General features: G+C 42.9%; 2 protein-coding genes across 15 annotated transcripts; both read left to right on the top strand.

Annotated features, from left to right (window-relative positions):
- The first annotated feature begins 7,623 nt into the window (after positions 1–7,623).
- Positions 7,624–49,851, top strand: LOC110525977 (LIM domain-binding protein 1). Of its 12 annotated transcripts, XM_036981355.1 has the most exons (15): positions 7,624–7,777; positions 9,159–9,207; positions 9,577–9,626; positions 10,231–10,262; positions 13,408–13,509; positions 34,903–35,008; positions 35,122–35,166; positions 35,323–35,398; positions 35,516–35,618; positions 35,756–35,928; positions 36,124–36,246; positions 38,705–38,782; positions 39,083–39,206; positions 44,818–44,954; positions 46,194–49,851. In XM_036981355.1, the coding sequence occupies exons 5-15, from the start codon at positions 13,482–13,484 to the stop codon at positions 46,416–46,418; spliced, it is 1,218 nt and encodes a 405-aa protein (XP_036837250.1). In that variant the 5' UTR covers positions 7,624–7,777; positions 9,159–9,207; positions 9,577–9,626; positions 10,231–10,262; positions 13,408–13,481; the 3' UTR covers positions 46,419–49,851. The 12 variants fall into 12 exon arrangements, with proteins under 12 accessions (XP_036837250.1, XP_036837227.1, XP_036837219.1 ...); XM_036981332.1 differs by lacking the exon at positions 10,231–10,262; XM_036981324.1 differs by lacking the exons at positions 9,577–9,626; positions 10,231–10,262.
- Positions 49,852–56,023: 6,172 nt separating this feature from the next.
- Positions 56,024–90,176, top strand: LOC110525964 (prominin-1-A). 3 transcript variants are annotated; one of them, XM_021606519.2, is made up of 24 exons: positions 56,024–56,287; positions 64,552–64,803; positions 71,749–71,813; positions 72,216–72,421; positions 72,535–72,655; positions 74,019–74,082; positions 74,252–74,341; positions 74,550–74,746; positions 76,587–76,661; positions 82,922–82,985; positions 83,963–84,119; positions 84,234–84,386; positions 84,505–84,628; positions 84,740–84,828; positions 84,961–85,045; positions 86,951–87,094; positions 87,215–87,283; positions 87,398–87,484; positions 87,687–87,740; positions 87,865–87,945; positions 88,305–88,373; positions 88,571–88,660; positions 88,763–88,875; positions 89,136–90,176. In XM_021606519.2, exons 2-24 carry the CDS (start codon positions 64,560–64,562, stop codon positions 89,185–89,187), a joined length of 2,493 nt encoding a protein of 830 aa, XP_021462194.2. In that variant the 5' UTR covers positions 56,024–56,287; positions 64,552–64,559; the 3' UTR covers positions 89,188–90,176. The 3 variants fall into 3 exon arrangements, with proteins under 3 accessions (XP_021462194.2, XP_021462187.2, XP_021462178.2); XM_021606512.2 differs by having other exon boundaries at positions 64,528–64,803; XM_021606503.2 differs by having other exon boundaries at positions 64,461–64,803.
- The last annotated feature ends 16,760 nt before the right edge of the window (positions 90,177–106,936 follow it).

Here is a 106,936-nt window from a genome sequence, read left to right as displayed (position 1 = left end):
TGGGACACAATCATGAAGTGGAACGACATTTATTGGATATTTCAAACTCTTTTAACAAATCAAAAACTGAAAAATTGGGCATGCAAAATTATTCAGCCCCTTTACTTTCAGTGCAGCAAACTCTCTCCAGAAGTTCAGTGAGGATCTCTGAATGATCCAATGTTGACCTAAATGACTAATGATGATAAATACAATCCACCTGTGTGTAATCAAGTCTCCATATAAATGCACCTGCACTGTGATAGTCTCAGAGGTCCGTTAAAAGCGCAGAGAGCATCATGAAGAACAAGGAACACACCAGGCAGGTCCGAGATACTGTTGTGAAGAAGTTTAAAGCCGGATTTGGATACAAAAAGATTTCCCAAGCTTTAAACATCCCAAGGAGCACTGTGCAAGTGATAATATTGAAATGGAAGGAGTATCAGACCACTGCAAATCTACCAAGACCTGGCCGTCCCTCTAAACTTTCAGCTCATACAAGGAGAAGACTGATCAGAGATGCAGCCAAGAGGCCCATGATCACTCTGGATGAACTGAGGTGGGAGCTGAGGTGGGAGACTCTGTCCATAGGACAACAATCAGTCATATATTGCACAAATCTGGCCTTTATGGAAGAGTGGCAAGAAGAAAGCCATTTCTTAAAGATATCCATAAAAAGTGTCGTTTAAAGTTTGCCACAAGCCACCTGGGAGACACACCAAACATGTGGAAGAAGGTGCTCTGGTCAGATGAAACCAAAATTGAACTTTTTGGCAACAATGCAAAACGTTATGTTTGGCCTAAAAGCAACACAGCTGAACACACCATCCCCACTGTCAAACATGGTGGTGGCAGCATCATGGTTTGGGCCTGCTTTTCTTCAGCAGGGACAGGGAAGATGGTTAAAATTGATGGGAAGATGGATGGAGCCAAATACAGGACCATTCTGGAAGAAAACCTGATGGAGTCTGCAAAAGACCTGAGACTGGGACGGAGATTTGTCTTCCAACAAGACAATGATCCAAAACATAAAGCAAAATCTACAATGGAATGGTTCAAAAATAAACATATCCAGGTGTTAGAATGGCCAAGTCAAAGTCCAGACCTGAATCCAATCGAGAATCTGTGGAAAGAACTGAAAACTGCTGTTCACAAATGCTCTCCATCCAACCTCACTGAGCTCGAGCTGTTTTGCAAGGAGGAATGGGAAAAAATGTCAGTCTCTCGATGTGCAAAACTGATAGAGACATACCCCAAGCGACTTACAGCTGTAATCACAGCAAAAGGTGGCGCTACAAAGTATTAACTTAAGGGGGCTGAATAATTTTGCACGCCCAATTTTTCAGTTTTTGATTTGTTAAAAAAGTTTGAAATATCCAATAAATGTCGTTCCACTTCATGATTGTGTCCCACTTGTTGTTGATTCTTCACAAAAAATAAATTTGTTGGCAATGACAGAGGTCAAACGTTTTCTGTAAGTCTTCACAAGGTTTTCACACACTGTTGCTGGTATTTTGGCCCATTCCTCCATGCAGATCTCTTCTAGAGCAGTGATGTTTTGGGGCTGTTGCTGGGCAACACGGACTTTCAACTCCCTCCAAAGATTTTCTATGGGGTTGAGATCTGGAGATTGGCTAGGCCACTTCAGGACCATGAAATGCTTATTACGAAGCCCCTCCTTCGTTGCCCGGGCGGTGTGTTTGGGATCATTGTCATGCTGAAAGACCCAGCCACATCTCATCTTCAATGCCTTTGCTGATGGAAGGAGGTTTTCACTCAAAATCTCACGATACATGGCCCCATTCATTCTTTCCTTTCAGTCGTCCTGGTCCCTTTGCAGAAAAACAGCCCCAAAGCATGATGTTTCCACCCCCATGCGCCACAGTAGGTATGGTGTTCTTTGGATGCAACTCAGCATTCTTTGTCCTCCAAACACGACGAGTTGAGTTTTTACCAGAATGTTATATTTTGGTTTCATCTGACCATATGACATTCTCCCAATCTTCTTCTGGATCATCCAAATGCTCTCTAGCAAACTTCAGACGGGCCTGGACATGTACTGGCTTAAGCAGGGGGACACGTCTGGCACTGCAGGATTTGAGTCCCTGGCGGCGTAGTGTGTTACTGATGGTAGGCTTTGTTACTTTGGTCCCAGCTCTCTGCAGGTCATTCACTAGGTGTCGTTCTGGAATTTTTGCTCACCGTTCTTGTGATCATTTTGACCCCACAGGTGAGATCTTGCGTGGAGCCCCAGATTGAGGGAGATTATCAGTGGTCTTGTATGTCTTCCATTTCCTAATAATTGCTCCCACAGTTCATTTCTTCAAACCAAGCTGCTTACCTATTGCAGATTCAGTCTTCCCAGCCTGGTGCAGGTCTACAATTTTGTTTCTGGTGTCCTTTGACAGCTCTTTGGTCTTGGCCATAGTGGAGTTTGGAGTGTGACTGTTTGAGGTTGTGGACAGGTGTCTTTTATACTGATGACAAGTTCAAACAGGTGCCAGTAATACAGGTAACGAGTGGAGGACAGAGGAGCCTCTTAAAGAAGAAGTTACAGGTCTGTGATAGCCAGAAATCTTGCTTGTTTGTAGGTGACCAAATACTTATTTTCCACCATAATTTACAAATAAATTCATTAAAAATCCTACAATGTGATTTTCTGGATTTTTTTTTTTTTTTTTTCTCTCTCATTTTGTCTGTCATAGTTGAAGTGTACCTATGATGAAAGTTACAGGCCTCTCTCATCTTTTTAAGTGGGAGAACTTGCACAATTCGTGGCTGACTAAATACTTTTTTGCCCCACTGTATGTTATTACATTTAGCATTACAGCAGTATGTGCCGGTATGTTAGCTAGTTACCTAATGTTAGTTGGATACTAATACATCGAACTTGCCAGGCAGTATATTAACCATCTGCTATCTAACTAACTAACCAACGTTTATTGACTCGATTATTCACATAATTCTTAGCTAGGTGGTAGAGTCATTGTGCTTTCAATGGACATTGTTAATTCTGGCTGTCTACTCTGATTTCAGAGCACTCTCGTGCACTGTTAAATATGGTCTGGGTCAGTAAACGTCGGCAAAAAAAAGTGTAAAGAATTGTTGCCAGCAGCACAGTTACAGTCACCAACGCTCTGGATAACATGAAAAACAGCCTAACCAGCTGTGCTGGGGCGAGTAAAGTGAGGTGTTCTCAATTTATTTTGGAAGTAACTAGCCACCGTTAGCCAGTTAAGGCACGCTGGCACTCCAGATTGAATTTACAAACACAACCGAAATTATAAAATGCTTAGCTAGTCATTTGTTATGCTAATAAGCTAGCAAGAGGTTGCATAGCAACAGCGTCAACTTCCGGTAGACAGGTGAAGCTCTAGTACTTTCAACTGAAACGATATTGTTTGTTTACAGTATACTAAATTGAACTAATTGTATATAGTATATACACCTTAATAATTGTGTGTAGTATACAGTATGTGAGTATGGGTAATCTAACACAGCTCTTTCCTTATTCCACATTTTGTTGTTACAGTCTGAAATCAAAATGGATAAAATAGATTTTTACACAAAATACCCCATAGTGACAAAATTTTTTTTTTTTGTAGTTGACCATTTTGCAAATTTATTGAAAATGAAATACAGAAATATCTCATTTACATAAATATTCACACCCTGAGTCAATACTTTGTAGATGCACCTTTGGCAGCGATTACAGCTTTAAATCTTTCTGGTTAAGTCTATAAGAGCTTTTCACACCTGGATTGTGCAACTTTTGCCCATTATTCTTAAAGAAAAATCATTCTATGTCAAATTGGTTGTTGATAACTACTCGACAACCATTTTCAGGTCTTGCCATAGATGTTTTTTTATTTTTTATTTTACCCCTTTTTCTCCCCAATTTCGTAGTATCCAATTGTTGTAGTAGCTACTATCTTGTCTCATTGCTACAACTCCCGTACGGGCTCGGGAGAGACGAAGGCTGAATGTCATGCGTCCTCCGATACACAACCCAACCAGCCGTACTGCTTCTTAACACAGCGCGTATCCAACCCGGAAGCCAGCCGCACCAATGTGTCGGAGGCTACACCGTGCACCTGGCAACCTTGGCTGGCGCGCACTGCGCCCGGCCCGCCACAGGAGTCGCTGGTGCGCGATGAGACAAGGAGATCCCTACCGACCAATCCCTCCCTAACCCGGACGACGCTAGGCCAATTGTGCGTCGCCCCACGGACCTCCTCTCGTCGTTGTCGGTGATCAGGCCTACCACTGTTGTGTCATCGGCCAACTTAAGGATGGTGTTGGAGTCATGCCTGGCCATGCAGTCAAGAGTGAACAGGGATAACAGAAGGGGACTGAGCACGCACCTCTGAGGGGCCCCCGTGTTAAGGATCAGCGTGGTGGATGTGTTGTTGCTTACCCTTATCACCTGGGGGCGGCCCATCAGGAAGTCCAGGATCCAGTTGCAGAGGGAGGTGTTTAGTCCCAGGGTCCTTAGCTTAGTGATGAGCTTTGATGGCACTATGGTGTTGAACGCTGAGCTGTAGTCAATGAATAGTATTCTCACATAGGTGTTCCTTTTGTCCAGGTGGGAAAGGGCAGTGTGGAGTGCAATAGAGATTGCATCAGCTGTGGATCTGTTGGGGTGGTGTGCAAATTGAGTGGGTCTAGGGTTTCAGGGTTAATGGTGTTGTGAGCCATGACCAGTCTTTCAAAGCACTTCATGGCTACAGACTTCTTGAGTGCTACGGGTCGGTAGTCATTTAGGCAGGTTACTTTAGTGTTCTTGGGCACAGGGACTATGGTGGTCTGCTTGAAACATGGTGTTAGTCAGGGACAGGTTAAAAATGTCAGTAAAGACTCTTGCCAGTTGGCAGGTGTGCGTAATTAAGATGAATAAACTGGCGACAACCAGCACCAGTGAGGGGAGCGGGAGTAGACGTGACATGGATTTAAGTCAAAACAGTAAATCGGTCACTCAGGAACATTGTCTTCTTGGTAAGCAACGCCAATATATATTTGGACTTGTGTTTTAGACTCCCAGTGTCTGGTGGAAAGCAGACTGAACCAGATTTTGCCTGTGCTTAGCGCCATGTATTTTTTATCCTGAAAAACTTCCCAGTCGTTACTGGTACTCAGTATTTGTTTTATTGGATTTGACCCAAACACTTTATTTGTTAAGTGGAGCGACACATGGGAACCCAAGAGCAGACTCAGATGAGGAAACAGGGATGAATGAACCAAAATATTTGTTGTTACACAGGGAGATATGGAGTGCAGCTCCGGGAAGCTCGGATGAGTTGCAGAAAAAACAGGTGTGGAGACTGAGGTTGGAGTTAGCCGAGTAGAACAGGGTAAATAGGTCCTGAGGGGAATCGAAGGTAGTGGTGGGGAGTAAAATCCAGAGCAAAGGTGGTGAGATGTGGAACAGGAGCCAGAGCGGTAACTGCAATGAGAGGATAAAGAGGGCCAGGCAGCGTAACAGGAGCTTGAATAATCATAAATGGCTAGAATCATGAACTGACTGAGCAGAGATTACAAATGGCAGAGAGGTAGTGGCAGGACTGAGTATTTGTAGAGGCCTTGATTATGCTGGTAGGGATCTGCTCTGACTCCAGCACACCTGTCTCCAACCACACAATCACACAGAGAGGGAGAGGGAGAGAGAGAGAGTGTACAGGGGGAGTAATGAACACCAGAGGGCGTAGCAGGAGCAGATGTGACAGTATTCATGACAAAATGTTAATTGCTTTGCCAAATTTTTTGCAGTATTACTTTAGTGCCTTCTTGCAAACAAGATGCATGTTTTGGGATATTTGTATTCTGAACAGGCTTCCTTCTTTTCACTCTATCAATAAAGTTAATATTGTGGTGGAACTAGAATGTTGTTGATCAATCCTCCATTTGATCATATCACAGCCATTAAACTCTAACTGTTTTAAAGTCACCATTGGCCTTATTGGCCTCCAGCAACCAAGTTTTTTTTCCGGCAACTGTATCTTTGTAGTGACTGTTTAATAGTGATTTTACCCAAATCAAAATTACATTTGACTAAGAGCTCCAGACCACCAACCTGTTGGAATATTAAATTAGGGAATATATTCCAAATGCAATCATTATTTCTTCGATCATTTTGGATCTCTTTGATCTTAAAGATTCTGTTAGAGGTTTTAAAATCTAGAGCATTCAACACTCACTCACCTTGGGTGTTATATACAACCTATTCTCTTAAACAATTAGGTTTATTCTTCATATCAATTTAAATGATTGTGTATCAACCATTTTAGTTACTGACAAAGGAACATCTAAGGCAAGGGAAGTATAAACTAATCTGGACAAACCTTCAGATTTGGATAAAGGTACAATTACGATCTCTTAATAACCGGGAGTTAAATCTCTTTACAATTTTATTTTACCTTTATTTAACTAGGCAAGTCAGTTAAGAACAAATTCTTATTTTCAATGACAGCCTAGGAACAGCCTTGTTCAGGGGCAGAACGACAGATTTGTACCTTGTCAGCTTGCAACCTTTCAGTTACTAGTCCAACGCTCTAACCACTAGGCTACGCTGCCTCCCCTATCTACAATAGGAGATACATTTAAATTGTCCTTTTCTTTTTGATCTTTGCAAACTTTAATTCCAAGATATGTTATCATGTCCTTTACAGGAATATTACATTTTGAGTTCAAGTCACATCATTTCAACGCTCATAATTCACATTTCCTATTATTCAGAAGAGACTTGATTGGGCCAAGATACACGAGCAATGGATATTAGACTGGTGTAAATCTTCCTTTGGTCTGAGTCCAAATCTGAGATTTTTGGTTCCAACCGCCGTGTCTTTGTAAGACGCAGAGTAGGTGAACAGATGATCTCCGCATGTGTGGTTACCACAGTGAAGCATGGAGGAAGAGGTGTGAGGGTGTGGGGATGCTTTGCTGGTGACGCTGTCTGTGCTTTTTTTAGAATTCAAGGCACACTTAACCAGCATGGCTACCACAGCATTCTGCAGCGATACGCCATCCCATCCGGTTTGCACTTAGTGGGACTATCATTTGTTTTTCAACAGGACAATGACCAAACACACCTCCAGGCTGTGTAAGGGCTATTTGACCAAGAAGGAAAGTGCTATATCAGATGACCTGGCCTCCACAATCACCTGATCTCAACCCTATTGAGATGGCTTGGGATTAGTCAGACCGCAGAGTGAAGGAAAAGCAGCCAACATATGTGAGAACTCCTTCAAGACTGTTGGATAAGCATTCCAGGTGAAGCTGGTTGAGAGAATACCAAGAGTGTGCAAAGCTGTCATCAAGACAGGGTGGCTACTTTGAAAAATCAAAAATATAAACACTTTTTTTGGTTACTACATGATTCCATATGTGTTATTTCAGTTTTGATGTCTTCACTGTTATTCTATAATGTAGAAAATAGTAAAAAATAAATAAAATGAGTAGGTGTGTCCAAACTGTTGACTCGTACTGAATATAAATAAAATAAAGATTAAATAAAAACTATGACGTTTGGTGTAGTTTTTCTCAAGTGCAAAAAATGTTTCATGAAAACTAGTCAGCTCTCGTTGAATGACAACAAACAGTTAATGTTCCCACTCTAGTTAGGAGTAGTACTGTTGACCAATCACTGACGAAGGGGCGTAGACTTCGGCTACTGATACTCGACTTGCCTCAAGAACATTTTTGGTGTGCTGGAACAGCTGAAAAAAACCCTGCCGAAGACCAAAACGAACAAAAAGTAATAGTACTGTATATGCACGAACTGTTTTGACTGGCAAGCAATACGGTAAGCTTTAGGAAGGAATCAGTGTAGCCAACTGTGTGATGATCGTCAAAGCTTAGCTTATGTAAAAAAAAATGACATACTTATGAAGTATGTGTAGCTAGAGAGGCCTAATAGGAAAAGGGGGATACCTTGTCCGATAGTACAATTTGTGTGCGCATAATGATAATGATGATGGTGATCACTAGAAGTACTGTAGTAAAACAGCAATTAATGTGGTTTTGTGAGAATCATTCATTTGCTTACATCAACAACAGTAGGCATGGTTAAGGTAGGCTAGGCTACTACTAGGCCTATAGCCTAATCTAATTCTTCACTGGTCCAAAAAGTTGTACCTGACATGAACTGGAGCTGTGGATATTCTACTCGAACCGAATGATAAAAATAAAAAAAAAGACCCGACCAGATCGGACCTGAGTGACAAATGAAATGTTATTCAGCTAATTTGCCCTAGACTATGTAAGCTATACAAAGCTGTGGTCAGGTTCGGAAGGGTCCAGTCGAATATATCAGCTCTACAACATAGACCTGATCCATGACAATAGACAACTCAACCTGACTTGGACCGGAGGGACAAGTTGAATTTTGGACCCTCATGGTACACTAACCCAAATACTGGACCCAGGACCAGAACAGGCCCAAAATTCTAACTTGTTCCTCTGCCCCGGGTCTCTTGTTTTGTTCTTTTGCACAACTTTTTGGACCCTTGAAGACCTTCACCTTCTCATCATCAATTGATAAAAAAAATAAATAAAAAAAACTGCCATTTTGGTGGTGGCTTGAGGTACGACATGGCATTGCATTATTGCCAAAGACCAGCCTCTTTCCAGAGATTACATACCTCACCAAAACTTATTCAGAAGCTGAGAAGGGCAGATGGAGGGAGGGGGACCCTAAATTAGGTCCCCTTGTAGTGTGGTAGTCTGTCATCATTAGGACATCCACTGCTGCTCTGGAGGACTAGAGGGAATCACACAGGCTGTGTGCATGTCAGGAACAGACTGAGATAGCGTGCTCATTAAAGAGAGAGGGAGAGAGTGTGTGTGTGTGTGTTGGGGGGGGGGGCTGGGAGAGAACACTGCTGTGCCCCAGCGAGCTCAGTAACCACCGCTTACTGCTGCTCTGTAGTTGCCATGGATACAGTGCCCTCTCTCTCATGGGTATGGAGGGATGGGGTGGAGGAGAGGAGAGGAAAGAAGTGACTCTGGCTGCTGCCTCTGCGTCATATTTATACCATCGGAGAGCTAGCTGTCTCCATCCCTCCTCATCTCCGCGATCCATTTCATCTCTCTGTTTCGCTCTCTCTCTCTTTTTCTGGCGGTCTATTTGTCTTTGCGGTTGACCTGGTGGATGTTATAGTGAACTGACTCTGGTGTTTCTACAGCCAGCCAAGGACAGAAGACTGGAGGAGACAAAAGGAGGGGGGGGGGAAGGTAAGCATGGATGGCGTGTGTGTACATGTGCCTGTTTGTGTACATGTGCCTGTTTGTGTAGTGAGGTGCCAAGTCGACAGACCGACAAAGAGGAGAGGTAAAGATTTTTTTGTGTTTTTTTAAAATTTATTTATTTATTATTTTTTTGACCTCACCCGAGATGGATGTCATGCCCCTCAGGCTAGACTATGCCAAAGTCCTTATTTTGTGTGTGTAAAATGTAATGTTCATAATGACTGTTTGTTTACCTCCAGAGGTCAACATGTTCTTCACATGTTGTGTGATGCCTCTCATTCAGTTGTGTTTGTGCAAGTACTTGACTCCTCCTCTGACATTACTGTTGTGCTGTTGCTGCATGCCTTATGACAGAGAAAGACAGAGCGACACCATCTTTGTTTTCAGAGAAGCTGCTTCGGAGGGTGAGTGACAGTGTGTGAGTGTGAGCACCGGTGTGATCAACATTGCCTGTTTGTGCAGTCAGTGGTGAAGTGTATATCTCTAGGCTTAAAGCCTACCTGGTATATAAACAGGAGCCATTTCTCCAAAGCTGCAGTGGAGACAGACACACAGACGTACTGTACATGCAAACAAAAACACACATACAGACACACAAACACTCTGTGTGTGTGTGTGTGTGTGTGTGTGTGTGTGTGTGTGTGTGTGTGTGTGAAAATACCCATATCTGCCTTTGTTCTCAGTTCGCCATTTCAAAAACAAGAGTTCTACTGCCAGCTGAGATAATTCTGTTTTGGTCTGGCTAGACAGAGAGAAGGGGAGAGAGCGGAAACAGAGTAGAGAGATCTAAGAGCGAGAGATGTGAGGACTGACAGTAAAGGCCTCAGGGAGGGTGGCGATAGTTCCTCAGAAATGTGTCTAACAGCATGTATGACATTCAGCTCTGATGGCTTGCTCATCGACATGGCGCTTGATAGTTTGTAGAGAATGTCGTGTCCCACTTGACATTTTTGTAAAATGGTTGTTGTGTTTACTCAACGCATTGATCCTGACTGACGGATAACAAAGAGCTGTAGCTTGTGAAGAGGAGCCCCGCTCCTGTGAGTATATGTGTGTGTCACTGCGAGTGTGTGTGTGTTAATATTCTCTCCTCACCATTCTTGATGTTCCTAAGATATCATGTAGTGGAGCGAAGGAAGAGTAGACATGGGGCTCAGAGGAGTGTGTGTGTGTGTGTGTCTTTTTGTCTGTCTGTGCACGTGTGTGTGGTGGACTGTAAGAATATTGGGGTTAGAGAGCAGACATGCTTGATGGAGAGGGGAGGCTAAAGAGACGAGAGCGCTAGCGTGTGTGTGCATTTTCTATTTTTTATTTCACCTTTATTTAACCAGGTAAGCTCGTTGAGAACAAGTTCTCATTAATAACTGCGACCTGGTGTGTGTGTTAATTTATTTATTGTCAACAAACTCTTGTTTTGGCAAGCCGGTTAGGACATCTACTTTGCATGACAGAAGTATTTTTTCCAACAACTGTTTACAGACAGATTATTTGACTTATAATTCACTGTATCACTATTCCAGTGGGTCAGAAGTTTACAATACACTAAGTTGACTGTGCCTTTTAAACAGCTTGGAAAATTCCAGAAAATTATGTCATGGCTTTAGAAGCTTCTGATAGGCTAATTTGAGTCAATTGGAGGTGTACCTGTGGATGTATTTCAAGGCCTACCTTCAAACTCAGTGCCTCTTTGCTTGACATCATTAGAAAATCAAAAGAAATCAGCCAAGACCTCAGAAACAAAATTGTAGACATCCACAAGTCTGGTTCATCCTTGGGAGCAATTTCCAAACGCTTGAAGGTACCACATTCATCTGTACAAACAATAGTACAGAAGTATAAACCCCATGGGACCACGCAGCCGTCATACAGCTCAGGAAAGAAGAAGCCACTACTCCAAAACCACCATAAAAAAGCCAGACTACGGTTTGCAACTGCACATGGGGACAAAGATCGTTTTTGGAGAAATGCCCTCTGGTCTGATGAAACAAAAATAGAACTGTTTGGGCATAACGACCATCGTTATGTTTGGAGGAAAAAAGGGGAGGCGTGCACGCTGAAGAACACCATCCCAACCGTGAAGCACAGGGGTGGAAGCATCATGTTGTGAGGGTGCTTTGCTGCAGGAGGGACTGGTGCACTTCACAAAATAGATGGCATCATGAGAAAAGAAAATGATGTGGATATATTGAAGCAACATCTCAAGACATCAGTCAGGAAGTTAAAGCTTGGTCGCAAATGGATCTTCCAAATGCACAATGACCCCAAGCATACTTCCAAAGTTGTGGCAAAATGGCTTAAGGACAACAAAGTCAAGGTATTGGAGTGGCCATCACAAAGCCTTGACCTCAATCCCATAGAACATTTGTGGGCTGAAACTGAAAAAAATGTGTGCGAGGAAGGAGGCTTACTAACCTGACTCGGTTACACCAGCTCTGTCAGGGGAATGGGCCAAAATTCACCCAACCTATTGGGGGAAGCTTGTGGAATTCTACCCAAAACGTTTGACCCAAGTTAAACAATTTAAAGGCAATGCTACCAAATACTAATTGAGTGTATGTAAACTTCTGACCCACTGGGAATGTGATGAATGAAATAAAAGCTGAAATAAATCATTCTCTCTACTATTATTCTGACATTTCACATTCTTAAAATAAAGTGGTGATCCATACTGACCTAAGATGGAATTTTTACTAAGATTAAATGTCAGGAATTGTGAAAAACAGAGTTTAAATGTATTTGGCTACGGTGTATGTAAACTTCCCTACTTCAACTGTATATACTACCGTTCAAAAGTTTGGGGTCACTTAGAAATGGCCTTGTTTTTGAAAGATAACTGATTTGTTTTGTCAATTTTTAAAGTAACATCAAATTGATCAGAAATACAGTGTAGACATGGTTAATGTTGTAAATTACTATTTGTAGCTGGAAACGGCAGATTTAAAAAAAAATGTGTACAGAGGCCCATTATCAACAACCATTACTCACTCCTGTGTTCCAATGGCACGTTGTGTTAGCTAATCCAATTAGCTAGTTTAAAAGGCTAATTGATCATTAGAAAACCCTTTTGCAATTATGTTAGCACTGCTGAAAACTGTTGGTCTGATTTAAAGAAGCAATAAAACGGGTCTTTCTTTAGACTAGTTGAGTATCTGGAGCATCAGCACACTCATGTACTTGTCGTCTTGCTCAGTTGTGCACCGGGGCCTCCCACTCCTATTTCTATTCTGGTTAGAGCCCGTTTGCGCTGTTCTGTGAAGGGAGTAGAACACAGCGTTGTATGAGTTTTTTTTATTTTCTCTCAAAAACAAGGACAGTTCTAAGTTACTCAACTTTTGAACGGTAGCGTGCATGTGTGTTTGTGTGTGTGTCAGAGGAGGCTGGTCGGAAGAGCTGTAGGAGGACGGGCTCATTGTAAAGGCTGGAATGGAATTAATGGAACTGTATTAAACACAAAACAAAATATGGAAACCACATGTTTGCCTCCGGTCCATTGATTCCATTCCAGCCGTTACAACGAGTCCGTCCTCTTATAGCTTCTCCCACTGTGCGTGTCTGTGTGTCTCCCTTGGTCTCCAGTGTCGCAGTGCTCCAGGAGGGCTTTGCATTTTTAATCGATGCTGACTGTAGTGATTAACACTGCTGTTCTACACACGGATGCAAAACAGAGGGAGGACAAGGGAGAGAGTGAGAGGGAGTGTTTTTGAGGTTATTCCTATTTACACGAATGAACATTACAAATGGACGCTCAAATCAATGAACTGCACATCAAGGCCACCAATTAAATACGAGAGCCGGCACTGGCTGATCAATGTTTGCAAAGCACATAGCCTCTGCGTGACATCATACATTTAGAACAAAAAACAGGAGATTTCCCTGTCTGTTGCCCTGTATAATCATGTTGTTGCTCTGTACAAGCACTGATACGTTTGCCACAATAAGCCATTTCAAGAGACCTATGGTTTGTCTCCTTCTCTCTCATATCTTTCTCCGCCCACCAGTGTTGCAATTTGCATATTAATGAACCAACCAGTGCACTCTATTTCCTACTTCCTGATTCTCAGAGAGAGAGACAGCGAGAGAAAGTGAGGGAGTTCCGATCCAGTTTTGTTTCATTATATTCCCTGTTGTTCTACACCTTTTTTTTCACACTCTTCTCCTTGTTTCTTTCTCTTTGCACGTGTCCAGTGTGTCCATGCGTACGGAGGGAGGACTGAAGGCAGCTGTTTCCAGCAGAGCAGAGACCTACAACATGTGAGAAGATGTCTGTTGGAGGCTGCGCTTGCCCGGGTAAGTCCACCCATCTCTATCTCCCTCTCATGTGACCTCTCGTGTCTTTGCTGCTGTATAGGTTTGATGGTATCCACATATTTGTTTAGAATGTACTGTTAAAAAAAAGTCCAACTGGTTTACAGTGTTTTTTTCCTGACTCAATATTCAGGGTACTTTATACTGTATCTCAAGGAGACTGCACAACAACTTACTAGCTATTGCTAACTCACATCTGCACACATATGTGGCTTTCCCCCATGTTGAATGAGGTAAAGATTGTAAACAACTTGGGAGCAATGTTTTCTTGCTGGGACAAGTTTAGGCCAGTGAAGCGCTCCTGCGCCCACAGAACAATCATGTTCCTTATGGAGGGAGGTGGGGGTGGGTCGAGGAGGAGAGACTGAGGGAAAGAAAGTGAGAGAGAGAGAAAGAAAGTGATTAAGAGGGGACACACAGTAACTCAGTGGTCCTGTTTGAAAGCTAGTTTGTTTACATTCCTGTTTGATGTTGCACTGATGGATCCTCCCCCTCAGTGTGTGTGTGTGTGGCTCTGTGTAAGACTGAGTGTGGGCTGTGCTGTGGAACACTGACATGACTACGTCCTAACAGTCCGTGAGAGTCTGATCTGTAAGTACTGCAAGACAGATCTCACTGCTCTATCATGGTGGAGGTAGTCACAGCCTGGTAAAAATAGAACGCACGTGTGCTAAATTATCCCCCCCCCCCGCACACTCTCTCGCACATGCACACACACATGCAAGCTGCTCTTTCCCCTCTCATGTCTCTTCCTCTACCACTCTCCTCTCTTTACCTCTCCCACTCACTCCCTGTTGTCTCTCTCGCTTTCTCACTCTCTTTCGCCATCGGTGGCACCAGCTCATGCAGAATGTCACATGGTCTGCCTCCTTGATTGAAGGGAAAAGGACTTGACGCAGAACTAAGATGGCAGACAGGGGGAGTGAACCGATCCACTCTTTCCCCGATAGATTGGTACTGCCTCTGCTGACTGATACCACTCTCCCATTTTCACTGTCCCCTCCCGTCAGAAAGAATGCAGTAAGAAGAGGGATGATGAGAGGAACGGAGAGGGGGGGATGAGGAGAGGGGGGGATGAGGAGAGGGGGGGATGAGGAGAGGGGGGGGATGCGGAGAGGGGGGGGGGGTGCGGAGAGGGGGGGGGATGCAGAGAGGAGAGGGGATACGGAGAGGAGAGGGGGGGATGGAGAGGGGGGGGATGCAGAGAGGAGAGGGGGGATACAGAGAGGAGAGGGGGGGATGGAGAGGGGTGGGATGCAGAGAGGAGGGGGGGATACAGAGAGGAAAGGGGGGATGAAGAGAGGAGAGGGGGGATGAAGAGAGGAGAGGGGGGATGAAGAGAGGAGAGAAAGGGATACAGACAGCTTTCGATGTGATGTCACGTGCCGCAAGGAGAGAGGAGAGCAGAGCAAAGTTGGCATGAGCCACTGACTGGAGAGAGGAGAGAAGGAATGAGAAATGGGGTTTTCTACATGGTTGAAAATTAGATGGCAGGTAAACAAAGTCACTCAGTGGAACACAATCCTTCCAGTGTTCAGAGAAAGCTTCGTTGGGAGGAATAGGTGAGAAGAAGAGCACAAAAAGATGAACAACATCCTTCTAGCATTGCATAGCTTTATTTTATAATTAGCCAGTGAGGTATGTGGTTTAGCACTGAAGGAGAGGCAGCCTATGGTGAGTAATACAAGCAAAGAGACAGCAACTATTTGCTGTGCTTTTAAATTCCATCTCAGTGGATCATGTTTGTGCGTGCGGGGACGGTTACTCGGCATGCCCATGATTGTGCCCGGCCTCAACAACCCCTGCTACCCCATATAGACTCAGTAGAAGGGACAGAGTAGATATATAGGCTCTCACTCTTTTTCGTCCCCATTGTCTCCCTCTTTCAGCTTCTAACTACTTGCTTTGTTTGCCGTTCTGTTGGCCTCCTTGTTGCTATCGCAACCAGTGAGCAGCTATGACAATCCTGACGGGCTTGTGCTTTGAGAACCGTTTGTATGTAACTAAGGGGTTATATAACGGTAACTAAGTCTGAGCTTAAATCGCTTTGTTCATCTTCATTTTTTACTTTTCCATCATAAGTGGACAAACAAAGCCGACACACTCCAACTATGTTGTTTCTCTGAGACCTAAAACCTGGAGACGTTTAAAAGATAGATTCACGGGGTGTGTGTGTGATTGCGTGTGTATGAGAGAGAGAAGTGAATACATATGGTCTTTGCTTGTTGAGAGAAATTGTCAGTGACTTTTTTGTACAGTTCACCTCAATCACTTATCTCATCTCAGTATCTTTATCAGGGTCCGTTTTCATTTGCAAGTACGAGTCTGAATCACTCTATTCAGAACAAGCATGATGCCTACCAGGGCGTGGGAGTCAACGTCCGTCCCTTCAGGAAGTGAATTCAAATGTCATTAATGAACGGACAAATCATCTTTAATTCAATGATCATTAATTGCTTCATGGAATTTGCCTTAACCCTGCTGGCCTGTCAAGTCAACACCACTATTGGAGGGGACATGTTGTCATCTTACAGTCATGATCAATAGGCACCAATTGGAAGAAAGTCAACAAACAAGGACTAACCTGAAATATCAATAACAAACACTAATCCCAATAACAAATGCCAATTTTCGATTCGCATTACAAAACCTTTTCCATTGTACGCCATACTAATACTCATCCCCCAGATCTGTGTAGCTGAAAGCCTGTTGGCCAGTGAAGCACACAGTGGCGTCCATCATCAGCTCTGCCTAACCTTTTACAGGAAACACAGAGAGCAGAGTCTTGAGTAGATGGGGTGATGTAAGACAAGACACATGCGTCAGGCTTCTAGGGTAAAGGTTAGACTTGTGAATGAGACTACAGTGGGCCCCCTTTTCAGCAAGGTCTGTCTGGGTTTGAACCTGGGCCGTCTGAGCTTCACTGTGAGTTTTCCATAGGGCATTCAAGGTTGTAAATTCCATCAGCATTCCAGTTGAATACAACTAAGTTATATTGAGCATTCTGATATGATCTAGATGGTTTGATGAAGCAGAGCACAGTAAGTAGATATTCAGGACGATCACAAGAGGACGCCAAAGCATCCGTTTCATGCGTGACATGATTTCTAAAATATACTACATTGTCAAAGGTATGTGGACACCTGCTCATCTAACATCTCATTCCAAAATCATGGGAATTAATATGGTGTTGTTCCCCCCTTTGCTGCAAAAGTAGCCTCCACTCTTCTGGGAAGGCTTTCCGCTAGATGATGGAACATTGCTGCGGGGACTTGCTTCCATTCATCCACAAAAGCATTAATGAGGTCAGACACTGATGTTGGGCGATTAGGCCTGGCTCGCAGTTGGCTTTCCAATTCATCCCAATGATGTTTGATGGGATTGAGGTCAGGGCTCTGTGCAGGTCAGTCAAGTTCTTCCACACCGATCTAGACAAACCATTTCTGTATGGACCTCGCTTTGTGCACAGGGCATTGTTATGTATGCTGAAACAGGAAAGGGCCTTTCCCAAGCTGTTGCCACAAAGTTGGAAGCACAGAATCGTCTAGAATGTCATTGTATACTGTAGCATTTAGATTTCCTTCACTGGAACTAAGGGGCCTAGCCTGAACCATGAAAAACAGCCCCAGACCATTATTCCTCCACCAAACTTTACAGTCGGCACTATGCATTGGGGCAGGTAGCGTTCTCCTGGCATCCGCCAAACCCAGATTCGTCCGTCGGACTGCCAGATGGTGAAGCGTGATTCATCTCTCCAGAGAATGCGTTTCCACTGCTCCAGAGTCCGACGGTGGCGAGCTTTACACCACACTAGCCAACGCTTGGCATTGCTCATGGTGATCTTAGGCTTGTGTGCAGCTGCTTGATCATGGAAATCCTTTTCATGACGCTCCGGACGAACAGTTCTTGTGCTGACATTGCTTCCAGAGGCAGTTTTGAACCTAGTAGTAAGTGTTGCAACTGAGGACAGACTATTTTTAAGCGCTAACAGGTTGCATCCTATGACGGTGCCACGTTGAAAGTCACTGAACTCTTCAGTGAGGCCATTGTACTGCCAATGTTTGTCAATGGAGATTGTACGGCAGTGTGCTCGAGTTTGTACACTTGTCAGCAAAGGGTGTGGCTGAAATAGCCGAATCCCAAAATTTGAAGGCGTGTCCACATAATTTTATATATATTTAGTGCCCCCTATAGACACTGTTTAGCAACATAACCAACGTGTGCTTAACTATGGAGTTAAACAGACAGGGTTGGCTTAGACTTTTGACAACATGTCGACTATTTCTTCTCGAACCGTTTATTGAAAACATAAATACATTTGCACAACGAGCACTTGTCTTTCAGATACATTATTACAGTTTTGGTTAGCTCGGTAGGGAATGTTAGCCATATTAGCATAGGCATGGCATCAGTCAAAACAAAAAATGGCATCAGGAACAAGATGGAACGAGCTGAGACGAGCCACCTACAATTCCCCACATGGTAGCTTCTTGTCATTATTGCTAGCTATCTGATTCATATCAATGTACTCTACCTGGTCATGTCTATGCACGCACATCATTTCCGTGACGTACTTAGTCAACCCGTCTATTGTACTGAACACACAATGGCACAGTGGAGGGCATAGGGATTACTGGCTTTAACAGGATGTGCTGGCATACCAGCACATTGTCCTGCTGTTTCCAAGAACTCGCTCACGCACGGGCGCAAGCTTGCACACACACACTCCCGCAAACACACACACACGTGCACACTTGCATGCACGCACACGTACAACCATATTGTTTGTGTCTTCCTCGGTCTCTGAGATAATCCCAGCAAAGAACCACAGAAAGGGCAAGCTGTGTGTGTGTCTACAGTATTCTACATTCTCAGCCTGATGTGACTTTTATTCACCAGTGATGTACAGTTCTTGGAAAGTGCATTTTCTTCCACCAATCTACACACAATTCCCTAATGATAACAAAGTGAATTAAAAAAAATAATTAATTTTTTTGCTAATTTGAAAATAGAGCTATCCCCATTTAGTCGATTGTTTTGTTGATGGGCTGTTGGTTGACCGAGATTTCTTTAGTCGAGCAAAAAATATATATAATGGGGTGCAAGACATCTGTATGAAAAATTACTACACTACCGTTCAAAAGTTTTGGGTCACTTAGAAATGTCCTTGTTTTTGAAAGAAAAGCACTTTTTTTTTTGTCCGTTAAAATAACATCAAATTGAACTGCCTAGAAGGCCTGCATCCCGGAGTTGCCTCTTCACTGTTGACTTTGAGACTGGTGTTTTACGGGTACTATTTAATGAAGCTGCCAGTCGAGGACTTGTGAGGCGTCTGTTTCTCACACTAGACACTAATGTACTTGTCCTCTTACTCAGTTGTGCACCGGGGCCTCCCACTCCTCTTTCTATTCTGGTTAGAGCCAGTTTGCAGGGAGTAGTACACAGCGTTTGTATGAGATTTTCAGTTTCTTGACAATTTCTCGCATGGAATAGCCTTAATTTCTCAGAACAAGAATATACTGATGAGTTTCAGAACAAAGTTATTTGTTTCTAGCCATTTTTAGCCTGTTATCGAACCCACAAATGCTGATGCTCCAGATACTCAAGTAGTCTAAAGAAAGCCAGTTTTATTGCTTCTTTAATCTGAACAACAGTTTTCAGCAGTGCTAACATAATTGCAAATGGGTTTTCTAATGATGACTTAGCCTTTTAAAATGATGAACTTGGATTAGCTAACACAACGTGCCATTGGAACATAGGAGTGTTGGTTGCTGATAATGGGCCTATGTAGATATTCCATAAAGAATCTGCCGTTTCCAGCCACAAATAGTAATTTACAATTTACAACACAGTATTTGTGATCAATTTGATGGACCAAAAAAATTGCTTTTCTTTCAAAATCAAGGACATTTCTAAGTGACCCCAATCTTTGGAATGATAGTGTATATTTATAATAATATTAACCCTTCTTTTTTTTGATCTCCTTATTGTTATTATTATGATCCTCATTATAATAATAAGTAATGTCATTATCATTAGCAGGCTTAGAATTGCAACTTCAAATGAGCCATTCATGATTTGAATTGCAATTAAGCATTTTAGTAAAAAATAAATAAATAAAGCGACTCTTGAATAATTAGCCTTAACACATAAATAAACCGTTCCATGTCGGCAATTGCATGCGACTGTTTTTTAGCCTTTTCTGTTTATTCGTGGCGTCCTCTTCATCTGTTTTTTCTGTCGCATGTTTTGCATGTTTTCAGGTGTTCGGAGTGTGTTATAACCAATTTATTAATGTGATTATGATATGCTATAAATCAGGCCCTATTGGGCATGCGATGCATACATGTGTCACGTTGAAAGAGCAAGGGTTGAGGGAATAGGGAGAGAGAGAGATCAGTAAGTCTGGCACTGGCCAGGCACAAGCAAATCAATTGCGTCCCTCTAGTTATTTGTGCGTCTTCATTTTTTTCATCAAACAGTGCGCTTAAAGCATCAGACAAGCTCATTGCATATAGTTGATTTGATTAAAACACATAGGTTGTGTCTATATGTGGAAAAATAAGTTGAAACATTTCGACCAAACGATTGGTCGATAGATGACTCTGTCGACCAAGAGTTTTTTGTCGGGGACAGCCCTATTTGAAAATGAAATAAAGAAATATAATTTACATAAGTATTCACACCCCTGAGTCAATACATGTTACAATAACCTTTGGCAACGACTACAGCAGTCAGTTTTTATGGATAAGCCTCTAAGAGCTTTGCACACCTGGATTGTACAATATGTGCATTATTATTAGTTGGCTGTTGATCATTGCTAGACAGACATTTTGAAGTCTTACCATAGATGTTCAAGCCGATTTAAGTCAAAACTGTAAGTAGGCCATTCAGGAACATTCAATGCCATATTGGTAAACAACTCCAGTGTATATTTGGCAAAGCGTTTTAGGTTATTGTTCTGCTAAAAGTTGAATTTGTCTCCCAGTGTCTATTGGAAAGCAGACTGAACAACGTTTTCCTTTAGGATTTTGTCAATGCTTAGTTAGCTCTATTCCATTTATGTGTATCCTAAAAAAAATCCATTGCCAATGACCAGCATACCCATAAAATGATGCAGCCCCCACCATGCTTGAAAATATGAAGTGGTACTCTTGTATTCAGGACATAAAGTACATTTCTTTGCAACATTTTTTTTACAGTTTTACTTTAGTGCCTTATTGCAAACAGGATGCATGTTTTGGAATATTTTTTTATTCTGTACAGGCTTTCTTCCTTTTCACTCTGTAGTTACTCCACAATAATAACCTAAATTATAATGTAAGTAATCCAAGACTAACTGTTTTAAAGTCACCATTAGCCTCATGGTGAAATCCCTGAGCAGTTTCCTTCCTCTCTGGCAACTGAGTTAGGAAGGGACGCCTGTTTCTTTGTAGTGACTAGGTGTATATAACTTCACCATGCTTAAAGGGATATTCTATCACATTTTAGGAAAGACCCAGATGCAGACAGTGTCGAAGTAACAAAAGTGTATTACTAGAACAGGGGGCAGGCAAAACGACAGGTTGCGGGCCGGCAGAGGTCAGTAATCCAGATCAGAGTCCCAAAGGTACAGAACGGCAGGCAGTCTCAGGGTCAGGACAGGCAGAGGTAAATAATCCAGTGTGGTGGGACAAGGTACAGGATGGCAGGAAAGCTCAGGGCAGAAAGAATGGTCAAAACCGGGAAAACAAGAACTAGAAAAAATCAGGATCAAGGGGAAAAACGCTGGTAGGCTTGACAAACAAAACAAACGGGCAACAGACAGAGAACACATGTATAAATACACTGGGGATAATGGGGAAGATGGGTGACACCTGGAGGGGGGAGGAGACAAGCACAAAGACAGGTGAAACAGATCAGGGTGTGACATATTCAATGTCTGCTTTTTTTTTTACCCATCTACTTATAGGTTCCCTTCTTTGCGAGGCATTGGAAACCTTCCTGGTCTTTATGGTTGAACCTATGTTTGAAATTCACTGCTAGACTGAGGGACCTGATAGATCATTGTATGTGTGGGGTACATAGATGAGGTAGTCATTCATACATCATGTACACAGAGCAAGTCTATGCAACTTATTACGTGACATGTTAAGCAAATCTTTACTCCTGCACTTATTTAGGCTTATCATAATAAAGGGGTTGAATACTTATTGAAGGCACCGTATCAGATCACACAGTCTATTATTGAGTTCCACAGACAAAAGAGAGGAGAAGCTGTTTTTCATCTGGTCCAGTAGAGGGGGATGCTTTTTCACAAGTCTCTCGCTCTACCTCTCCACCCCTACCTCTACCTACCTCTTCAGAAGGCCACAATTAGTGAGGCGTGACTGCCTCTCATATGGAACAAACAACAGGCTGGGAATTAGGCTAGTAGTGGGATTCTCATTCTTGTTTCATTAATACAAGAAAAATATATACTTTCCTCTGCTCCTTACATTCCCCCCTCTCCTTCCATCCCTCCTAACTTTCTTCCTTCCTAGCTTTCTTCCCACCTTTCCTCCCTCCCTGACCAGTCCACCAAAGAGTAGAGATTGGGTGGATTGGGTTAACACAGATTAGTGATCACTGGTCATGAGTGAGTGTGTACTAAGACGGAGCCCTGTTTGCCATCTAGTGCCTGCCTTTAAGGACCCCCCCAAAAATATATAAAAACATTTGAGAAAATATTGAATTTGGCCTTTACTACTATAGCCCAGAGAAATGCATTAAATAACATATAAATGGCAAAAAAAAAAGACAGTCAAGAAATAAATCATAAGGATCAAGGTTTAAACCGATACCGTTTTACCGTCAGACGAGTAAGAGCAAAACAGAGAATCTACCCTTTTCACGATTGGGGTCACGTTAGTTTGTAGCCCAAACGTTTCGGATGCTACAAACTGAAGTTGGCACATCGACGGTGCAGACTTCAGAGTCCCGACACTTGTGGGGGTTCGAGAGCAAAACTGTGACCAACATCGTGTTTGCGAGTCTCCCCTGTCAATGGAATGGTCATAATAGTTCTGTAGGTCAAACCGTTCAGATGCTACGGATGTTATCGTGAGAATAACGATTTTTCAGGATGTCTCAAGGTCTGTCCAACACTGCTCTAACTCTGCCACCTTTCACGACATCGGCAGATGCGGAGGATTGAGACACATCCAATGCAAAAAAAACACTATCTCTAGCTGTAATATGTTACTTAGATTGATACACCAGTGTGTCAATCGACTCGAGGGGGTTAAACACAGAGGGGAAATGTGTACAGCTGTCCCAACGCTCTGTAACCATTAATAATCACAGCGTGATTAACCTCAAAAACTCTACTTTCATATCGCCACGAAATAACTTTACAAATACAAAAGATCCACTTACTGTGCGACATTTTAACACATATTCCCACAAAGATGTTTTGCGTTGTACTTCCTGAGCTAATTGAAACTCTGGAAGGAAAAAACAAACAAACATTGCAATCAAGGATAAATTGTTTCTAGATACAGCATTTCACACCAAATCAGCTCCGCTATTCATCAAAAGAGACTTTTTGGCCCTGACGGAGACATGGTCACCCCACAAAAACACTCCTACTCCAGCTGCTCTCTCTTCATCTTACTATGTGTTCTCTCATAGTCTGAGAGCATCTGGTTGTCATGGTGGCATAGGGATACTCATTTCTTCTAAGTGGAGATTTTCTCTTTTCCTCCCCTCATGTCCATCTCCTCATTTGAATTCCATGTTGTCATGGTCACTTGTCCACTCAGGCTTAACATTGTTGTCATCTATTGCCCACCAGGTGCCATTAGAGTTCCTCAATGAGCTTGACACCTTGATAAGCTAATTTCCTGACGATGATTCGCCACTCATAGTACTGGGAGACTTCAACCTCCCGACGTCTACGTTCAATTAATTTATTTCCCAGTCCCCTCCCACTCCAAGGCAGGCCACTTTACTATATGCTGTTCGCATACTAATCTAACTGCAACCCCCCTCCAGGTCTTTGATCACTACTTAGTTTCCTTTTCCGTCTCGCTCTCCTCCAGCCCCTACCAAGATGGTCAAGTGTCCTCGCAGTCTCCTGATTCTACCTCTTTGACCCTACTCTCCTCCTGTTTCGCATCCTACGACTCTCACTGTAACCTTTCCTCTCAGCCGGCTTGGCCCTCTCCTCCTGCTCCGAGGCTGTGACACCATTGCGAGATCACAGAACATAGCTGCGGGCAGCTGAGCGAAAATGGAGAAAACTTAACTTCCGGAGGATCTATCATCCTTTCTCTACCTTCTCTTCCAGCTGCTAAAGCCACTTTCTATCACTCTAAAATATCAAGATTCTGCCTCTGTGCCACCTTCTCTCTTCCTTAATCCTCCAACACCTAATTCCCCTCCCTCTCTACAGATGACTGTCAACCACTTTGAAAAGAAGGTTGACGATATCTACTCCTCATTCACTCAGCCTATTGACTATTGAGTCCACTGGTCCCTCTCACACAAAACATGCCTTGGTCTCTTTCTCCCCTCTCTTTCCAGATGAAATCCTGCGACTAGTGATGTCAGTCCGTCCGACAACTTGCACATTCAACCCAATCCCCTCTTCCCATCTCCAGACCTTGTCCTACAGTTAAAGTCAGAGGTTTACATATAGTTAGGTTGGAGTCATTAAAACTTATTTTTCAACCACTCCACAAATTTCTTGTTAACAAACTATAGTTTTGGCAAGTCGGTTAGGACATCTACTTTGTGCGTGACAAGTCATTTTTCCAACAATTGTTTACAGACAGATTATGTGACTTATAATTCACTGTATCACAATTCCAGTGGGTCAGAAGTTTACATACACTAAGTTGACTGTGCCTTTAAACAGCTTGGAAAACTCCAGAAAATGATGTCATGGCTTTAGAAGCTTCTGATAGGCTAGTTGACATCATTTGAGTCAATTGGAGGTATACCTGTGGATGTATTTCAAGGCCTACCTTCAAACTCAGTGCCTCTTTGCTTGACATCATGGGAAAATCTTTTAGAAATCAGCCAAGACCTCAGAATTTTTTTTTTAGACATCCACAAGTCTGGTTCATCCTTGGGAGCAATTTCCAGATGCCTGAAGGTACTACATCTGTATAAACAATAGTACGCAAGCATAAACACCATGGGACCACGCAGCCGTCATACAGCCCAGGAAGGAGCGGTCTGTCTGTTAGAGATTAAAGTACTTTGGTGTGAAAAGTGCAAATCAATCCCAGAACAGAAGATGCTGGAGGAAACGGTTACAAAAGTATCTATATACACAGTAAAAACGAGTCCTATATCGACATAACCTGATAGACCGCTCAACAAGGCAGAAGCCACTGCTCCAAAACCACCATAAAAAAGCCAGACTACGGTTTGCAACTGCACATGGGGACAAAGATGGTACTTTTGGAGAAATGTCCTCTTGTCTGATGAAACAAAAATAGAACTGTTTGGCCATAATGACCATCGTTATGTTTAGAGGAAAAGGGGGAGGCTTGCAAGCCGAAGAACACCATCCCAACCGTGAAGCATGGGGGTGGCAGCATCATGTTGTGGGGGTGCCTTGCTGCAGGAGGGACTGGTGCACTTCACAAAATAGATGACATGAGGCAGGAAAATTATGTGGCTATATTGAAGCAACGTCTCAAGACATCATTAAAGCTTGGTCGCAAATGGGTCTTCCAAATGGCCAATGACCCTAAGCATACTTCCAAAGTTGTGGCAAAATGGCATAAGGACAACAAAGTCAAGGTATTGGAGTGGCCATCACAAAGCCCTGACCACAAAGCCCTGACCTCAATCCTATAGAAAATGTGTGGGCAGAACTGAAAAAGCGTGTGTGAGCAAGGAGGCCGACTAACCTGACTCGGTTACACCAGCTCTGTCAGGAGGAATGGGCCAAAATTCACACAACTTATTGTGGGACGCTTGTGGAAGGCTACCTGAAATGTTTGACCCAAGTTAAACAATTTAACAGCAATGCTACCAAATACTAATTGAGTGTATGTAAACTTCTGACCTACTGGGAATGTGATGAATGAAATAAAAGCTGAAATAAATTATTCTCTCTACTATTATTCTGACATTTCACATTCTTAAACTAAAGTGGTGATCCTAACTGACCTAAGACAGGGAATTTTTACTTGAATTAAATGTCAGAAATTGTGAAAAACTGAGTTTAAATGTATTTGGCTAAGGTGTATGTAAACTTCCCGACTTCAACTGTATATCTCACTTCCCTCATCAACTCCTCCCTGACCACTGGCTGCATCCACTCGGACTTCAAAATGGCTTGAGTCTCTCCCCTCCTCAAGAAGCCAACAATAGACCCCTTTGACGTCAAAAACTATAGACAGGCATCCCTTCCTTTTCTTTCCAATAACACTTGAGCGTGCTTCCTCTGACCAACTCTCTTATTATCTCTCCCAGAACAATCTTCTTGACCCTAACCAGTCAGGATTCAAGACGGGTCACTCAACCGAGACTGCTCTTCTCTGTGTTACGAAGGCTCTCTGCACTGCCAAAGCTGACTCTGTCTCTCCTCTGTTCTCATCCTCCTTATCCATATTAGATCTCATCATCTTTCTTTCCCTCTGATACTGCCTACACTGTAGCAATACATGCTCCACGGTCTCTGTTTCCTGTGCAATAATCACAATAGTCTTATTCAACCGGCTGTGTCTCACCCTTAATCTAGTAAAAAATTTAAAAAGTAAAATTAAAATTGAAAAAAAAAATTGCCTCCTCTCTTCTGTCCCTTTCTGCCGTCCTCCCCTCCCCGACTTTCCTCTGTGCTTTTAAATAAATGCCTGCCCTTAGTATCTCTTTTCCATTGCTCCTGTCATCTCTGCACCGTCACTGTCCATATCAGGCTTTTTGCCTCTGCTTTGCTCATTGAAATTTCAACATCCCCACTACTACGTGCTTGTTTAGCCAGTACATCAACTGTCTTGTTCCCCTCCACCCCACATGGGCTGGGATCCAAGTAAATCTTATCTGTATACCCATCTGTCTAATCTTGCCATGGGTTTGTAGTACCTCAAAGCAGGTCTTGTCTGTTACGTGACCTAAAGGACTGCAGACTCATCAACACTGCACATGAATCAGAGCAAATAACTACTTCTGTCTGTCTTGACTTCCTCCACCCACTGCAAGGCCAACAGTATGGCCATCAGCTCCGCCATATATACAGCCAGATGATCTGTAACACGTTTTCTGACTTCCACTCCACATTCCTGCACTACAAATGCTGACCCAGTACGTCCTGTCCTTGGATCTTTTGATCCATCTGTGTAAATGGCCACAAAATCCTGATACACAGTATCCAGACTTCTCTTAAACAAATCAGATGGATCAACACCCTCCCCATCTTTCTGTAGTCTCTCCAACACTTTTAGATCAACTACTGGAGGTGGGAGGGGCCATGGTGGATTTACAGGAATAGCTACCGTTGGACAAAACTCCCTTCCATACAGTACCATCTCCTTCGCCTGGGTATTACCCCACCCACACAAAGCTTGTATTCTGTTCTAGCTCATGTTCCTTGCAAGCCTGTGAAATCCCTTTCGTAAGATGAGACACCCCATGTCCCTGTAGGTTGACCCAATAATTAATTGACAGCTGCTGTCTCCTAATCTGCAATGGCATATACCAGCATCTCCACCTGTAGCGCAGCCACTGGAGAGGTCCGAAACGCCCCACTACATATTCTGAGCCCTTGCCCCTGTATAACATCTAGCCTTTCCAATTAGGTCCGGCCTTCGAACCATACGCTTTACTGCCATAGCCTACTCCATCCACAGACACCTCCTCTTCCCTCCGGTCCTACTGTGCATACTATGGGGTAATGATCACCCCCTACAGTGGACTCCTCCCATACCTCACAGATTCCTGCCATTGCACTAGATACCAGAGTGAGGTCCAAGGCAGACTCTTTCTCTATGGCTACATCAATCCTGGTCCCACAGCCATCATTCAGGCACATCAGATCTTTCACTTCTTTCAGATTTTACATTGCTTGCAGAGGAGGTCATAGCGAGAGGGAGGAAGCGGGTGAGCTCGAGTCGGTTATAAATGGCGGGAAAAAGGGAGATGGTTTGTTAAAGAAGAATGGTAGAAGGTGTAAGCAGAGTGAGCTGAAGACAGGAGGAGAAATGGAAGTGAATGAGGTTGAAGTGTCAGAAGTGATAGGTGTGGGGAAGTTCTTGGAGCCCGAGGCTCGCACCGAGGGTCAGGATAAAGATGAGTCTGTGACCGTTTTTTTTTGTTGTAAATGTGGACCCCTGCCTTTTGGCTGACCCATTTCTGGTTTCAGGGTGGGTGAAATCAGAGTTGGGTGCTGTGGAATTGGTGAGGGTAACCAGAAGTGGTCTCGTGATTATTGTTTGTGTTTCTGCTGGTCAAAGGGAGAAGGCATTATACGAATGGGGGAGAGAAATGTGAATGGTTTTGCCTTCAAGAAAAGGGTGCCATTGAAAGGAGTGATTACTGGGGTAGCAGTGAATGTAAAAGTTGACCAACTGAAGGGGAAGATTCCCGGTGTTTGTGATGCTCGTCGTTCGGTGTGAAGCAGACAGGGTGGCGTGAGTGGTGAAACAGAAGAGTCGTCCTCTGTTCTTTTTGAGCTTTAATGTTGAGTCTTTTCCCAACAAAGTGATGTTAGGATATACACTACAGTTCAGAAGTTTGGGGTCACTTAGAAATGTCCTTGTTTTTGAAAGAAAAGCTATTTTTTTTTTGTCCATTTTAAAATAACTTCAAATTGATCAGAAATACAGTGTCGACATTGTTGTAAATTACTATTGTAGCTGGAAACGGCTTATTCCATAAAACAAAATATCTACATAGGTGTATTTATCCCATTTATCAGCAACCATCACTCCTGTGTTCCAATGGCACGTTGTGTTAGCTAATCCAAGTTCATCATTTTAAAAGGCTAAATGATCATTAGAAAACCATTTTTCAATTATGTTAGCACAGCTGAAAACTGTTGTTCTGATTAAAGAAGCAATAAAACGGGCCTTTCTTTAGACTACTTGCAATAGCATCGAATAGTCCCCGCGATATGCAACTGTTCAGGGAAGTCAGGAACCAATACACGCAGTCAGTCAGCTTTTTCAAGCAGAAATTTGCATCCTGTAGCTCTAACTCCCAAAAGTTCTGGGACACTGTAAAGTCCATGGAGAACAAGAGCACCTCCTCGCTGCCCACTGCACTGAGGCTAGGTAACACGGTCACCATCGATAAATCCGTGATAATCGAAACTTCAACAAGCATTTCTCAACGGCTGGCCATGCCTCCCTCCTGGCTACTCCAACCTCGGCCAACAGCTCCGCCCCCCCGCGGCTACTCACCCACGCCTCCCCATTTTCTCCTTTACCCAAATCCAGATAGCAGTTGTTCTGAAAGCGCTGCAAAACCTGGACCCATACAAATCAGCTAGGCTTGACAATCTGGACCCTCTATTTCTGAAACTGTCCGCCGCCATTGTCACAACCCCTATTACCAGCCTGTTCAACCTCTCCTTCGTATCATCTGAGATCCCCAAGGATTGGAAAGCTGCCGCGGTCATCCCCCTCTTCAAAGGGGGCGACACCCTGGACCCAAACTGTTACAGACCTATATCCATCCTGCCCTGCCTATCTAAGGTCTTCGAAAGCCAAGTCAACAAACAGATCACTGACCATCTCGAATCCCACCGTACCTTCTCCACTGTGCAATCCAGTTTCCGATCACGGATGCACCTCAGCCACGCTCAAGGTACTAAACGATATCATAACCGACATCGATAAAAGACAGTACTGTGCAGCCGTCTTCATCGACTTAGCCAAGGCTTTTGACTCTGTCAATCACCATATACTTATCGGCAGACTCAGTAGCCTCGGTTTTTCAAATGACTGCCTTGCCTGGTTCACCAACTACTTTACAGACAGAGTTCAGTGTGTCAAATCGGAGGGCATGTTGTCCGGTCCTCTGGCAGTCTCTATGGGGGTACCACAGGGTTCAATTCTCGGGACGACTCTTTTCTCTGTATATATCAATGATGTTTCTCTTGCTGCGGGCGATTCCCTGATCCACCTCTACGCAGACGACACCATTCTGTATACTTCTGGCCCTTCCTTGGACACTGTGCTATCTAACCTCCAAACGAGCTTCAATGCCATACAACACTCCTTCCGTGGCCTCCAACTGCTCTTGAACGCTAGTAAAACCAAATGCATGCTTTTCAACCGTTCGCTGCCTGCACCCGCCCGACTAGCATCACCACCCTGGGTGGTTCCGACCTAGAATATGTGGACATCTATAAGTACCTAGGTGTCTGGCTAGATTGTAAACTCTCCTTCCAGACTCATATCAAACATCTCCAATCCAAAATCAAATCTAGAGTCGGCTTTCTATTTCGCAACAAAGCCTCCTTCACTCACGCAGCAAAACTTACCCCAGTAAAACTGACTATCCTACCGATTCTCGACTTCGGCGATGTCATCTACAAAATAGCTTCCAATACTCTACTCAACAAACTGGATGCAGTTTATCACAGTGCCATCCGTTTTGTTACTAAAGCTCCATACACCACTGCGACCTGTATGCTCTTGTCGCCTGGCCCTCTCTACATGTTCGTTGCCAGACCCACTGGCTCCAGGTCATCTACATCTCTATGCTAGGTAAAGCTCCGCCTTATCTCAGTTCACTGGTCATGATGGCAACACCCACCCGTAGCAGGCGCTCCAGCAGGTGTATCTCACTGATCATCCCTAAAGCCAAAACCTCATTTGGCCGCCTTTCGTTCCAGTTCTTTGCTGCCTGCGACTGGAACGAATTGCAAAAATCTCTGAAGTTGGAGACTTTTATCTCCCTCACCAACTTTAAACATCTGCTATCTGAGCAGCTAACCGATCGCTGCAGCTGTACATAGTCCATCGGTATATAGCCCACCCAATTTACCTACCTCATCCCCATACTGTTTTTATTTTATTTACTTTTCTGCTCTTTTGCACACCAGTATCTCTACCTGCACATGTTCATCTGATCATTCACTCCAGTGTTAATCTGCTAAATTGTAATTATTCACTCCTATGGCCTATTTATTACCTACCTCCTCATGCCTTTTGCACACAATGTATATAGATTATTTTTTCCTACTATGTTATTGACTTGTTTATTGTTTACTCCATGTGTAACTCTGTGTTGTTGTCTGTTCACACTGCTATGCTTTATCTTGGCCAGGTCGCAGTTGCAAATGAGAACTTGTTCTCAACTAGCCTACCTGGTTAAATAAAGGTGAAATAAAAATAAAATCTGGAGCATCAGCATTTGTGGGTTAGTGGTTAGAGCGTTGAATTAGTAGCCGAAAGGTTGCAAGTTCGAATCCCCGAGCTGACAAGGTACAAATCTGTCATTCTGCCCCTGAACTAGGCAGTTAACCCACTGTTCCTAGGCCGTCATTGAAAATAAGAATTTGTTCTTTACTGACTTGCCTAGTTAAATAAAGGTGTCCCATCCTTTCAGATTGTTGGCCTGAGGTAGGACTACATAGATTTATATAATGGAGTTGGGTGGTATTTTTAAAAGTTTTTTTTTTTTTGTGAGAGTAGTGTTAGATGGTAGGGTATTTGTTTATTCCTTTGTTTTTTCAAGCAAAGTACAAGGGAGTTGTACTCCAGTCTAGTAGGTGGCGGTAATGCAATATTTATTAGTTGCTAACCGCTGTTAAACTTCATCGAAGAAGAGCAAGTGCAGAGACGGGGGGGGGGGGGGCATTGTTCGCTGCTGGCTAGGAACAAAGGGTTTGGCTCCTTCACCACTTCTCAACAACTGTGTTGCTAAAAAAAAAACGCTACCCCTGAGGAGTGAAAATAACGCATCTGAGAAAATACTAATTATTGCCACTTTTTAGTTTTGTTTCGGAGGAGCACTGAAGTAACGGCTATTTTTTTAAGCTGAGCCTGAAGGTGCTTCAAATCGGGACAGCTAGCATTCAAGCTAGCCTGCTAACCGAGCAGTGGTGTTGGAAAAGAAAACCCACCGCGTTTCGTTTAACCATTCGGTGCAGGTATGGTGGCTTGAAGTGTTCGCAATTAACTCTAGGTACTAGTCTTGTTGCAATTTTAAGTAGCAGTGGATTATTAGGATGCAAACGTGAAATGTCGAATGCGGCTCGTGCAGCTAGCTAACGTACTTAGTTCCTTAACAGTTAACGTTAAATGGCTAACGCCACAGCTAGCTAACTTCACTGCCACTGGTCAACACAGGCAATCTTGCTGTTGTAGCTAGCATGCTATCAGCATCCAGTCAAACCTTGTGTTCAACTGATCTCACGCGTCAGTATTCATCAAGATAAGACAATTAATGAAGACTTCATGTAGTTGGCTGCTAGCTTCTCAGCTCTGTCACTTCGATGTTTAACTAACGTAATCTGTACTAGGCTCATAATGCTGTCTTTCGGTGTGTTTAATTGAGCAAATGTCAATTGGCGATTGTTGTTTTGTTATTCAAACCTCGTTCTAATCAATCATAACCCCCAGCCTACAGATAGAGTATAAGCTCATCCAAATCTCTTTGAGTGGAAAATTCAAAACAGGCCGTAGATCAGTTTCTCTAGTAGTAGAGGCAACTTCACCCATTCCAAGATGGGTCAATGGCGCTTTCATTGGATAGTGTGTGTCATCTGGGGAATATAGGAGAGGTTGTCTGTGACTCCTCTATATTATGACATCTCTCAGACAGTGACATGATGCTCCTCCAGTGTTACTCTATGCTTCTGCCCCAGATCTCTGGAAGCTTGGACTGATGTCATCCATCTACATCTGTCATAAAGACAGGATTGACCCCAGAGTAGAGTGAGTGGATGCCACCAACTGCCTATCCATTCTATTCTCATGTTGGCATGGCTATATGCAGATGTTGAAGGCTTGAAGCCAGTCTGTGCAATGAAAAGTATTTTTATTGATTGTAGGATGATTAATGAGTAATTTAATATGACGTACCTGGCTAGCCTAGAGAAAGGCTGAGTGTATACAGGGGGATGTCTGGTGTACCAGGGTTTGGGGTTGCTTCCAGGTCAAAGGTCATGCCAATAGAACTGCAGTGAACCCTGTAGAGAAGGGCCGGAGAGGGGAGGATAGACAGCCTCTCTGGGGTGCAGTGAAACAAGGGGGATTTGTGTGCTTTTTTGGGAGGGGCTATGGGGGGGATATATAATATGGGTAATGTTGTTCTCCAAACAATGCTTTATTGGTGAGATGCAGGATTCTGCTTTTGGGAGCATATTAGTTGTTGTAGTAGAAGCTATCGTTTTTCCTGTGTTAAGGCCTCAGCATGCTTCAGTTCGGCTGGTGCCGAGTTAAACTCGGCTAGCCGAACATGTGTACTTGCATACTCCCGTAAAAGACCTTCCCTTGAAAAACGAGAAAAAAGCGGCAGTAGTACTGTTTGTCCATATTGAGAAGCCGTAGCCAGATCTTCAAAATAGTCCGAATTAATCTATGATAACTCAAGATATCTGTTATTGATTTGAAAGTTTTTGCAGAGGAGATCTTTTTCATGCAATTTCACATCTAAATGAGAATTTGTGTCGTATTTCTCAATGAAAAAGGTATTTGAAAACGAGTCGTCTCTCGTTTTAAAAACAAGACTTTATTGAAGAATCCCTACTGTTGACCAATCACAGAGGAAGGGGCGTAGACTTCAGCTTGCCTCAAAAAAGTGTGCCGAACAGCCAAACCCAAAATGCCATAATATATGCAAACTCTTCCGAACAGTTTTGGCTGGGAAGCATTTTGGATGCCTTTTATAATGACCTGGGCTGGCTGAATTGTGCACTAGAGAGGAAGGAGGGCAGACAGCTCAGGACAGTGCACATAACCCCATCTCTCCCCCTCTAATCTCTCTCTACGCCCCCCCCACTCCCCCGTTGTTGACGAAGTAGGCCACAGAGTAGCCTATTTTTTATTTATTTATTCCAGCCTTACTTCTACAGATGGAGATTGGATGTTATTGAATACAGGTTGAGGCTCAATGCAGTGTTTCTTTGTCTTCAAATTCAGTAAGCCTTAGATGGGGTGTTTAGTTACAGCAGCGTTGTAATGAAGGCCTGAGTGTTTCAGTATGCACAGATCTAGGCAGGAGAAGGTTAACACCACAGCATGCTAGAGGGACGGGTGGGGGATGGGCAGGACAGGACACCACACACACAACAGGACTGTGATCACATGATTTTAGGCTGCTGTATGCAAGAGGGGCTTAGTGTTATATGGTATACTGAAACTTCTGTATGTTTTTTTTTATTTTAAAAAGCTGTTTGGTACTGTCTGGGCTGCGTTAGCTCCTGACTCATGCTGCACATAAATTAACACTTGATTAATGCAACATGGCATGTAAAAATTAACATAATTATTGTTGGCAAAACAATGTTCATACAGGCTAGAACACTTTTACAACGCAAGACGATACTAGCTTTAATTGAAGGCTAACTTTACTTGCTAGCTTACAGCTGAAGCAACACAAATTCACTACCTTAGTACTTTCTTTGTGATAATATGCAAGTATAATGAAACTTGACTCATTCACTTTGTCTCTCACCACCATAAACTCATTCACTTAATTTCCCTCCTGCCTGGTTTCCCCTATATTCCATAGCCACCCACAAAGCCAGAATCCACCGCCATGTTCTGCCTCACAAATGACGTCATTGCCTTCTTAGAGACAGCGCACACTTTTATGGAAATGTTAAGTACAATAGAATAAGTCCTACATGGAAGGGATTGTCATCTGTAGCCCCACAAAATCAGTTAAAACAAGCTCGATAGCTCAATGCATTCACACACTCGTATTGAATAATATGCATTAATCTGTATCATGAATAGACCTAGGCTACATCTTGATTTACCCAGTTTATAAAGAGAGATTTAGAGCAATTCCATATTAAGGTCAATTTGAGCATGAAATGGCTTATTTACCTAGCATGTGTGTATTTTGAAGTAGACTACATTTGGCTTTTTATATTTGCCTAGTTTAATGTTGTTTTTACTACAAAGTAGGATACAAAAGTCTAAGTAGTTTCAGTCAACCAGATTGCATAGCTTTTGGCAATGGCTGCAGGCATATCACTGTAGGCATATGATTGGTTTGTATTTATTTGCACACAAGAAAATACAATATTGGTAAAAATTTCCACAATGTAGTCAACTTTTTTTAACCTGTTTTCTACTCTGTACTCATCTGTACTCTGAAATAGGCTATAAAGGAATTATTTCAGTCAACCTACCTGGTAGAGTAAATAAGATGAAAGATCTGTGTAATCAGGCTGTAATCAGTTTGTACAAATCGCTCAATCTCTTTCTCTCTGTCTAGGCTGTTCGTCTAAGTCGTTCAAGCTGTACTCCCCCAAGGAGCCCGGCCCTAACGGCAGTGCCTTCCCCCCCTTCCACCCCGGCACCATGCTGGACAGGGACGTAGGGTAGGACACGCACGCATTTGCCACTTAACTCGTACTGTTAGTACATTACTATTAGTACCTATATAGTACTGGGTTGTTTTAATTTGTACTTTCTCCTGTCTTTCCGTCTGCAGGCCAACACCAATGTACCCCCCGTCATACCTAGAGCCTGGCATGGGGTGAGTACAACGACTGACGATCACAGCATCAACCTTGACGACCCCCCCCCCCCCCCCCCCCCCAGGCCTCAAAATAGTGTTAGAGCAAATGTTTTAATTAGAAAAAAGTTGTTACGTCCAGTCCATCTGTACTGACCCTGCTCTGGCCTGTTGCAGGAGACCAACACCATACGGCAACCAGACAGACTACAGGATATTTGAGCTCAACAAACGGCTACAAAACTGGACAGAGGTGGGCGATGATGGCGATTTGGCTGTGGGAGATTGATTTATTGAATGATTGCTTCACTGATGGTGGGATTATCTTCTCTCCCCTCTACTGTTGGACTGATTTGGTTGTGTGTTGTAGGACTGTGACAATCTCTGGTGGGATGCCTTCACCACAGAGTTCTTTGAGGATGATGCCATGCTCACCATCACCTTTTGTCTGGAGGACGGGCCTAAACGATACAGTACGAAATATTTTGAATTCCAGGGCGGCTATGCTTTATTATGGGATTGCATAGATTTCACCCGCTAACCATAACGTGTTAATCTGCATTTCATACTAAATAATTTTATTGAAACAGTAAATGTATCCTCTTCCTAGCTATCGGCCGGACATTGATCCCGCGGTACTTCCGGAGTATCTTTGAAGGCGGCGCCACTGAGCTGTTCTACACATTGAAGCACCCTAAAGAGTCCTTCCACACAAACTTTGTGTCTCTGGACTGTGACCAGTGCACCATGGTTACACAGAACGGCAAGCCCATGTTCACACAGGTACGAAAATACACTTTCTGCTACATTTGAACATTTGCAAATACACATTACATTCCCCACTTACAATTCCACAACTCCACCTTTCATTTACAAATCCAAACATGTATGTCTTTCTCCATCTATTTTCTGTGCACTGTATGATAACAAACCATACCTTGCTCTAGGTGTTTGACCTCTAACCCCTCTCTCCTTTAGGTGTGTGTGGAGGGCCGTCTGTACCTGGAGTTCATGTTTGACGACATGATGAGGATCAAGACGTGGCATTTTAGCATCAGACAACACAGAGAAGTCCTGCCTCGCAGCATACTGGCCATGCACGTGAGTCGCACACACACCAAGGTTTCCGTTAGCCAGTAATAGCAGGCGATTGGTCAATACATGTTAAATTGGCGCCGGCCAATTGTCCCTGAGAAGAAGAGAGAAATCCTATTGTGAAATAATTGATGGAAATACGAGTCGATCGATCATGCTTATCAGTCTAAAGGATAATTTGCATAATTTTGTTTGTGAATGGTATTCGTTATGTTTCAGCATACAGAGCCTTTGAGCGGAATGTCTTGTCAGGCAGCGCTAGAGCTTCTGCTACAGAATCTCAAACAAATGCATAGGCAACGGAAGTTGGGCTTCATCGTTGCGTCACACCACTTTACACTGAGCTGGAAGCAGTATGCATTTTGAAAACAGTGCATTCGGAAAGTATTCAGACCCCTTGACTTTGTTCACATTTTGTTAAGTTACAGCCTTATTCTAAAATGCATTAAATAAAATATCCTCAGCAATCTACACACAATGACAGACATTTTTGCAAATGTAGTAAAAATAAAAAAAAACATACCTTATTTACGTATTCAGACCCTTTGCTTTGAGACATGAAATTGAGCTCAGGTGCTTCCTGTTTCCATTGATCAACCATGATCATGTTTCTACAACTTGGAGTCCACCTGTGGTAAATTCAATTGATTGGACATGACTTGGCACACACCTGTCTACATAAGGTCCCACAGTTGACAGTGCATGTCAGAGCAAAAACCAAGCCTTGAGGTAGATGGAGACTTATCAGGATTGAGGCGAAGATAAACAGAGCAAAGTACAGAGATCCTTAAATGAAAACCTGCTCCAAAGCACTCAGACTGGGGCGACGGTTCACCTTCCAACAGGACAACGCAGGAGTGGCTTCAGGACAAGTCCTTGAGCGGTCCGGACTTGAACCCGATCGAACATCTCTGGAGAGACTTGAAAATAGCTGTGCAAGCAACGCTCCCCATCCAACTTGACGGAGTTTGACAGGATCTGCAGAGAAGAATGGGAGAAACTTCCCAAATACAGGTGTGCCAAGCTTGTAGCGTCCTACCCGAGAAGACTCGAGGCTGTAATCGCTGCCAAAGGTGCTTCAACAAACATTTGAGACATGTCTTACCTTGCTTCAAAGTGGCCTACCCAAAATCAGACCATATTATTTTATTTAAACTTTCTTTCATTGTCCAGTCGCCTAAAGGCACAATCCTAGTCATATTAGCAACCCATGCTAATTGTTGCATATTAGATTTCCTCTTTCAAAATGTCTAACTGATATTTTCATCTGTCACAATAAACTGCTCGCGTGTGCTTTGACAATGGTCTTATCCCCACTATGGAATGGACATTGCTGCGCTAATAATGTGAAGAAATAATAGTTGAGCAACATTAAGCTAAACGTTCTGATCTGTTGCATCAGGCTACATAGGCTAGTCTACCCTCTCACAACGGTCCCAGAGTCTGTTAACCTATCAATAGAATAGGTTAACTTCCATAGTAGATTCATGTAGGCTAGTGATTTTGCTGTTACTCGTCTTGTTGGCTGAAGAAAATATGGCTGCCCAGGGGAGTCAGAGGTGAAACTCACAATAAAATAAGACCGTGGGAGACCGTTTTGCTGTGCTCAAACAAGTTGTTCCTTACTAAATTTTTGGGGGAATAGGGAGAAATAACTGAAAGGCGTCTCAGGTAACGGGTGGGTCACTCGGTGTTCGGCGTAGCGGCTCCTCGGACCGCCTGTGGTAACAAACAACAAAAGAGAGCGCTGAGTACGGGGTTTCAATACTTGTTATCAACTTGCACCAGGTGGCATGCTGCCTGGGAATGGGTCCTCTTCTCCAGTTCTTCTAAGGTCTAGGCATACCCTCTGCCTGTCTGCTCAAGCGCCCGAGTGACTGCACCTCTACTTATACTCATTTTGGGTTAACGAGGGACAGGTGGGACCAATTCCAGGTGCCAATTGGTTTGCATCACCTGGACTGGGTAGTATTAGTGTTGGATCACCAGCCTCAGTTGGTGCCTGTAGAGCTGTCCATGGTGCTGACTCAACTTGGCCTCTCTAGCCCTCTGGTGCTGACCATGGTCCTGCTCCTTCCTTTGTAGCTCCCTGCTGGCCTCTGGGTTGCCACACAGTAAATGTGGACAGTTATTCTAACATCTTCAAAGTATGCATCAGATTTCAGTAAGAAGGACTGCACATCGTTGGATCCTCGACCTGCATGTTCTGTTAATATGAATGACCATAATCTAAATGTGATTTCTGTCATTCTGAGCACTGTGGGTGGACGCCCTAATCAGGTTACGCAATGCATATGGTCCGGTATAAATCTCAAATTTCCGGCGCCACATTTTCTTAACGGAAACCCTGACCCACAGATTTGGTGGATTAATTGATTTCCAGACCAGTGTTACTGACCACCTTCCCATGTTTGTTCTCTGCTCTCTTTCCACCCTTCTCTCTTCACTCTCTTCCAATGTGCAGGACCCTCAGATGCTGGATCAGCTGGCTAAAAACATCACAAGATGTGGCCTGTCCAACTCCACACTCAACTACCTCAGGGTATGTCCAGTGGAGGCTGGTGGGAGGAGCTATAGGAGGACAGGCTCATTGTAATGGCTGGAATGGAATTCATGGAACAGTGTCAAACGTGTTTTCCATAAGTTTTATTTTGTTTGATACCGTTCCATTAATTCCATTGCAGCAATTGTAATGATTCCGTCCTCCTATAGCTCCTCCCAACAGCCGCCACTGGTTGTCTCGTTCAGTGCTTTAGTCAGTGGAATGGTAAATGTGGTTAGAGATGCTGGTACTTAAGCAGTATTAGTAATCTGTTTCTCTGACCCTCTTTCTCTCATCTAGCTGTGTGTGATCTTGGAGCCGATGCAGGAGTTGATGTCCAGACACAAGACCTACAGTCTGAGTCCCAGAGACTGTCTCAAGACCTGCCTCTTCCAGAAGTGGCAACGCATGGTGGCCCCACCAGGTAACAATCAAGACTTTACACAGACAATCCACTTATACACATGTTTGGTAGGGATGGGCATTTGACATTTTTTGACTGTTCCAGTACTCACATAAAAAAAATAATTCTGAGTACTCAAATACATTTATTTTTAGAATGCAAGGCCGGAACATTTATCTATAGGCCTATGCCAACAGTGTGCGACAATGCCTAATTTATCATAACCATTACAGATATATCTATTCAGTCAATAAAAAAAGCAAGTGCCATTTAAGATTAATTTATTGAAATCGTAATCTCAACTGTCTATATTGTTCAACAAATCTTCAAAAAAGGCAGTAATCTCAGCAGTGGCGTTGGTATGCAATGGCATAGCCTTGTTTTGTTAATTATTTCCTGATCCCTTATCAGTCAAGACACTTTTTTTATTGTTTAAAAAAAACATGATGTAATATAACAGAATAAAATAGAATATTTTTCCAAATGCGTCTCGCATCTGGAACAGTTATTCTCAGTGATAATTTGAAACAGGGCTCAATTTAGGGAGTTGAAAGAAGATTCAGGGTTACAAAACAATCTGTCTTTTCGATATACAGACTCTTATTTATTTTTTCCAGTTTTCCAGTTTTTTTTTTTTCTCAAAATGTATTTAAGAATTTCACAGTAATTACGGCCAATGCATCTGTTCGGTGAGTAGGCCTAGGCTTAATGATTCTGATGAAAATACAATTTTGTGTATTTTCAGTGTGGAACCTGTCTATGTTTAGAGGGTTATAGCATTGGCTAACCAATTTTAAATGGCACTAGCATTTTGCAGAAAACGGACGGGACACAATTATTCCAAAAACTGCAGCTCGTTGTTGGATCACATATCTTCCTACTTCAATCAACCAGTCCATTTAGAATGTCATAACTGTCGCCATTTGGCAATGATTGTTGCTTGTTTATCCTATCAGTTAGATATGTTTTTATAGGCTTTTATTTTTGTAGGCCTAACGGGAGCTTGTGTGCACACTCAGCATGCGTTTGTGTAGGGGGTAATGTTCCCTCTAAACCAGGGGCGGGCAAACTTTTTGGCACGAGGGCCTCATGATTTTGAAATTCAATGGAGGGACCAATTGATTGTTAAAATCAATTTGCGGGGGCCTCCTGACTGGCACACGCGGTCAAAGGCACTGCATCGCTGCTTGAGGTGTCACTACAGAAGCGGGTTCGATCCCAGGCTGTCACAGCTGGCCGTGACTGGGAGACCCATGAGGCGGCACACAATTGGCCCAGGGTTGTCCAGGTTTGGAAAGCTGATATTTCCTTGTCCCATCGTGCTCTAGCGACTTCTGTCGCAGGCCGGGCGCATGCACACTGACACGGTCGCCAGGTGCACAGTGTTTCCTCCGACACATTGGTGCGGCTGGCGGGCATTGTGACAAGAAGCAGTGCGGCTTGGCTGGGTCGTGTTTCAGAGGACGCACGGCTCTCGGCTTTAGCCTCTCCCGAGTCCCATCGCGTCAACTCCCGTATGGACAAGACTGTAACTATGAATTGGATATCACGAAATTGGGGAGGGAAAAAGGGGGCTGGATTGAAGTGCCCATGGGCCCGAATATGTCCCGTGGGCTGTACTTTGCCCCCCTTGCTCTAAGCTGTGCATGGGCGCGCAGCTCCCCGGAACTGCTGTGCAGAAGAAATATCAGCCCGCTTAGAGAAGCACGAAATTGAACTTCACCCAACTTTGTAGTTAACACTATCAACGTTTTCCTCTACTGTGCGAATTGTGGTCGAATCAACGCAATATTAGTCACTTTCAATGCATCATAGCAAAACAAAACTAACTATCCAAGAGATTTTCTTGTAGTCAGAGAGCATTGGAGTTGGATTCTATTGCATTGACGGGCACGACACAGGCCCATACTCTACACAGACTGGTGTGCCATAACCAACCAAATGAACCAATGGATCTGTGGGTAGCATAATTTGTCTGATTCTCTGTAATAATGAATTGTATTTTGCATCAAACAACACATTTCAGTCACCTTGTCTGAAGTAGAAGTGGATAAACAGGTTGTCAATCCCTACATGTTTTTTTTTTCAAAAGTCTCATGGAATGTAGACCTACATTGAGCACAACACATTTGGCTGCTACTGTTGGCTGAATGATAGAACAGTTAAAATGTTATTGGATGCATTTTCCCCATTGTTTTTGATGGTAGGCCTACATTAGGATCAAATAGCCACAGTAGCCTACTTGGCCACTGTTAAAACTAGAGGTCGACCGATTATGATTTTTCAAAGCCGATACCGATTATTGGAGGACCCAAAAAAAAGACGATACCGATTAATCGGCCGATTTTAAATAAAAATAAGAAATAATAATAATTTTTAAAATAATAAATAAATAAATAAAATATTTTGTATTTATTTGTAATAATGACAATTACAAAAATACTGAATGAACACTTATTTTAACTTCATATAATACATCAATAAAAATCTATTTAGCCTCAAATAAATAATGAAACATGTTCAATTTTGGTTTAAATAATGCAAAAACAAAGTGTTGGAGAAGAAAGTAAAAGTGCAATATGTGCCAGGTAAGAAAGCTAACGTTTAAGCTCCTTGCTCAGAACATAAGAACATATGAAAGCTGGTGGTTCCTTTAACCTCTTAGAACCACCATCCCGGATCCGGGAGAATTGTCATCAACAACGCTGAATAGCATAATGGCAAATAATATTACTAGAAAATAGTCATATTCATGAAATCACAAGTGCAATATAGGAAAACACAGCTTAGCCTTTTGTTAATCCACCTGTCGTCTCAGATTTTGAAATTATGCTTGACAGCGAAAGCAATACAAGCGTTTATGTAAGTTTATCGATTGCTCGACAAAACAATAAGTACACCTAGCATCAGGTAACTTGGTCACGAAAATCAGAAAAGCAATCAGACTTCAATATTCCAAGGTAAAGAGGTTTTATGTTGTAGGTATAGTATTTATAGGACTATTTCTCGCTCTACCATTTGTATTTCATATACCTTTGACTATTGGATGTTCTTATAGGCACTTTAGTATTGCCAGTGTAACAGTATAGTTTCCGTTCCTCTCCTCGCCCCTACCTGGGCTCGAACCAGGAACACATCGACAACAGCCACCCTCGAAGCAGCGTTACCCTCGAAGCAGCGTTACCCATGCAGAGCAAGGGGAACAACTACTCCAAGTCTCAGAGCGAGTGACGTTTGAAACGCTATTAGTGCACACCCTACTAAAAATCTAGCCATTTCACATCGGTTACACCAGCCTAATCTCGGGAGTTGATAGGCTAGAAGTCATAAACAGCGCAATGCTTGAAGCACAGGGAAGAGCTGCTGGCAAAACGCACGAAAGTGCTGTATAAATGAATGCTTACGAGCCTGCTGCTGCCTACCATCACTCAGACAGACTGCTCTATCAAATATCAAATCATAGACTTAATTATAACATAACACAGAAATACGAGCCTTTGGTCATTAATATGGTAGAATCCGGAAACTATCATTTAGAAAACAAAACGTTTATTTCAGTGAATTACGGAACTGTTCGGTATTTTATCTAACGGGTGGCATCCCTAAGTCTAAATATTCCTGTTACATTGTACAACCTTCAATGTCATGTCATAATTACGTAAAATTCTGGCAAATTAGTTCGCAATGTGCCAGGCGGCCCAAACTATTGCATATACCCTGACTCTGCGTGCAATGAACGCAAGAGAAGTGACACAATTTCACCTGGTTAATATTGCCTGCTAACCTGGATTTCTTTTAGCTAAATATGCAGGTTTAAAAATATATATGTCTGTGTATTGAAGGCATTGGTGTTTATGGTTAGGTACAGTTGTCCAACGATTGTGCTTTTTTCCGCAAATGCGCTTTTTGTTAAATCATCCCCCTGCGTTGCATCGATTATATGCACGCTAGATAAACTAGTAATATCATCAACCATGTGTAGTTAACTAGTGATTATGATTGATTGTTTTTTATAAGTTTAATGCTAGCTAGCAACTTACCTTGGCTTCTTACTGCATAACAGGCAGGCTAATCGTGAAGTGCAATGACAGGCAGGTGGTTAGAGCGTTGGACAAGTTAACTGTAAGGTTGCACGATTGAATCCCAGAGCTGACAAGGTACAAATCTGTCGTTCTGCCCCTGAACAGGCAGTTAACCTACTATTCCTAGGCCGTCATTGAAAATAAGAATGTGTTCTCAACTGACTTGCCTAGTTAAATAAAGGTGTAAAAAGAATCAGCCAAATCGGTGTCCAAAAATACAGATTTCCGATTGTTATGAACTTGTAATCGGCCCTAATTAATCGGCCATTCCGATTAATCGGTCGACCTCTAGTTAAAACTGTAACTTAAAGCGGGTACAGCTTCAGTGTTCACAGTGAACACGTTCCAATTGCACAGAATTTTGCACTCAGCAGTCTTTAAATTTGCCCAGTGCCCCAAAAAAATACAGGGAACTTTTGCTTTTCACCCAAGGGAGTGGGCTCACTCACAATTTTGCCTAAGACCACAGCCATGAATAAAGAATGGTACCAACGCATCCTCCGAGAGCAACTTCTCCCAACCAACCAGGAACAGTTTGGTGACGAACAATGCCTTTTCCAGCATGATGGAGCACCTTGCCATAAGGCAAAAGTGATAACTAATTGGCTCGGGGAACAAAACATCAATATTTTGGGTCCATGGCCAGGAAACTCCCCCGACCTTAATCCCATTGAGAACTTGTGGTCAGTCCTCAAGAGGTGGGTGGACAAACAAAAACACACATTCTGACAAACTCCAAGAATTGATTATGCAAGAATGGGCTGCCATCAGTCAGGATGTGGCCCAGAAGTTAATTGACAGCATGCAAGGGCGGATTACAGAGGTCTTGAAAAAGAAGGGTCACCACTGCAAATATTGACTCTTTGCATCAACTTCATGTAATTGTCAAAAGCCTTTGACACTTATGAAATGCTTGTAATTATACTTCAGTATTCCATAGTAACATCTGACAAAAATGTCTAAAGACACTGAAGCAGCAAACTTTGTGAAAATTAATATTTGTGTCATTCTCAAAACTTTTGTCCACGACTGTACAAATAGAAAACTAGAGTCAAAGGAAATTAACATTTGTTTTCAAGAGACTATGAAAAAAATGTTTACTTGCCTGTTTGGGCAGCCACAAATGACATTCCACCAAATAGTTTTACAATGTTTTTTTTATTTCTGGTTAAAGATCGAGCTTTGACGACCGTTCGAGTCCTCGATTACTCATGCCCATCCCTAATGTTGGGTAAACCACACAACCTTACTTGAGAATTGAACCCTTTAGCTTGGTGCACAGATGAATTGGATTCTCTCTCACACACACACAGCATATGTTTAACTATCCTTGTGGGGACCTAACATTTATTTCCATTCAATCTTATTTTCCCCCACCCTAATTGTAAGCTAAAAAATAGCCTTGGGGAATGTCCCAATAAGGGCAAATTTTCCTTGTTTTTCTATCCTTGTGGGGACTTTTGGGATTCCGGTACCCACGAAGATAGTAATACAAGCCACACACTCACACGCTGCAGATCTGTTACACTTCTCCTCCTATTTCTTTCCAGCTGAGCCAGCCAGACAAGCGCCCAACAAGCGGAGGAAAAGGAAGATGTCTGGCGGAAGCAACATGAGTGCTGGTGGAGGAAACAACAGCAAGAAGAAGAGTCCTGCAAACAACTTCCCTCTCTCCACACAGGTACCTGTAAGCATCCCATCTTTACATATTGTTTTTGTTTGTTTTTAATTTAACCTTTTATTTAACTAGGCAAGCCAGTTAAGAACAAATTCTTATTTACAATGACGGCCTACACTGGCCAAACCCGGACGACGCTGGGCCAATTGTGCACCGCCTTTATTTGACTCCCAAATAAAGGCGGCGGGGGGTTGGGACAGGTAACATAGGGCTAGACATTTCTGGTCAGATGAGAGTGATAGGACAGGTGAGAAAGGAATAGGGCGGGTGTGGGGGCAGGAAATATGGGGCTGGTATGATAAGGAAATTAGTTTAAGACAGGTTTGTAGTCGATAGGAGAAGGCAGGATATGGGGTTGAGAGGAAGAAGGGTGGAGGTAGGGCCTTTTGGGTTTAGGATCAGATTGGGGAAATAGGCTATGGGGAATGGTGGAAGTGTATTAGGTTTATGATGCCAATGACTCCCTGTCTGACGTGAGCCAGTGCTGGGCAGTCCCTGGTCCTCTGGCCTACGGGTCACACACATACAGGAGGTAGACATTACCACTGGTCCTGAATCAGATACTATATCAACCCTCTAAATGTTAGTTAGGAGTGGAGATGCACCAATCTGATTCTAGATCTGTGGTTAGGGGTAACTTCTACTTGGAGCGGGTGAGGCAATCCGCTCAATCTGCTTTATTGTCCTACAAACTTAGGCACAGCGGTAGTAGCTGGTTTTATCAAAACGTAGAATTCACAGACAGCTTAGTCTTGGTTGGTTAAGTGAGCCAATGAGACCCGAGGTGGAATGAAAAACCCCATGATGCAGCACTCGAGGATCAGGGCTGCCCACCGCTGACCATTGGGGGAAGGGCAATACTACCCAAATCTCTTGAACAGAGGCTGGCATTGGGCCTGCTGTAGATGGTGTTGAATATTTGGGCTGTATGCCTGAAACCCAGAGCTATGTCTGGTTGTGAGTGGGGTGAGCATTGATGGACACACACTGAAACATGAGTTATCCTTATTTTCATAGGTACTGAAAGGCTTCATTTTAAAATGTCCATATCATTTTAGGCCTTCAAGGACCTAAAGTTACGTAAAATATTAATCATAAGTTTCATCTAGCCTAAAATCCACCATTACATGTAACCACGGTAGTCCCAGCCCCATCCATCCCATTTTCGAAGTCCTTTGGGATCGTCCATGCTCGGTTCTCCCCCGTGGTTATGGGGATAATGTTCCGGCCCTTGCTGTCCCTCTCTAGGACGTGATGATGGTGGGCGAGCCCACACTGATGGGAGGGGAGTTCGGAGACGAAGATGAACGTCTGATCACGCGGCTGGAGAACGGCCAGTTCGACACGGCCAACGGAGCGGGGGGCCTGGAGGATGAGGACAGTTTTGGTAGCTCCCCTGCTCTGGGGGGCGCACACTCCCCCTGGAACAACAAGACGCCCAGCAGCCAGGACAGCAAGAATGACGCACAGTAGAGCCACAACCATAAACCCTAACTCACCACCCAGATACGCTACTCATCTACCTGCAAAATGAATCCCACTCACGCTCTCTCTCGCACATGCTCAGTGGTGCTCATCCCCGGCCCTCTTCCCCTTGCTCATCAGTGCTAGGCCTGACTCTGTTCTGTTTGTGTGTGTGAGGGAGGGAGCCTGTGCTTACTGGTCAGAGTGTTTGAGTCAGAGCTGGGTTCGGCCGTCTATGATCAGTGCTAGCCATGTTGGCCATTTTGCTGGCGGACATATTGGCGGGTTCTTGTTCCAACCTCGGGTCTCTGGGTGTGTTGCTTGACAGCGTACCTCTATTTCTGTTGTGCTCACCTCACAGGGAAGGAATACTTAGTTTTATTTATTATCTCTTAGATTTTAGCAGAGTAAAACGTATTGTGTGCACTACAGCATAAATCCAACGTTCAGTTTTTAAAAACTAAATTATTTGTTTTGTAGGACCTGGTTGGAACAAAAACCTGTACACTGCCGGAGCTTGAGGACCGGAGTTGAGAACCGCTACGCTAAACCTAAAACACACAACACAACACGCATGCAACACATACATACACACACACACACACACACACAACTCGCTCGCACGCACACACACGCAGACACTCTGAGGTACTGGAGAGAGGTCCTACTTCCCCACCTGGACCAGAGCACCAGGCCATACAGAAGTGGGTTTTAATTTTCTATGTTTTTAGTTTTGATTTAAATTTTTTATTTTTATATCAATTTCTAAAAATGAAACAGATGAGCAAGCAAATAAATGAAACAAAAATGCACCCCAGAATATTCTTTACTGTTTTCCACTATCGTCAATCTATATTTCTTATGAATTGATGGTGTATTTTGTTCTTTTTATTATGGCTTATATAAAGAAATTGTAAAGCATCAGAAACCTGTGACTGGAGAGGAGAATCTACGGTATGTAACTGTATAAATATTACTGTTAGATCATTTGTATTATTGTCATTAAGATACTACATCTGTAATATTGAATTGTCTATGCCTGATACAGTATGTTGCCTGTCAGTGTCAGACATGGTAATGACATTATAACGAATCCCAGTGATTCGGATCTGAAGGGAAAAGCCACCTCTTTTAATGTCCAAGCCTGCACCTTAAATGGCACCATATTCCCTGTGAACTACTTTTGACAATGACCCATACATAGGGATATGGTCAAAAGTGGTGCACTATATAGAGCAGTGGTTCTCAACTGACTGGTTTGTCCTGGGGACCCAATTTGAACCAGGTCTGTCGCGGTCCAGTATTTGCATTGCGTTGTTTGTTGTTGCCAAAATGTATACTATTTTCAATGCTATATTGATAGTAAATGTATCAATTATATGACAAGGGAATTGCAGTCCCACCTAAATGTTTCAATTTTGCCCCTATTCTTGAAGAATGTTAAACTCACTTGTTTGAGATGACAAAATCATCCCAATCTGCTAAATAGTGCTGCTAATAACTCTATATTGAAAATACTGTGGTTTTAAGACAAATAGTTGAGATTAAATTAAATATAGGTTAATTATAATTGTTTGTCGTTTAACTTCAGACTTATTTTTTAACTCACACTCATTCGACCCATTCAAAACCTCACGAGACCCACCAGTTGAGAATCGCTGATTTAGAGGATAGGGTGCCTGTTGAGATCCATCCTAACTCCCTGTCTACTTATCTGCTCAGTACCTCATGTCCACACCTCAGACAGTACATACACGTATTTTCTCTCTCTGATATGTTACGAAAACTTTTGAAGACAATTTTGGCACGGCATTGTAAGATATAAGAAAACAACACATTTTGTGTTGGCTTGCGTTTCCCAATAATTTGTAATCACTATTTTTGAAAGCTACAAACCAAGAAGCTACTTTGCAAGATCCTTTTTAAATATTGATCCCCGAATATGCTAGTTGTTTGTATTAAGAATAATTTTGTGCGCTTTTTCCTCTTATGTTTTTGTGTCTTTGTGCTTGTATATTTAAGGTAGTTTCTGTATAATTGTTATTCTACGTATCCTTCCTTAGATGAACACCCTATGGCATCTGTCCAATGTAAAGATACATTTTTTTCTCCATTTAAAAAAAAAAAAAAACTGTTTGGAAATTACATTCAAGGGTACAACCACCATTCATGAGAGCTGGCTATGAATTTTTGTTCTACATACAATTTATTTATTTTGATACCGATGCCAATAGCTAGGTTTCCATCCACTTTGCGACAGATTTTCATGCAAATATTCTCAAATCTGCATAAAACAATATGCGCATTTTCCTACCAGAGATGTTTCCATCAAACTGACTTTTTGCTCATAAAAGGCTTTGTGCGATGACGTAGTAGACAAAAACTAACTTTTGCAGTTAATTCCCATGTATTCAAGTTCAATCGGTTTCCATTACATTTTCAACTCTACTAATGGTTTTGTCACAAACATTGTTGTGTTTATATAGCAAATGTGCACGCTCTAGTTTTGACACGTGCACTCTAGCCAACAGCTCACAGATAGTGTGGGTAGGCTACCTACATAAGATGATTATGGATAAGAGCGATTTTTATTATTTTATTGGTTAAACTGCAGCCAAATATCTATCATTTCACCAGAATAAGACTCAATATTTAGTGGAAAGGAGCATCAAGTTCATCACTTTGCACATTCACCACCCTATGAAGTTAATTTATTTAATCTGAAGCCTACTTTAAACTGCATGGTTTCCCGAGTTGTAGTGGGAGAACCATATACCATATCGCGTGACTCCCAAGTTTACTAAAATATTATGGTTATTATATCAATATTTGCGCATTACGGTGTTTCACCCCCATTGCACAATTCATTTTAGAGACACAAAAAGATGCCACCATAAAATTGTACCAGCATTTCCTGTTTCCATCAGCCCTGTCAATTTTATGCGTCAGGTAATTAATCTGCATGAAATGGTTGGATGGAAACCTGGTTAATGAGTTTGCAAGTTCATGTACAATATCTATGCCTTTGCCCCCAATGTCATTTTGTAGGCTTTTCTGGCTATGTCATCTCAACTATACCTCACATTTTCAATAAATGACCCCAATATCACGATCAACAGTCAGATGTCTGAAAAGACTAGAGAATTACATTATTTTCACATGCTTTTCCATACGTTCCTCATAGGTAACTTGACATGATTTCAAGTCAATAGGAAGAAATCACCATAGGGGGAAAAAAGATTATAGAAAAAGGACTACTTAAAAAAATAAAATCTATGTAAAATCCATCAGGACCTAAGTTGAACGAGTAATGCATTTCTCGCTCTCTATATATTAATCTTTAACGCTGCATTGTTGAAAGACCTGTAAGTAAGCATTTCACTGTAAGCCTACACCTGTTGTTTAGGAAGCATGTGACAAATAAAATTTGATTTGACAGTGATGAATGATTCCTCTGATTTCTCTGTACATAACTTGGTGTAGATGCTTAGTTTCACCACCAGGGGTCTCCAGAGCTTTAGCAGCCCACAAGAATGCAAGATCAACCCTCTCTTTCCTAACTCCCAAACTGTCTCTAAATCCATTCAGACATCACCAGGCTTAACTGTATAATGTTTTCAACTTCCCTTCAGCAGGCTGACTGAGTAGAAACTGGCACGTCTCAAATCACACCCAATACAGGGCACTATCACGTTTGGCGCTGGTCAAAAGTAGTAGCGTCTGAGTGGTGTGATGCACCCATACATGTCCCTGTTAGCGCATCATAGGCGTGGTTTGATATACGGTTTCAATGATATTTTGCCGAGTTTCTGCGATTTATTCATGTAACGGTATCAATAAAGACACTTTCAATTGAGCGTAGTTGACTGATCTTCACTTGCTATGTCTGTTCTCAGCACAGAGGCAAATCCGTTTAAGTCAACTTTTTTTGCATTGATGTTCATGGGAGACAGTGAAAATGTGACAAATGGAAGTTAGGTTAGCACGGAAAGCCCAAGACTAGAATGCAATTACCAAGAATGTTATTTCCGTTCTAAAATATCACGTCTGGTTATAAGAAGACCGTTGATACATTTTGGCAGATGTGATGTGGGAGATCATAATGAGTAGAATTGATTATGACTGACATTTCCTCACCGGGGTGCCACTTTGGTTTTTAAGTGTGGGGGGGGGGGGGGGGGTCTTCCCCAAGCATTTAAATGTGTGTGTATATATATATTTATTGCCGTCTAAAGCTCATTTCCTGCATTTTTACACAATCCAATATGCCGTCTCTATTTAGAACAAAAAGTCAGCAAAAATGCCCACAGTCATCAAGCTTGGTAAGAGATGAAATATGTTTAAGTGATTTAATAAGACTGAACTAGATCAAAGGTAATTCAATAATATATATTGTGTTGCACCTTTTTAACCAATAGCCAAACAAATGAACAACTCTTTGATTATTTTTATTAAGACATAATATATCAAATTTCAGCCAGCCCGAACAGACTGCACGCCAGACCTCCACCAGTGTAGTCAATAACTCAAATGATCTAACATATTTAATATACTGCAACATTCACCTGAGCTCTGTAGACTGGTCTTCTCTGGCTGTCTGATCCTGTTAACATGATGAGCATAGTGTTGCGTACTGACTGCACGAGATGGCTGTATTCCCACAGGATGCCAGGTCGTGAAAGATCATTGCGCGCGAATGGCATTTTTCATGCTGCCGGTCAATACAGACGAATTCAGGATGACATATTTTTGTTGTCCCATAGATTATTTGGAAACGGTCCTCTTTCTGCTTTGTATGAGTTAGCCTACCAATTGTATTAGAAGCACACATTTTTCAAATTGTACACACACACAGAATTCGCTGCTTCAACTTCAGTAGCCTACCTCTCCTAGTTGGGCGTGAGAGTCCAAGTGGGCTTAGTATGTGTGGTCTCATTGAAATAGAGTTGGCTGCAAATTCAGAGAAGCACGTCGCAGTTAAATTGAATATGAAATTAATTTAAATATGATTAGACTAGTTTTACTGCAGTGTCTAAATGCGTATTGATAATGGAAAGAAGGAGAGGGCGCTCAACCAACGTCAAAGTACAATAAAAAAATGTAATAATTGAAAAGGAAAAGGCACAACGCGCATGTAGGTGAGGCTACTATGGTGAGTGAGCATTGCGCCTTTTTGATTTTCAAAAAGTATTGATTACCTATTTATTTGTATCTGCCTGCAAATCGTCCTCCTAAAAAGTAGGCTATATCCTATAGGCCTATGCAAAATGTAGCAAGTGTCGTCATCATTCTCGCTGCTTCCAGTTCAGTAACCATACCTGCTAGATCAGGTGCGCGTGTGGTCTCAATTAAAATATGCAGTTGTGGCCAAAAGTTTTGAGAATGACACAAATATTAATTTTCACAGTCTGCTGCCTCAGTTTGTATGATGGCAATTTGCATATACTCCAGAATGTTATGAAGACTGATCAGATTAATTGCAATTAATTGCAAAGTCCCTCTTTGCCATGCAAATGAACTGAATCCCCCCAAAAACATTTCCACTGCATTTCAGCCCTGCCACAAAAGGTTCTTGCTGAGCTATGCTCAACTCTCCCATTCTGGTCTAGCCAGCTTTCCAGAAGCTTTGCCTTCACACAGCCTAAATCCAACCAGCTGAACACTCCAAACAGCCTACCTGACTACTCGAAGTCATCCGCATGGACTTAAAGCACACTGTTGCAATGTGATACAAAAAGTGGCAATTATAAAACTGGAGAGGGGATGCAGTTTCAGAATGTGGGGGGGCATGACCTCCCCCCCGTCCCCCCCTGTCCCCAGTGAAAGTTACGTCCCTGTGTTCTCATTCCCACGAATGAGTGATGAGTCTGGGGGTGTGAGTTTTGGCAGACGCTCTCCTGTGCCAAGTGTATGCTTTAGATTATGGTGAAATTGACTGCATAGCATAAATGTGCTATGGGTATATAAATGTGTAAAGTGATCAAATTAAGTTAGTTGTGAAAGACATTTTCTAGAGAACGTTTGCATGTTTTTCTTCTCTGACAAAAACAAAAGCTGATTCAAAGGTGTGGCAGATATAAAAACTATACTCTGTGAAAGGTGGCGAGCGAGGAGGGAAGGACTCTTCTGTTCTCCTACTAAGAAATTGACACTCTCCTTGACCACTTATCGGTTTCCGGGTCTCGAGGAGAGAGGACAGAGGACGGTCTTTTGGCCCAAACTAGAGAACCCCAGGGCCTGTGTGTTTTGAGGCTGAAGGGTCATCGGTCACAGTCAGCAGTGGCTGGTGGGAGATGGTGGCAAGTTTGGTTAAGGGATCAGTGTATCAGCGTGTCCTGTCATCTACTCCTCTCACCTCCTCTGACTCATACAGAAGCACCCTACACCTAGGGTCACATATCTTCAGGTAAGGATGCTCTCTAAATGACACTAAACAACACTATCATAATGTTCAAACAAAACTTTCATGTTCTATTTTAAAACAGTGTTTTATTGTTTTAGTTAAATATAGGTTACATAAAAAAAAAAAATGCACTGGTCCATGTTGCAAAGTGCCTCTCAGAGCTACTGGTTATATGGCCACTATAAAATCGATATTATATTCCAGTAGAGGCATGTTCTTTTGACAATGAAGGCTTTTATATGTGATATCGACATTTGATATAATATGACCTTTTTGATTGACTTTTTCCATAATGCACATTAAACCAAGTGATGGAAGAGGGGGTTAGGCGAGGCCTGGGTTGTGTTCATTAGAGCACGTAAAAGAAAATGAGCGGTTCTTATTGGTCCAGGTAGTCCCTCCCTGTTTCAGTCCATTTCCTTCTGTTTGGTACCTAATGACCATGACCCTTTTTGTTTTGACACCGACTGCCCCTGTGATGATGATGGGAGGAGATGAGCGATGGATGTGTCCCAAATGACACCCTATTCCCTATATACTGCACTACTTTTGACCAGAGCCCCAAGGTCCTGGTCAAAAGTAGTGCACCAAATCGGGAGTAGAGTGCAATTTGGGACTTGGCCATGGACTCTGTGGGTTAATGTTTACCTCCGCTTCACTCCTGAGTCCTGTTCTGCTTCCTGAGGGAGAGAGATGGGAACATTGGCCAGCGTAGGGTCGGTGGACGAGTCGATGGACGTGTTGTTCTGCAGATATTAAAATACACATAAAGGATTACCTTGTCAAATACAGTTAATACGTGACAGGTAGTTTACAGGTTTATTGTATATCAATGTGAGTTAATTACAGGATATTCTCTCAGACTTTATATTCATATCCTTTATTGGCCAGTAGCCACAAACATCATAAACATGTCTTATCTAGTCAGGTAAGATCTGCTGATGTGTTCCATTACAAATTCAGTTTGTCCTGTGTTGTATATCATATTGTACAGCTGATGAAACTAAAACTATAAGAGGGGGGAAATGTTTCGTAGTGCCCTCTTCCCAACTGTCTTGGTGTGTTTGAACCATGATAGTTTGTTGGTGATGTGTACACCAAGGATCTTAAAACTCTCGACCCGCCCCACTACAGCCCTGTTGATGTGAATGGGGGCACTTTTGTCCGTCCTTTTCCTGTAGGTCACAATCATCTCCTTTGTCTTGATCACGTTGAGGGAGAGGTTGTTATCCTGGCACCAAACTGCCAGGTCTCTGATGAGCTGTAGTCAATGAACAGCATTCTCATAAAGGTGTTCCTTTTGTCCAGGTGGGAAAGAGCAGTGCGGAGTGCGATTGAGATTGCTTCATCTGTGGATCTGTTGGGAGCGGTATGCAAATTGTAGTGGGTCTAGGGTTTCCGGGATGATGGTGTTGATGTGAGTCATGACCAGCCTTTCAAAGCACTACATGGCTACCGACGTGAGTGCTGCGGGGCGGTAGTCATTTAGGCAGGTTACCTTCGCTTTCTTGGGCACAGGGACTATGGCGGTCTGCTTGAAACATATAGGTAATACAGTTTGGTTGAAAAGGTTGAAGGGTTGAAAAGGTCAGTGAAGATACTTGCCAATTGGTTTGCGTATGCTCCGAGTACACTTCCTGGTAATCCGTCTTGCCCCGCGGCCTTGTGAATGTTGACCTGTTCACATCGGCTACGGAGAGCGTGATCACACTGTGGTCCTGAACAGCTGGTGCTCTCATGCATGCTTCAGTGTTACTTGCCTCGAAGCGAGCATAAAAAGCAGGAAGCTCATCTGGTAGGCTCACTGGGCAGCTTTCGGCTGGCTTTCCCTTTTGTGTGATATTGATATAATTTTTTGGGCCTTTAACATTTATTTTTAAATGTAACCTTTATTTAACTAGGCAAGTCAATTAAGAACAAAATCTTATGTACAATGACGCCATACCGGGGAACAGTGGGTTAATAACTGCCTTGTTCAGAACGACACATTTTTACCATGTCAGCTCGGGGATTCGATACATCAACCTTTTAGTTACTGGCACAACGCTCTAACCACTAGGCTACTTGCCGCCTAACATTCATGTTTATGATAAGAGGGAATCTTTTGTGTAATATTCCCCCCTAGGATATCCCATACAGTACTATTTTCAGCACAGGGCAGTGTACATTGTAGTCTCTGGTGACAGACTGTTAAAACAAACAAGTAAGTTACAGCCATATGAGTAACCAAATCGTGTAGCTGGCCAGCAGGCATGTGGGATTTGGTTCTGGCTTCTCAATATTATACATTCCTATTCCGTCTCCTCACATAACAATAGTCTTGTCATTTAAAGGTTATCACTGAAATGACTGAGTATATTGTTTGTTAATATTTACATGACAAATGAATGACCTTCATAGGTAACTCACATAGTTTTTAATGTACTATTTTAATCTAACTTCCTGAAACCCTGCCCTCATTTCCTCTGCATTTACCTGCCTATGTTCCGCTAGTCACTACCTGCATATTTGGGCTGTGTTATTACACGTATAAGCACCTTATCACTGGTGATGTGAATTGGTGGTGGTATTTCATCAGAGAACATATCTATTCCAAACCCTTTGTCTTATTTTTTAGCCTTAACACTTTATAATAAGTATCATGAAAAAACATGTTTTTTTTTCTGCTTGGGTAAGATGGGAAGGTGCATCCATCTTCTGCTCCAGGAGAAGGATCTGAAGTTCGGACAGCTGCTTTCTTAGCATTTAAAAAAAAAAAAATAAGAAGGGAGTTTCCCTCAACTCCATGCTTTTGACAGAATTTTGGACATCTTTTAGATAACTACTTATTTAACGTCATCCTTTAAGCATTACACACAAGTCATACGCCTTTATAACATTTACAATAATTGATGAAGCATTTATAAGCATTTATAATGGCATATTTATGTGTTACAAATGAAGGTATACATATTGTGTGGCTTTGTGTGACCCATCCCTTTATTAGACACATCTTCAGGAAATCAAGTTACAATGATAAACACACTTCGAGTGATACATGATACTTTTTACTTAAGCACTTTACACCACTGCTGCTAAGCGACCACCCCCTCCTCAAAATATTTGTTTTGCTCCCACCCTCCCCCCACCTTCCCACTTCTCTCTCTCTCTCTTGCTCTTGTCCAGTTAAAACCCTTCCTTTCTCCCTCCTCCAATCCCTTCTTCCCTCCCTCTATTCTCAGTGCCAGTATTTCACAGGCAGGCAGGGAGAGAGGCAATCAACTTGACCTTCACCAGAGCAGTTGTCGACCCTATCAGATTGATCAAGGAAGGGACTAATACATACTCCCTCACACCGGACACACACATACTAACACACTAGTGGGGAGACCAGGGCAGAGACCAGACACACACACGCTCACTCACCTGGACTATATTCTTTACGCTCCAGCTCTACTGGTTCACCTCTTTCCTGACTCGACTGAAGGAACAACAGGTAAAGTCCTGTTTTCGGTCCCTTCCTCTCTCCGATATCACTATCCTCTCTAGTCTCCAACACACTCTACTTTCTTTCTTCTTCTTTCCTGTCCTGTCACTCTCCAGTTATCTGTCTCCCCTTCTCCTCATAACACTCCCAGAGCCTCATACCGGGACAGGGAAAGTAGGCTAACAGCTCTGCAGTTAGCTCCCAGAGATACTGAGGTAAACACCCAGAGGCAATAGCAGTAGTTAAGGTTGTTGAGGTAGCTGTACAAGTCTGCTGTTGTAATTAATAAAGCCACTTTTCTATAGAAGAGCTATGGAGTAGTTATATACAGCTGAAGCAGCGGTAGTTGGAGAGCGTTGGACTCCAGGACTGGTTGACTGTGTGTTCTGTGTTCCAATAGGACTGTGTGTGTAGTGTACAAAGGAGCCTATCATCCTGCTCTCTCTCTCTGCTCTACTCTCAACAGAACTCTGTTTACACTGTGGGAAGTGAGTGAGAGCTTTTCAGTCTGTACTTTCTCTCTTGCTTTCTTTTATTCTTTATTTCTTACTCTCTCTCCCTACCTATGTTCTCTCTCCATCTATTTTCTCTCTCTTTCCCTTGTCCTAGTACTGTGTAATCAAGTGACAATGCCAGAAAAGCCGGTGTTTGGAAGATGTATTGGCACGGGTGTTGTTAGGCCCGACTCTATTCCTCCAAACACTGACTCCAAGGGCATTGTCAAGGGTTACCGACATATTAAAATAATGATTGACGTGTATATTAAAAATATTTTAATTTATTCATACTATTTCATCCTTCCACAAGATATAGTCCCGACACAAATCTAGGGTTGCTACCCAAGCCGGCTGGTCGTTTGTTCTATCAGTTCGGTTGTCAGAGAGACGACGACCCGGTCGTTCAGTCTTTTTGTTCTGTATCTATGGAACAAAAACACCCAGTCCATACTGGCTGGCAACGTTCTTATCCCTTGCTTGCTAGCTAGCAAACTATGGATAACTCACAGCCATGTCAAACAGCTAGAATAACAACAGTAGCTGCATTTGTTTAAGCTGTTTTCTAGTGAAATTTATTTGAATACTTCCATAACAATTTCACCTGGCATAGGAAATGTGCTCTCTCGTCAGGACACTGTTGTTCAGAGGAGCTAGCCAACAACACAGCTAACACAATCACTTCAAACTGAAGCTGGAAAAACTGCAAACTAGCTGCACTTCGTTTCTTTTAGCTTTTTTTCAATTGACATTTCTTTGTATATATATCCATAAAAATGATGCCAGCTGATTCATGTTTTCGACTGGCTGAGATATGCGGCCTGCCTGTCTGTCACGTTCATTACTATGGGACAGCTGGAGATCGAATTGGAATATTGAACCAATGTTGCAAATGTCTGATAGACAGACAGCATTATACTCCACTGTTGACAGCTAAATATTAGTCTGAAAGAAAATGTTCTTAATAGTGGAGATTAAGTTTATACATTTCCCGACTGGGCTGATGAGACAGTGGATTGCGCAGTCAGATGGAACAGAGTAAATAGGTATTTTAACGTTATAGATTTAGCCGGTGGTAACTTAAGGCATAGACACCGTCTCGAATGCGGTTTTAACCAATCGGCATTCAGGAAAAGACCCACCCATTGTTTAAATAAATATAATGTACTGAAACTTGTTGGACAAACAATGACATTGCAATACTGTGTTTGAGCTCATGCAAAACCAGTAAAAGCGTTTCTCTTTACTTTACAAACAGAATACCGGTATGTTCAGTCACACAATCTTAGTAAGCAGGACCAAGGTCAAGTTTTTTTAATGTCACATGCACAAATACAGTGAAACGCCTTTCTTGCAAACTCAAAACCCAACAATGCAATAATCAATAACAACGTAAAAAAAACTACTATGACTAACTACTATAACTACTATAAAAAAAAACAGAGAAATAAGAAGAAATATGTAAGTAAATAAGCATACTATATACAGGGTCCGTTCCAATACCGTATTTACAATGTGCAGGGATACTGTAATGATGGAGGTAGATATGAATAGGGGTAAGGTGACTAGGCAACAGGGTATAAGATAAACAGAGTAGCAGCAGCTTGTATGTGAGTGGCTATGCGGGTGTGTAGAGTCAGTATAAATGTATGTTCATGGTGTGTGAGTGAGAAGATGATGATGGAGTGAGTGTGTGTGAGTGTGCATAGAGACAGAGCAAAAAAAAGAATGTAAGGTCAATGAAGATACAAGGTGAACTCCGATAATCCGTGTAGCTATTTTGTTAGCTATTTATCAGTCTTATTGCTTGGGGATAGAAGCCGTTCAACGGCCTGGTAGTTGATGCACTGGTACCGCTTGCAGTGCGGAAGTAGAAAGAATAGTCTGTGGCTTGGGTGGTTGGAGTCTATCAATTTTCCGGGCCTTCCTTTTACACCGCCTGATACAGAGGTCCTGGATTGCTGGGAGCTCGACCCAAGTGATGTACTGGGCTGTCCGCACCACCCTCTGTCGTGCCATGTAATCGAGGGCGGTGCTATTGCCATACAAGGCAGTGATGCTCTCAATGGTACAGCTGTAGAACTTTTTGAGGATTTGAGGGCCCATGCAAAACTCTTTCAACCTCCTGAGGGCGGAAGAGGCTCTGTCTCGCCTTCTTCACAACTTTGCGTGTGTTTGGACCATTTAAAGTCTTTAGTGATTTGGACACCGAGGAACTTCTCAACCTGCTCTACTGCAGCCCCGTTGATGTGGATGGGGGTGTGCTTGCCCCCATCCACATGTCACATGCACAAATACAGTGAAATGCCTTTCTTGCAAACTAAAAATCCAATAATCAATAACAATGTACAGTTGAAGTCGGAAGTTTACATACAGCTTAGCCAAATACATTTAAACTTAGTTTTTCACAATTCCTGACATTTGATCCTAGTAAAAATCCCGTCTTAGGTCAGTTAGGATCACCACTTTATTTTAAGAATGTGAAATGTCAGAATAATAGTAGAGAGAATGATTTATTTCAGATTTTATTTATTACATCACATTCCCAGTGGGTCAGAAGTTTACATCCACTCAATTAGTATTTGGTAGAATTTACTTTAAATTGTTTAACTTGGGTCAAATGTTTCGGGTAGCCGTCCACAAGCTTCACACAATAAGTTGGGTGAATTTTGGCCCATTTCCTCTGACAGAGCTGGGGTAACTGAGTCAGGTTTGTAGGCCTCCTGGCTTTCACATGCCTTTTCAATTCTGCCCACAAATTTTCTATAGAATTGAGGTCAGGGCTTTGTGATGGCCACTCCAATACCTTGCCTTTGTTGTCCTTATGCCATTTTGCCACAACTTTGGAAGTATGCTTGGGGTCAATGTCCATATGGAAGACCCATTTGCGACCAAGCTTTTACTTCCTGACTGATGTCTTGAGATGTTACTTCAATATATCCACATAATTGTACTTCCTCATGATGCCATCTATTTTGTGAAGTGCACCAGTCCCTCCTGCAGCAAAGCACCCCATAACATGATGCTGCCACGGTTGGGATGGTGTTCTTCAGCTTGCAAGCCTCCCCCTTTCTCCTCCAAACATAATGATGGTCATTATGGCAAAACAGTTCTATTTTTGTTTCATCAGACCAGAGGACATTTCTCCAAAAAGTATGATCTTTGTCCCCATGTGCAGTTGCAAACCATAGGCTTTTCTATGGCGGTTTTCTAGCAGTGGCTTCTTCCTTGCTGAGCGGCCTTCCAGGTTATGTCGATATAGGACTCGTTTTTACTGTGGATATAGATACTTTTGTACTTGTTTCCTCCAGCATCTTCACAATGTCCTTTACTGCTGTTCTGGGATTGATTTGCACTTTTCTCACCAAAGTACGTTCATCTCTAGGAGACAGAACTCGTCTCCTTCCTGAGCGGTATGACAGCTGCGTGATCCCAATGGTATTTATACTTGCGTACTATTGTTTGTACAGAGGAACGTGGTACCTTCAGGCATTTGGAAATTGCCCCCAAGGAGGAACCAGACTTGTGGAGGTCTACATTTCTTTTTCTTCTGAGGTCTTGGCTGATTTTTTTTGATTTTCTAATGATGTCAAGCAAAGAGACACTGAGTTTGAAGGTAGGCCTTGAAATGCATCCACAAGTACACCTCCAATTGACTCAAATTATGTCAATTAGCCTAACAGAAGCTTCTAAAGCCATGACATCATTTTCTGGAATTTTCCAAGCTGTTTAAAGGCACATTCAACTTAGTGTATGTAAACTTCTGACTCACTGGAATTGTGATACAGTGAATTAAAAGTGAAATAATCTGTCTAAACAATTATTGGAAAAATTACTTGCGTCATGCACAAAGTAGATGTCCTAACTGACTTGCTAAAACTATAGTTTGTTAACAAAACATTTGTGGAGTCGTTCAAAAACGAGTTTTAATGACTCCAACATGTCATGTCTGCTCCTGCTCTTCCCTTCCCCTGGCGCTTGAGGTCACCAGGTTGGCATCCATCACACACACCTGCCTTCCGTCTTCACACGCATCAGCGAAATTGGGCTCACCTGGACTCACTTATCATCTCTATTTTTTCCTCCCTTTTATTTGTCAGTTCCCCAGCTCTGTTCCCCGCTGCCTCATTGTATTGTTTTTGTATTTTTTTAAATAAATTTGCTGACGCTGTTCCTGTCTCGTTCACTTCGATGCATCTGCTTCTTTTTCGAGCATATCAAAATGCTAATCAATAAATAGTTCTAGATTCTCTATTATCCAGAATGTTTGTTTCGTAGTTATCAGATAATCTTCCATTTTTGTGATGAATTCACGGGACAAGCTGTGCCTACCACGCTGCCGCATACCATGTCATCACCCTATACGGCCCTGTTTGTAACCTCAGGTTACACTGTGGAACATCCAGATGCTCTTTTGTGAACTTCAGATGTGCAGCAATGTTTTTTTTTTTTTTGACAGCAGTGGCTTCTTTTGTGGTGTCCTCCCATGAACACCATTCTTGTTTTGCGTTTTAAGTATCGATGACTCGTCAACAGAGATGTTAGCATGTTCCAGAGATTTCTGTAAGTCTTTAGCTGACACTCTAAGATTCTTCTTATTGAGCCTTCTGCACGGTGCTCTTGCAGTCATCTTTGCAAGACGGCCACTCCTAGTGAGAGTTGCCACAGTGCTGAACTTTCTCCATTTATAGACAATTTGTCTTACCCGAGATACTTGGAGGGGACAATGGTTTTGAATGCTAAGCGGTAGTCAATGAACAGCATTCTCTCATAGGTATTCTAGGTGGGTGACGGCAGTGTGGAGAGCAATTGAGATTGCATCATCTATGGATCTGTTGGGGCAGTCTTTGTTTCTCTACGAACATTACCGATTTTCTGACTCAGAATAGTGTGGTGTGTGTGTGTGGTTTTGCATTATGGAATTGTTAATGTTTTTGGTGATTTGTCTCAGGGTTTTATGTGTATCATCTTTATTGATATAGGAAGAGGATGTGGAATTGCAAGATTCAAGTAATGTGTTGGTGGTTAATTGATCAAAACGCAGGTCTTTAAAGACTTTGATAACCTTATCAGTGGTAGCTCAGTTGGTAGAGCATGGCGTGGTTTCGATTTCCTGGGACCACCCGTAAGTTAAATGTATGCACGCGTTACTGTAAATGCATCTGGGTCGTTCTTGAATTGTGGTGTCATTTGGTAATGGAAATGTACCCAGATTTGTAAATTCTTTACACATCTTCCTATTCTAAATAAACTAATATGGCAGCGTAGCTCTTTCCACCCACAGCCTCTGTCATCCCATTTAGAGGTTGAAAATGGCAGATTTTGTAATTGATAAACTACTACATTTGAACGCAGTGGCTGTACAGTAACATGCTATACGTGATGTCAGAGCTCAGGTTCTCAACCACAGCGCTTCATTAGTTTTGACTAATAGCCGTTAACTTGAACACAGAACACAACAAGAAGATGCCCTCATCCCTCCCGCTAATTGGGCTACTTTTGCACATTTGTTGTTGTCTGAGTCAGGGAAATGCTGTAAATCGAGAGAAGCCTGTGTTCTGAAAGATGAGGCGTTGAGGATTTAAATAAATACCACTTTGTTGTCATACAAGCAAACCACACACCCACGAGTCCAAATTTGCATTCCACATTTCATATTTGAAAACATGTCTTGCTATATTTGATCCACAGATACAAGGAGGACATGCGTTATAACCTGGGTTGTCCTGAAAATAACGAGCCTATGTTTGTAGTATGGTGAAGAGAACTTGCCTCGGAACACTCAATTGAATGCACTCAACTCCATTCTATACGCACCAAAATTACAATATGTTTGTCTGAAGTGCCTTTTGAAAGCCTAACACTGCAAGATTGTATTCTATAATTTAGCTAGCCATGTTGGCATTAGAATAAGCTTTCAAATTATGCCCATCTGACCCAGATTGTGATTTATATTGCAAGGTTTTGGGATTGCGTAACAACAACAGTAATTGTGTGACGTGGGACTCAGGGCTGTTTTCCAAACCAAAAACTTGCTACAGTTCCTCAATGTTAAAGCTAGGAGAGAGATAAAAAAAAGCACTAAAGGCTCTTTCCTTTTGTCATAAAAGTACATTGAAATGACTTAACTGTGCACAGTTTGGAAAGGTGTTTGGCCACTTAGAGACAACAGTTAAACCTCTTATTCAACCATTGTAATCGTTTTTTTTTTTTTTTTTTGCTTGCAATTTCTCAAATTCCAATGAATAATAAATATTATGTTACTGAATGTTTCCAGAGTATTTTCAGATTTCATTATTGACAAATGCTGTGAAAATGACAATAAATGTAAAATGCACATAAAATCATAGTGTAATGTTTGGATTCAGTCTTGTCAGGTGAACTGTTGTGTCCTCGCCTTTAGTTGGACAATTTCCCCATAATCTTCAAAGTGTTCTCTTTCAATTGCTACCATGGTTATGCATATGCTTTTTAGAGTTCTTCTTTTAAAAGAACATTTCAATTTGGCCCTATTCATATGCTCTAGACAAATTTCCACGAGTGTAAGGGGTTAATGACTTTGAATAATTTTGACCATTATGATAATATTGTGCCACCAGTAGGAGTAGTAACACCAATGATGGTAACACCAATGAAAAAAATTTGAGGTTATTGAGGATTTTCTTAAACGGAGGCCACAGATGCGCAAATCTAAGGTCATTAACCGTTTGAAAATCATTTACTTAAGCGATATGATTAATAATTTTGCTCACAATGTAATAATTTCCCTTCATTTAAATTGAGTAACATCAAGTGCTTTTTCACATTCAAGTGACACATTTAGACACCAAATTATAAATGGAATCCTCAAATTTATGACCTACTAAAAGGGTGTGATTAGAAAATAATTTTCTTTAAAATCGACCCTTCCCCCGATAACAGTTTGCTATTGGAGGGAATGATTTTCAAGGTGGTAACACCAATGACATAGAACTGGGGGACAGACATTATACTAGTAAAAAATTGGTATTGTAATAGCCGCCTTCGTTTTTATTGATCTATACAATATACAAAATACTTTTGTTTCACTTTCTAGCATTCAAAATAATAGATATCTCTAAATCCCCCAAAACATCCCTCTACAACTCTACACGTCACTACTGGGACAAGCCAATTTTCTAACCCTAAGTACTTTAAACAATGCGTAAACAAAGTTTTGCAGTATGTTTTTATCATTGATATATTCAATATAAACAAAAACGTGTGATGTGTAACTATTTGTCATTTTAATGTGTTTTTCATGGTTGCATAGGCAAGGGACACAAAGGCCACCACAATTCAAGAACGACCCGTCTGCGAAATGGCATGTACTATGGTAGAGCCTAAGATAGACATATGGTCTCTAGAAGGATGTTGTGCCGAATGTTTACAGATCATTAGGGAAGCGCTTTACACATGAACAGAAGAACGTTTCCCTTGTTATCACGTTTATGGTTTCCTTCAAGGCAGGATTTCTTACAGTTGCTATACAATACTTTATTATACAATACTTTATTATACAATACTTTACTATACAATACGTTTCCTTTCCAGTGCCTGCACCTTTTCACAACAATCTCATTACTTCTGTGTTTTTCTTGGCTTTCTCCTCTGTATCCGTGTGTGTTTCCACCCTCACCCCAGTCTCTCTCTGCTCTGTGCGTTTGCAGGCCCAGCAATACTGAGATTGTGCCATAAGTTGATTGCTCCACACAAATTTCTCCATCCTTACCCTAGCACACCCTCCGGCCCTGTCTCCAGCTGCAGTGATGGGAGCATATAGGAGAGTTTGGAGGATGGGGGGCTGCGTCGGGGCGGTGTTGGCCTGCATTGGGGCACTGTTCCTGGGTTCCAGCTTGGCCCAGCCTCCCGCTGACTCCTGTCCTACGGGAGTCACTCCCTTGAACCTGAGCCAGCCCCAGTACCAGTCAGTCCCAGGAGCAGACACAGGCTTCATGTCCGGGGTGGTCCAGTCCTTCCTCCACACCGTCCAGCCCAACCCCTTCCCCAAAGGTCAGTCTAGGGCTGAATTTGTCTGGTAAAAAGTAGTGTACTACAGTATATAAAGGGAGCAGGGTGCCATAGTCAAAAACAAAACAAGTGCACTATAAAGGGAATATTGTGCCATTTTGGACATAGGCAATATTTTATTTCTAGTCTGACAGCGCTCCTTTTCTACAGCAGTCTATATATCATACTGACCTCATATTGACCTAGCCAGTTGTGTGTAGCCACTATGTACATCCCATAGTGAAAATGGTATAGAGCTATAGGGGAATTGTATTATACTTTTTCTTCTGTTGCCAACTAATCTCTTGTGAACAGACTACGTAAACATTAGGCAATATTTTATTTCTAGCTTAACTGAGATTAGTTTCCATCAGGAAATGCACTGTTTGCTTTCCTCCTAACTCTCCCCAAAGATTTGAGCATGTGTGCCTATAGTGATGTGATGAGGTTAAACATTAGAGCCAACCAGCGCTCTTTAACCATAGAAACTGGCGACGCCGTTAGCCAGTAAGTGTGATCATGGGAATGCCTTTGGTGTGTTGTGGGTCAGGCTGTCAATGGTTAACTACAGTAGTCAGATGAGAGCGTTTTGTAGATGGTGTGTTTCCTTTTATTTTTATTTAGTGAGTGACTCATACACTTATGGTTAACCCAGAAACCACAGAGCAGAGTAACAGCGTAGGACTGCGGACAATACTCCACTGTAGTTTGTCTCACTGACAGAATCTGATTGTCCATCTCCTTTGTCACGACAGTACATTTCACTATGATGTCAGAGCTGGCTCAGTTTATCTATTGCCTCCTTGTTAGAGCCATTATTGATTCTGTTTGACAAACAACAGCGAAGGTCCCTCAGGTACACACACACACACACACACACACACACAAGTTAATCAGTCATTGACCTTTGCCCAGGTGAAACTCGTCTTAGATCAGAGAGCTCTCAGGTTGCTATGCACGGATTGGATAGCGATAGTCTCTCTGATCATGGCTTCTATCCAATCAGGATTGGAGGTATTATTGCTGCTTAGTGTTTCAACCCTTGTTTGCGCATGTTTTGGTTTTATGTTTGTTGAGAACATCTCTCTCTCTCTCTCTCTCTCTCTCTCTCTCTCTGAACATGGTGAGTTTTATCATCGAAACACAAGTGATGGTGACAGCTCTTCTGTAGTTGATTTACTCAACATGTGTGGTAGTCACCAACACACATTTGTGCAACAGAGAAGAAAAACACGAATTAAAAAAAAAAAGCGGTTCACACCTCGTTGTTACTCTGTAACAGTTTTCACAATTCAATGCAACTTATCTAGTCCGTCAGCATTCACTAGACTGTGAGTGGCCTCTGTGTGAGAGAGAGACAGAAAGAGGGAGCGAGAAATGCAGAATTAGAGAGAGAATGTGAAAAAGCAGAATGTCCTCCTTCCCAACTAGACAGTGATATATCTCCTCTCAGGTTTCTCTCCAGAATGCCAGCTGTTGGTGTATGAACAATAACCATAACTACCAGGGTTAGACAAGACAATGGTGGACAAGCAGTTCTTTAATGTGTGGTTGGCTCAGGTCTTACAACACCGGTATGGTTACCCATGGTTTCATGATCCTTAGGTTAGGTTACATCTAAATAACATACGGGTAGGTTTGATTTCCTATCTCACTGTTGTCAGAGAGAGAGAGAGAGGAAGAGAGAGAGAGGGTGAAGGAGGAATGAACGAAGAGAGGGAGGGAATGCGAGTGGGAGAGATCAGAGGGTTGATGTAAAAATGTGATGCCTGATCTCCATTCAGCCTTGTGAAAGTGTGAACTCTGATCCTCTCACATGAACACGCCAGAAGATGTTTATAAAAAATAAACTTCCCTTTATCTTTCAAAGATAATTCGGGAAAATCCAAATAGCTTCACAGATCTTCATTTGTATAGGGTTTAAACACTGTTTCCCATGCTTGTTCAATGAACCATAAACAATTAATGAACCTGTGGAACGGTCATTAAGACACTAACAGCTTACAGACGGTAGGCAATTAAGGTCACAGTTATGAAAACGTAGGACACTAGAGAGGCCTTTCTACTGACTCTGAAAAACACCAAAAGAAAGATGCCCAGGGTCACTGCTCATCTGCGTGAACGTGCCTTAGGCATGCTGCAAGGAGGCATGAGGACTGCAGATGTGGCCAGGGCAATAAATTGCAATGTCTGTACTGTGAGATGCCTAAGACAGCGCTACAGGGAGACATGAAGGACAGCTGATTGTCCTCGCAGTGGCAGACCATGTGTAACAACACCTGCACAGGATCGGTACATCCGAACATCAAACCTGCGGGACAGGTACAGGATTGCAACAACAACTGCCCGAGTTACACCAGGAACGCACAATCCCTCCATCAGTGCTCAGACTGTCTGCAATAGGCTGAGAGAGGCTGGACTGAGAGCTTGTAGGCCTGTTGTAAGGCAGGTCCTCACCAGACATCCCTGGAAACAACGTTGCCTATAGTCACAAACCCACCGTTGCTGAACCAGACAGGACTGGCAAAAAGTGCTCTTCACTGACGAGTTGCTGTTTTGTCTCATCAGGGGTGATAGCCTAGTGGTTAGAGCGTTGGACTAGTAACCAAAAGGTTCCACGATCAAATCCCAGAGCATTCTGCCCCTGAACAAGGAAGTTAACCCACTGTTCCTAGCCCGTCATTGAAAATACGAATTTGTTCTTAACTGACTTGCCTAGTTAAATAGAGGTAAAATAAATAAAATTGTCAGATCGTCGAAGGAATGAGCGGTACACTGAGGCCTGTACTCTGAAGCGGGATCGATTTGGAGGTGGAGGGTCTGTCATGGTCTGGGGCGGTGTGTCGCATCATCAGACTGAGCTTGTTGTCAATGCAGGCAATCTCAACACTGTGCGTTACAGGGAAGACATCCTCCTCCCTCATGTGGTACCCTTCCTGCAGGCTCATCCTGACATGACCCTCCAGCATGACAATGCCACCAGCCATACTGCTCGTTCTAGGCGTGATTTCTTGCAAGACAGGAATGTCAGTGTTTTGCCATTACCAGCGAAGAGCTCGGATCTTAATCCCATTGAGCACGTCTGTCACCTGTTGGCTCCCCCCAGAAATGTCCGGGAACTTGCAGGTGCCTTGGTGGAAGAGTGGGGTAACATCTCACAGCAAGAACTGGCAAATCTGGTGCCGTCCAGTACTTAATGCAGTACTTAATGCAGCTGGTGGCCACACCAGATACTGACTGTTACTTTTGATTTTAACCACATTATTCAATTTCTGTTAGTCACATGTCTGTGGAACTTGTTCAGTTTATGTCTCAGTTGTTGAATTTTGTTATGTTCATACAAATATTTACATGTTAAGTTTGCTGAAAATAAATGCAGTTGACAGTGAGAGGATGTTTCTTTTTTTGCTGTGTTTATGTTGAATATATTTGTTGTACTGATATCCAATCATTGTAGGTTGAATGATGACTGGCTGTGTTTGTGTGTATAGAAAAGAGAGGGAATTCCAATAAGAACTGAAGAAGTTGCCTTTCAGTCAGTCACATGGTATATCATACTATGGGGAGTCAACGACCAATCATATTCACCTGAAGACTGAAATCATGCCAAACGGGCCAATGGCTGCTGAGCGCCTTCCTGGGTATAACACTGGATGGAAAGCTGGCAAGTTACTTAGCTCCAGAGGCTACGAAGAGGGCTAATCCTAGCACGATGAATACATAGTGCTGGTTCTCGGCGGATCAGCTGGACAAAGTGTACCACACTGAGGGTGTGGCGGCCCGGTCATTGAATGTGGTCACAATGCTGCAGATGTATTATATCGATTTACTACAGGAGCTGAATAAGACCGCAGAGTCGGGGAAGCCGGTTTCAGAGCTTCTCGATGAAATCCGCGCTGCTGTTGATTTTGTACTGCGTCCGTCCTGCTGTAGTATCCTGGCTATGGTGAGAAGTATGGGTTCACTACCACCTCTGGTTGACATTGTCCTGGATTCCTGACAGGGACAGGAGGATGTATTTGGATGAGTCAGTTTCACCAACAAGGGCAACAGTGCTCCCAAGTGGCTCAGTCAATGGGGACAAGTTACTGGTTTGCGAAGTCCCCCAAACCCGGTGTGGGCTGGGTATCAGAACAGCAGTAGCAAGAAAGCACATTGTTTCTACAAAAGTTCCTCTGTGTTTATTGGGTATCAAGAGTGCGGTCTCATCCAGTTGTGGGTATAATAAACAGTTCCTTCCCCTAGTTCAGACACACGATTGTCAAGTAGTGGATATTAAAACAAGCATGACCATTTAAAAAAAAATCCCAGTTCTCTGGGTGGTGCTCTGCCCGTTCAGGAGACGATGCATGGGAGACTGGCAGCGTGCTCCGTCCAGTGGCTGGCATGCACAGTTTCACCATGGGCGATGAGGATGGTGACAACGGGTTACAGTCTGTAGTTCGCTGTGCATCCTCCTTTTCTTGATGTCATTATGTCAATGGTCTCCGAGGTCCTAGCGCCTGTCTTGAGAGAGGAGATTTCCTCTCTCCTTCAAAAGCAGGCTATTCGGCTGGTCCCCGTGTCAGTTCCCAAGAGCGATGGAACGTTGAGTCCCATCCTGGACTTGCGTGTTTTTAAACAAATCACCTCAAGGTTTGCAATTTCAAAATGCTAATACTTTGCTGGCTATTGCAGTCGGTGTGTCCCAGCGTTTGGTTTACGCACATAGATCTGAAGGATGCATGTTTTCATGTGGCTACACATCCTCCCCACAGAAGGTTTCATTTCGAGGGTGTTGCCTACGAGTTTCTGGTCCTGCGTTTCGGACTCTCCTGATCGCTCTGCACCTTTTCTATGGAAGTGGAGGCGACTTTGGCACCGGTGCAGTGCCAGTGGATCAGAGTATTGGCCTATCTGGATGACTGGCTGGTCATAGCGGAGTCGAGGGAACAGGTGGAGCTCCACCCTGCCACGCTGGTTTCCCATATTAAGTCTATGGTGCAAAGTGGATTACAAGAAAAGTTGTTTGACTCCGGCTCAGTGCTATCAGTGTCTGGGTCTCATTCTGGACACAGTTCTGAATCCTGTGTTTATTGTCCCAACAAAGGAGGGTCGCATTCCGGCTCTGTCCGGCACGGTTTCAGCTGGGGCACTCTGCGCCTTTTCACTTGTGCCTGCGGTTATTGGGTCTGATGGCCTCTATGAAAGCTGTGGTGCCTCGAGGACTTCTGTTGAGGCGTCTGTTTCAACTCCGAGTGATTGCTACGTGTCTGGACACATCTCGCTACTGCCATTGACTGCTCAAGATATGACCGTCATGCCTAAGGGAGTTGACTCCATGGAGGGACCCGCGTTTGTTGTTGCAAGGGGTTCTCATGGGCCCGGGTAGTGTGTTGCATGTTGATCACGACAGATGCATCTTTACTGGGATGGGGAGCGCTTTGTGTGGGCTACTCAAAAAGAGGGATTTGGTCAACAGCGCAAAGGGCGCTGCATATCAATTACCTAGAGCTACTGACTGTTTGCTAGCACTGAGGCATTTCCTTCCATTGTTGGAGGGACAGAATGTGTTGGTAATGTCCGACAACAGGCTGGCGGTGGCGTACATCAACAGGCAGTAGGGGGGGCGCTCGTCTGAAGCAGTGCCCATTTTCTGTCACTCAGGGCGATGTATCTTCCCCAGATCTCTCAACATGGGGCAGTTCTACTTTCCAAGGGGGAGTGGAGACTGCACCCCTCTTTCTCAGATCGCTCGAAAAATGTGCATTGTCATTTGTTCTGCTCAATGACGGTTACGGGTGCTCCCGTTTGGGAACAGACACTTTGGCGTGTCAGTGGCCTCGGACCCTGCTCTATGCGTTCCTCCGCTGGGCCTGATTCATGCCCATGTGGAGAGGGTCCATCAGGAGGGTCTGGTGTTGATTCTGGTGGCAACCCCGTTGGCCCGAGCAACCTTGATTCCCAGAGATCATCCATCCGCCTGTTGGACAGGGATCCATGAAGGGTTCCGTGTCGTTGGGATCTATTGTCCCAGTCGCAAGTGAGAATTATTTGTTACCCACGGCCGCAGATATGGATCTGTGGGTTTGGCCCCTGACCGGTTGAATTTGACGGCTAGGGGTTTAACCTCAAATGTGATTATGTCTATACACTTGGCCCGTGCGCCCTCTACGAGAGGGTTGTATAACATATAAGTGGCGTGCGTTTGAGATGTGATGTCAGGTTAAAGGAGATTCTCCTTTTCAGAGGTGGACTTTGGTGGACTTTTTGATGTCCTTCCAAGAGCTTTTTGAGCAGGGCCTTTCTTTTTATACATTTGAAGCTTATGTGGGAGCCATCTCGACGTGTCATGTAGGTATTGTCAGTTCTACCCCAGGGTCTCAAATCTAATTTTATTTGTCACATGCGCCACATGCGCCCCCCCCCCCCCTCCCCTCCTGTGTGTGCATGGGCTGCCATAGGCGTGCTAGGCTTGGGGAGTGATTGTATGTTTCCATAGTATGTTATACAGAGTGACCAACTGAAAAGGAACGTACAGTTATGAATATAACTACTATTCCCCGAAGGAGGGAACGAGGTATAACATACTATGGGAACATACAATCAATCCGCGCCTACAGTGGAATTGGGCTCGCTGAAGAGCGGTACTTAATTGAGGAAATGTATGCGACCCCCCCAGTATTATAGTCAGGAAGGCGGGACTTCCGAGGGCGGGCTTGGCATCCGTTTGGCGGGATTTCAGTTCTTCAGGTGAATATGATTGGTTGTTGACTCCCCATAGTATGTTATACCTCATTCCCTCCTTCAGGGAACAATAGTTATATCATAAGTGTACGTTTTCACAATTGCTTTCATATGCCGTATGATCTCAAGACCCTTACATATGTACGTATTGTGTAGTGCTTATCCAGATCCTCCTCCTCCTTTCTTTTTCTCTCTCTCTCCCTCTCCATCTCTCTCTCTTAGATTTGCTGGTGAAATTATTGGAGGAAAATGGCAATATATACAATGATGACAAGACCATTAAAGAGGTGAGAACAGATGCGCGTAAGACTCCTGTCCACATCACAGTCAATCTATTGTCTAGTGATATTTGACAGAGTGTGACGTCACATCGAACAATGACTCTTCATTGTTACAGATAGAAGATTGGTCTAATGAATAATTCTGGTCATTCGGTTTTCATAGTATTGCATGAGTAGTAGATGACAGTGTAAAGTACGCTAACACTACACAGTAATGTGCAACGTTAATATATTTGAGCAAAGTGTCACCATCCTTCTCTTCACCAATGTTGAATCAGCCAACTTTTCTTCTTCTTCTTATTTACACTGTGCTCATAATCCTATATATTCTACTAGTGTATCTGTGTGTTTATGTTAATGTGTGTGTGTGTGTGTCTGTGTATGTTAACTGTGTGTGAATCTCCTCAGGTCCTTCTCTATGAAGTTGGTTTCCTAGTGTGTGCTGCTATAGGGATCGTGTACATTATCCTGATGCCCCTGGTGGGGTTCTGCCTGGCCTGCTGTCGCTGCTGTGGACACTGTGGAGGACACATGTACCAGAAGCAGACTAAAGCTGTCCACTGTCACAGGAGAGGATTCTTCTGGGCTACGTTACTCACCACGCTAGTCATACTGTAAGTGTGTGCGCATATTTTAAGCCTTTGGATAAGAAAAAAAAAAACGGAACATTTTTGATATGAAGTGAAACAATGAACACGCACTAACTTTTCTGTGCATGTGTGTGTAGTTCAGGGAACATCTGCATGTTCTTCAGCAACCAGTTTCTGAAAGGGAGTGTCGAGGACAGCTCTGTAGAACTCAACAATACACTTGACAACCTCCAAACCTACCTCACTGCTGTCCCACAGGTGTGTGCGTGAGCGCGTGCGTGTGAGAGAGGACTTACCTGTGATTTTCAGAAGGGAGTAGAAAACCTAAGTAATAAATGAAGAAGGAAGACCAGTTTAGTTTCTAAAACATTATAGACATGTCAATACAGACAGTTTTATAGATGAACAGTGGGGTCTGAAATTATTGACACCATTGATTAAGATGAGCAAGAATGACAAAATAAATCATTCAAATACTGGAGCTACGGAGTATGCTCTACAGGCAGCAAGTGGCACCTTAATTGGGGAGGACGGGCTCATGGTAATGGCTGGAAGGAATAAATAGAATGGTATTGAACAAATCAAACATGTTTTCCATGTGCTTGATACCATTCCACTCACTCTGTTCCACCCATTATTATGAGTTGTCCTCCCCTCAGCTGCCCTTGGTATGCAATTTCTTTGGGGGGGGGGGGGGATTACATTGTTTTATACTAATACAATTGCTCAGAGAAAGAGATTTTGTTTAACAAGTGATATGTTTTTTTTCTCAAGAAGGTTAGGGGTCAAATTTATTGATACCCCTAAAGATTATTATGAATCAAGTTGTCACAGGTTTAAATTTTGGCCCCATGTACCTAGGACGCAATGACTACATCAAGCGTGACTCACAAACTTGTCGGATGCATTTGCAGTTCGTTTTGGTTGTGTTTCAGATTATTTAGTGCCCATTTTTTTTAAATCAATGGTAAATATTGTATTGTTATTGTGGAGTCTCTTTTACTGTAAATAAGAAGATAATATGTTTCTAAACACTTCTACATTAACGTGGATGATACCATGGTTACGGATCATCCTAAATGAATTGTGAATAATGACGAGTGATTTAAAAACAGTGGGTCAAACATCATACCCCCAAAACATGCTAACCACCCCTGTTATTTGCAATGGTGAGAGGTTAGCATGTCTTTAGGGTATGACCTTTGACCCTCTGTCACACCATTAGTCGCCCATTCACCTTAATGGTTAACTGACTGTCTAGCTTGCACTGTCAACACTTTTATCTGGTACAACAGAGGGAGAGGGACGCCAGGGGAAGAGAGGGAGAAGAAGGCAGGGGATAGAGAGGGAGAGAAAGGGGGCAAGACTGGGGAGAAAGAGAGGATGAGAGCGGAAGAAGGAGGGAAGAAGGGGGGAAGAGAGAGAAAGGATGGAAAGGGAAGGATAGGATAGGTTAATGGTAGGGCAGGTTGTGTTGTTAGAACTGGTCAATCATTCATTTTGGCTGTCGGTAGTGGCTTTGAAGTTTCAGTTTTGTGTTCAGAATGTGCTTGAGAGAGTCTCCTCAATTTTATGTCGTCTCTCCTGTGTCTAAGTGTGTGTGTCTTCTATCTCTGCTCAGCAAATTGATAGTGTGCTGATAGGGAGCAATGAGACAGTGGATGAAGTCACCAGAAGCCTCAATAGTGAGTACCCGAGCTTCTAGTCACATAATGCATCACACGTTCTGCAAAGTACAAACACACTGAAATAACTGTAAATCCAATTGTCGTTTTGACCCAGTAGTGACTAGCTGCCATTCACAATTTGGGAAACACCAATGACATAAATCTCTACCTTCTCTCTCACTCCCAGATATAGGTAATCTGCTGGGCAAGGAGATCCAGAGAAGGCTAGAGGGCCCCCTAAAACCTTCCCTGCAGTCTGTCAGAGATATAGCCAATGGTACAACTCCATCCTGTGTGTGTGTTTTTGTGTGTGTGTGTATATTCCTCTTCTGATATTCTAACGGAGTTTTCTGTGTGTGTGCGCTTGTATGTGGTGTTTGTGTGTATATAGGTTCATTTGAATTATCTACATTAATTGTTTAACAAAGTGTTTTTTAAAGTCTTCTGACATTTTAAAATGTGTGTATGTTGTATTTGTATCCTAGTGGTGAACAGTACCAGTGTCCTGCTGGTGAGGTTAGACTCTACTCTAACCCAGGTCCGGTCTGATGTATCTGTGGTCCAGGCTAATATTAGCTCTGTCAGAGACCGCATCAACAGCACACTTAGAAACCCTAACTGTACTGCATGCTCGGCCTATCAGTCAGAGCTACAGAAACTAACATTTGCCACCACTATCGCTGTGAGTACAACTTAGTTCCGTGTTGCCGCCTCTTCCTCTTTCCACGTTTCCACGATTGTTCAGTTATCACCCTGTACCCACCGGTGTGTGTCTTTTCATCCTACTGGTTTGTTCTTGATAAGGAAGGATTCAGGCCTTTTGTTAAACACAATCAAGCTCTTCTGTGTTCCTGATAACATGTGTGTGTGGTTTTCGACAGTGTGTGTTGTGTGGTGATGGACTGTGTTTTGAGGAAATTGCCTTGCAACAGGAGGAACACATTACTGGGTTAATGAGATCGACACGACACAGGCAAATGAGTAGACTCATTGACTCATGGTGTTATCTTTGGATGTCAGGTTTCAGTCTGTAAGCTGACCTGACTTGTCCTTTCTTCCGCCTCCTCCTCCTACTCCCTCTGACGCACTCCCCCCCCCCCCCCCCCCCCAAACAGGCTACCACCAACGAAGGGCTTCGGTTTCAGGAAAATGACAGCTCATAATGCATGCTCACATGCATACACACCTTATCAGTAACACAAGACGAAACCAGACATTTCTGTCTTTTAGCAGTTGATGTTACTCTTCAATAACACAGGTCCTTAAGCATATCAGGGGGCGAACAATTGGTTTATTCAAAGAGGAGGACAAATCATAGATGTTATGCTGAGAGGTAGATGTTCATTCTCCCCTGTCCTCAGTGATTCTCTCCACAGAACAAAGAGACAGGATGTAGTTTTTTTTTATTTATTTTTTTTATTTTTACCTTTATTTAACCAGGCAAGTCAGTTAAGAACAAATTCTTATTTTCAATGACGGCCTGGGAACAGTGGGTTAACTGCCTGTTCAGGGGCAGAACGACAGATTTGTACCTTGTCAGCTCGGGGGTTTGAACTCGCAACCTTCCGGTTACTAGTCCAACGCTCTAACCACTAGGCTACCCTGCCGCCCCAGTTTTATAACCCAGCTCTAGCCTGTGGTTGACCAATTAGAATTCCTTGCAATTAAACTGTGCCAATGGCCAAGTAACAAGTATCCGATTTCAGGCTCAATGTATACCAATGAGAATTTGCCATGTAGCTATGAGTCCCGGACTGAAATTCCTCCCATGTCTCTGACCCATTGGTCTTTAATCCCTATTACAGAAAATAACACTATTTCCATTGATCGTTAGTACTCTATTGACTTTTAGTCCTCTTGACCTTTAGTACTATATTGACCTCTCATCCTCTGCATTGTGTATTTATCTTCTAAATACATGTCCAACAAAAGGCCTGAATAGTTCCATATAAATGTTGTTTTTAGACTTCAGTTTATTTTATCATAGACAATGCAGTATTTCATTCATCCCTATCACTGATCTACTTCGATAACGAGCATCATTTTAAAATGTGATGATCTAGTTTCGTGGGTGGAGTTTAAATACTTGATTGATGTATATAGCATAGAAGGGTGTAATTGTCTTTAGGACAGCTGTTTTTTAGTCAATACTTTCGTGTTTTTAACATAATATGTAATTGTTGTACTGTATGTGGGTTTATAGTTTTGTTTAATGTTGTGTTAGTGTATGTAAGTTGTTTTGTCTGAAACATTGTTCCCCCTGCTGCTATTGGCCAGGTCTCTCTTGGAAAAGAAAGACCTGGTTCAATTTCTCAATGAGAAAAACCTGTATAAATAAAAGTAAAATCAAAAATAAGGCAGGCAATGTCAGCATAGTTGATAGTTCTGGCTTTGCTGCCCCCTTCTGCCAAAGCATAATAATGACATTTACTGCAAGGAAGTCATTTGAAGATTTTGAGCAGTTTGCAATCTAAAGTATGTGTGTGTGTGTGTGTGTGTGTGTGTGTGTGTGTGTTCCACAGGTCCCCAGTCTGAGTGAGCTGCAGTCGGCCGTTAATAACGTCACCGAGGCTGATCTAAACTCTAAAGTGAAAGCGGTGAGTCTGTCTAAATAGACACATTGTTCAAGAATGTATTTGGATCGTTCCATATGGGCTATGGAAGCGAAGACTATCAATTAACTAGTTGATTTTATATGCAACAAATGTTCAATATCCAAATGAGGTGTTTTGTGGCATGCCAGGCAAAGTAATCATACACAACGGCACCTTTCTTGCTGTGTCAGTACTGCGTACTGTAATGCCATTGTGGAAAACATGAGTAGAAATAGGTCAGGTCAGTGACCACAGATAATGTAACTCATTTATAATCAAAGGGAATCCCTCTTTTGTAAGTACAGGTTAAGGTAACCTCTGCATGGAAGACAGTGAGTTAGTGTGTGTGTGTGCTTTTTAGAAGAATGTCGCTGGGGATGGCTGCTGTTTTAAGGGCTCCTACCCAATTGTGTGTTTTTTCCCCCCACATTGTTTGTTACTTATTTTGTACATAATGTTGATGCTACCATCTCTTATGACTGAAAATAGCTTCTGGATATCAAAACAGTGATTATTCACCTCGAACTGGATAAAGATTTTTTGTTTAATGAGTTTGACGCGAAGGATATAAAGGCCCAAATCCCCGTCATTCGCATGAAGAAAATAAGGAAATACAGGGGGCGCAGATCAGGGTGCCTTGTGAGAGTTTGTCGGCGAGTGAGTAACCCACCTCTACCATCCATTCTATTGGCCAACATGCAATCACTGGAGAATAAACTGGTTGAGCTCCGTTTGAGACTATCCTACCAACGGAACATTAAAAAGGGTAATATCTTAGGTTTCACCGAGTCGTGGTTGAACGACAACACGGATAATATACAGTGCATTGCGAAAGTATTCGGCCCCCTTGAACTTTGCGACCTTTTGCCTTTTGCACATATCACAGTGCAGGTGCATTTATACGGAGACTTGATTACACACAGGTGGATTGTATTTATCATCATTAGTCATTTAGGTCAACATTGGATCATTCAGAGACCCTCACTGAACTTCTGGAGAGAGTTTGCTGCACTGAAAGTAAAGGGGCTGAATCATTTTGCATGCCTAATTTTTCAGTTTTTGATTTGTTAAAAAAGTTTGAAATATCCAATAAATGTCGTTCCACTTCATGATTGCGTCCCACTTGTTGTTGATTCTTCACAAACAAATACAGTTTTATATCTTTATGTTTGAAGCCTGAAATGTGGCAAAAGGTCGCAAAGTTCAAGGGGGCCGAATACTTTCGCAATGCACTGTACAGTTGGCTGGGTTTTCCGTGCATCGGCAGGACAGAACAGCTACGTCCGGAAAGACGAGGGGTGGTGGTGTGTGTCTATTTGTCAGTAACAGCTGGTGCGCGATGTCTAAAATTAAGGTAGTCTCGAGGTATTGCTCGCCTGAGGTAGAGTACCTCATGATAAGATGTAGACCACACTATCTATGAAGAGAGTTTTCATCTATATTTTCCGTTTACGTCTATTTACCAACCACAAACCGAGGCTGGCATGAAGACCGCACTCAACGAGTTGTATAAGGCCATAAGCAAACAAGAAAATGCTCATCCAGAAGCGGGGCGCCTAGTTGCCGGGGACTTTAATGCAGGCAAACTTAAATCAGTTTTACCTAATTTCTACCAGTATGTCACATGTGCAAACACCTTTACTCCACACACAGAGATGCGTACAAAGCTCTCCATCACCCTCCATTTGGCAAATCTAACCATAATTATATCCTACTGATTCCTGATAACATACAAATACCAAAGCAGGAAGTACCAGTGACTCGCTCAATACGGAAGTGGTCAGACAGGACTGTTTTGCTAGCACAGACTGGAATATGTTCTGGAATTCAACCAATGGCATTGAGGAGTTTACCACCATAGTCATCAGCATCATCATTAAGAGCATCGACGACGTCGTCCCCACAGTGACCGTATGTACATATACCAACCATAAGCCATGGATTATAGGCAACATTCGCACCTAGCTAAAGGCTAGAGCTGCCGCTTTCAAGGAGTGGGACACTAAAAAATCCCGCTATGCCCTCAGACAAACCATCAAACAGGCTAAGTGTCAATACAGGACTAAGATTGAATCCTACTACACCAGCTCTGACTCTTGTCGGATGTGGCAGGGCTTGCAAACTATTACAGACTACAAAGGGAAACTCAGCCTTGAGCTGCCCAGTGACGTGAGCCTACCAGACGGACTAAATGCCTTTTATGCTCACTTCGAGACAAACAATACTGAAGCATGCTTGAGAGCATCCCCTGTTCCAGATGACTGGCTGATCACATAGCCAATGTGAGCAAGACATTTAAACAGGTTAACATTCACAAGGCTGCGGGGCCAGATGGATTACCAGGACATGTACTCAGAGCATGCGCGGACCAACTGTCAAATGTTTTCACTGACATTTTTTTATTTTTATCCCCACCCCCTTTTTCTCCCCAATTTTGTGGTATTCAATTGTTAGTAGTTACTATCTTGTCTCATCGCTACAACTCCCGTACGGGCTCGGGAGAGACGAAGGTTGAAAGCTATGCGTCCTCCGATACACAACCCAACCAAGCCGCACTGCTTCTTAACACAGCGCACGTCCAACCCGGAAGCCAGCCGCACCAATGTGTCGGAGGAAACACCGTGCACCTGGCGACCTGGTTAGCGTGCACTGCGCCCGGCCCACCACAGGAGTCGCTAGTGCGTGATGAGACAAGGATATCCCTACCGGCCAAACCCTCCCTATGCGTCGCCCAATGGACCTCCTGGTCGCGGCCGGCTCACTGACCTTTTCAAACTCTCCCTGACCGAGTCTGTAATACCTACATGTTTCAAGCAGACCACCATAGTCCCTGTGCCTACAAAAGCAAAGGTAACCTGCCTAAGTGACTACCGCCCCTTAGCACTCATATCGGTAGCCATGAAGTAATTTGAAAGGCTGGTCATGGCTCACATCAACACCATCGTCCTAGAAACCCTAGACCCACTCCAATTTGCATACCTCTCCAACAGATCCACAGATGACGCAATCTCTATTGCACTCCACACTGCCTTTTCCCACCTGGACAAAAGGAACACTTACTGTGCCTTGCAAAAGTATTCATCCCCCATGGCGTTTTTCCTATTTTGTTGCATTACAACCTGTCATTTAAATTGATTTTTATTTGGATTTCATATAATGGACATACACAAAATAGTCCAAATTGGTGAAGTGAAATGAAAAAAGTAACTTGTTTAAAAAAAATATATATAAAAACAGAAAAGTAGTGCGTGCATATGTATTCAACCCCTTTGCTATGAAGCCCCTACATAAGATCTGGTGCAACCAATTACCTTCTGAAGTCACATAATTGGTTAAATAAAATCCACCTGTGTGCAATCTAAGTGTCACATGATCTGTCACATGATCTCAGTATATATACACCTGTTCTGAAAGGCCCCAAAGTCTGCAACACCACTAAGCAAGGGGCACCACCAAGCAAGCGGCACCATGAAGACCAAGGAGCGCTCCAAACAGGTCAGGGACAAAGTTGTGGAGAAGTACAGATCAGGGTTGGGTTGTAAAAAAATATCTGAAACTTTGTACATCCCACGGAGCACCATTAAATCCATTATTAAAAAATGGAAAGAATATGGCACCACAACAAACCTGCCAAGAGAGGGCCGCCCACCAAAACTCATGGACCAGGCAAGGAAATCATTCATCAGAGAATGAGAGAGAGGCAACAAAGAGACCAAAGATAACCCTGAAGGAGCTGCAAAGCTTCACAGCGGAGATTGGAATATCTGTTCATAGGACCACTTTAAGCAGTACACTCCACAGAGCTGGGATTTATGGAATTGTTGCCAGAAAAATCCATTGCTTAAAGAAATAAATAAGCAAACACATTTGGTGTTAGCCAAAAGGCATGTGGGAGACTCCCCAAACAGTTGGAAAAAGGTACTCTGGTTAGATGAGACTAAAATTGAGCTTTTTGGCCATCAAGGAAAACACTATGTCCGGTGCAAACCCAACACCTCTCATCACCCCGAGATCACCACCCCCACAGTGAAGCATGGTGGTGGCAGCATCATGCTGTGGGTATGTTTTTCATCGGCAGGGACTTGGCAAACTAGTCAGAATTGAAGGAATGATGGATGGTGCTAAATACAGGGAAATTCTTGCGAGAAACCTGTTTCAGTCTTCCAGAGATTTGAGACTGGGATGGAGGTTCACCATCCAGCAGGACAATGACCCTAAGCACACTGCTAAAGCAATGCTCGAGTGGTTTAAGGGGAAACATTTAAATGTATTGGAATGGCCTAGTCAAAGCCCAGACCTCAATCCAGTTGAGAATCTGTGGTATGACTTAAAGATTGCTGTACACCAGTGAAACCCATCCAACTTGAAGGAGCTGGAGCAGTTTTGCCTTGAAGAATTGGCAACTCCCAGTGGATGGATGTGCCAAGCTTATAGACACATACCCCAAGAGACATGCAGCTGTAATTGCTGCAAAAGGTGGCTCTACAAAGTATTGACTTTTGGGGGGGTGAATAGTTATGCACGCTCAAGTTTTCTGTTTTTTTTTGTCTTATTTCTTGTTTGTTTCACAATAAAAACTATTTTGCATCTTCAAAGTGGTAGGCATGTTGTGCACTGCAGGTCCTGGATGAACCTCTACATCACCAGAGGAACAGAGGAGAAGTAGGATAAGGGTACGGCTAAAGGCTATAAGAACTAGCCGTCTAGCACGTTCGGAACAGAGAGTAAAAGGAGCAGGTTTCTGGGCAAGATAGCATAGATTCAAGGCATAACGTACAGACAAAGGTATGGTAGGAAGAGAGTACATTGGAGTTAAACCTAGGCATTGAGTACTGATGAGAGAGATATAGTCTCTAGAGATGTTTAAACCAGGTGATGTCATCGCATATGTAGGAGGTGGAACAACATGGTTGGTTAAGGCATATTGAGCAGGGCTTAGAGGCTCTACTGTGAAATAAGACAGTAATCACTAACCACGACAGCAATGGATAAGGCATATTGATATTAGGGAGAGGCATGCGTAGCCAAGTGATCGTATGGGTCCAGTAAGTGGTTGGGCTGGCTGGGGACACGGCGATTCAGACAGTTAGCAGGCCGGGGCTAGCAAGCTAGGAGTTAGCAGGCCGGGGCTAGCAAGCTAGGAGTTAGCATGCCGGTGCTAGCAAGCTAGCAGTTAGCAGACCGGGGATAGCAGAAGGGCCTTAGAGGGACGTCACGATGGGGGAGAGTCTGTTTTTGCCTCCACGTGCGGTGACGTCGATAGACCTGTCATGGATTACTAGGGTTCCAAGTAGCAGAGGGGTCCAAGTCCAATTGGCAAAATGGGTATAGTGGTCCAAGAAACTGGCCGATGGATCAACTAACAGTCCAATATTTGGCCTGGGTCCCCAGATCCTCAAAAAGTTATACAGCTGCACCATCGAGAGCATCCTGACCGGTTGCATCACCGCGTGGTATGCCATCTGCTCGGCATCTGACCATAAGGCGCTACAGTGGCGTACGGCCCAGTACATCACAGGGCCAAGCTTATTGCCATCCAGGACCTTTTTCAAAGATTCCAGTCACCCAAGTCATAGACTGTTCTTTCTACTTCGGAGTGCCAAGTCTAAGCCCAAAAGGCTCCTTAACAGCTTCTACCCTCAAGCCATATGACTACTGAACAATTAATCAAACGGACACACGGACTATTTGAATTGACCCCCCCCCCCCCCTTTGCTTTTACACTGCTGGTACTCGCTGTTTATCTATGCATAGTCACTTTACCTCTACATACTTGTACAAATTACCTCGACTAACATGTACCTCCGCACGTTGACTCTGTTCCTGTACCACCTGTATATAGCCTCATTATTGTTATTATATAATTATTTTGTATTTTTTTTACTGTAGTTTATTTAGTAAACATTTTCTTGACATTATTTTCTTAACTGCTTTGTTGGTTAAGGGCTTGTAAGTAAGCATTTCACATTCGGCGCATGTGACAAATTCGGTGCATGTGACAAATACAATTTCATTTGAGTGTTTGTGCGGGGGGGTGGGGGGGAGAAATACACAATGCACTGAGGTTTACACACAGTTGCCATGGATTAGTGAAGTGTTACTGACATGATACAGTAGTATGCATGGTCCTGTTCTGAGGGGGAAATTGAGATGCATGCTTGATACATTTTTCATGCAAGTCCTCCATTGACTTCTATGCATAATTTATGCTAGGAAACTCCTTGGAGTGTTACTGAGGATGGTTCTGACTGTGTGTGTGTCAGGGAGAAGACTTCTTTGCCAGTATTCCCCAAAAAGTGACCAACGACACCAAGGACGTGGTACAGAGTGAGTATATTACCTTCAATGTCACTACTAACTGTTATAGGACTAAGACACCACAACTACTCTTATTATTTGACCCTGCTAGTCATCTATGAACGTTTGAACATCTTGAAGAACGATCTGGCCTTAATGGCCATGTACTCTTCTAATCTCCACCTGGCACAGACAGAGAACTGGCCACCCCTCAGAGCCTGGATCCTCTAGGTTTTTTCCTAGATCCCTGCCGTTCTAGGGAGATTTTCAGAGCCACCGTGCTTCTACATCTTGTGGCAGGCCAGGTGGTTGGGTCAAAACGTTTACAGGAAACTCAGACACGGACAGAGTTGGATTAGCTCAGTTTCAAAGGTGTTTATTAAAATAATAGTTCAAAAGAAAAGGTCTCCCCCATGAGACCCTCTCTGGGATACCGTCTTCTGGGCTCCGGGTCTTGCTGTGTCCCGTGGGGATCAAAAAAATGGAACTCCCTCCTGTTACGTCTCGAACTGTCCCCAACTATATGGGAGTCCTTTCTTTCCCCAGTCTCTCTCCTGTGTGCTGCCCTTCTGGCAGCTTTATGGGAAATCAGCCCTTGATTACTCACCAGCCCCAATTAGTCCTGGCCGGAGAACCCGTCGAGACCTGGCACGTCCAGCAGAGGGAGCCATCGCCTTGTGATGTGTACTCCGTCTGTCACAAGACCTCGACGAGTCTCCCCCTGGTGGCTGACCTGCTGTACGCCACAATCTGCATTGCTTGCTGCTCTGGGTTTTAGGCTGGGTTTCTGTGTAAGCACTTTGTGGAATCCGCTGACGTAAAAATAGCTTTATAAATCAATTAGATTCAGTTAAACTTCTACCTTGTATAGGTTATTATGCACACCCACACTATCAATATTATGTCTACTAGCCTTATAGCCACATCTTATGCTTTAACCTTACCTAAATACCTTTAAAACTGACCTTGGATCAGTGTCTAGAGGTATATTCATCCTTCTCCCTCAGATGTGAAGCAGCAGCTTGAAGACATCAAGAGACAAATCTCTGAGGTGAAGGGAAACATCCCTGTCTCTGCCCTCAGAAACATCTCAGACACACTGGGAGAGGCTCAGAGATACATCGGCATGTACTCACAACAGTCAGAGAGGGTAGAGATGATCAGGTAATGAACACACTTACACCCACACGCACACACATACACACACACTGACCTGACAGGACTGAACAGATAAAGGTAAAGATCCAAGGTAAAGATCCTCTGTTTTTGTCTCTCTAGGTGGGGTGTGTGTATTATCCTGAGCTGTTCAGTTCTCCTGGTTGTAGTGTGTAACCTCCTGGGTCTGTTTTTGGGCCCGGTTGGACTAAGCCCAAAGGACGAGCCAACAGAACGATCCAGCACCGCAGACTGTGGAGGAACCTTCCTCATGGCGTATGTACTGTCACTGTGTGTGTGTGTGTGTGTGTGCGAACATAGGCATAAGTGACGCCCGTGCCCTTAACAAAAGTAATCTAGTGAAAGAGTGATCTCAACGTATTTGTGTGTGTAGGGGTGCAGGGCTAAGTTTCCTGTTTTCCTGGCTCTTCATGCTGGTGGTGTTAGTACTGTTTATACTGGGAGGAAATGTCTACACACTCATCTGCCAGCCCTGGCGCAGTGGACAGCTCCTACAGGTACACAAACACACTCACACGCCTACTCACACGCCTACACACACTCATACATCCACACACACACAATGGATTCATTGACTCACTGATTGATTGTGTCTCCCCCCTCCCCAGTTTGCTGACACTCCAGGCCTGATACATGGCTTCAATTTAGGAAAGACACTGGGCCTGAAGAGCAACCTGACACTCACTGAAGTATACAAGTATGTAGAAACATTATAAAGGGTTATACAAATTAAATATCTGCTTTCTGGTTACTATAAGTCACTCTAAATGTAATGTTGTTTTTGTTCTGCTATTGTGCTATGTAATGATGTATTGTTGTGTGTTTGTAGTGATTGTGAAAAGAACAGGCCTCTATGGACAACACTCCATCTGTATGATCTCATAGACCTCAATGCTTTGCTCAACGTGTCCAAAGTACGACTGTCACACTACGATTTCTATTGTTTCTACTCCGTCACATATGGTTCCTACTCTGTCACGTATGGTTTCTACTGTTTCTACTCTGTCACGTAGGGTTCCTTCTGATTTCTACTCTGTCACGTAGGGTTCCTACAGTTTCTACTCTGTCACGTAGGGTTTCTACTGTTTCTACTCTGTCACGTATGGGTTCCTTCTGATTCTACTCTGTCACGTAGGGTTCCTACTGTTTCTACTCTGTCACGTAGGGTTTCTACTGTTTCTACTCTGTCACGTAGGGTTTCTACTGTTTCTACTCTGTCACGTATGGTTTCTACTGTTTCTACTCTGTCACGTAGGGTTTCTACTGTTTCTACTCTGTCACGTATGGTTTCTACTATTTCTACTCTGTCACGTAGGGTTCCTTCTGATTTCTACTCTGTCACGTAGGGTTCCTACTGTTTCTACTCTGTCACGTAGGGTTCCTACTGTTTCTACTCTGTCACGTAGGGTTCCTACTGTTTCTACTCTGTCACGTAGGGTTCCTACTGTTTCTACTCTGTCACGTAGGGTTCCTTCTGTTTCTACTCTGTCACGTATGGTTCCTTCTGTTTCTACTCTGTCACGTAGGGTTCCTTCTGTTTCTACTCTGTCACGTAGGGTTCCTATTGTTTCTACTCTGTCACGTAGGGTTCCTTCTGTTTCTACTCTGTCACGTATGGTTTCTACTGTTTCTACTCTGTCACGTAGGGTTCCTTCTGTTTCTACTGTCACGTAGGGTTCCTACTGTTTCTACTCTGTCACGTAGGGTTCCTTCTGTTTCTACTCTGTCACGTAGGGTTCCTTCTGTTTCTACTCTGTCACGTAGGGTTCCTACTGTTTCTACTCTGTCACGTATGGTTCCTACTGTTTCTACTCTGTCACGTAGGGTTCCTTCTGTTTCTACTCTGTCACGTATGGTTTCTACTGTTTCTACTCTGTCACGTAGGGTTCCTACTGTTTCTACTCTGTCACGTAGGGTTCCTTCTGTTTCTACTCTGTCACGTATGGTTCCTACTGTTTCTACTCTGTCACGTAGGGTTCCTTCTGTTTCTACTCTGTCACGTATGGTTCCTTCTGTTTCTACTCTGTCACGTAGGGTTCCTTCTGTTTCTACTCTGTCACGTATGGTTCCTACTGTTTCTACTCTGTCACGTAGGGTTCCTACTGATTCTACTCTGTCACGTATGGTTCCTACTGTTTCTACTCTGTCACGTAGGGTTCCTACTGATTCTACTCTGTCACGTATGGTTCCTACTGTTTCTACTCTGTCACGTAGGGTTCCTTCTGTTTCTACTCTGTCACGTATGGTTCCTTCTGTTTCTACTCTGTCACGTAGGGTTCCTTCTGTTTCTACTCTGTCACGTATGGTTCCTACTGTTTCTACTCTGTCATGTAGGGTTCCTACTGATTCTACTCTGTCACGTAGGGTTCCTACTGTTTCTACTCTGTCACGTAGGGTTCCTACTGATTCTACTCTGTCACGTATGGTTCCTTCTGTTTCTACTCTGTCACGTAGGGTTCCTTCTGTTTCTACTCTGTCACGTATGGTTCCTACTGTTTCTACTCTGTCACGTAGGGTTCCTTCTGTTTCTACTCTGTCACGTAGGGTTCCTTCTGTTTCTACTCTGTCACGTAGGGTTCCTACTGTTTCTACTTTGTCACGTAGGGTTTCTACTCGATCACATATGGTTTTAACTTTTTCTATCACCATATACTGTCTATTGATGATCACTGGGAATCACTTTAGATGGGGATTTAATTCCCAAATGAATCATCTTATGTTTCCACTTCCAAATTGGTGTAAAGTCTATATATTAAACCATCTGCTCTCCTCTTTTTCCTCTAGTCCTTCTAATCATGTGTTTACCTTTCCCCTCCCAGTACACAGAAGAGATTCAGCAGCACTTTAACAGGAATGAGATCAAACTGTCGACCGTCACCCTGCTCACCCGCGACATACGCAATCAGCTACACAGCTTCTCTGACAAGGCCCATGATGTCGACTTCAGCTCTGTCACACAGCAGGTACAAAGTGTGTGCGTGTGTGTGCGCATCCGTGTGACCTTTGGTCTCGTAGTTTGTATCGAATTTGAGTATACATCAGATCATATGACATACCGTAACGGTTTTGACGTCTGTTTTTAGATCAACAATATTTCCAGCATTGATCTGAATGAAACAGCAGACAGGCTAGACCAACTGGCTGCTGCTCAAGTGAGTAGTAAAACCCACTCAGTCATCATCGTATAATGAATGTGCTCCTCAGTGTTGGACTGTGCATTTGTAGAAAGACAGTAATGTGAAGCATGTCCCACCGTCTCCCTCCAGACTGGTGTTAAATTAGAGCTGACACGGGAGGCTACAGACCTGAGAGAGATCCAGTTCTACATTAACACTGCCATCATCCCACAACTGGTACGTCCGACCAGCCTGGCGCTGTCGGCTTCTGCTCTGGACAACGTCAGCTAAATGTCCCATGCGTGTTGCCGTACTAAATGTACAGCTATCTGAACTATCTGTGACGTGTTTTCATCAGTTCTTCGGAGGTCATTATTCAGAGCAGAGTCACGTTGTGTTTACGTGTGGATATAGTATCGGTCGGTCTTTTGTGTTTCAGACTCATTTGAACTCCACCATAGACGCCCTCGGTGTCATAGCGTCACATATCGATGTGAGTATACTGCAGGATGTTCAGAAAGCATGAGCAGCGAGTGTTCTTTCGTTAGACCACGTCACAATGTAGCTGTGCAATGCGCGCTTATCCCTCTCTCTTTCTCTCTCCCTCTCTCCTTTAGCGCACAGTCGGAGATGTGTTGAGGGAAGTGGGAACAGCTCAAGACTTCCTCAACACTAACACTTCACAGATTGTCAAGGCCGTGAGTAGCCACACACAAGCGCATCCCGTCACGGAGAAAATACTTTACAACCAGAAAACGACGTCATAATGCCGCATTCTGTATAGTGAAGAGGGAGAGATGCGTTCCGATGTGTGACCAGCACAGCTCTCTGTCTGACTTAGCCTGTAGCACCACGGCCATTGCTCACATCTTAGCTCACAAGGCCCACTTCACATAGTTACAGGGAAGTCCACCTGATTCTCTGCTGCAAAGCTCCACTGATTCTCATGACTTCAGAGTGTGTTGAATTTACATCTGTCTCTCTCTCTCTCTCTCTCTCTCTCTCTCTCTCTCTCTCTCTCTCTCTCTCTCTCTCTCTCTCTCTCTCTCTCTCTCAGGAGAGTAGGGGGTTCCTAGACTGTCAGATGGGGTACTTCACGGCGTATGCTGACTGGGCTAATTTCACGGTGTGTTCACTTAGTGTACTATTATTACTGTATCACTGCATTACTCTACCGTGTGTTTGGTTTAATTTTAGGTTTAGCCTCAACCCTACGTGTAAGAATGTGTGGTTGATCATCTTCTGTTAAAACAGGCCTGGGTTTCAGGCTGGGTATATAAAATACAATTGATTGATTGACACTTCTGTGTGTGTGTTCTGTAGATCACTCAGCAGGTTGGTCTCTGTGGCCCAGTGGCTGAAGCTATGGACTCAGCTGAGGTTATAGTCTGCTCAAACATGGTGCAATCTCTGGTGAGGAAACTATTACACAGAGAGAGAGAGAGAGAGAGAGAAAGTATTCACTGTGCTAATCTAGCATTGTTTATTAACCTACATGTGTGTCTGTTTGTCCAGAATGCATTCTGGTTCAGCCTGGGCTGGTGTACGATCTTCCTGGTCCCCAGCATCGTCTTCTCCATCAAACTGGCCAAGTTCTACAGGAGGATGAAGCACAGTGATAACTACGAGTGAGTAGCTAAGATATTTACACGCATGCATCCGATGATTGTACTTAGGTACTCGGTGGGCCCCCATATCATCTTATCTTCTTATTCAATACGACATAAAAGGCTGAACTGATCCTTTGTCAGCACTACTACTGCGTGACTCTTTGTGAATACGGGTCCAGGACACTATGATTGATTGAAACGTTGTTGCAGTAAAGGTGGTATGGGACCAAGATACAAACTCTTTTTTTTTTGTTCTTGTTTCATCTTTCTCCCCACAGCAACCACATAGCCATGAGCATCATCCCCCGAGCCCAAGTCCAACCCTACTGAGCTGAGGGAAAGAGGACTGGCCAGGACTGTTACTGCTCTCAGGGACTATAACCATGACTGTCACAACTCCCTGACAAGAGGATCATGGAACATTTCAAACAGAACTCTGTCGCCTAAATAAGAACTTTGTTCTTAACGGACTTGCCTAGTTAAATAAAGGTTAAATAAATCAAATTAAAATAAACCTTCATTGAAATCAAATGATTGTCACTACCAGGACTCTGGCACCCCTACCTAAAACTACTACATGGAACATTCTGAACAGGACTAAAGCCAGTCGCATGGTGTATTTCAATAAGGAAGTGCTACTCTCCCTCAGTGATGGACTGAAACGCAGGAGCGATCTCGCACTCACTCGATGGACAGAACTGTTTTCTGTAGACGGCATATGCGCCACACATGCACCTCATGTTTCCATGCTGTGTGTCAGGAATTAAAGGCCACATTCTCAATGTCTGCAGTACACACACACACACACACACACAGAGAGTTCCTCTCAGGAGTGTTGCAGGATAAAAATGCAATCTACCTAACCTCAACATTTCCCATGTGGTTCATGATATCTAATGGATTGACTGTATGTATATTGTATGTTTTCAACCAATATTTTGGTTTGAATGTACCATAAAGAACATCACTGGCATTTTTTTTTATATTTGAAAGGATTTTGTTATGGGAAATGGGACAAACCCTGCTAGTACCACCCTGAATAATGATATATTTGATATAATGATAAAGTATATATGAAATCAAATAGGGTAGGTATTCAATATAATGTTTATGATCATTTCATTGTGAGTTGGTTTTTTGTCTTAATTTTTAACAATTAATTATACTGACTGAAATATGTGATTCCGCTATGATAACATGGTGTGCCAAATAATGAGTAGGATGTTTGTATGTTACAAAGCACTTTATTAGGTCTGTTTTCTATATATATATTTTAGCATTGTGCAAATTACTTTAATTAAAGATTTGCTACTGATAGAGATGACTGTGTGTCAGCTAATTCTTTCTCAAATGTGTCACTGTTATAGTATAGTACTAGAGCATGTTTCTGATAGGATAGCAACAACGGCCAACAGAAACGAGTTCTGCATTAGACTATTGTTTACAGGATGCAGTCTAAAAATGGAACAAATCAATCGATGCGTGTAGTTTTACAGCACAGATCCACCTGAATCAGTGAACACAGCCTCTCAGCATCACCATGGGGAGAGAGGGAGGTGGGGGAGGAGAGGAGGATGGAATCATGGATATCAGGGGTGGAATTTGAACCCAAATGACACATCTGCAGTGTGTTCTAGCCTCTTGGAGCAGCCTTGCTCTCTCTCACCCTCAGTCCTCCTCTCTCTCCCCACAGCAGGATTTTCTAACAACGAGATAAGAGTCCCCATTGTCTTCAGGGTGTTGGCATCACTCCAAGGGCTCCTCGACTTGAGAGTGCAGACTCAAATCTGACGCGAGACAATGAGTGGGTGCCTCCGCCACCCTTGTCCTCTGTGCACCTCCCTTCCCTCCCACCATTCTCTCCCTTCTCCATAGACGCGCACACACACACACACACGGTTCCATAGCCGTGACAATAAGGAGTGGTGCCGCTCAGCAGACATGGTATGGTCATTCTTCTCATAGTTAACCCGAAAGGAGAAACACAACATTTAACCAACTGTTCTGGTTCACACACAAGGCTGTGTGGAGCTGTAAAGAGATTTGGTCATTGCTGGGCTATGGCCATGTTGAGGTTGAAATCCCAAGTTATGAGAGCAGTGGGTCATGTGTCTTGAATGTAAATGTAGTATTTCCTCCATTTCTGTGACTGGTCTGTTATCTTGAAAACTCCTATGGCACGAACAGATCTGGTACAAGGCTAGTTTAAACAAAGGGTAACAACAATGTTTTTGTAACTCGGAGTGAGTTGGTGACGTCAAGGGCCTATCAAACACAACGACCTGTGGGAGCCATGCCATATGGTGAGGATGACAAACTATTCACAAAACAGAAAAGGGGCACTTCTCACAGTGACACACGTACTGGGCACATTCCAGATCGACAAATCCTAAGGCCTGCGTAGAACATCAGATCTTTACAATCTTTACCACATCACCGTGTTATAATGATCTTGTAAAACTTTGCAAGCTTGCACATAATATGGTTATCTGGAACGCACCCAATGACACAACTACTGTAGTTAGCCTGGGTACCTGACTGTTTCTGCTGTTAGAAACACTACATTGTTGCCTTGGCAAGACAACGACCAGTTAGCGTGAATCAGAAATAGCCTGGCAAAATACTATACAATCCAATCAAACAGTTTATTCCAAAATAGCAAACATACACAAACACGAGACCATGTTGAAGTTGTAACTGATTGAATAACACACGTATGTTGCACTCATTCATAAATACCCTAAACATTTTGTATCTATGTGGCTGAAAATGAAACACTGCAGGACAGTTTTCAGAACTGATCGGGAAATAAACATTTTGATAATAGGCCATACAAATGGGGAACTCAGACTGTCAAAATGGAGCAAAGAAAAGCAAACAAAGACTTCATTTTCAGAGCACATTCACCTGGAGCGGCTGGTAGCCTAGTGGTTACAGCGTTGGGCCAGTAACGGAAAGGTTGCTGAATTGAATCCCTGAGCTGACAAGGTAAAAATCTGTCGTTCTGCCCCAGAGCAAGGCAGTCAACCCCTTGTTCCCCTAGTAGGTTGTCATTGAAAATAAGAATTTGTTCTTAACTGACTTTCCTAGTTAAATAAAGGTTCAATTTAAAAACATGTCTGGATTGAACAGTAGGATACTAGGCAATGGGATTTTCTGTTATTGTCCTGTTCTATAGCTTTACACATCAATTCAAGTCATTGAGCCATCTAATCCTACTGGTTTCAGTTTCATTCTGGCACAAGCTTCACTTATTGATCAGTCAATGTCAATGATTGGCCAGAGAGAATATAAGACAGTCTGTGATTAAAAGGCATTGAAAATCAAGAGACATTTTGGCCCTCCAGGACCTAGGACATACTCATCATATGCACAGTGAAACATCAAACAGAACGTCGTCACAGCATCTCATGAGTCCTATCCTGCGTTCCAATTCTCAACCCTTTTCGCTCTAGTATGCACTCCCCCACATGGATTTAAAAGCATAGGATTGGTGTAATAACCCTTACACTAGCCCTATGCTGTTTAATCTATGTGGGGTATATCCTTGAACCACTTAAAGGAAAAAGGAGGGAGAATTTGGGCACAGAACAAAATCATCTTTGGCTCTCAGAGCAGGCGACCGGTTTTTCCTGGCCAAGTCATGTGATCAGGAAAAGCTCATCGCTCCGTCTCACACACCATCCCATGGTCCTGACTGCTGTATCTATAGCGGTGGTGGTGACTGCATCAGAGCAGACATGTGTGAGGATCAGCAGCTCTCTGAAGGAACTCAGTCTGTCCAGTAGCATTCTGGAGTCTCACTGTGTCTGCCTCAGCAGGCCACAATTGGTGAGCGCTGCATTCAGTCGGTATATATTACCAATTTACAGTATACAGGGCCTTCAGAAAATATTCACACCCCTTGACTTTTTCCACATTTTGTTGTATTACAGCCTGAATTTAAAATTGATTGAATATAGATTTTGTGTTACTGGCCTAATAACCCATAACGTCAAAGTGAAACTATGTTTTTAGACATTTTTACAAATTCATAAAAAAATGTAAATCTGACATGTCAATAATTATTCAATCTCTTTGTTCTGACAAGCCTAAATACGTTCAGGAGTAAAAATGTGCTGCATGGACTCACTGTGTGCAATAACATGATTTTTGAATGACTACCTCATCTCTCTACACACATACAGATAGTTGTTATCGTCCCTCAGTCGAGCAGTGAATTTTAAACATAGATTCAACCACAAAGACCAGGGAGGTTTTCAAATGCCTTGCAAAGGGCACCTATTGGTAAAAAAAACATTGAATATCCTTTTGAGCATAGTGAAGTTATTAATTGCATTTTGGATGGTGTATCCATATACCCAGTCACTACAAAGATACAGGCGTCCTTCCTAACTCAGTTGGGGAAAGGAAGGAAATCGCTCAGGGATTTCACCATGAGGCCAAGAGTGGAAACAGTTACAGAGATGAATGTCTGTGATAGGTGAAAATGAGGATGGATCAACAATACTAACCCAAACTGTGGGGCACCCCCCTGGGGTGCGAGGGGTCGGCAGAGGGGGCGCAGGGGTCGGCAGGGAGCGCTATATATAACTTGTCCGAAATGTCCAGATCAGCTAGTCCATGTCAGCTAATGTTTTTTAGCCCATAGATTATGTTGTAATGTTTGAGTCCCTCAAATATCACACAAATACACATTAGACATGGCAAAATGTATAGAATTGCATGAAAATAAGCTTTAAAACAGCAAAATATTCTCTGCATCTCATGACAAAATTGTAAGAATTGCGGGAAATAAGCTTTAAACCTAAAAGAGGGGTGTGAATAGTGCCTGTGCTCATAGAAATAGCATGCATGGGGGCCTGAATGAAAAAGATTGGGAACCCCTGACCTAAAACACAAATACACAAATATACACTGTTGCTTACCAAGATGATATTGCATGTTACTGAGCGGTCTAGTTAAAGTTCACTTATATCGGCTTGAAAATCTATTGGCAAGACTTGAAAATGGTTGTCAAGCAATGATCAACAACCAAGCAGAATACGAAGCTCGCATTGAAAAGACTGGTATAGAGGCACAAAAGTATTTTAGTGGTATGATATTGTTCAGATCTATCTGACCACTTCAGGAGGGGGTCAGGGATGCACTGTGCCCGATTTCTCCTCAGTCTGGATGCAATCAGGCCACCGAAAGTGCATACAGTGGGCAACATCATAAGCACTCCTCCCACGTCTCTAGAAAAACGAGAGGCATATCTGCATCATAACGTTGGAGGAAATATGTTCCGAGCATGTGGCCTTAGAGATTTACCCAGAAAGAGACTCACAGCTGTAATCGCTGCCAAAGGTTATTTTACCAGGCATAGACTCAGGAGTGTCAATACTTACGCAAATGAGATATTTCTGTATTTAATTTAATACATTTGCAAAAATGTCTAAAAACATGTTATCTTTGTCATTGTGGGATATTGTGTACATGGGTAAGAAAGAAAATAATATATTTCATCCATTTTGAATTCTAGCTGTAACTATAAAATGTGGAATAAGTCAAGGGTATGAATAGTTTCTGAAGGCACTGTTTTAAGTGATAACGCCCGAGAAGCCGGTGTTTTCGAGGATATATTGGCATGGGTGTTATTCGTCTCGGGCCAATATATCCTCCAAACACCGGCTTCTCGGGCATTATCACTTTTATACAGCGGGTTACCGACATATACAAATAATGATTGACATTAACATTAAACACGTTATTTTGATGACTTTCACAAGATCTAGTCCGGACACAAATCTAGGTTTGCTACCCATGCCCGACTGGTTGTTCATTCTATCGGTTCGGATGCTTGAGACGCGACCCAGTCGCTCAGTATCTCTGGACGCGACAAGTCGCTCGTTCTAACTACCATACTGGCTGGCAACGATCTTATCCCTTGCTTGCTAGCTAGTCAACTACGGCTAACTTACAGTTACATCAAAAAGTGCAGCCAGAATAACAGCAAAGTAGCTGCATTTGCATTTGTTTAAGATGTATTCTAGTGATATTTATTTTGGAGACATCCATAACAATGAGCTAATGAGGAGTGATTTGCCTGGCATAGGAAATGTGCTCACTCGTCAGGACACTGTCGTTCAGAGGAGCTAGCCAACAACACAGCTACAGTACCCAATCACTTCAAACTGAAGCTGGAACGACTGCAAACTAGCTGCACTTCGTTTCGTTTGACCACACTTAAACTGTATAATGAAAGCCGTTGATGGGTTACTAAAATAGCTCTACCTATTGATTGGTAGAAGCTACTCCTAATCTGCTTTCAGATGTGAAAAGCAGAGAAATCGAGGAAGATTTCATACACTCTAAATTTGTCTGACTTGTTGTATCGTTAGATCCATTGCAGATCTTTTTTTAATTAAATAGCATAGAAGTAGACAAAGATGTCATACCCTCTAACTTTTTGCATAACTTGTTGGGAAAGTGGTCAAAACGTAATTTGTTTATAAAAAAAGTAAAAAATATTTACAGAAAATGTTGTTTGACGCAGTTACTAAAACAGCCTTAACTTTAAATTGGAATAAAAATGTTGTTCTGAGTTCAGATTTTAAAAGCAAAGTAATAGAGGAAGAGTTCATATGCTCAATTTCTTTGTCTGAGTTGTTGGCAAATTTGTCAAAGTAGCTGATTTGTGTCAAAAGTTGCATTGTTGCATTTAAAGTGAATGGAATGTTGAAAGTGATTTCACAAAATGGGGCCTTTTAGAATGTTGAGGAAAGCCCTTGAAAGTGGATGGAGGACAAAATGGACAAAAAGCGTAAATAGTTTAAAATAAATCTAACAGCTATATAAAAGCACACTATTCCAGACCGACCTGCACTGTTTTAAAAAGGTTGAGTGACGTTTCTAGCTTAAACAGTGTAGGAGTAGCTTTCCAAAGAAAAAGAAAGAAGAAGGTCTACGATTTAAAGTGGGGACTGTTGCTTCGCAAGCCTCATTAAAAATGTATATTCTTTAGAGGTGGTTCCACAGCTCTGTTAGCCTGAGTCCCGGATCTGTCTGTACCTCGGGTTACTGCACTGCACAAAACAGAATCAGTTTAAATTCAAAATCACAGCAAAAGGCACAAAAAAAGACATACATTTTAGAAAACAATAATTTAGGCACTTTAAACAATGATCTTTATCTATAGTGCTTCATATACAAGGTTTGAGCTCCAGACTTTAACATTTAACCCAGGCATGACAAATAAATAATAAATAGGATGTTCTATAATGCTGACAATGGGAAAGCTCATCTGTCTGTATGTGTGTGTGAACCATGTAGCAGAAGACAGAGGGGGAGAGAGTGAAAGGAGACAGAGCAGAGATGGAGACAAGGAATGCTAACAAAAGAAAGAGAGAATGCCAACAGTGGATAGGAAGAGAGACATTTTTTACATCTATAATGACATTAGTGTTACTGGGCACATGCAGGGAGACGTGACCTGGTGCAGCGTGCCTAGTGTCATGACGTTGGCCCCATTTTTCCTCTCTCTACCCTACTGATGTTACATTTGCAAACCCCTTGGTTAACATAGAGATTCTGGGAACATCAGAAGGTGGGGGGAAACAACCAAACAAATGCGGTGGTACTTAATGAATATGATGTCAGTTTGGTTGTCATCTGAGACATTCTCATCAATGATAAGATGACATAAACTCTACAGTGGAAAGTCTACACATCAGAGTTATCGGATTCACATGGAATTGTTGTTCAATTTAAATGTTTGAAAATGAAATTATTTGTGATGGGATGAAATGTGATTTTAGCTTCTAAAATGTGAGAATTGGGTTTTCATAAGGTTACGGCTCTGCTCTATCAGTGGCCCGCCCCTGTGAAGAGTCATGGGTTCTAAAACTTTTCAGACACACCCTTCTCGCTCCACTATATAAAGCCTTGACAAAAATGTAACCTCCTGTTCTGAGGATGTGAGGACGACAGTCCGATGTCAGAATGGTTCAGATAATAACTACAGAACGAAGCCAACATCAGTGTGAGCTTTGGTTGCGAATGGTATGAACTCTTATTCAATACAGAAGTGATACCTTCTAGCCGTTGAGTTAGCAACAGCAGCTGCAAATGAGGGTTAGGAATGAACAGACAGAGTTACCCGTCTATCACACAACGACGTTCCTACAACGTATCCAATTGACCACCAGAGACATTCTTCAAAGGAATGGCAACACGGCCTTCCATCTACCACCAACCTACCGAAGCGCAGCCCAGAGTAAATATTTATTGCATTTTCCTTTTCCAAATGGCCAGTAATTTAGAATATATAAGATACTGTATTTACGATAGCACAGCTTCTTCCTTTGTCACTCAGTCTTCCCGCTCTTTCACTCATACCCAGCCCCCTGTCTTTTGTGTAACAAGCTGTCATATCTGTTCCGCCCGCTAGGGACATTTTCCTTAATGAAGTCATTTGTAATCAAGTTATGATAATTATGTGTATGTGTAATTCTGTGTGATTAGTTAGGTATTTAGTAAATAAATAATTAAACCCAATTTTGTATTGCTGATTCAACTTGTTAGCCAGGGTTCGTGAAGATAACCAGGAATTTACAACTTTCAGATGAGACTGAATTAAGGTGACGATTAATATTGACTGCTATTGATGTAAAATATTACTAGGTCTTTAATAGATTATTTGGAAGATAACAGCTCTATAAATATTATTTAGTGGTGCCCCGACTCTCAAGTTAATTACATTTACATGATTAGCTCAATCAGGTAATATTAATTACGAATAAATTATTTTATAGAATAGCATGTCATATCACTTAATCCGGCATAGCCAAAGACACGACACTAGCCTGTGGGCGTGTGCACGTGGTGTGTGCATGTCTGCCTTGTGTGTGTGCGTGATATGCCTTAGTGGGGTTGGGGTAGACCCAAACCAAGGGCATAACAGTTATCCCTAATTCAATTACAGGTGCTTGAAGACGGTTAGTCACCTCTACTCTACAGGGATGTTTGGTAGGAATGTACTAGGCGGGACTGAAGAAAGGTACTAGAGAGAAGGACAGGGGAGAGATTGGAGAGAGGGCTAAGAAGAGAATGGAAATAGAGAGAACGCAGAGAGTGTTTTAAGAAGTAGGAATATTTTATTGTGTTTTATTCGTAGGATATTCATCTACCGCTAGAAGAAAATGGGCATACTTTTTTACTGAAGAGCTGTATACATTTCTTGAATAATATGTTTCACCATAGATTTTTTCCACTGCTACTGGAAAAGGTGTCACTGTGTCAATGTTATTGTCAAACAGACAACGGTTCAGTGCAAGAGAGCTGCCATAGGTGAGTCCCCTGCTAATGCTGTGTTCAAAATAACTGGGAACTCGGAAATCTCTGAGAAACTACAATGTTGTTGATCCATCCTCAATTTTCTTCTATTACAGCGATTAAACTGTAACTGTTTTTAAAGTCACCATTGGCCTCTTGGTGAAATCCCTGAGCGGTTTCCTTCCTCTCTGGCAATTAAGTCAGGAAGGATGCCTGTATCTTTGTAGTGACTGGGTGTATTGATACACCATCCAAATATGTATTAATAACTTCCCCATGATCTAAGGGATATTCAATGTCTGGCAGCAAAACAGTTAATTCAGCCTCATTTACTGCCTTTTAAAAATACATAGCTGATATCGCTGACTTGCTTAAACAAATTTGGTTTCTACTGACAATTGAGATGTACAAACTACGGCATAAGGGGAAAACAAGCGGATACGAGGTGTCATGACTTTCTCTCCTTGGTGAGGATCAAAGTGCCAGATCAACTGACAATGGCTGACAGACAGTTGGGCCGGTTTTATGACTTAACAGCCGGTCGTAAATTTAGAGAGAACTTTCTCTCTCTTGCCCTGCAGTATTGGGAAGGTAAAATCCCTTTGTTACCGAGAGACTCTTGCCGCCCAAAACATCAACATCGAACAATGGACACTGGGACAATGTATTTCAACATCCAAATGTTAGGAATGATGAGAGATGGAATATGGAAAATGTATGTCTATTTTGTGATGTCATTAAAATTGTTATGAAGATGTTATAACGGAAACATTGCAACTTGAAGAGATTTTACACGGTGTATGTTAGGTTTACACCCTTTACATTGTGTAGAAAATATCAAGAATAAAGAGTGTTTTTGTGATGATAAGATTGTGATTTTAGTTCTCTAACGAGATAATAGTAAATTATGATACCTTGCCTCGTAACTAGCCACGCCCCAGGGTGCCTAGAGAGCATGTCAGCATGACGTAAATGCCCCCTTTCTACCCGAGGGTGTAAAAGGATTGCGCTAAGAATGAACATATCAGACTAGACGGACCATAAACTGCAACTTGATCCGCAGTAGTCACGACCCCGAAAGATGCAACACAAGGTTGAAGAAGACAAAGGAACCTCTTAACAATCAATGCTACGGTTGAGTAGCTGTACTGTATCTAAGAAGGTGGATTTAAGTAGGACCATCCAGTTATTCTCTTCAAATCAATGTTACCGGCACTGCTTTCATGACCACTCTGGGATCATCGACACGGCTGAATAGCCCGTTCTCAGAAGATCACTCTTCCAGAACGAGTGCAAGTAAACAGACAACCAAGATAAAGGACATAAGGCACCTCTTATGGCCAATCAGAGACTTACACCTGAGAACGAAGGAGAATGCCATCCGAAGAACAGGCTCCCCTTCTCACCAAGCGGAACCCTGCCCATTAACGCCTGGGCCCAACAGAGATACCCAACAGAGATACCCAATGAAGACCTTCAACACGTAAATCTGGAACCTCTCTTTCTAAAATTATCTGCCGCCATTGTTGCAACCACTATTACCAGTCTGTTCAAACTCTCTTTCATATCGTCTGAGATTCCTAAAGATTGGAAAGCTGCCGCGGTCATCCCCCTCTTCAAAGGGGGTGACACTCTAGACCCAAACTGTTACATCACTGACCATTTCGAATCCTACCGTACCTTCTCTGCTGTGCAATCCGGTTTCCGAGCTGGTCACGGGTGCACCTCAGCCACGCTCAAGGTACTAAACGATATCATAACCGCCATCGATAAAAGACAGCAGCCGTCTTCATCAACTCTGTCAATCACCGTATTCTTTTTTTTCAAATTTTACCCCTTTTTCTCCCCAATTTCGTGGTATCCAATTGTTGTAGTAGCTTGTCTCATCGCTCCAACTCCCGTACGGGCTCGGGAGAGACGAAGGTTGAAAGTCATGCATCCTCCGATACACAACCCAACCAAGCCGCACTGCTTCTTAACACAGCGCGCATCCAACTGCACCAATGCGCCGGAGGAAACACAGTGGACCTGGCCACCCTGGTTAGCGCACACTATGCCCAGCCCGCCACAGGAGTCGCTGGTGCGCGATGAGACAAGGACACCCCTACCGACCAAGCCCTTCCTAACCCGGGCGACGCTAGGCCAATTGTGCGTCGCCCCACGGACCTCCCGGTCGCGGCCAGTTACGACAGAGCCTGGGCGCGAACCCAGGGACTCTGATGGCACAGCTGGTGCTACGCCCTTAACCACTGCGCCACCCGGGAGGCCCCCAATCACTGTATTCTTATCGGCAGACTCAATAGCCTTGGTTTCTCAAATGACTGCCTCGCCTGGATCACCAACTACTTCTCAGATAGAGTTCAATGTGTCAAATCGGAGGGCCTGTTGTCCGGACCTCTGGCAGTCTCTATGGGGGTACCACAGTGTTCTAAGTCCAACTCTTTTCTCTATATATATCAACGATGTTGCTCTTGCTGCTGGTGATTCTCTGATCCACCTTTACACAAACGACACCATTCTGTATACATCTGGCCCTTCTTTGGACACTGTGTTAACTAACCTCCAAACGAGCTTCAATGCCATACAACACTCCTTCCATGGCCTCCAAGGGCTCTTAAAGGCTAGTAAAACTAAATGCATGCTTTTCAACCGATCGCTGCCCGCACCCGCCCGCCCGACTAGCATCAATACTCTGAACGGTTCTGACTTAGAATATGTGGACAACTACAAATACCTAGGTGTCTGGTTAGACTGTAAACTCTCCTTCCAGACTCATATTAAACATCTCCAATCCAAAATTAAATCTAGAATCTGCTTCCTATTTTGCAACAAAGCCTCCTTCACTCACGCTGCCAACATACCCTCGTAAAACTGACTATCCTATCGATCCTCGACATCAGTGATGTCATTAACAAAATAGTCTCCAACACTCTACTCAGCAAACTGCATGCAGTCTATCACAGTGCCATCCGTTTTGTCACTAAAGCCCCTTATTCCACCCACCACTGTGACCTGTATGCTCTCGTCGTCGGCTGGCCCTCGCTACATATTCATCGCCAGACCCACTGGCTCCAGGTCATCTATAATTCTTTGCTAGGTAAAGCTCTGCCTTATCTTAGCTTACTGGTCACCATAACAACACCCACCTGTATCAGGCGCTCCAGCAGGTATATCTCACTGGTCATCCCCAAAGCCAACACCTGCTTAGGCCGCCTTTCCTTCCAATTCTCTGCTGCCAATGACTGGAACGAATTGCAAAAATCGCTGAAGTTGGAGACTTATATCTCCCTCACTAACTAAGCATCAGCTATCTGAGCAGCTTAACGATCGCTGCAGTTGTACACAGCCCATCTGTAAATAGCCCATCCAACTACCTACCTCATCCCCATATTGTTTTTATTGACTTTTTTGCTCTTTTGCACACCAGTATTTCTACTTGCACATCATCATCTGCACATCTACCACTACAGTGTTAATTTGGTAAATTGTAATTACTTCGCTACTATGGCCTATTTATTGCCTTACCTCCTATTTGCACACACTGTATATAGACTTTTTATATTGTGTTATTGACTGTACGTTTGTTTATTCCATGTGTAACTCTGTGTTGTTGTTTGTGTTGCACTTTGTGTTGCACTGCTTTGCTTCATCTTGGCCAGGGTGCAGTTGTAAATGAGAACTTGTTCTCAACTGGCCTACCTGGTTAAATAAAGGTGAATACATTTTTTTTAAAGCGGCAGTTCGGGCAAGGTAATAGGGCTACTGTTAGCATAGTTTCCAAATGTATCCAAGTGTTGCTTCTCTTTCTCTCTTTCTCGCCCTCTCTCTTTAACTCTCCATCTTGTGTAACAAGTGTCATATTGTGTTAGTCTGCTAGGGACTTGGTACCTTCGTATTAAGTTTCTAATCAATAACCTATACCGTGTGTGTGTGTGTGTGTGTGTGTGTATCTCATGTTATCATTTAACTTGTTAGTAAATAAATAATCAAATACATTTGTGTGGTACAGAATGATCAGTGAGACCCAAGTTTGTGCAGATTTATGAAGTTTGCGAATTTCTGAATGAGACTGATGAGGTAATAATTAATAATTGACTGTTATTGATGTAAGAGATAATTAAATATCTTTAGGGTTTAAGTCGGGAGACAGTAACTCGTTAAACACATTTTCCCGTGATGCCCCAAATTCCTAATGAGTTAATTGCTACATGATTAATTTAATCTAGGACCAATTTAACATAGTAGGTAATTATTCGATAAATGACAGTCATAACATTATGATAGTCACGTCACGACAGGGGCAATCCGTAATTCCGATTAACACATAAAAAAATTAAAAAATCATATTTACAATGATGGCTTACCCCAGCCAAATGACACTAAGCCAATTATGCGGCGCAGTGTTCTCCCTGTACACCAAGTCAGAATCATAGGATAAATAAAGGGGCCATATAAGCAGATAATGAAAGCTCTTACAATATTCAATGATTACATTTCTCTAAAACAGGCTATAGGCTATATGTGTACCATCAAGTCAGAACAGTACTGTAGGCTAAGTTAAAAGGGGGAAAGGGTACATGGGATACTAACAGCTTACTACACAACATACACTTAGTATTACTTTCCTAGCTACAGTATACATATCTCCCTGAGATATTACATAATTTATGCAGCAACGTACAAGATATTTATCAACTTACCTTGTTGTTCTGTGCTCAGTTGAACAGGAAGGTGGTGTGACGGTCCTTGTGGGCAAATGTTGTCATCAAAGTCTGACATTCTCTGTATTTATGGTGCTTTCAAGACAACTAGGAATGCGCAAAAAAACAAAGTCAAATCATGACGTCAGTGATCATCAGGTTGGAGCTCGAGAAATAGTTCCCGAATTCCCGATTGGGAATGCCTAGTTGGATGACCGTTCAAAACACATTTTTCCAGTCGGAGCTCATTTTTGTCCACGTTCACAGATGTCCTGAACTCACTGAAGTCTGAGATTTCCCAGTTCCGACTTTCCAGTTGTTTTGAACATGGCAGAAGTCATGCTGGATTGACAGCATGGCCAGTGTATTCAAACTTTTCTGGCCCATGTTGTTGAATGTTTATCCTTTTAAGCTTTGAAAAGAGACCCTTAAACCCAGACTTGGACCACACACCCACTCCACTGAATAGCAGGCAAGCGATTGCTTTGCAACGCTTCCAGTTAGCCACTGATTCCTTCCAAACCACTCATTGTTGAATTTGCGGTTTCCAACTTGGGGTGTAAGGTTTATGTCCAAAGGCCAATGAGCACCGATTCATTTTATCTATAATTTCTCTTCATATGACAAGGATTGACAACGATTTGCCAATAGATTGTCAAAATCAAATTAAATCTAATTTAATTTGTCAGTTGCATACCAGTCGCTAATGCAACCATGCTCTCGATGGTGCACTTGTGGAACTTTTTGAGGATCTGAAGACTCATGACAAATCTTTTCAGTCTCATGAGGGGGAATAGGCATTGTCATGCCCTCTTCACGACAGTCTTGGTGTGTTTGGACCATGATAGTTTGTTGGTGAGGTGGACACAAGAAACTTGAAGCTCTCAACCTGCTCAACTACAGCCCCGTCGATGAGAATGGGAGCATGCCCGGCCCTCCTTTTCCTGTAGTCCACAATCATCTCCTTTGTCTTGATCAAGTTGAGGGAGAGGTTGTTGTCTTGGCACCACACTGCCAGGTCTCTGAATTCCTCCCTATAGGCTGTCTCATCATTGTCGGTGATCAGGCCTACCACCGTTGTGTAGTCAACAAACTTAATGATGGAGTTGTGCTTGGCCACTTATACCCCGATGAAGACAGTTTTCCTGTCGAAACGTTGGACATTCCATTTTTGCATCTGAGCTCTTAGAGTGTGCGGCTCTCCTTTATTTTCAAGTTTTCCACTCCGCTAGCCAGCACCACGCCTAAATAGGTGTGCGTTTATTTTTCCTCTAGATTGTGCTTGGCCACTCAGTCATGGGTGAACAGGGAGTACAGGAGTGCTACGGGTCGGTAGTCAGTTAGGCAGGTTAACTTGGTTTTCTTGGGCACAGGGACTATGGTGGTCTGCTTGAAACATGTAGGTATTACAGACTCGGCCAGGGACAGGTTGAACATGTCAGTAAAGACACTTTCCAGTTGTTCAGCACATGCTCGAAGTACACGTCCTGGTAATCCATCTGGCCCTGCGGCCTTATGAATGTTGACCTGTTTAAAGGTCTTACTCACATCGTCTATGGCGAGCGTGATCACACAGTCGTCCGGAACAGCTGGTGCTCTCATGCATGCTTCAGTGTTGCTTGCCTTGAAGCGAACATGGAAATAATTTAGCTCGTCTGGTAGGCTATTGTCACTGGGCAGCTCGAGACTGGGCTTCCCTTTGTAGTCCATAATAGTTTGCAAGCCCTGCTACATCCGACAAGCGTCAGAGCCGGTGTAGTAGGATTCAATCTTAGTCCTGTATTTACATTTTGCCTGTTTGATGGTCCGTCTGAAGGCATAGCGGGATGTCTTATAAGTGTCTTGGTTAGGGTCCCGCTATTTGAAACCCTTTTTAGCTCAACCAGAAACCTGTAATCCATGGCCTGTAATCCATCCACTGTAAAATAGCCTCCAACACCCTACTCAACTAATTGGATTGCAGTCTATCACAGTGCCATCCATTTTGTCACCAAAGCCCCATATACCACCCACCACTGTGACCTGTATGCTCTCGTTAGCTGGCCCTCGCTTCATATTCGTCGCCAAACCCACTGGCTCCAGGTCATCTACAAGTCTCTGCTAGGTAAAGCCAAACCTTATATCAGCTCACTGGTCACCATAGCAGCACCCACCCGTAGCACACGCTCCAGCAGGTATAGCTCACTGGTCACCCCCAAAGCCAATTCCTCGTTTGGTCACCTTTCCTTCCAGTTCTCTGCTGCCAATGACTGGGAACTGCAAAAATCACTGAAGCTGGAGACTCATATCTCCCTCACTAGCTTTAAGCACCAGCTGTCAGAGCAGCTCACAGATCACTGCACCTGTACATAGCCCATCTGTAAACAAACCATTCAACTACCTCATCCCCATACTGTATTTATTTATTTATCTTGCTCCTTTGCAGCCCAGTATCTCTACTTGCACATTCATCTTCTGCACATCTACCATTCCAGTGTTTAATTGCTATATTGTAATTATTTCGCCACCATGGCCTATTTATTGCATTACCTCCCTTATCTTACCTCGATTGCACTCACTGTACATAGACTTTTTTCTACTATATTATTGACTGTATGTTTGTTTATTCCATGTGTAACTCTGTGTTGTTGTATGTGCCGAACTGCTGTGCTTTATCTTGGCCAGGTCGCAGTTGTAAATGAGAACTTTGTCTCAACTTGCCTACCTGGTTAAATAAAGGTGAAATAAAAAAATAAAGGATTTTTAAAAACTGCGGGGACAACGTCATCGATGCACTTATTGCTGTAGCTGGTGTCTGATGTGATATACTTCTCAATGCCATTGGATGAGTCCCGGGACGTATTCCAGTCTGTTCTAGCAAAACAGTCCTGTAGCTAGCATCTGTGTCATCTGACCACTTCCATATTGAGCGAGTCACTGGTACTTCCTGCTTTAGTTTTTGCTTCTAAGCAGCAATCAGGACATTTGCCCAATGGTGTGACTGTCCCAGGTAAGGTTGGGGAACTTTCAACTTCAAGTAAATTAGTTGTAAAAAAGTATACAATTCCCTTCCCCTACTCTTTTAGTTCTAACACAGAAGTTTATTTCATACACAATAGTTCCCAAGTCTATTCGTGAAATCAAAACGTTTTTTTATAGAGTACATTTTGTCCCTAAAAGCGATGTCCACTTCGTGTGACACAATACTGTGTCATTCTCTTGCAATAAGGAAGTACAAAAGACATGGCTGGAGCACATGGCCTGAACAGATTTTAAACTTTACCAGAATGATGTATAAAAAATGTCACTTCTCTGCCATTGCCTCAAAAGGGGTCAGTTTCTTAGTCATTTAGTGTGTTGCCATTTGAATGTATATACAGTATGTAAATAACAATATATATTTTTTACAATTTAAGTATAAAAAGCAATGAAAACATGTTTTGGTGAAATCATATGGAAGGCTTGACTGCTGTCGATGTGTGCAGAAGGTCCCTGGTTCAAGCCCAGGTTGGGGCAGAAGCAATGCTGTTACAAAGTCTGGTTCCATATCCTACACCTCCCCTCTACCTTTTGCATGCCTCTCCTGGGGAAACGGTTAGTGGCCTCAGGAATACTTATGTCTCCTTAATCATCGTCTGTGCAACATGAGACAGTGGATGGATTATAATCACAAACAATGTATGACATATCCTTCACATTTAGTGGTGCTATCACACTGGCCAGCTAATTCAATCTATTTGGGTGAAGAACGGGTGTAGTGTTGCAAATATAGAGTAATCTAGGGTTAGGGTTTTGATTATTTACTTTGGACATACTATGGTTACACATATGGCTGACATATTATGGTTACCATACTATAATTTCTGATTTATAGAAATCGCTTTCTATGGGTACAAACTTTTTTTCTATGAATACAAATCGCTTTCTACGAGTGGTAACTTTTTTTCTACAGGGTGAGAACTTTTTTTTCCACGCATGAGAACTTTTTGGATTTTTCTTCTCGTCAATGCACATGTTTGTGCATATCTCTCCTATGTGCAAATCTTTATGGCAGTCCTTTTACTTAAGGCCCTTAGGAATGACCT

This window comes from Oncorhynchus mykiss, chromosome 1 (genome assembly GCF_013265735.2).
Source record: "Oncorhynchus mykiss isolate Arlee chromosome 1, USDA_OmykA_1.1, whole genome shotgun sequence".
NCBI lineage: Eukaryota > Metazoa > Chordata > Actinopteri > Salmoniformes > Salmonidae > Oncorhynchus > Oncorhynchus mykiss.
The sequence above is the reverse complement of the archived record's forward strand: the minus strand, read 5'-3'. Positions and strand labels throughout refer to the sequence as shown.

What these genes read in the sequence shown, in the direction of transcription:
- LOC110525977 (XM_036981324.1), top strand. Translation starts at nt 13,482, where the DNA reads ATGTCTGTTGGAGGCTGCGCTTGCCCGG. An exon ending in TGGAGGCTGCGCTTGCCCGG is followed by an intron (nt 13,510 to 34,902) that starts GTAAGTCCACCC and finishes CTCTCTGTCTAG; the next exon opens with GCTGTTCGTCTAAGTCGTTC. An exon ending in CCACACTCAACTACCTCAGG is followed by an intron (nt 38,783 to 39,082) that starts GTATGTCCAGTG and finishes TCTCTCATCTAG; the next exon opens with CTGTGTGTGATCTTGGAGCC.
- LOC110525964 (XM_021606519.2), top strand. Translation starts at nt 64,560, where the DNA reads ATGGGAGCATATAGGAGAGTTTGGAGGATGGGGGGCTGCGTCGGGGCG. An exon ending in CTTTGCTCAACGTGTCCAAA is followed by an intron (nt 85,046 to 86,950) that starts GTACGACTGTCA and finishes TTCCCCTCCCAG; the next exon opens with TACACAGAAGAGATTCAGCA. An exon ending in ACCAACTGGCTGCTGCTCAA is followed by an intron (nt 87,284 to 87,397) that starts GTGAGTAGTAAA and finishes GTCTCCCTCCAG; the next exon opens with ACTGGTGTTAAATTAGAGCT.